This window comes from Amborella trichopoda, chromosome 2 (assembly GCF_054954075.1).
Source record: "Amborella trichopoda isolate Santa Cruz 75 chromosome 2, AtrichopodaSantaCruz75HAP2 v2.0, whole genome shotgun sequence".
Classification (NCBI taxonomy): Eukaryota; Viridiplantae; Streptophyta; class Magnoliopsida; order Amborellales; family Amborellaceae; genus Amborella; species Amborella trichopoda.
In genome coordinates, this window is record NC_142337.1 from 50,051,186 (window position 1) to 50,176,354 (window position 125,169).

The 125,169-nt window shown below is 35.9% G+C and overlaps 3 protein-coding genes, 1 long non-coding RNA gene and 2 other non-coding genes across 24 annotated transcripts; 4 read left to right on the forward strand and 2 right to left on the reverse strand.

The window, feature by feature from the left end:
• Window positions 1-7,582: 7,582 nt before the first annotated feature.
• LOC18431619 (uncharacterized) lies at window positions 7,583-42,881 on the forward strand. 13 transcript variants are annotated; one of them, XM_088858431.1, is made up of 11 exons: window positions 7,583-7,941; window positions 8,584-8,748; window positions 8,926-9,117; window positions 17,596-17,882; window positions 18,089-18,167; window positions 18,364-18,503; window positions 19,410-19,491; window positions 27,541-27,614; window positions 34,142-35,718; window positions 39,028-39,113; window positions 42,594-42,881. In XM_088858431.1, exons 5-11 carry the CDS (start codon window positions 18,140-18,142, stop codon window positions 42,746-42,748), a joined length of 2,142 nt encoding a protein of 713 aa, XP_088714557.1. In that variant the 5' UTR covers window positions 7,583-7,941; window positions 8,584-8,748; window positions 8,926-9,117; window positions 17,596-17,882; window positions 18,089-18,139; the 3' UTR covers window positions 42,749-42,881. The 13 variants fall into 13 exon arrangements, with proteins under 13 accessions (XP_088714557.1, XP_088714560.1, XP_011622407.1 ...); XM_088858434.1 differs by having other exon boundaries at window positions 18,401-18,503; XM_011624105.3 differs by lacking the exon at window positions 17,596-17,882.
• A 2,348-nt stretch (window positions 42,882-45,229) lies between these two features.
• LOC18431617 (eukaryotic translation initiation factor 3 subunit B) lies at window positions 45,230-75,759 on the reverse strand. Of its 6 annotated transcripts, none has more exons than XR_016049485.1 (13): window positions 75,543-75,759; window positions 70,910-71,119; window positions 70,574-70,808; window positions 65,346-65,492; window positions 56,804-56,932; window positions 54,058-54,154; window positions 47,843-47,971; window positions 47,674-47,757; window positions 47,439-47,563; window positions 47,160-47,358; window positions 46,239-46,982; window positions 45,865-45,973; window positions 45,230-45,737 (listed from the first exon to the last, which is right to left on the reverse strand). XR_016049485.1 is itself a non-coding variant. In XM_088858442.1 (13 exons), exons 6-13 carry the CDS (start codon window positions 54,094-54,096, stop codon window positions 45,399-45,401), a joined length of 1,545 nt encoding a protein of 514 aa, XP_088714568.1. In that variant the 5' UTR covers window positions 54,097-54,154; window positions 56,804-56,932; window positions 65,346-65,492; window positions 70,574-70,808; window positions 70,910-71,119; window positions 75,543-75,759; the 3' UTR covers window positions 45,230-45,398. The 6 variants fall into 6 exon arrangements, 4 of the variants coding, with proteins under 4 accessions (XP_088714568.1, XP_088714569.1, XP_006841801.1 ...); XM_088858442.1 differs by having other exon boundaries at window positions 46,462-46,982; XM_088858443.1 differs by having other exon boundaries at window positions 46,462-46,982; window positions 70,574-70,821.
• Window positions 75,760-89,188: 13,429 nt separating this feature from the next.
• Window positions 89,189-94,063, forward strand: LOC18431616 (GTP-binding protein BRASSINAZOLE INSENSITIVE PALE GREEN 2, chloroplastic). Of its 2 annotated transcripts, none has more exons than XM_020665628.2 (3): window positions 89,189-90,971; window positions 92,653-92,820; window positions 93,431-94,063. In XM_020665628.2, exons 1-3 carry the CDS (start codon window positions 89,523-89,525, stop codon window positions 93,785-93,787), a joined length of 1,974 nt encoding a protein of 657 aa, XP_020521287.1. In that variant the 5' UTR covers window positions 89,189-89,522; the 3' UTR covers window positions 93,788-94,063. The 2 variants fall into 2 exon arrangements, 1 of the variants encoding a protein (XP_020521287.1); XR_016049486.1 differs by having other exon boundaries at window positions 89,336-91,117.
• Window positions 94,064-98,350: 4,287 nt separating this feature from the next.
• On the forward strand, window positions 98,351-98,512 carry LOC148783305 (U1 spliceosomal RNA). Its single transcript, XR_016050766.1, has one exon. It is a non-coding gene; the product is annotated as a U1 spliceosomal RNA (small nuclear RNA).
• Window positions 98,513-108,366: 9,854 nt separating this feature from the next.
• LOC148783306 (U1 spliceosomal RNA) lies at window positions 108,367-108,527 on the forward strand. Its single transcript, XR_016050773.1, has one exon. It is a non-coding gene; the product is annotated as a U1 spliceosomal RNA (small nuclear RNA).
• Window positions 108,528-110,373: 1,846 nt separating this feature from the next.
• Window positions 110,374-113,404, reverse strand: LOC148783307 (uncharacterized). Its single transcript, XR_016049487.1, has 2 exons — window positions 111,240-113,404; window positions 110,374-110,810 (listed from the first exon to the last, which is right to left on the reverse strand). It is a non-coding gene; the product is annotated as an uncharacterized LOC148783307 (long non-coding RNA).
• Between the last annotated feature and the right edge of the window lie 11,765 nt (window positions 113,405-125,169).

The window sequence follows — 125,169 nt, forward strand, 5'->3', positions numbered from 1 at the left end:
GGGACTCAAAAACTTTTTTTTTTTCATATTGATACATCTCAATATCGAGATGATCGATTAGAAGGTTTTTTCAACATTAAAACAACATTTTCGATAAATTTTTTAGGCGCATATTTGATTCTACATTTTAATGTTGCAGTTTTCTATAAACTTTTCCCTTTCATTAATGGTTGGCAAAACAGCCTTATACCTATTACCTACCTAATCTTTGTCCACGTTATTACACATGGAGATTGCCACAATCATATTATGAAGCTTTTTTTTTTTTCTTTTTTATTTTATTTTATTGTTTTTTGGGGTAAGAACGGTAGAAATGGAAGATTGGACGTTTAAGTTGAGACTCCTGCCCCCCTAACCACCTCGGACCCAACCCCAAACCCCAAAGCTCCTCATTCTTTCGCAAGCGAAATATAAGATCATCTTCATCGTCCATTGATGATAGCTAGAATGCGCCACAAGGCCATTGAAATGCATTTTGAAATGGGAAAATGCCCAATATTTATTATGCTTTAGCCTAGTGCTAAGACATTATTTGCACAAGAGAAGCCATGGGGGAACCCTTGAAGTTTGTTAAAAAAAGTTGGGACTGCTTTTTTGACAATTCTCATTACAATGAAAAATCCAAGCATGAAGCTCATCACCATCCATTAAATTTGTTGAATGACAACAAGGAGATATTGGTATTTTAGATTATTTTTTTTGGATAATTAGTGGGATGGGTCTCTTACCTGCAATAAGAATGAAGCTCAAGATGCCACGTTGTGGCAATCCGACACCCTGACCGCCTTGCTTTGAACCTATTTCTAAAATTGTGGCCATTGATTCATAAAAAGTGACATTTTTCCTTTCTAATCTCTACATAAATATCAGGCTTGACCCTCAAAATTATGGATTTTTTTTTAGTTATGAGGACTAGTTTACTTCAATTGTGTACTTTGGTGTAAACATATTGGAGGGCAAGCATATTTTTAAGTATTTTGGTATTTTACCCTTTTGATCAATAAGTGTGACGATACCCTAAGGAATTACATGGAAAGATAGGGCATATTGTGTCCAAGTGGATTATCAAGCATTTCTGTTTGCTTGGCCAATAATGCTTGAGAAGAAGAAGCCGGCAACCAGAATAAAGGGCCCTCCCTACGGACGGCCAGGATGCATCGATCCAAAATCCCACTTTCTATGGACGGCAAAGATGGGTTTTGAGTAATTTCGAGTCAATTTTGGGGGACAATTCAATCATCGCTCCCGAATTAACAGAATGGGCAAATGTGGAGCCTATCGATCGTTCCTTGCTCTTCTTTTTGTTTTTTATACCGACTCCTAGAACTCTGATTCTCTAAAGAGAGCACATTGTGTACTTACTCCCTCGGTTGAAGACTAACTTAGGAAGATTTTTTTTATCCTACATTTTTTGGAACCATTTAAAAAATTGATTATATTCAAAAGAAAAAATTTTAATTTTTAATTTTTCTAAAATTTTGATATCACCTTTCAATAATTGGACACATTATTTTTCTTAAGTACGTGGAGCATGCAAATTGAAAAACTTTTTCATTGAGTATGCTAGATAGGTTGAAGAGGTTAACATCCCTAAGATTTGGGGCCCTAAAATTATTTCTGATTAGGTTTTGTCTGAGAGAATAAATGGATAATATGCTCCCTCTGAGGGAGTAAATGGATAATATGCTCCTCGGGAGCAAAAAATCTCTAAGAATTCTGCAGATTTCTTAAAGTTCTTGGTTATTTTTGGGTGATTCTTTTCTTTAGGGTCACGTTTGGTAATGGGAAGTTGGACGTCATTTGGAACTTGAAAGTTCTAGTTTTTTAGAAGCTAGAATTATTGAAATGTCAAAGTTTTCGAATAATTGTTTAATGGGTGTGGTTTCTATAAGGTTGCAACCTTAAACAATTCAATTAAGGTGCACTTACAAAATGTAATTTTGGTAAAAAAAATTCTTAGGATTATCTTAAAATCTATTTTCATATCTAATTATAAAACTTTAAACTAAAAAATGGTTAAACTTAAGTAGATCTATAAACATATGAAAATCTTGAAAATGGACGGTCTAGATAATGTATTGGAAGATACACTATTTTTGGGGCTCAAAATAAAATTTTTTTTTATTCATATTCATACATCTCGATGTCCAAATTATCAGTTAGAGGTTTTTTCAACCTTAAACAATCTTTTCCGATGGATTTTTTAACTGCATCTGTAATTCTACATTTTAAGGTTGCAGCCTTATATAAATTTTTTCCTTTTTTAATAGCTATATACAGAAATTTTCAAATTCAGGTATCAACCTTCACAATGATCTAATAAAGCTTCACAGAGATAGATAAGATGGAGAAAGAGAGAAGGCAGCCGCATTTTTTTTTTTGTTTTTGGTGAGTCAGTGGGGAGAGGGCTCCTACCATTGAAGGGCGACAGACATTTCAAGATAGAAAACGACACATTTAGAAAGAATAATTTGAAAGAGAGAATATTGTTAGAGGGAAATGTCAAAAAAAATTGGAAAATTACATACATATCTGTTATAATTTGCGTTATTACAAAACTATGGAATAGTTTTCGATATTACCTATATGTCTGTTTGTTTCATTTCATAACGAAAATTTAAAAAGGAAAAATGTAATTTTACTCTTTTTCAGTTATTGAACAACCGAATTCAATGGATTTTTTGTTGTTCAATAACATAAATCAAGCCAGTTTCAATTTTTGAAAAACCAAAAATTCAAAATTTTCGATTGTTGAAGAACCAAAAATTTAAAAGTTTTGGTTCTTCAAGAACCGAATTTTTTTCGTAGAACCGAAATATTTTTCGTAGGTACTCCTTTTTTTTCGGTTGTGTAATTCAATGGATTTTTGGTTGTTCAGCAACTGAAATCTTCTATACCCTTTTTCACCTATGCTTTACCGGTCTTTTCATTTTGAACTCTATAGAGAAGGGTTTAAACCTACCTAATGTAAGGTATAGAGTGATAATGGATACACATTAGGGAGAATTTAGATAAACATAGGAGAGAGTTTTAAAGGTTGGGAAGAGTTTAAACCCCCCCAATGTAAGGTATAGAAAGAGAATGGATAAATATTGGGTGGGTTTAAACTCTTCCCTATCCTTTAAACTCTCCCCTATGTTTATCCGTTCTTTCTCTATACCTTATATTGGGGGTTTAAATGTTTATCCATTATCTCTCCTATGTTTATCCATTATCTCTATATGTTAGGGTTTAAACTCTTCTCTATGTTTGTTCATTCTGTCTATAATGACTAATCTACGTCGATAAACATAGGGAATGGTTAAAGATGATTAATCTACGTCTATAAACATCGGGAAGAGTTTAAAGGGAAAAGACGGGTAAAACTTGGTTAAAGAAGGCTATAGAGGATTTCGGTTGTTCAACAACGGAAAAATGGGAGTACCAACAACAACAAATTTCGCTTTTTGAATAAAACAACCGAAAATTTTGAATTTTCAGTTTTTTAAAAACCGAAATTGGTGAAAAACTGAGGTTGTTGAAGAACCGAAAATCCATTGATTTCGGTTGTTCAACAACTAAAAAAGGGTAAAATTATTTTTAAAAAAAAAAAATAGTTGTGACATGAAATAAATGGATAGATGGATAATAACGAAAACTATTCGGTAGTTTTGTAATAACGCAAATTATAACGGATAGATAGGTAATAACGGAAACTATTTGGTAGTTTTGTAATAATACAAATTATAACAGATATGTACGTAATTTTCCCAAAACTTTATCCAATTTTGATTAAAATGAAATAAATATTTTAGGAATAGTTAAGCAATAAAAGCCAAACACGTCAATCACCAATAACTAACAAATGAGTGCCAGGCATAATTTATCACACGCAATAATATACCCACTTTAAGGGAAAAAAAGGATATTGGATCTTAGGTTTGCAACCACGGATGTGCTCATTTTTTGGACATGGTATTTTTGAAACACATGCATATGATGTTTTCCTTTTGAGGTAGGTCATTAGAGGAGGTTTCATCTCCGATATTAAGACTCCTAAAAACTAGTCTTTGCTCAGAGTAGGCTGTGCCTATTTATATAAAGTTGCAACTATAAATGTAGAATTAAAGTTGTACCTCAAAAATCTATCTTGAAAGGTTGTTTTGATATTGGACTACTTGATCATCTCGACATCAAAATGTATAAAAGGTTGTTTTGATATTGGACTAATTGATCATCTCGACATCAAGATGTATGAATATGAAAAGAAAAAAAGATTTCGAGTCCGATAAATAGTGCATCTTGCAGCACATTATCTGGACCGTTCATTTTCAAGGTTTTAATGTGTTTATAGATCTACTTGATTTGAACCATTTTTAGAGTTTAAAATTTTATAATTAGAGATGAAAATAGATTCTCAAGCCATCCTAAGAATTTTTTATACCAAAATTATATTTATGATAAAATTTTGAGTTGTGTGGCGTGTGCCTTACTTGGATTGTTTAAGCACCGATACTTAAAACTTTATCGACATTTATTTGGGATGTCATGGCAATTCAATCAGCATTTCGGACCTCCAAGCTTAAAAACATTTTAGATGGCAACTTGTCTCTACTTAAATTTCGGCCAAAAGTCTGAGAGTGAAAGAGTGAGAGAGATAAGTTTCTAAATTATGGTTTAAGGAGAGAGGAGACAATAAAAATGAATGTCATCATAACATGTATAGGAAGAGTGAAATTAAAATGAATAAGATTTGTGGTCTATTCATGGCTGCTGAGGGATAGAGAGGAGAGAGAGTCACAAAGGAGAGAGAAGATGGGGCTGGTGAAGCAAAAGAGGTGAAGAGAGACACAGGGTACACACACAAAATCCCTTTTATGAGGAACATGGTTTCTATGAGTTGGTCAACTCATCTCTTTAATTGAGTAATCTCTCCAAATTTATTTTAGAGATAGATTTTGCATTCAAAATTTTAGAGAATGAAAATCTCTCCAAATTTGTTTTAGAGATAGATTTTGCATTCAAAATTTAGAAAATGAAAAAATCTACTGTCGTATGTAGGAATCTGAAAAATATAAATTTTAAAATAAAAATGTGGTTTGCATAAGTTTGTTACCTTAAACAATTAAAGTAAGGTATATGGCGTACCTCAAACTTTATTATAATATACAATTTTGTTATTGAAAATCTTAGGATGGCCAGAGAATCTATCTTAACCCTTTGAACTGAAAAAATGGTTAAAATCAAGCAGACCTATAAATGCATAAAAATCTTGAAAATGAACCGCATAATGTGTTACAAGATATACTATTTATTGAACTCAAAATCTTTTATTTTCATATCTATACATCTCGATATCCAGATGATCAATTAGATGGCTCCCCGTCAAAATCTGCCTTTTTCGATGGATCTTTGATGTTCCCCTTAATATACAAACAAGGATGTCAACCTCATATAAACTTTTTTCTAAAAATAAAAAATAATTTTTTTTGGATATAATTTTAACACCATGGAATTTTAAAAGCTCGTGGGATGTAAATTTCTAACATCCACCTTGTAAATAAATATTTTAGTGTGGCAGGGGATGCTATTATAAAATGCATCCCCTAATGCACGTACTTTTTAATTATGCAGAAGGGAAAACTATACATATACCCCCTTGACCTTGCACTTTCTATCTAGGCATGTCATCCCTAATATTTTGTAAATCGCACTCCTAACTTCAAATCCTTTATATATTTATAACCATACCCCAATCTTTTTTATATTTATAACCATACCCCAAAGTAAAACGTTAGGCTTTTTTTGTTTTTTTTTTGAGAAAAAATATCCCTTTTAGGCCACGTTTTCCACCTTATCTATCTAATCCAATCATGCACAACATATGCGGAACTGTCACAACTTAATATAGAGCCAGTTTGGCAAATTTTTTTGGACCAGACCGGCTTTGTATTCAAGGTTTACTAGACCAGCACAACTTATAGATTTGGACCAACACATTTTTTGTATTAGACTGACTCTATATTCACATTGTGCTGGACCGACAAAAGCCAAGCCATTCCTGCATATGTTGGATCGACACATATTGAGTGTCACATTTTGGAATCACACATTAAAATGGGAGGTATCTTGGTCAAAATAATTCACTATTTTGCATGTGAGGATGGTTGTAAAAGAAAATAATATTGAAATTAATAGTTTAATAACAAAAATATGGGAAAGCTTTCTATGTTCCCCCTATAACATAGAAGTTTTATGTCCCCCTACCATCCAGCCGTTCATTTTTTATCAAGAGAGCCACTTGCCGTTTGATCTTAGATCCGACGTCTCAAAGTATTTTATTTTTATTCTTTTAATACAATTTTTTTGAATATGAAATTTGGTATGTGCCATCTTCTCATTAGGGCGCACCTATAAAAAATATTAACAATAATTTATTGATAAAAATAATGATCAAAATACCCTTTCAAATTTTTGGAGGTATGTTGGTCATTTTATTTTATTGAAAATATTTTTTTTACATTTTTTGTTAGTGCAAGTTTAATATAGGAATGGATGTCCAAAATTTGGTGTCAAAATAGCTTATAGAAAATAATAATAATAAATAAAATAGTGTAGAGACGTGACATTGTAATTGGGGCAATCTTAGCCCTCCATTAAAAAATGGATGGTTGGATAAAGGGAACATAGAACTTCTATGTTGTAGGGGAACATAAAGAGCTTTCCCCAAAAATATTAAGTGGAGGATGCTTAGAAAGTACAATTTGGATAGCTTTTTATAATGGGTGCGGTTTGTATAGAGCCTAGGCTCTAAACAATCAAATTAGAGCCTACTTTCAAATAGTGTCAAGAAATGTGGTTTTAATATTGGAAATCTTTGTGATAACCTTAAAATATATTTTCATATTTTTTTCTAAAGTTGAAAGATAAAAAATAGTGTAGATCAACATATCTATGAAAACTTGAAAATATTGAAAATTTATGGTAAAAAAATGCGTCACAAAATACATTATTTCCAAAACTTGCAATCCATTTTTTTCTGATGTCTATGCATCTCGATGTCCAAATGATCAATTTGAAAATATTTAGACATCAAAACAACTACTTCTAATGAAAAGTTTGAGGTAGGCTCAAATTTGATTGTTTAGAGCCAGGGCTCTATATAAACTTTTCCCTTTTATAACTTGAGGAAGTTTATATAGAGCCAAGGCTCTAAACAATCAAATTAGAGCCCACCTCAGAATTTTCATTAGAAGATGATGTTTTGATGTTCAAATATCTTCAAATTGATCATCTAGACATCAAGATGTATGGACATGAGAAAAAAATAGATTTCAAGTTTTGAAAATAATATATCTTAAGACAGTGAATTTTCTTGATTTTTAATATTTTATCGATATGCTCGATCAACACTATTTTTGAAGCTTTAAATTTTTACAAGTATAGATAAAAATATATTTTAAGTCTATCACAAAGTTTTTTAGCACTCAAATTACTTGACACTATTAGAAGAAGGTGCTTTAATTCGATTGTTTAGAGTAGCTCTGTACAAACCACACCCTTTAGGATTTTCCCTCTTAAAAAACAAGATAGGGCATGTAATTTGGCAGGGACAGTAGGGGGTGGCCGTTCGTATTATCTTGAGGGTTAATGGATTAAATTTTTAAACAAGGGCCTGCGGATCACTTCCCGGCCTGTAAATTTACGACTCTCTCTGTCTTTTTTTCTTTATCAGATGCACAACCCCCATTTCTGAAGCCACCCTCCTCTCTCTCTCAATCTCCCGATGGTCCTTGAATGGATCATATCGAAGTTTATAGTAATGGAAAGTCTGAGACTCAAAATTTGACATTGATCAGGAAATCATTATCATTTCAGAGCACTTAGAGAAAAATACGTATATATATAGCCCTCATGGAGGATGGAACTTCGATCAGGAGGAGACTTAATACGCAGAAAGAGGTATGCTTCGTGGGTTTCGGTCTTATTTAATTTCAGTTTAAATTCGGTTGTGCTCATCAAATTTCCCTAAAATTTGCCAAAATTCCATACACCTTTGTTTCCCCCTTGATTTGGACTGAAAGTTCCCCCAAAATTGGCAGAATTTGTTTAAGTTTGTTCTAAATTGGCCTAGATTTACCTGAAATTGGAGTGGGAGTATTCCTAGAAAATTTTAGGGAATTTTGATTTTAGAATCCGAAAACTCTTGCCAGTACGATCTTTTTGTGCTTTAACGTGCATAACTTTTTTTTTTCCTTATTTTTCCCAGATTTGGCTCACCATTGAACCAACATTATAATGCTGGGTCCTTGTTTGTTAGTGATTTCCTTTCTTTCATTGGCTGTCTTTGCGTGGTTCTGAATGTTATTATGCATGCAATCTTCGTCATTTTTTGTTGTGCATCTAATTTGGATTTTCTATCCGATTTCTTTTGAATTTCATCATCTATTAGTTCCCCTAATCAGTTAAGAAATAGCAAGTTTTATGCTTCTGAAGGTTAATTACCTTTGGAATCTAACTGTTAACTTTGAATCTATTTTCATTTTCCTCTTTTCATTTTCTTTTGTTAATTGTTTTTTCTGTCCAAAAAAAATTCGTTTTTAGGTCCTAAAGTGGCTTGAAGATTTCTCTGAAAAGCTCCAAAAGAGGGCACATGATGCCTCGTGTGAAGTACATAGGCTATTGGAGCAGGCCACAGTTGCGGAGCAAGAACTGAAGGCAGCCTTTAATTCTTTTCGAAGTCTGTCAAATGTGCAATTTATTGAGAATGTAAGCGTCAATTATGGTCAAAGAGTCTTAGTCAATGTTATCGAATTGTCTTCATGTCAAAATTTGCCTCAAGATCCATTAGTTTCAGTGCCATTTTACCTTCCTTGTAAAATTATTTTACAACTTGGTTGAATTTATTTTCCTTGGATTCATGTTATCTTTTCCGTATGGGCGTAGACGATGCAAGAAGAAGATGAGATAACTTCCCATAGATCAAAAGCCCCTCAATCTTCAACTGAAGCCAGCATTCGTGCTCAGAGTTATGAAGCAGACATAATGCCAAGATATAAAGAGGCTCTGTCCCTTGGCTTGAGTTCCTACAAGCAGCATTTGCAGAGCCGAAAATCTTCAGCAGCCTCTGTTTATAAAGTAAGGATTTTGAATGTTAGCATGCAAAATTTATAACAAGTTGTTAGTTTTTATTCTAGTTGTATGCTTGTTTAATGTGATGCTGATGATCATATCTAACTGTTAATAAAGCAGATGAACAACAAGATAAGATACAGGATAAGATATTATTACTTCTTTATGAACTAATAATATACAGGATAAGATATATTTTAACTATAAGGAGCTATTATAAACAAGCAAGAATGAGCATTGTGATATTATCATTGGAAAGACAGATTTTCTATGGACAGGGTTGTAAGTTTCTACAGCGTCGATGGATCCCCCAAAAGCCATCCATTTGTTGGACAGTAGCACTTATTCAAATTACGACTCTGGACCGTCCATTTGTTGGTGGATGATTTACTTTTTTAAGAGCTCAAAATCAAAATCATTTCATTTTATCTTAATTTTTGGAATTGATCAAAAGGTCAATCGAGAGATTTTTGCAAAATTTCAGGTCCTATAATTCCTCCTAACATGGTTTGTGGAGGGTAGGTCAATGCTGCAGAAATGGACAGCCCCATTCATAGGGCAGCTTTTCCTTATTGAAATTGCAACCTGTAAACTCAAATAAAACTTTTTGCCAAGACTATTTGCATTGCATTTTGAGACGAAGTCAGTAATCCTCTGTAGCAGACTGAATTGCTTAATTCCAAACATAGCTTAGGTGTGCGAGATCGGTTTGCTGATGATTCATACTTCGCCAGCACTTCTAGAACAAAAAGAAGAAAAAATATGGAAGTGGTCAGTGGCTGCTTGTAAATGTGTTCCTTAATTATTTTTTATAGAAGGATGTATAGTAGCTATGGGATCATTTGGAATCTATTGAAGCCTTACTGCGCTCTGTTGGTCTTATTCATTCATTGTACTTCTCAAGCCAGTAATAAAGCTCTCCACCATTACCCCCCTTAATCATTCTTTATGCTGGTCACTCGAGGAAGCTGGACAATGTTTTGCTGCAAAATACTCTTGTGACAAATAATTTGGTATGCTGCTTTTGCTGCAAAAGAATATTGTGGCACAAATTTTGGTATGCTGTCTAATGAGTATAACCGGTATATCGAATGTGTTAAAGTAATACTATCTCTTTATTTGACTTTTCTTGGTATGAGTACCTTAGTAGATGAGATTCATGCTTTAAAGTTCACATGTATACAATGGGAGTAGATGAAATTTATTCCCTTGCGACCTTCCCTTTGAGAGAGTTTGTTTGCAATTTATCTATTCCTCACCACTTTCAAAATCCTGTGCAGTGACATGTAAATGAAATGAGCATTTGCTAGTGTGGACTATATGAGAGCGATTCATTCACTCAATGATAACATGGTTCTCTTGCATTGATCTTTTTCATGCCCCAACCAAGGTTAAAAAAACGGGTTCGGGCGCCTAGACGGTTTGGGTGCCTAGCCGCCTAGGCGGGTGCTCAGGGAGCTCTCAATATATATATATAAATGTGTATGTATGTATATATATGTATATATATGGGGCGGAGCCACTCGACCTTATGAAGGGAGAGGGTTTGTCGAGAGTCTTTCCCCCTCTCCCGGTGATTCTTGCCCGTGCTAGTTCCACCTTCTCTCCATCCCACCTCTACATGAATAGCTTGAACCCTCGGGTCGGGTCCCCCACCCCAAACATAAAAAATAGGGGAGTTCTTAGAGCTGGTTTGTAGCCTTAGGGAGTTTTTAGGGCAATTTTAAAGCCCCAAACTCCTCATGATCATGAAATTGACAAAAAAAATCAATAAAAGAATATGATATATGCCCAATTTCATCATCCAAGTCAGAAAAAATCAATAAATCACCAAAAAAATCAATCTTTTAACTACAAACATATAAATATACTGTAAAAGAAAAAAAAAGTAAAAAAAAAAACACATGATTCATAACATAATGTGTTGTAGCAAAATAAAATGAAAACCCTCTTTCAAATATGATAATACTTAAAAAAATATCAAAATCAAATCGGTATTGATGCAAACCTCGTCTATTGGGTTGTTTTAGGAACTATTGTCTTTGTTTTAGGAACAAATCGGAAAAATATAAAATTTGTCGATCTTTCAATAAATCACAAAATAGTGGTTTTTGAGGTTTTCTCACCCTAAAGGCCACGGATTGTATATTGGAGGTTTAGAATACCTCCTAAAACCCCTCTCCCCCTTTTTAAGGGGGAAAAATTACTTTTTTTATCCTCACCTGAGGGTATTTTTCCACCCCCTGAAAATTTTCAGGGGGCAGTGCCTCAGTGGTGCCTAAACCGCCTAGGCGGGCGCCTAGAAGCAAAACGCCTTATGCACCTGCCCAGATTGTGCCTAGGCGTTTTGACAATTTGTCCGCCTAGGTGGTCAGGCGGCCGAATTTTTGAACTATGGCCGCAACACTAAGACGTATACCCAAATATATACATTAGTTGTAACCCTTGACGTTACCCTCCACATGTTGGCTTTTGGTCCTTTAAAGTCATGTAAGAGATTACAGAGTTAGTATTATGCAAACAGTCTTAACTGTGACGTAAAAAGGGTCTCACTCTTGTAACCAAGGCTGGAAATTGCCGTTTTAGACAACTGCAGTGAGTGTATGGCTCCACCAGTTTAAATGCAGGAAGACTTCACCTTTCTAAGATAACTGTGGCAAATTATCGTTTGTCTTAGTTAATCGTAGTAGATCTTCATTCTTCACGATTTCCGAGACAAAGTACAAAGAACTCGTTGTCCCACTGACGAGGAATGGGATTCTAATAAACCGTGGACGAAACAGGAGTGAATGGTTTGATTGAGTACTCATAATTAACAGTGGCAGATGATCTCTACTCTCCAGAAACTTCTTGAATCTGTTGAAGATCCTCGGGACTGAGGCTCTAGGATGTTTCGGTAGATTGAGAAACCACAATCTGCTATTATGCTTCAAGTCTTAACCTAGTTAAAGTAGAAGCGATGATCCTCGGGATTGATGCTCTAGGACTTTTCGGTAGAATGAGAAGCGACAGTTTGATGTCTATAGTTCAAGTGATAACCAAGTTAGAGTTTTTGAGCCTCAGCAGGAACTCTACTCTCTAGTCTGTACAATAGAAATCCACAGAAAAAAATTCCCAGCTTCGAAACTCATTTAGTTGTTGTGCAATTGACCTAGAGTCATGGGATGCTCCCACTATCTTCGAATTATTAGATGACTTTGACTCAAAATCCCTCTATGACACAATTGAATTTAGGATGAATATATCCCCATGATAAAATTGGGCCAAGTGAAACACTCATTAAAGGATTTTGAGAGTTGCTCTCTCTTGGCACCTTTCTAGGACTATAGAGCCAAGAGCGCTTTGCAATTTTGTTGTTGATTACCAGTTTCTTGAAATCATAGACAAACACATTCCACTAAAAATCATTGAGAAACTTCATTTTTTCAATTGATTGTGGCGAATATTGTCAAGAACAAAATCTCACCTCTGTGAGCAAATTTTCATTAAGTTTCTAATTGAAAACGAGGTTTGTATAGATTTGAAATCATTGATCATATATTGCAGCCACCAAGGTTTTAAAAATTTCCTATCCGGATCGGGAATCGTTGAAGCCGGTCCAGTTCCCACCATATATCGTAAACCGGCCGTGTCCCTCGTTGAATTGGCTTGATCTCTGATAGAACCGGCTGGTTCTGCTAGAAACCAGCTGAGTCTGTCAGACGAGAAGTGGTTGCTTATGTCAGAAACCAGTCGAATATGTCGGACCAGAACCTGCCAGTTCTGTTTCGAACTGGTTTGAACGAGGAAACTTGAGTAAGTGCATTTTTGAAATTTGTTTAAGTGTACTTTTGAATTATTTTTAAAACGAGGGGCAATAGCCCACACCGTTACTTTTTATCTCAAAAAAAGCCATCACTTTCACTTGGGCCCTACCAACCAGTCGTACACCACATGCGTTTATGAGACTGCATTTGCTCTAGACACCCTATGTGCAATGTGTGAGGCTTTTTTACATGCTTTTGCTTCATTCGATCTTCGATGTGGGACAAATTAGTCTCGTTTCTACATTGCATGAAAGAAACTTTGGGGCCGATAAATTTGACGTACTAAAACTTTCTCTCTCTCTCTCTCTCTCTCTCTTCCTCCCCCCCTCCACACCTTGGCATCTCTCTCTCTCTCTCTATATATTCTAACAGCTTCTTCGATTGAATTTGTTCCATATAGCTTCTTTAAAAAATCAAAACTCCTAAGTCAATACAAAAATTTAAAAAATTAAAATGAATTAGAGAGATTCATTTGATTTTTCTGTTGCATTTTAAACTTTATTTTGACTAGAAAATGAATCTAACAGACAACCAATACTCAACATGAGACATGTTCCTAGTATTTACATGTTTTTGATGCACATAACGAAAAACTATAATAAAATTGCCACTATTTCTTTTAGAAACCTAAAAAAATAGTTTTTTGAGAAATTACATTGACTTTTTGAATTTTTTTGAGGCTAAGACTGGCCAAACAACCGATTCTCTGATCTAGATCGCCGATCTACCAATCTGACACGGTTTATGGGGTGGCTGATCTGGGTCACCTATCCTTTTTTTTAAACCTTGGTAGCCATAGTATAGCTGGTGGGAGTGGTGGAAAGGGTGACAACAAACCAAAACTACATAGTAGTTAGGGTAAGGTTTCCATAACCATGTCCAGTGATTGAGCGCCTTTGTCATTACCATGGCGGATAGCTGCTAGGGGCATTTTGGTTATTCTAACTGTTCCCAGTGATATTAATTGGCAAAATTTGAATTTAAACAATTCAAATTTGCCTTAACTCACTGAAAAACATAAATATTGATCAAAACATTCACTTGCGCATGTTAAATAGGAATCTTTGCTGTTTTGGCCTAAACACCCAAAACTAAGTTGGTTTGAAACATCAAATCTGGTTTTAAAACCATATGAAATTAACGACACAAATGGAGGAATACCGCTTGCTAAAACTTTTTCCTTGATATTCCCATCCTAATTTCTTACCTCCATTATTAACTTTCTAAATATGTCCAGTATCATGTATAAAACATCTTTGATGAAATTTTAAGGTCAGGTACTCTTTATGGCAGTACAAAACTCAACTTTCATGTCAAAAAGAAATAAAGGTATATTATAAATAAATTCCTCCCCAACCCCTTTATTTCAAAAAGCACCTCCCCATTGGGTCACTACTCCTCCTTAAACACTCACATAATCCCTTCTATACAAGTTGGTACGACTTCTTCCTATTTTCTCCTTGATTTTATCCTTCTCAAATCGCTTTATTCCTTCCAAGTCCTAACCCCTTTATTATGTATCTCTCTAATCCAAACACCTAATTTCTCTATCCTACCTCATTGCTTTCTCTCTCCTTTCTCTTCTTTCTGAAAACCTTTCTTTCTCCTTCATTTGGTCTCCTTAATAATGCATATGTTCTGCATGTATAATGGTTAGTGAGTTCAACAAACAACAAAATCGTGTGGCTTTGCCATTGAAATTGGGGCCATAAAGTTTAACATTGTCCAATAAATGGTGGGGGAGTGGGTCCCGCTCATAGTTGTTTGAAGTGGAAGCGTTTTAAGAATAAAAAATGGAGAACAATTAGAGGCTAGGAGCTTCCTATGGTAGGAAGTGCCATCCGTGCAATCCATATCTTCGGAATTGCACTTCCAACTACTTAGGACCATGCAAGAAATTATTAAGGAATGGGTTCCCTATGGAAAAATGTTAGAGGTTCTAGAGAATCCTTAACCAATAATCCCTTAGTATTGAAATTGATGTATTGAGTAAGTTTAGCCAGGGTTTTCCCTATTACTGGAATCGATGCCCTCAACTACCCTAAACAATCAAAATCCCTATGTCAACTTAGTGAGAGATATGTATGAAGGAGCACTAACTAGTGTGCGAATGACTAATGGAGAGACAAGCGAGTTTTCAGTGAAAATATGTCTACATCACGGGTTATTGTTGGGCCCATACCTCTTTGTCTTGGTTATGGACGACTTAGTTAGGCACCTACAAGATGAGGTACCATGGTGTATGTTTTTTGCGGACGACATGATTTTGATCGATGAGAATCGAAGCAACGTCAACATAAAAACTTTGGATGGATGCTCTAGAATCTAAAGGTTTTAAAATTGGTCGGACTAAGACAAAGTATATGGAATACAAGTGTAGTAATAATAGGAGTAGAGATGAGAAAGTAGTTAAGATTGATAGTCAAGAAATATAAAAACTATCGCAATTTCGATATTTTGGTTATATAGCTAAGTAAAATGGAGAGATTGAGGAAGATGTCGCATATAGAATTAGAGTTGGGTGGGCGAGTTGGAGAAGTGCAATCAGAGTTTTATGTGACTGTCGCATACCAATGAAGCTGAAGGGGAAGTTCTATAGAACAACTGTGAGACCCGCTTTGCTTTATGGGGTGGAATGTTGGGCGGTCAAGAAACAATATACCCATAGGCTGAATGTAGCTGAGATGGATGAGTGGCAAGACAAGAAGGGATAGAATTCGAAATAAATACATTCGGGAGAATTTAGGTGTGGCTCTAATAGCTGATAAGATGCGAGAAAATAAACCTAGGTGGGCTGGCCATGTGCAACGCAGACCCAATACAACTACTGTTAAGAGGTGTGAGTTGATTCAAGTGGAAGGCTAAAAAAGGGCGAGGGGTTAGCCCCAAAAAGACATGGTTGGAAGTAGTGAGAAGAAATATAGCAACTTATGGCCTCACTGAGGGTATGACCCTTGATAGAACAGAATGGCGGACAAGGATTTGTGTAGCCGACCGCAAATAGTTGGGAAAAGGCTATAATGATGAAGATGATGATGATAAGGAATTGTATCTAGTAGTATTATATATATATTACCAAAACAGTAAACTAATCATTTAGTCTAATACACACAATATACGTACTGCAATACACAATACAATATTGCAACACTCAAAGTCACATGTTCAGCCTCTAATTGACATAGCACACACATACATGTGCATCAATTTTGAGCTTCTAGACTTATAGTCTCTAAATTAAACCATAAAATGCACGACTAATGGAATTAATCAATAAACAATAAACAAAGAAAGCTAATCTTTGTGTGGGGGTGGTTTGTTTTGTGGTGGGGAAGGGAGTGGGAGAGGGTGAGGGGAAGCGGAAGGGGGGATGTGTTGGGGGTGGGAGGGAGGGCAGGAGACTAGAGTTAAACATAAAGAGTTGAAATCCATTCAGTTGGATCGATTTATAGAAACCAATTTGATCTATTCCATGGCTCAATTCACCGAAGCCACTGAGGGAGGGAGTGAGGGAGACCTAGAAAGGAACCTGTGAGCTCAAGGTCTTAAAGTCAAACATAAGGAATTGAAATCCATTGTGTTGGATGGATTCCATGGCTTAGTTCACCAGAGCGATTGCGATCTATTCCATGGCTCAGTTCACCTGAAATTTGAAAGTTGAATGGATTTCAGCGTATAATTCTCTAGCGCAATTTCCTAGATGAAGGTTTGGATGGATTTCAGACTATGGAATCTATTGAACATTATTTCATGACTATAGTCACCAGGAGCTGAATATTTTGATCGATTTTTCCTTACAAAGACCATTGAGCACTACTCCATGGCTCAATGCACTGGGAATTGATTTGAGCCATGGAATCGTTTTCCCCTAAATTAGCGTGCACACTCTGTATGTGCGTGCCTGCATGTGTGAGACTATTGGGGCAACATGGCTCCTCATATAAGTAAAAGAACAGAAAATTTATTACTGTAAGGAACAATTTGTGAACTATCCTAATGGAAAACCCTAATGAGGATAGGAGGAACAAAGTGGATAAAATTTTCCTATACTATCCTAATATAAATAGTAAATTTTTAAACCACGAACTTTTGACTTTTCTAAGTCAAGGTGATTCCAATAGTTAGTCTCTTTGTCAAATTTTGATTCAGTGGTTTGACCCGAAGTGGTTAAATCTAGCTCAAATTTATGCCTTGATGGCAAAGTAGTATTTTTGTTTTGTGTGAGTTCGATCGTTTCTATCGACAATTTCTTCTTTGTGCGGTGGGAGAAATGGTCGGGACACCATCTGGGACAGCGTTTCGATTATGAGTTGGTCTCACCAAATGATTTCAGTTTAGATATTTAATTTGGGACACATACATGTCGGATTATGCTTCTTATATCTCATTGCTCAAATATACAACATATAATTTGGTGTGGTTGTTGGATATTTATTGCTTGTTTACACTTGGAAAAGATTTAATTTTTTCCGTTTGAATATGAAATGCGTGCTACATTGCTTCAACCAATTCATTCTATTGTTTGGGGAAAGATCAATTAGGTTAGTGATTGCATGGGGCTCCCGTCTCATGCAACACCGAAGCAGCTGAGCCTCCCATCAAAATCCATCTTTTTTATGGGTTGAGGACTAAAACTCATTTGAAACCCCTTCAGGATCTAAATCCATCTTTTTTACAGAATCTTGATCTTGGCTGTCAAGGGGTTGGATTTGCAGATCCTCAATCATCCAAAATATGAAGAAATGAGGGGGAGCTAAAATATTTAGGCTGAGGCCATGCCTCATCAATAACTCTTCCCAATTGGAGAGGTCCAGATGTGGGCTCCTCAACGGGCACCAAAGACCTCCTGTTGGGACCATTGGCATTGAGCTTGCTCCTAGCTGCACTTCAATAATTTGTAGCACTGAGATCTGCTATTTATTACTCTTGTGGCATCGATCACCTCATGATTTATTGTTGCACAGTGTAAGAATTTAAATAAAAAATCTGCAGGTATTTCATTTATTATTGTAATTATCATTTGTGTGTAGAATTTAAATAAAAAATCTTTTGTGTGTATAGAATTATTGTTGGGTGGAGGAAAGAGTGAAGTTATAATTATCATGGTCCTTTCTGCTTATTTAGAGTTAAGATGGTCCTTTGTGCTTATTGACTGTATTTATGTAATGAAGTTTGGGTCAGCACGTGGTGAACTTCCACATATAATTGGCAGTGAGGAATTTATGCATGACAACACTTGTGGGCTAACGGGTAAGTATGCCTTCCTTTAGTTGTGAACATTACATTTATAAGTATTCATGTATTAATGTCTGTTTCCATGCACCATATACACATACCTTGTATATGTGTGTGCACTTGCGTGTGCACTTGTGCATGCATCTGTGGTCAACATAGGTTCCTGTAGAATGTAACATACATTGCATATTATCCAATAATTTAATTACAGAGGATTTGATATTGGAGACCACCACACTTGGTTTCAGCCATAAATCAAGTCCAGAGCAATTACGTTTGGGTGCTGGGGCTGGTGTTCAAGCCATGCTCAATCCTGGCTTTTTCGGAATTGATCAAGATGCAACTGACAAGGCAAGTTAATGGGTAATGACCCATACTTTATGTTATTTACTCTGATGTAGAATTAAGTTTTTGAAATGTTTACCATTTCTATTTGAACTCTGTAAGAACTTTTTACTTAATTACATGCTATCGGTTCGCTAGCGATGTTGCCTTTCTGTTTAAGATGGTTGTAAATTCATGCGCAAATAGTGTCAGCTGACGGTGCAGGCAGATATGGTGGATGCGGAACTATGATTTTGATTCAGGCATTCGTGCATTCCATTCACAGGGAATATTTGTAATTCTGTGGGTGGTTGGAATGATTCTGATGTTTTGTTGTGCCATGAAACTTTGCATGCTTAACTAACTTCCATGATCTTTTGATACTTTAATTGGGTTAATAACATTCTGAGAGCTCGTAATGATAAATCAATGGCAAGTAAAATGTCAAAGACTATCGTTCTTGCTTATGCATGTGTGCTATCTAAGTTAGTAAAATTTGTTATGTATCTGTCAAGGATCCTGTGTTTTATATGTAATTTTGTGAGTGGTTGGAATGATTCTGATGTTTTGTTGTGCAATGAAACTTTGCATGCTTAACTAACTTCCATGATCTCATGATACTTTAATTTGGGTTAGTAACTTTCTGAGAGCTTGTAGTGATAAATCGATGGCAAGTAAAATGTGAAAGACTGTCGTTCTTGCTTATGCATGTGAGCTATTAAATTTAGGAAAGTCTTATAAGACATTATTTTGGGGCTTATATTGAAAATAATTGGATTTTGTTGCTTGCATAATCTGAAATTTTCTTATTTGAAGTCATCACTTGCTAATGGTTGAAGTTTTACCCATTTAATATAGGGTTCCTTTTGCTTTCTTGCATAAGTTTGGTCCTTAAGTGATGGTTTACTTTCTAACATCTATTGTCCTAGACAGGATGTCTCTGAACCCTTGGTCTCTGCTCCGTTAGATTTCAAAGCAATGCTTGAGGCGGCATTAATCAGTCCTTATAGAATATGTATGTTTCATCCTATTTTCCTTCTATATCAGGAGATTGAAGTTATATGCTGCAAAACATTAATAAAAAGCTATAGCCTGTCAGAAATATAATTTACTTTCTCACAAAGTTGAGATTTAGAAATGTGAATATTAACCACCATATTGTAGATATTATAAGGAACATGTTCATTATATTCTCCCTCTTTGTAACTGTATCATGCCATGTACTTCTTGTCTCACTTCTTAATCTGACTGTAGAGGTTGACCCTTTAAAGTTTAAAGAAAATAACCATCAGAATTTTTTCATTTTCATGATTGTTTGGCATTTTTCTGGTGCTTCTTTCATTGCTTGCATTTCAGAGTTTTGTTTCTCCAATTGCTTGTAGAATATCTTTTGTAGGGCAATTGTTCCGTTGACAATCTATGTTGCTCTTTTAACGTAAATTGTAGTGGCTCGTTACTGACATGCCCTGCTATCTTCATGTCTATTCTTTTATTTGATCTATCATGTGTCAATTATTCAGGAGTATTATGTTTGGATGTTCTTGCAAATTAAACTCTAGTTTGTTGATCTCTTTGTTTTATGTAGATCTTCTGTTTTCCATTCATTTAATAGCTTCAATTGCCAGGCACTACTACTTTTATCCCCTAATATAAGTAATTTATTGTGTCACTTTACACACCCTGCTATGTCATTGTCCATTCTTTTAATTGATATGAGTTTTATAAGTTTCCAACCAAATGTTTAGGAACTTGATTAGATACACATTTCTCCCTATGATTGCATAAACATTCCCTTTAAACTCATAGATTCATCGAAGCATGGGTCTGGCTTGGGTTTAAGGCTGGTCTAGTTGGCTTTCACACCAATGAAATCTTTGACTGCATCATCAACACCTCGTCGAGCAGCATGCCTAATGCACTTCGGTACAGTTTTGTATTGTTGTCCACAAAGCGTAGCATGTAAACTCTAACAATACTGTTTTCTTGTGCAGCTTTGTTATGTAAGTGTATTTATTTGTGGTATTCATATGGCTACTTTGAGCGCGGTGGCTGTGAGCCAGCCAAGTCGGCAAAGTTGTTATCTGGGTCCGACCCGCTGTCCTGAGACAAATTTGACATCACTTGTGTGATTGCATTCCTCCTACTTGGCATTACTCATGTGATTGCACTCCTTCATGATGAGGTCTTTTGCCTCCTCCTCTTCTATTTTGTGAGAATGACGCCGTCTTATAGAGGCCAGGGTCAGTGAGAGAAATGCAAGGGTGGAAGGCATCACTACCCACCTTGACATTGGCATTCTTTCTTAGTATTTTTTCCCGTGTTCTCGTTTTTCTTGGTCTTTCCCTTCTCTTTTTTCTTGGTCTTTGCCTTTTATGTAATTATTTATCTATGAGTGAGAGAGTGTGGTTTGGTAGATAGCAAGAACTAATTGTTTTCTAGGGATTCATTAATTCTTTCTCCTTGATCTTTATCATATCTTTCTCCTTGATTTCTGCTCTTACCTTCTTTTAGGGTTTCAAGCATGAGCAATAAGAGCAATGATTTGCATGGTTTTTAGGGGTTACGAGAGATGTATTACCATCGAATAAGGATTTTATTTCTAGTTCATTCAAAAGCAGTGACCTGGACACTTCATGTTTTCTTTAGTATCACGTGTCCACACTTAGAAACATGTTGACATGCACAGACGCAATTGACACTTGTCCGTGCATGTCTGATGATGTCATCAGTTTATGAGTACATATCTACAGTTTAAATACATGTTTGGCTTTTTCTCAACATACGTGCTTAAGGGTTGATGTGGTAGCGTGACTCTTTGACCATGTAGGGATGAGTTTTCAATTCTTACCAATGAGTATCATTTTATTTGAGCCTTTTCTTTTACTTTATTTGGGCTTTCTCTTTTGAAAACAAAAAATAGTACCATTTCAAGTTGATCGAGGCAGAGATTGAACCCAGGACGGCTTGGGTAGGAAGCCAACATGCTGCCACTGTGCCTCTTTGGTGGTCATGCATGACATTGGCATTCTTTATGTATACAACCATTTAGATTGCAGAAGGAAATGAGAAAAATTGTGGGGCTTTAGATTGCAAAAGGAAATAAGACGAAAACAATGGGGTTGGAACACAGGATCACTAACTGTATCACCACGACATTGAGGTTTAACTGCAAGAATACTGAAACATATATTATATAAACTTGTTTAGAGTACTAGTAGTACAGACGTGTCATGAAGTATTGGCATTTTAGTCTCACATTCTAGATACTATAACACATACTAGATACTGACACGGGTGTCGGTATCCATGTAACACTGTTCAAAAGGCAATTGTTACAGTCTACTATCCAAATAGGAAAATCTAGTTAGTCAAACCTGAATAAAATTTGATACTATAATGGGCCAGCTGCAATTATTTGTGGTTGAATTTGGAATGTGAACTTTTTGGTTTGCCTATGTCATTTTACTAATGATGTGATGCAATGATGCTCGAGTGCTTGACCCTTCTACCCAGTATAGCCTCTGGTCATTTATATATGCTGCACAGTGCAAATTCTAACAGCAATCTGGAGGCATTTGAGTTGGTCTTCAGGTTGTATGATGCTTCCAAATTTGAGTCCTTCTAGACAATTCAAAAGTCTTCAGGTTTATGATGCTTCCTAAATTTGTGTCCTAGTCAATTCGAAAAGATTACTCTCGTGGGCCACCTATGTCAGGCAGGATGTAGCTTGTGGCATTGGTGGCTTGGATGGTGCAACTTTGTATGGAGAGTCCTGATTCATAGCAGGGGATCATCTGGGATGGTGCCGTAATGGTGATGTTTGTTTGGAGAGGGGCCTGTGGGCAATTTTTTGGTAGTTCTGGAATACTGCAGTTCCTTCACCAACAATAAAATGAACATTGTCGCATATATCACCTGTTGGTGGAAGTGGATATTTGTGTCAGCATGGAGCTATGGTTTGTTACCATTTGATGGCGTAGCAACAGAAAACTGACTGATCAAGGTTTACCCTAAGGACGACTACTTGTTTCAACAGTGTTTTTGAAGGCTATATCCCTTGAAATAAAGCCTAAAAGAGAAAAGTTAGGTCTCCTAAAGAAAAAAATGTGAAAAAATGAGAAATGACAAAAACAAAATGTGGATAGGAAGTACAGGAGAGCTAATTATGTGTTTGGGGGGATGCACTCTCCATCATTGACCGACCCATTGAATTGATTGTAATGACTTTTGTACTACAATTCCATGCTATTAGCATGATCACATGGATCATATATATTTCCCCTTAAATTTCTTGCAATTTGTCTTTTTTTTTTTCATTAGCCTAGAATATCAAGGTCTTGACATAACTGTTGCTATTGAAAACAAATTTTTTTTTTTTGGAATTTTTGAGTATCAAAGATGCCCATGACCAATTTTGACTAGTTTATAATATGGTGATGAACACATGTAATCATGTGACGGCTTCTGTCCTCATCTTCAATTGGAGAGTCCTCTTCTTTTCCTTTAAAAGTTTAAAACTACAGAGCGATCTGCGCAATCAAGATTGGTATACAACAACCTTTTTTGCCCTCATAGCAATATTTTAGCTAATTGCTGACAAAAGCATTCTTGTAAACCTTTTATCTTTTGCAAGGCTTATATCCTTCAAGAAAGTAACTGGCCTCCAAGTGGATTAACTCGTGACCCTCATTGTAAATTTCATTAAGTTAGCTTTTTATCGATGTACCTTTAAAGGCTACCAAGGTCTTCCGTTCTTGTTCTAACAACCAGTTCTATCATGAATGTGATACACATTACACAATCAATTCCATTTTTGGTGACAGCACTGTCTTTATCAAGAATTATTAGATTTTTGCCTTGGACTCTCTGTGAATAGAAGATCACCATCACTATGTGACTCCTCATGAGCTTCGATTACAGTTTAGGATTTTGCATGAAGAATTCTACCATTCAAGCCACCAGTGGTACATGTTTGGTCTTGAGTTCTTGACTTACTTGTGATTTGGAAGTACTCTTGTCAGATTGTCTGCATGGAGTGATATTTTGGGAGCCTCATATGAGCTGAAGGGCTAGACTGGGAGGACAGGTCAAGTAACCAAGATGTCTCATCATTGACAGGGTCAGGGCGAATTTTATCAACATAAGACTTGTGGTTGTTGCTTGTTCATTCTTGAATTCTATCTCGACTTGACCAACTAGATTTCATATCTGAACAATTTAATGTTTTCTCTTACTTTGGTTGAGAAGTTTTCCAAAAGTTTATAAGGCGACTTTAATTGTTTTAGATATTCACTCATAAAAAACAGGATCATCAGGTTGTGACTATTTTCTTTAAAGAATTTATTTAGGTGATTGTTTTGGACAATAGATCGATTTGGACAAGAATAGCATGGGTGATGCTATTGTTGATTTTGCTGTGTCTTGTGACCTAGCAATGGCAAACACCTACTTTAAAATATGAGACGAGCATTTAATGCAAAAGTGGGACATATAAAAGCCAGATAGACTGCTTTCTAGTTAAGAATGTAGATCGACCATCATGTAAGAACTATAAGGTTAACCTAGGAGAGAGTCTGGCCACAAAATATAGGCTCATGGTGAAATGAATAGGTGTCGAGGAGCTAGGTGATGGAATTTAAAAGGAGAAAATAGACTTATTTAGGAATAAATTGATAAAAGAAGGAAAAGGGAATTGTAGTTTATGTTATATGGAATGAGATGACTGATTGTATTAAGAAGTGGCAAAATAAGTTTTAGAAGAATCTAGAGGGAAAAGACATTCAAATAAGGAAACTTGGTGGTGGAGTGATGAGGTTCAAAAGGCTATTAACGAAAAACGATCATGTTACAAGACTTGACAATAGAATAGAAATGATCACAACAGAAGAATATTAATATGCGAAGAAGAACGCTAAGAAAATAGTAAGTTAAGCTAAACTTAAGGTGTATGATAGTCTATGCAATAAATTAGTAACAAGAGAAGGTGAAAAAGATGTCTTCAAACTAGCAAAAATGAGAGAGAGGAAGTGTAGGGATCTAGATCATATTAAATGCATTAAGGCTGATGATCAGATGGTCTTGGTGTAAGATGACAAAGTCAATGAAACTTGGAGAATTTATTTTCAAAAATTTCTAAATGACAACCATTGTGAGAGCACACCATTAGGAGGTACCTTTGCCATAAATGAGGTCGGAGGTCATAAATACATTCATAGGATTAGGATATCTGAAGTGAAAGAAGCTTTGAGAAAGGTGAAGATAGAAAAGGCTTTAGGACCAGATGGTATCCTGATAGAGGTTTGGAAGTGCAAATGGGAGAGATTGCCATATTTTGGCTTACCAAGTTGTTCAATAAGATGTTGAGAACAAAGAAAATGCTAGACAAATAGAGAAAAAGTATCGTGGTACCTATTACAAGAATAAAGGAGTCACAGAATTGGCGAAAGTGATTGAGCAATAACTAAGACATGAAACAAGTGTATTAGAAAATCAGTTCGGTTTTATACTAGGGGGGTCAATAGTTGAGGCCTTTTCTGTATTTAGGCAATTGATGGAGAAATTCAGGCAGAAGAAAAAAGATCTCCACATGGTCTTTATTGATTTAAAGAAAGCATATGATAGGGCACCTAGAGAGTTAATTCGTTAGGTGTTGGAAAAGAAAGGATTGTCTAGAGGATATATTGCAATAATAAGAGATATGTATGAGGGAGTGCTAAGTTGTGTGAGGATAGCTAGTAGAGGAACAACTTTTGCTAACTAGTGTGAGGACAACTAGTGGAGAGGCAAATGTATTTTTAGTGACAATAAGCTAATATCAGGGGTCAGTGTTGAGCCCATATCTTTTTTGTTACGACGAGTTAACTAGGTACCTACATGATGAGGTACTGCGGCATATGTTGTTTGCGAATGACATAACTTTGATTGATGAGATTAGAGACGGTGTCAATGCGAAATTAGAACTTTGGAGGGATGCTCTAGAATCAAAAGGTTTTAGAATTAGCCGGACTAAGACATAATATATTGAATGCGAGTTAAGTAATAATAGAAGTAGGAAGAAGGAATTAGTTAAGATTTTTGTTTTTTTTTTGGGTAATTCAGTGGGGATGACGAGTTTCTACCCATTTTTTGAAATTGTTAATGGTTTTTGCATGCGCTAGGTGAGAATGGAAGCCTAGACCTTAGCTGGGGCACAAGTGGTGCTACCACTGCAACCCCAACCCCATTCTCAAGAATTAGTTAAGATTGATGGCCAAAAAGTACCTAAAAGAGTTTATTTCAATATCTTGGGTTGATAATCCATGAGAATGTGGAGATTGAGAAAGATGTCACACATAGAATTAGAGCTGGGTGGACGTAGTGGAGATGTGCTTCTGGTGCCCTATGTGATTGTCGCATACCAATGAAACTGAAGGGTAAGTTCTAGAGGATGGCTGTAAGACCAGCCATACTTTATGGGACGGAATGTTGGGCAGTCAAAAAAGAACATATTCATAGAATGAGCGTAGCTGAGATGAGGATGGAGATGGATGGGTGGCAAGACAGGAAAGGACAAAATTTGGAATGGATACATTCGAGGGAAGTTAGGGTTGGCTCCAATAGGCAAGATAAGGGAAAATAGACTTAGGTGGTTTGGCCATGTGCATCGTCAACCTAGAAAAACACCGGCTAGGAGGCGTTATTTGGGTAAAGTGAAAGGATCTAAAAGGGTAAGGGAAAGACTCAAAAGGACATGGATGGAAGTAGTAAGGAGAGAGATGGTGACCTATAGTATGACTCAGAGTATGGCCCTTGAGAGAGTGGAAGAGCGGAACAAGATTCATGTAGACGACCCCAAATAGTTGTGATAAGGCTCATACGATGATGATTGAAATTGGTCTGAATGGTTTTACATTGGAATAGGATTAAATTCTATTGTATTAAAATATTGTCCCTTCCTCATTGAAAAACCTACAAAGTTGTCACTGCTCATTCTTCCATCCCTGAAATTAGGCTTAGAGTCAAATCTCTCTCTCTCTCTCGCTCCAACTTTGAGTTGGGTCATCAAAAGGATGGACACATGGTGATGGAGAGAAAGTTGATCAGCAACAACATGATATGCCTACACGGTAAGTCTACTCTCTCTCCATAACTCTCCATCCATATCTAGGGTAATGATATAATTACCATATGCAGCTTGCTTTTGCTCTGTATATTTTCTATATAGAAATATGGATGTTTCTACTTGATTTTGTTTTTATTTTATTTTTGATTGGTGAATATATAGGTCATTGATGTAAAGATTTTCAAAGTAAATTCTGTGTATGTATATGGAAAAAATAAAGGAGGTAGGTTTACAAGAAAGAAGGGGTCCAAAATGGGTTTAAAGGGGAGAAAAGTTCTGGGTGACCAAAATCAAAGGCGCCTTCCTGTCTTTGCTAAAGATTCTACTAAAATAAGCTTCCCTCCAATATGCTTGAAGGATACCTCCAACTTTGAGAACAATTAAAAAAGTTACAAGCTTTTATAAGAGAAACTAGTTATTTTGGGTCTTCCTTGTTAGCCTTGAAAGCTTTGGAAGTGCATGACCTCATATTGAGTATAGCCTGTTAAATGCCTGTTTAAAGATGTATACACATCTCTTTTATATTTCAAGCTGCCTAGCTGTTCTTGTTGTTTCTTACTTGAATACTGACTTGGATATGATTTTTAAAAATATTCTTTAAATGTCCTCTTGTGATTTCATTTTATTTCCTTTGGGACTGTGTTCACATACTTTCCTTCTGCATGCTGTCTTTATTTGTGTGTATTTCTTCTGTTAACTGTTTTGGTGCCCTTGAGTAGTTTCTGATTTTGGTATTTTATAACATTGTTACAGTCAAGTGCACCACCTGTGAACTGAGTTTTCTACTTCATTTTTATGGCTGTAGTTTTCAGTTTGAAGTTGCGTACTTTTTCTCTATGTTTACTACAGTTAAATGCACGACCTTTGTTTGATTGAGCTTACTTGCTTTATGCTGCTTAATTTATTAAATTGAACACTATTTTTTTTCTTATAGTTGCTATGTGGATTTATTGTGGCATGCAGATGATGAGGACAGTTCATCACAGCCCAGTGTTGGTGGTGACCATTATTATAACCCTGAGCTGATGCATGAGAAGGTGGTTGGTTTCCTTTTATCTTTGTAAAGGGATATTATTTATTCCGTTAGGTATCCCCAAACAACAAATTTTTTTCCCAGATCCATCAATTCATACTAGTTTTGCTTCTGGAGAAAATTGACTTATTTCAAGGTTTATATAGACGCATATGTTAATGCAAGTTCCACTGCAGCACATTCCTAAGCCTTCTGTGTTTCTCTTTATGATAAATAAGCTGTGGACTACTGCAACTGTATATCTGGTTCATGTTGACTCGTTGAGATGGAGATCTCGTTAATGTATTAAATGTTTCTATATAATCTTGCTTGGTTTCTTCTTTCAAATTGGAAGCAAAAAGGATGTCTTTTCGAATCTGTTAGTGTAAAAAATGCTGACAAACTAATTATCTGTAAATCTTTAATGATGACTGCATGAATGTTTTCTCTAGGTCAGCTTATAAATTCGAGGTTTTGTTTCATATCATGAACCTTAAATTTTGGAGGAGTGCAACAATCCAAAGCATTGATACTTGATCTTCTGTACTTGATTATGATTGATTGCTTCTCAAATGCCACTAGTTGGCTATTTTTTAGTGGTTGTTAATGGAGCAGAACAGTCATACTTTCAAGGCACTAGGGCAGGGAAGATGGTCGGTGACATGGAGATGAGTACCATTTCATAGGCTTATGCTTATGTTCAGGAGGAATTTAAGCTTAAGTTCAGGAGGAATTTAGGGATGGTGTGGTGGAGGATATTGCGTAGGAATGGAGAACTCTGACTTATTTGGAAGCTCCATGGTGTGTCTTGGAATGCAGGGCATAATTAGCCAATCTGCATATTAGATGCATTTTGTTCAAAAGAGTGGAATTTGTTTTTCGAAAACTGTTAAGAATTTCATAATTTTGAAAATATCATCAAATTATTGCATTTTTTGGCAAGAACTTATTAAATGTGATTTGTATGTTTTGTTCAAAATATCTTGCTAGAGAACAGTTCTCATTTATATTTATCACACCAGTTTGAATTTTTTGAGTAACAATCTTCACTTGGATTTGAGTCCTTGATTTCTGCTAAATATATACATTTACTAACAAATTAGATTTGCTTAAAGATTCATTAAGATACTGTAACGAAAATTATTGTAGAGATAACTCATTGAGGATCAATGTACTGTAGGTTTTAAATTTTCTAAACGCGAAAGCAATTGATGGATTTAAGTTGCAGTCGCCAGGAGTTTTTATTCTGCCAAATTTGTATTTTGTAGGCAGTTTTGGACTTGACTTTCATTAGACTTACAAAAACAGACGAGATAAACTCAGGCACTATAAAAAATTGTAGATTTACTGAAAAAGAAGATTAGCAGTTGGAGGTCCTGTTTGTAAAGATAAAACCTACATAAAACAGTCTGCTAATATATTAGGAAATTGATTGCCACAATAAATAATTACATAAATATTAAATGTAACCAATAAAAATGGGCATACCATTTCCCCATAAAAATATTTGCAACTATTTAACGAGAAAAATTGGACTTTTGGTGTTCCTCTTCAAGCAGCTATACACATTTCTACCCTACAAATAGGTTAACTCCTGTATATGGTGAATCACATAATTAAGTTTATCCACACAAAAATTAGGTTTTCAGAAACTATACTTTCATCAGAAGTTGATGTTTTAATTTCTTCTAGCTGAAATTTTATATGACATGCACATACGTGTACGTCTGATTGTTTTTTACTCCTGTTTTTAGCGTAACAAAACTATTTCAGATTTTTAAATTTTGGTCTTCTTGGTCCCTTTTTCTGGTTCGAAACTATACTAATCCATCTTTTGCTATCACTATTTATTGTTGTTAACCATATTGCTAACTATTGTTCAAAGTACACCTACACCTAGTGTTTTAAAGCTCAATTTCCATGGTCGTTTTGGGAATTGTGTCCTACAGGTCTATGGGGCGATGGAGGGGGGTGGGGGTTCTAGAACCATTGATGTAGAGTCTGGTATCTATGCCTTAGCACGGTATGAAGTGGAGTTATTCCAACATCTAGGAAGATCTTAAGTTGTATGGCTTTTCAGTTGTCATTTGCAGTGTTCTAAAAAATGCTCGGTGGAGTATTAGATACATGGATCTATAAATTTGTATTTTTTTTTTAGCAAATCTTGAATTATTTTTTAATCATAAGATATAAGAAACACTATATATTGAAAGTAAATGTTGATTCGCTCAAGCAGTCAACAAATGTAAACCATGTTAACAAGGAAACTTATGAAATGAACTAGATGGCCATATGGATCAGTCCGAAACGAAGAAAGATGAAAATGAAATCAAATTGAGTCTGCATCATCTCCTTTGTCGTCGAGTGAGCTATATCTCAAGCTAAATATGTGGATGGTTATCTTTTGTAAGTTGGGTGCACTGCTCCTACTTAGGCTCTACCATTAAGCTGCATTGTCTAAAATTAGAAATCTTAAATGTACTATTAACCTGTAAATAGATTAATGTATTGAATAATGAATCTATAAACGTTAATCAAGATCTTTACCTGGAGAGTGTAGTATTTGTAGTCAGGATTACAATCTATTCCATTGGTGTATGCTTCTTTTGATTTTTCAGATAAGGGAGGAGTGTAATCCTTTACAAAAGCATATTACAACACAATTATAACAGCATAGACTGATACCACCACTTGAAACGGTTTACAACATAAAAGAAGAATCAAAATACCTCTAGGTAGTCCCCACGCAATTTCCATTCAATGCCATAAGGGAATATTTCATAAAACAATTTCTCAAAAAAAAGAAAATTGCATAAAACAACACAAGGTACATGAATACAAAAATTCAGTAACATACAATTTTACAATGATATCGATCACTTCGAAATTACATCAATTAGAACCTAAAGCAATCTTCCGCTTTTACATGACTGAAGCATACATGTCTAGTAAAGCATTAAACCATGGGGAAGCCAAAGTTGCAACCCGTTGCCGAGATCACCTCCCGGACTTAATACATCCCAAACTGGATCTCTGCCTTCGATAACGTGGGGGACCGGTCTCTCCTTTCTCCTCAATATTGGAAGCAACCCAAGAAAGAAATAATAACAATTTCTCTGTTCTGTTGGACAAAGTATATGCATAGATCATAGGAGAAGAGGTGGAAATGAAGGATCTAGCAATGGCTTGGGGTATATTGACTTACATGGCTTATACTATGCACATACTATGCATATAATACAAAGAGAGATGCAAGCATGACAGAGGCTTATGAATTTCACTCGAACCACATGGAGAGAATCAAATTACCTTGCTGTAATTGATGTCCAATCAGAGATTACAGCAAGGTATATGAAGGCAAAAGATGCTCTAATGGTGGCGTGGGGCATAGTAAACAATGGGGTACATAGTGGCATAATGCAAGTATTCAAACGAGAATGGTAAGGGCTTGTAAAATTGAACTTCAGATGATGTAAAGACCACCTTACCTTGTTGTAATTGATGAGGAATCAGTGATTTACACCAAGCTTGATGAAGCTTGACGCTTCACTAATGGTAGTGTAGAGCTTGTAATGCAGCTCAGAAAACTGCTATTGAGTGTCCAGTTAAGAGAGACAAGCTTAAAGTTTAAGAGGAGCAATAGAAGAGCAAAATATTCTTGGAATCTGTCCTTTTATGTCTTTTATTTGTTTTTTGAGTCATTTTATTCACTTAGGGGCATAAATAGAAATTCCTAGAATCTTTTATGTTTTTCTATTTACTTAAAATCTCTTATAATGAATGACCATGATCTGATTAGATGGATGACCATGATTTCTTCTTATATAAGGGATGTACTCAAGCATAATGAAGCATCTTGTTATGGACTTTATTTCGAAACCCTAGAGCTGCTAGTGCTCCTTCTTTTATCCTTGGTTTTTGCATCTTTCTGTAATTTTTGATCTTCCCTATCTTGTTCTTTGCTAAACTCTAGCTCCAAGCTACTAGGTTTGCGCCAGGTTGGTATTAGAGCTCGATGATCTGTACGGATGGTATTGTAACAATGTGTAGCACTGTACATACAATATTGTACAATTGATTTTGTTCCCTAGATCAACAACCATTCCTCTAGGCATAGGAAGAGGAGGAAAGTGGCAACCGTAGAAGCCTTTGATGCTAGTTCGTGAGAAGAGATTGCAGATCTGAGGAGATTGATCGAAACCCTAGCTCTGCGTTTGGTACAGATGGAAGCTCCGTCTCAGGAGGATGAGACTGATGCAGATGAGGAATCCATAAATCCCTTCCATAATCAAGCTTCAAGGAGGGAGGTAGCTGATGGATAAAAATGTTAGGAGGTGGGAAATGAGTCTCAAGGTTGAGATCCTAGAGTTTTATGGAGGCATAAAGGCCGACGTATTCATTGATTGGATGACTACAGTGCTGTGGATATGGAGTTTAAGGAGGTTCTTGAGAAAAAGAAAGTACTTTTAGTCGCCATAAAGCTGAGGGGAAGAGCTTCGGCCAGGTGGGAACAATGAAAGTGATGTGTACATGAAGAGGACTGCCCAAAATCACAAATTGGGAGATAAAGCATAAGATGGGCTTTTCTGCCATTCAGTTACTTGCAAACTCTGTATCAATGTCTAAATAATCTTCTACAAGGAAGTAGGTTGGTGGATGACTATACGGTGGGGTTTTATTAGCTGGTTTCGCACAATGAGCTTTATGAGGACAATGAGCAGCTTGTGGCATGATATATGGGAGGTCTTATGCAATATTATCAAAAGCAAAGGTTTACAGCTGTCGTGGGGCACCGTCTCTATCTGCTTGCTGTTGAGAAGCTCTCATTACCACGCATTAAATGTGGAAGATCCATTTAAAGAGATGCATTGTAAGTGACGTTTCATTAGAGTTGAACAACTATGTTTCATTGTGATTGGATTAAGATAGCAAACTATCTATTCATCATATCTTAAGAGAACTGTGTGTTTATATACATTGTTTTGTGCTCCTAGAGGAAGGAAAATTGTTTCAAAACTTCCCAAAGAGTTAATGGAAAGATTGGGCGAGGAGAAGGATTTGCTTGCAAATATATATGATAATATTAGCAGCTTTGGTGCAAAATATACTAAAGATTTGAATATTGTAATCATTGGGAAGCTTTGTCTGTCACACTGCATGATGTTTGCCTTTGGAGGTCTCTTTGGATAGAACAACAGCCCAACGTTAGGTCAAAACTGATCTGGCGTTACTTAAAGAAATCTGTGCAACATTATGGGTCTATTTGAGTCCGTGGAAAAAAATCATGGAATAGAGAGAGACCTTCCTTTGGGCGTCAGAAATTGTGAGAGAGAGAGAGAGAGAGAGAGAGAGAGAGAGAGAGAGAGAGAGAGATCAAATTAATGTATTTTGAAAAACCAAGAAACAAACAGGACAAAAATCTATAAGACCAGGAAATGCATTGATGATCACCAAGATGGATCTAGGGGAAAAAAATTCAAGCAAGTCCGGGAAACCAAAAAGATGAAAATTTTAAATGTTTGAAAACCAGAATTGGAGAGGTTGCATATTCAGTTCGCTAAGACAGAAAAAATGCTGCAATTCTTCGATTTGCAGCATATACAATTTTAAGTTTTCAAATTGAAACATTTTCAAGAAATTTTTGAGTTAGGGAAGTTTGGCAACCCATTTAGTTGAAAGATCTTTTTCCTGAAAATGAGGCAAAAACAGGAAAGATGTAAAGATTTACTTTGAGGTTTCTCTACCCATTTGTGTGCTAAACAGCTGGGACACCTCATTTCCAGGGACAAAATCTTCTGGAGATTAATTTTCGAGTACTCAAAAAGGCCCTAGGAGTGCATATATATGGAAGTGTACTATAATGATTTGCAAAGCAGGCTCTGGCTACCTATTTAGGGTTGACACAAGTACTATTACTCTCGGGGCAAGACCACCAGCCACCTTCTGTCTAACAATGTATTCTCCTTCTAGTAGAAGTGAGGATGAATTTTAAATTGTTGTTAACGTCAGCTGAGGCAGGCTGGACAAGAATGGCTCCTCTCCCTTTTTGAGATGGTAAGCAGTGACTGTCAGGTATCGTGCAGCACCTTTCATGCACAGTAAAACATGTGTTGTAGAGTATTCATTTGATCATTCAAATGGTGCTGCAATTATGTTCTCATCATTTTCTCTTCTCTCTCCTGTTTTTTTTTTTGCTTTGGATATCTGTTAACTTGATAGTTCCTTCAAAGTTCAATTCCTGTGCTTTTGAGTGCTAAAGGAAATTGTATTTATCTGATCAGAAGAGGGTTCTTTAGAAAAGTTTAAATGTTTCCTTAACCCGCCATTCTGACGGCCTAGATGTTTCTGTAAATTATGTTCTACAGTCTGTTGTCACTCATGATTTACAGAGTCTTGAAAAAGTTTAAAATGAAAATTAGGACGCATTATTTACCTAGTATTTTCCATAGACATTACAAGACAGAATCCTGGATGAGCTTCTCAAGCTTTCCAAAATTTCCTGTTGTTTTTTGCATGTGTAGCTTCTAATTAATGTAAAACTTTACTGTGCAGGGACATGGTTCATCTGCTCCACCTAGTACCACCACTGTTGATCATCAACGCTTGACTGGTTTTCCAGATACAAATGCATCTATTGCCCAGAGCAATCTGGCTTTCCTACAAGATTCAAACTTTGGTCAGCACAGTCTTCCTCATGTATTAGTCTCAGGGAGCCTTTTTGATTCAGACGAAGAGAGTATTTCAACAAGTCAGATGCATGCTGGTCAGTCCTGTGGAGATGAACATGTTGATGTTGAGAATCTGGGTCGAAATCAGATCACTGCAACATTAACTGGTACTGCTTTGTCCCTTGGAGATGCTCATGGGATTCGTTCCATCAGAGATGGTGGTGAACAGAATCCTATTGGTGAATCTTTTCTAGATGAGTCTCCTTTTGGAAAGCAAGAGGCTTTAGGAAACTTTCTGTCAGAGAGACGAGATGAAAATACTGAAGCTGTAACATCGCCTGCCACTGGTTTGTCAATTCAGGAAGGTTATGAAGTTCATGACTTGATTAAAAGCAGTAATGATGGGAATTCAGTTGCTGACACTCATATAGCTGTGACTGATAGTGAAGTTTTATGTGTTCCATCGAAAGTTAATAATTCCTTTGGACAAGTTTCTGGATCTGATGATTCCCATTTGGTTACTAATGAGGTAGAAGTGCGTGGTACTAGGCCTTGTAATTCTGACCAACTGACAGAACAAATTTCTGAGAGAGAAAGGCTTTCTCGAGAGTTTGTTTTTCAGGACATACAGAAACTAAATGATCAGTTTGTGCTTCCTGATGATGCCCAACGAGATGTGGCTTATGATTTATCTGACAAACAGGTTAATCCAGATCGGCTTATGGGGGGACGCTTGTCTCTTTCTCAGAAGGGCCTGTGTGACAATACTGATGATGATGATGATGATGATGGTCCAAATGATAATCTTCTTTCTAAAGATAATTCTTCCTTTCAATGGGAATCATTGACTCAAATTGGAACTAAGGTTTCAGTTGCAGAGATACTTCATATCTCTACCAGTGATAAAATTAGTTCCTCTACCTCAAATTCTGGTGAGAAAATTCTATCGAACTTTGCAGCAAGCAATGAATTGAGTGAACCTACTGGTGGATCAGTGGGTGAACTTGAGACTCGTGAAGTTGATACTCTATCTGCTTCTCATACCAGTAGTTACTCTGAAATATCTTCTACAGGGCATCCAAAAAAGTTATCCTTCTTGTGTTCAAGTGTCAACAAATCCCAAACAAACTCTAGGTTAAATGACTTGCCTCAGAGAGTGGAAACCACATTCTCTACAGTGGTATCTGTCTCTCAAGAACCAGTATCTCTGTTTTCTCCAACACCTTTGGGTGGGAACCATGGTTTGGATTGCCAGACAATTTCATGCAGTGATGAGACGTGCATTCACTCTAGTGGTAACGAGTCATTTGTAAATGAAAATTACAATAGAGGACCATCTGAGATGGAGCCTGAAGCCAGAACTTTAGTGAATCAGTCACTGGATGTTGTTCTGCCATATTCCATTAGCGAAGGATCGCAAGAGGTATCTGAGAAAAGCGGCACATGTTCCTCTGAGAAAAGGTTCTGTATTTCTATTTTGTATTCCTACGGATTTCATGTGCATTTATGGGCCTTATGTTTCCTTTCAAACGAAGTTTCTCTTTTATTTTAAGACTATTTTTATTCGTTTCTTTTTCTGTTGCCTTTAATCATGCATGTATGCTGTACTTTAATTTTGAATGCACAAATTTGGTTTACTTGTATTCTGTTAGATTTTTTATATCAGTTATTTGACACTATTTTATCAAATACTCATGATAACTATCATCAGAGGATCAGATGTAGCCTTTCAAGCTTTTCTGTATGTTGTTAGTGATTTAAAATTTTGATTGCAGAACAATCCATGCTTCCAACGCAACTAATTCCTTGCTTGTTGTGAGACTGGGCTCTAATGTTTATCTGGAGGCTTGATACAGCAGTGATTTCAGGGTCTTTGTGCTGTTTGGATGTAAATCTAGTTTAAGATTTACGATCCACTTGAACTAGGTCCTTGCTTTTGGTGAGATTAGAGTCTTATGTTTATCTAGTGGCTGGATAGGGCAGTGGTTTCACGGTCTTTGTGCTGTTTGGATGATCTATTTTAACATTTATGCTCTCTCTCTCTACCCCCCACCCTCTTTCCCCCTGCCCAACAAGTACAAAAGACCCCAAAATCTGTTCTTCCTATTAATTATGGTGAGACTGTCGATAAGCTCTACTCCATCTGCACAAGTAAACTGGTAATTTGTGAATGCTTTTAACACGAAGCTGAAGATGTTGCTCAATAGGCAAACAATCAATCTTCTTATCTTGGATTGAAGGTTAATACTAATATTGTTCTATGGACAACTGATTCTTGACTAACCAAGATGAGGAAAGGATTTGGTGCTGGACTTTAAAGAGTTCATCAGTGCTGGTGCATGATTGATTTGGTCAAACATTAGAAGATGGCCCTACTTGCATAATATTTCTAGATGAGTGCTATCTGTGGGCTACCTTATCAACATCACCATTAAATAAGGGCTCGTTTACTAGTGGGTTGGGTTCGACCCCAATCTATGAAAACATTAGACAAAAACAACCAGTTGGAACCTGCCTTCTGCAGGTCTGAACTGTTGGACTTGCTGGTCTGAGCAGTTTCCACGTGAACTGGCCAGTTATGATGCTTGCTTGCCATTTTTGTCTGGTAGATTTGATGAGCTCTTTCTTTTCATAAAAATATTGTCTGTTCTAGCTGGAAGTCTGTTCTTTTGTCTTTAAAAGCATTTGTTACGACAAAAACATTTTCCTCAATTTCAGTTGTGGATATTATTCTATGGTCGGAATAGTATTTCGGGGCGTAAACTATTTAAGACAGTTGTTGGGACTGGGAAAGGGATAAGGATTGAGAGCAGGGGGTTGTCAAACGCTGGATTGAGATCCCCAAATGTTAGGATTCTTGATGCTAATCTTTTTGGGATCTTGTTCCCAACCTTAAAGAGTATATATAATATAGGAATATATATATACTTTTTGAAGCAGAGATCTCTTTATTTATAGCCAACAAGTAATTATAAAGTACAGTTACATTGCTAGATGGTTATAAATAAAGAAAATCATCAATTGGGTCATTATCTCAGTCTTTAAGATAGGGATCGAGATCCCAATATTTTAAAATTAAGTATGTTTTGAATATCCCTTTCCTGGAGCGAGATTCCAAACCTGGATCGCCACCTGGATGGGTAGATATACCTGCAACTATGATTTAGAAGTTAACTTGGCGGAGTTGATTTGAAACAGTGTTTGGTTAAGGTGGTAGGAAGAAGGAATTGGGATTTTCGAGCAGGTGATTGGATGCTTCGTTAGTGGCAGAGCCTTGTAGTGTAGGAAGGAGTTGGAACTTGAGAAGTGAAAACAAATATTGAAGTGACAGTAAAGGCAGATGGTCAACTTATATCTCTAAAAGAAAAGTGACAGTAAAGGCAGATGAAGTTAGAAATAGCATGCTGAGAGGAGTTCAGACTCAACAGAGGACATGGGTGACTTGATGTACTTTATCCTAATGGATGACAGAAAGGTATACTGCCTATTGTGGTTCTCATTTGAATGGGATCAATAGGTCTAATAAATAGCTTATGTACTTCAGTGAGCCAAATTTCAAATGAAATCAGAACAAATTTTCCTCCAGCAGCACTATGTAAAGGACATAGGTTTATATAAGGTCACAACCTTCCTTGTAGAAGTAAGGTTACAATAATCTACGTCATCCATTTTATTTGAATGGTGCAGATCTGATACTATCTTAAAAGATGTGCCACTGTTTGACAGTGTCTTAAAAGGTGTATTAGATTACACTATCCAACTAAAATGGATGGTGTAGAGCGTTGCAACCTCACTTTACAAGTAAGGTTACCTCCTCATATAAAGCATATCCCTATATAAAATACTGAGGCGGTGTATCAAATCTATATTGTTCAACTAAAATGGATGGTGTAGAACATTACAGCCTTACTTCGACAAGTAAGATTGTCACCTCAAATAAACCACACCCCTCTGTAAAACACTGAAAAATATTACCCATTCTTAGGTGGCCATCTTTCTACCTCTAGTTCTGCCTGACTGTAGGGTAGAATTGCCTCCGGTTGGGTCATTAACAGTCCTCTCTCCGTCTCTGGAATTTCTTCACTTACACATATTACCTGTTTTTGCTTGACTAATAACTAACAATGCCTCATCTTACCTACCTGTTGAAACTAAGCTGCCTCCTTATTGGTCCTGAGGGTCTTAGAAATAGATTGGCGGGTAGCCATAATCTTCATGTAGAAGCAGCCCACTGCAAGCTGCTCAGAGTTAGTGTACTCAATTTGCATCTTTGTGGTATCAATATGGCTAAGAGACTGTCTTGGCATGCAAATGAAATTTATCCTATTCTTTTTCCCTTTCTGTGTTATACAAGTGAATTTATGGATTTACATGAATAAATGAAGTTTATCTGAGACTGGTGAAATGGTTTTAGAAATAATTGTCAGTCATTTATTTCTAGGAAGTAATTTGCGTTTCATATGAAGAAAGTAGTTTGTTAAGGGAAAATTTGATTTTGAAGCACATCACTTGTTGCAATGAATAGCAAAGAAGAAAGGTTCATATTTCAGGCACTGGATATTCGGCGATAATTAAGGGTGTTTCAGTTTGTACTGTCTTTTTCATGTAATACATAATACTCATTCAACAATAATGGTGACATCTCTATTTTTGTGTTTGAAAATCTAAATTACTTGGTTGCCATTTTTCTACTCATCCCGTGCAACATAATTGCTATTAGTTACGCTGGCTGCGCTATTGAGAACTTTGTAAACCATTTCCTAATCGCAGGGAACTTGGTATGTTGAATGATTCTAAAAAGATGGGGAACATGCTTGATCAAACAAGATTTCATGTATTCCAGCATGGAGATCGAGGTAAGATGCCTTATAGCTTATGGTTGATAAAATTTGGTACAAAAAGGCAACATTGTTAGTGATAGGAGCTTTCAAGTGGGAGATGTTGAAGATTTGTTCTTTGAATTCTCATAAATTGCATGCCCATCAGTGATCATCGACTTTACCTTTGATTGTTTTTTGTCTTGTGGAAATGGCTTGAAATTCCCAATGTCTTCCAGCAAGGTTTAAGATCAAAATCATCCATCTCTTCATTGATTGGATTTGGTCTTTGAATCTGGATCTTTTGGGCATGCACAAAATAGAGTTCTAAGGAATGAGCACGAGGCCTAGGTGTCAGGGTGGTGGAGCCACAAAGTGACATCTTGGGCTCTACTCTTATGTGCTAAATACCTGTCAATGTGTCCCAAAAAAAAAAAAAATTATCCTAGAGTTCTAGTCCAATTTTACTAATGCAGTATGAAAACAGTTGTTACTACATGCAGCAAAACATGCTCAGCAAGTGCCATTTAGGATAGTCTGTGACAAAAAGAAAAAAAAAAAGAAGAAAAAGGTTTTCTCTGACATCTACTCAGACTTGAATAACTTTCAACTGGTGAAATAAGAAGTTCCAAATATATAAATTTTTTTCTGTTTAATTGGGAAGTGTTACATGCAATCACAGATGCATGCTATCCTTTTATTCTTCAGTTATGAGTTTGTGCTTTATTTGAAGATATTTGAACTTCATATGGTGAAATGTTGATGTGTAGCGAAGACTATTGCAATTATGTATGCATGCAATTGTGGTATACGCTGAGGGGTTCACATCTGCCTCACTTTATATGCTGTTTTTTTTTTTTAAAAAATTATAAATGTATGTATTTCTAGAGTTATTATTTTACAATAGTTCTCACAATTTAAAATTTTTTCTTATGTTCAGGATTTATGAAATTAATAGGTGTCCAAGAGCTAGGTGGTAGAATTTTAAACAGGAGAAAATAGACATTTAGGAATAAATTGGTAAAATGAGGAAAATAGAATTCTTAGCACAAAGCTGATATTATATGGAATGAGATGGTTGATTGTATTAATAAAGTGGCAAAAGAAGTTTTTGGGAGAATCTAGATGGAAAAAAAAGTTTGATAAGGAAACTTGGCGGTATAGTGATGAGGTTCAAAAGGCTTTTAGTGAAAAATGATCATGTTATAAAGCTTGGCAATGTAATAGAAATGATCAAAACTTAGAACATTATAAAAATGCTAAGAAAAATATTAAGATGGTAGTAAGGAAGACTAAACTTAAGGCATATAATGATCTATAAAATAATTGTGGACAAGAGAAGGTGATAAATGTGTCTTCAAACTAGCAAAAATTAGAGAGAGGAAGTGTAGAAATCTAGATCATATTAAATGCATTAAGAATGAGGATCAGAAGGTATTGGTGAAGGATGACGTGGTCAATGAAAGGTTGTGAATTTGTTTTAACTGTTAAATGACGAAAACTTTGGGGACACATTATTAGCAGAAACCTTCGACGTAAATAAGGCCAGAGGTCATAGCTATATTAAATGGATTAAGATATCTGAAGTGAAAGAAGCTTTGAGAATGATGAAGATAGGAAAGGCTTTAGGACAAGATAGGAAAGGCTTTCGAAGTGTAAGAGACACATTGGTATATTTTGGGTGATCAAGCTATTCAGCAAAATGTTGAGAATAAAGAAAATGTTAGATAAATAGAGAAAAAGTATTGTGGTACGTATTTACAAGAACAAAGGAAATATACAGAATTGTACGAACAATCGAGGGATTAAAGTTGTGAGCCACACTATGAAGTTGTGGGGGAGAGAGTTGAGCAATGGCTAAGACATGAAATGAGGTATCAGAAAATCAGTTCGACTTTGTGTTAGGGAAGTCAACAATTGAGGCTATGTTTTCCTACTTAGGCAACTGATTGTGAAGTTTAGGGGTGATTTGGAGAAAGCATACGATGGGGTGTACCTAGAGAGTTAATTTGGTGGGTGGCGTAAAAGAAAGGAGTCTCTAGAGGATATATTGATGTAGTGAGAGATATGTACAAGGGAGCGGTAACTAGCGTGAGGACATTAAGTGGAGAGACAAGTGAGTTTTCAGTGACAATAGGCCTACATCAGAGATCAACATTGAGCCCATATCTCTTTGTTTTGTTTATGGACGAGTTAACTAGGTATCTACAGGATGAGGTCCTATGGTGCACATTGTTCGCGGATGACATAGTTTTGATCAATGAGACTACAAACGACATGAATGCAGATGCTCTAGAATTTGAAGATTTAAGTTTAGTAATAATAGCAGCAGAAAACAGGAAGTAGTTAAAATTGATGGCCAATAAATGCCTAAAAGAGATTATTTTCGATATCTTGGGTCTATAATCTAGGAGGAGAGAATGAGGAAGATGTTGCTCATAGAATTAGAGCTAGGTGGGAGAAGTGGAGATGTGCATCCAGACTTTTATGCGAACACCGCATACCAATGAAATTAGAGAAGAAGTTTTATAAGATGGCGGTAAGACGAGTTATGCTTAATGGGGCATAATGTTGAGCGGTCAAAAAACAACACATTTATAAGATGAATATAACTGGGATGAGGGTATTGAGATAGATGAGTGGCAAGACAAAAAGGATAGAATTCAGAATGAGTACATATGGGGGAATTTAGGGGTGACTTCAATAGGCGATAAGATGAGGGAAAGTAGACTTGGTGGGTTGGCCATGTGTAACCTATTCCTAATACAATATCGGTTAGGACGGAAAATTTGGTTCAAGCGGAAGACTCTAAAATGACAAGAGAAATACCCAAAAGAATATTGATGGAAGTAGTGAGAAGATATAGTGACTTATGGTCTAAGGGTATACTCCTTGATAGAGCAAAATGATAGAATATTATTTATGTAGCTGACCACAAATAGTTGGGATAAGGTTCGGATGATTATGATGATGAGTAGTTTCTATTTAAGGTGGTTTCTTGGGTGATTGTGTAAACAAATTTCAATCTTATTTCCTTATTATTTTATAAATAATTTGAGCAAAAAAATTCTTCGACATTTCTATTTTAACCCCTACTGAAATGAAGTCAACTATAAGTTTTCTGCAAATGGTTGGTAAACTCTTACTATCAGAAAGCATGACGTGCTGTGCTTTCTCCTAGTTGTTTGGACCAGTTTCTTTAGATTATGGATTTGTGTGCAGGCTTGTGCATATCAGATAATCAAAATGATTTGAAATTGATTTTTCTATCATCTTTTCTGCTAGCATATGAATTCAACATTTTAATTGGATGTGATTTATTAGTTCGTGTTTTGTAGCTGTTGTTTACCAACATGCATTTTTTTTCCTCCAATTAACTACTTACTGTTTAATATCAATGGTTTTTGCTAATGTCCTCTTAATAGTTTTGATATGTTCATGCATATGTTATTCATGTCCTGGTCATTGCATACAAGGCCCAGCTGGGTATAATTTGGCCAATTGCTTATTGTATTTCAGGAAGTAATACAAGTGAAAGAAGCCCATCAAGAGAAAACAGTATAGGAGATCAGATGGCCAAATTGCTGCCCCATGAGAGTACAAATTCAGTGATTGCATCTCTTTTAAAACTCCCACTGAGACGCCCTTCACTCTTTGATAGTGATGAGGAATAAGTGACCAATGTTCATTGTTTACAAATTCCTGTCCTGTTCACCATCATCATAGTCATCAGCATTATGGTTATCTTTATTATTTGTTAATATTACTGCTTGTACTTATTTAAAGGGCATCATCATCATCTCGAAATTTTTTTTTTTTTAAATATCCCCTATAGTTTGTATAATATAAGAAAGGGATTGTATATTATTATGAGACTGTTTTCCTTTGTTTCAAGGAAGTCACAATTGTTATTAGCCATTAGATGTCAAATTGGATGTCTTGGTTGTGTCAAAGTTTGAGAATTTTTTTGTTTTTTTTTTTAACTTTAAATCTAGTCAATGACACAATCACAACGACCCGATTTGGAATCCGAGTATAAGAGCAATTTGTGACTTCCTTGTATTAAAAGATAGTAGTCTCTTTGTATACTTTTCTTAGGATGGGGTTTATCTATGAGTCGGTCGATACATATGCGCCCCCACACCCTCCCCCCCCCTTTTCATTCTAGAAGATTTTTTTTTTCAATTTTTTTTTTTTGTAGATTCATCATCTAGGCCAAGGTGATTATAAATATGAAAAGAAAAATAAACTTTTAAAATTAAAACTATTATTTTTTAGTATTGTTTTATGCACCGTCTATATCTTATTTATGGACAATACACTTCAGATAACATGGATGTTTGTTAGTCCGTGGGCTCTTGCACCTGCTGACTTGTGAAACAATTTTCCCTTTTCCTATAAAAAATGTCTCAATACTTGTTTCTCATGTTATGCTCTATCCCGTTTTATTGGAGTGTATATTGAATTTTAATTATTTTTAATATAACAAATTAAGCTCAAATTTTTGGTGACCATGTTTCTCATTATCAGACATTTGTATAAAAAATAAAAAAATGCAATTCAATGAAAACAAAAGAACGAAAATACTTTGGATTTATTTTTAAAATTTTAGATTATTAATTTTTTGTATTTTGATGATAAGAAGTATGAGCACCGAAAATTTGAGCAAAGTAAAATCAAATACATATGTGACCTCAAAAAGTGGGACATAAGCATAAAATATGAAATACTAGGAATTTTAAATTCCACAACATATATTTATGAAAATTTCCTTATGAATTGCCAACTCTGAATCGTCGCCATTTTCTCCACATTTATACAATACGCGGTCCAAATGTATAAAGCATCCATTTAAAAACAATTGTAATTAGTGGGTCAGATGTTTTTTTAATATAATTATTATTTGTAATTTTCATTTTTTTTTTTTTTTTAATATATTCATGATCTTCATGTTAAAGAAAATATATTCTCTAAAAATTAAGATCAAATTATTTTTATTGCCAAGCTCGCATTTCTACATTGGCCGCATGCTAACTGCGTCCATATCTAATTGCATGCTGTGTTCCCAACCCCACAAACTTGCTTAGGCACATCTTTACGGGTACGGATGCATATTGCGTGCTGCATTTTGTATGTTATTGTTATACTTCAATTTTATTTCTGGAAAAGCTGAGCATCGGTGCTGATTCCAAATAGTGGAATGTTGCATACCGGTGGATATTTGAAACGACGGATCAATGAGGTGGATCGTCTAGCCCATTACTGGATTACCCATTGGATGAGTAGGTGGATCGTCTAGCCCATTACTGGATTACCCATTGGATGAGTCCGAATTGTTACTGGATTACCCATTGGATGAGTCTGAATTGGTGATTTAGAAAAATCTTAAGAAGTAAAAAAATTAAATGGAAAATTATAGGTGCGGCCCTTAACCAAACTTTCTAGGCAGGCGACTCTCCAATACTCCGTAAATTACATTCTCAACTCCAAAACTTTTATATTTATGACCACCTCGCTAAGTTAAAAAAGTACGTTTTTTTGGATCCAAATGTCTCTTTTTAGGCTACATTTTCCACTCTTTCTAAGCTGGTCCGGCTTAACTTGTTATAGAGCTGGTCTTGCACATTTTTTGTGCTAGATCAATCGAGACCTACACAACTTGAATATATAACTGGTTTGGCACATTTTGTGTCGAACAAGCTCTATATTCAATGTGCTGGACTGGCACCAGCCCAGACACATTTTTGTACTGGACTGACATGTTAGGCATCATGTTTTGGAATCATGGGTTAAAATAGTAGGTATTCTGGTAAAAAAAAAATCACTTTTTTATTTTGGGGGGGCACCAAATGGATGGTTTATATTTTATTTTTTTGGAGGGAACTCATATTGACCACATGTAAATAAAAAATTAAATTTTATTTTTTTTAAGATTGATTATTGAGACGAAAAGAGTATATACAAAATTTCAAATTATACAAACACCCAAACACGGCTTTCTAAAAGTGTGATTTCATTATATTATAATAACATGATGACATGGTATCATTTCCCGACTAAAGAATTATATTGATTCTAGGTGATTTGTTTTTACTTTATAAATATTAGTCACTGCACATGCTCTAATAAAGGTAATAAAGGCAAAAAGGTCAAGATTGAGTGAAATAATTAGAAACTTGGAAGCGTACATCACATATCTTTCTTGCTGACCTCCAGTCTATGAAAATAAAAGATCGTAACAAAATTATCATCCACAACTCAAAATTTAAGTTCTCTGTAAAGAGAAGATGGATTAAAAACCAAAAACGCAACTGATTAAAAGATTCACTCATAGCCAAAAGAGACGACCTCTTCTGTCACATCCAAGATTTCCTCGACCTCCACTTCCTTCGCCTCGTACTCTTCCTCCTCATCACTCAGCTCCCCATCTCTCAACTCTTGCCTCAAAGCCTTCTCCTCTTCGTGGAGCCGCTTCCACTCCTTAACCCACCTGTCCCATTCTTCATGAAGCTGCCTCCTCTTCTCCCTATCCTGCTCACTGAGCAACAATGAAACATCCTGGTCCTCTGCTTCATACTTCTTACTGTACTTCTTGAGGTTCTTTGCAATCTCCTCTTCTTTGTCAGGAGTCAGGAATGAAGGTGGCCTTGGGCGCCACAGGAACTGTTCAAGAAATCCATTGAATCGTTTAGAGATATTATAGAAGGCTACAGTGTTCGTTTCAAAAAAAAAGAAGAAGGCTATAATGTTCCAAGAGTAGGTTTGTTGAGTTTTCTTTTTTTTGAAGTACCTGATAGAAGTGGTCTCTTGAGATCCTGTATAGGAGTTTGCCATGGAAAGACCAGATGTTGAATCCATTTTCCATCTCATGCACAGAAGTAACGGATGTTGCTACGTATCTGCATTTCCCAAAAAGTTAACCAAAATCATGCAAGCAACTATCAAAGAAATCAAAATGCCTGAAAGTGCGAGTGAGTGGGTTGGGTGGGGAAGGGCGGAGCAGGAGGGGGAGGGAGAGGGAGACAGAGGAGCAAAAGAAGTGGATAACAAGCACCAATATTGTATGATGTATACTACTCCTGATAGAAGTGGGTAACATGCACCAATATTGTATGTTATATAGTACTCCTAAGGGACAATAACTTTCCATTTTCGAAAGAGAACCTTGGAGACTGAGTTTATCCAGGTCAATGGCTAGAAGGCACCACTGCAGTATTTTCCACTCTCTGTCCCTGCAAAAGGATGTCTGGTGCTTTTTTTGTACATAGGTGTACCAAAGTGCATAGTATACATCTATACAAGAAGTTTCAAAACAGGCTGCTCCACCTTACAATGGAATCCTAGCCTATAAAAATGGCCATGAAATGCTCACTATGGGCTGCCATACCTTCCAGTAGGATCCCACTCAACATCAGTGGCCATGAAATGCTCACCGACAGCCATGGTCTCAAGCTCATCAACGTTGTAGAATTCAAGCTGCCCATTGAGACCTTTCAAGCCAGCAAGGATGATAAATCGACCAGCTGGTGACCAATACAGGGCATTTGCTTGCTTGCCTTTTATTGTTGCGAGTTTTGAGACCCGTGCACTTCGCATAGAGTAGAAGCTCACATCGGGTCTGGGGTTATCTCCATGAATCACTGCAAACCTGTGGCCTTTGGGCTCCCATGCAAAGGCAAGGATTTTGTCATTCTTGTTTTCAAGCTCCAAAACCTCAATTGGAATGTCCCTCTCTTTTATGCGGAAGAGCTCAAATCCAGTGTACGTGCTCTTCTTGGTCTTCGTGTACCGGTCTACTTTGACGGCAAGATACTCTCCAGTGCTTTGCCAGAATATCTTACAGTCACTAACACTAAACAGGTTCTTCTGCCTCAATTCCTCGCGTCCAGGAATTTGAACGAGACTAACCTGCACTCAGAGAACCCAAATGTGTATACACCAGAAGACACAGATTCAGGTATAGAACAGGAAGCTTGCATCTACTAAGAATACCAGGAAAAACTATCATTCAGAAAATGACCATAGGCAGCTTGACGTCAGGCTCAAAGAGTAACTAAAAAACCTCACTAGTGGTTTTCAACTTACTCTTGCTGGTTGATTCCCACCACCACCTTCAGGGACGAAGAGTGCCAATATGGGATCAGTTGGAGACCAACTGAAGTCAATAACATTTTCTACTTTAATAGACTTCTTATCAAGAAGACTAAAGGTCTCTGTTTCATAGACACTGATTGCATTTTTACCAATTCTAGCAAAGTATTTGTCTTCGCTTCCTCCGCTCCATCTAGAAAAACAAGCAATTGAGCAATGATATGAAAATAAGACTGGGAATATAACAATGATAGTGTTAGTAAAATCTGTTACCTGAACACAGGCCATGAGACACCAGACACACCTCCAGTTCCACCAGTGGCAAAATCATCAGCACTACCTTTGAATTCTCTCAATACTTTTCCAGTTCTCGCATCAAAAATAACTAGTGCAACTTTCTGAAAGATGCACATGTGATCATTATGTTAGATATATTTATCTTTTTGACCACCAAGTCACAACCAAGGAACCAATTATTTCCCATCTTCTGCGATACAAAATGAAGTACCTGTGAATCCCGAGGATTGCTGGGTTCATGGCTGCTGTACGTGACTAGATATTTCTCCCCAGATGAGAAATCAATAAGTTTAACCTGTGCAAATGTATCATATGTTGTAAATTATAAATATGGCCTGATATCAAATTTGTAACAGATAAACAATGTGAGGAAAGCTGACCAGGGGATGGGCATAACGCATTAAACGGTTAAATGTAGTGGCACCTCCCCAAACAGCCGCCCCCTGCCTGTGTACGGTTGCCAAGTATGTCCCAAGTGGAGACCATTGAACAAAACTCTCGGTCCAAAACTGCCAAATACCAAAATGAACACTGCAAAAACTGAGAACATGTTCCCATAAATGGCACCAATATGTGGAAACATAATATAGCAAACTTGTACATAATTCACCATTTCAAGTGGACAAAGGTAAGTATGCAGAAATTAAACACTAAACATATTAACTATTATCTATTACACAAGGCGGGGCAAATATGGAAATGAGACCCACGTACACATTGGTATTTCTTGAATGGATAAACACAATTTTGCTTCCATTTCAGATGTCATTAGGCATGTTTGGCTCAGAAGCATCTGAACCATCCATTGAGAAAGTAAGATGCTTTAGAAGGCACTGCAAACTGTAGAAAACCATGTTTCCCACAAATAGCTTTCTAAATCTTTCATTTATCTGAAGATTTCCAAATCAAGATAAAGCCAGTAAATAAGCCAACTATCATTGCATACTGCCTATTAACTGAAAATATCATGATTAACTGACAACTGCAATTTAGAAGAAAAGAGCTAAACATGTGCAAAACGACAAGAAAAAATTGTGGTTCTCTGCAGAAAGGAACAGCTATGCAAAAGCCATGAGGTTGTGCCAGAAGTTGAACTGGGAACTTTGGTGCTATCAAGTCATAGAGACTGGCCAGATTAGAATTGACAAGAGTCACACTGTAGCCATAAACAGTGTTTATAGTATAGAGTGCTCTGAACAGAAGTTCAGTGGTCACCAGACTAGGATCTGTACGTCTGGCATTTCTGCCAAGACATCAAGGAGGTTGACATTTTCTCTATATTTATTCCTCTATCAATATAAGGATGTTAAAAAATCTATGGCATCCTAAAGGAGATTTCTTAATAGGGAAGGAAAGGCTAGATGATGTTGCCAGAATGGCTGATGAAATCAGTGGTACAAAACAGGCGTCCATTCTAATCATCCAACCAGGAAAGCTTATCACAGCATTGACAAAAAATGACCCTTTTACATGGTCATTTAACTTTATCTCAATTTCTTGTTCGGAAAGATGCCTTTTGGTGGCTTGCAAGGTCCTAGGTACAGGGCCACTAATCGCTTCTCTTTTACTCTTAAGAGGTCCAAAACATATTAGAGAACAAAAAGATGCATCCCAAACTAGGGTGGGCACTGAAGCCAATAATGTTCAACCTAACCAAACACGTTGTTGAGTGTTTCAAGGTGATTTCTGTTGAGTTTTGTGGCTTTTAAAGGCCTAAAGAGCTTGTAAAAATAATATTTATAGTGGAAATGCACTTCAGTGGGAGTGTATGTATTGATTGACCAACGGTTGGGTAATTTATGGCCCTGATCATGTCTCCCTTAGCCCTAGGAATGTGGCAGAACTGAAAAAGGTTTGCAGTAGGTCCTCTTTGTTGAGGTCAGAGAGATGCCCAGGGAGCATGTTTGTTGGTCAGGAGAACTGTGTGGTCTCCTGTGTGCTGTTGTAGGCCGATGAGAGTAAGGGCTTTGGCTCAACAAATTTCCACACAGCATGTACAAATGGAAGTTGCATGGAAGCTTCCCTATAGAGGGACATGTATACATGTGTGCATAGAGAGTGCCCCTTTTGCACTGTGGTGACAAGTGCTAGACTTGCTCTTAAAGGGGGGAGAACTGAAATCCGCATTCTAGGATCATGCTCCCAGTGTTTTTTAATCCAACTTTGACAAGCCAATCATAAGCCCCTACAAAGAGTTTGTGGGTCATGCGACTTTTGTTGGGTTAACAATTGTGGATCATGGCTTCTAAGGCGAGTGAAGTGCCCTTATTTTTGCTAATTTTAACCCATTAGTACCAGTCCACTTCTAGTATATTTTATTATGTTTTATAATTTTTTAAATATTATTTTCAGAATTTTTTACATAAATTGTGTTGTGACTACATTAAAAGGGTATTTCTGAAATTACATAACTTTAGCACATGCGGGGATCAAGGATACAGCCCCCATGTGTGTGACAACCATGTGGGGCCCACATGGGCTCCTAGGGTAGCACGCCAAGGGTGCACACCACCTTTTTAGCAAAAAGATGGCACCCCAATTTGTTTTAAACTTTTTTTCTTCATGCCACTTTTGGGGAGAAAAGGTGACATGCCACTTTCTTGGAAGATTTGTGCACATTTATTCTAATTTTTTTTTGGCATGCCACTTTAAGTGGGAAAGGGCGGACACACCTTGTTTCTAAGAAGAGGGGGAGGGGGGACGCCCCACTTTCTTATTATTGTTAAATAATTTATTTTTGTTAATAGATAAGAAATCTAATTTAATTAGATTTGAATTTCTATCCTTGTGGGAAATCTAGAGATCAAGATAATCTTTAAGTTTGATTGTATTTCAAGTTTAAATATGAGACATAGATAAAGTTTAAGTTTGATATTTCAATTTTATATAGGAGTTGGACTTGGGGTAAAATTCTAAAGGAATAAGGTTTCGTAATTCCTATCTTTCCACACAAAATCATAATGGCTAATCTATGAGATGGATGACTCTGATAAATCCCTCTCACCCCACATATTTCCTATTTATCCTAAAAGTCTAGCTAGAAATTGGATAAGGCAATACTTAAAAGGAATCATATTCAAATTAAGAGATAGATTTCCTTCTATATAAAGACCATGTTTGAACATCTGTCAAACTCATTACAAGATCTTTCTCTCTTAAGACAAGATCCTCTCTCTCACACCACTCTTTCCTCTCTTCCTTCATGCACCAAAAAAGGGAGATCTCTCTCTCACACCACCCTCTCTCTCCTCTAGTTTTCTATTCACACCACCCAAAGAGAAAGAAACATAGGTGGTGGCACGTGAAAACCCTAGGGCTAGGGTTTATTGATTTTTGAAGGAAAAAGAGGTATATGCAACTTAGAGTGAAATAAATTCTCAAATTCAACCCTAATTTGTTCCCATTGGGTTTTATATAAACCCTACTTTATTTTTGAGCTCTTTAAAACCCTAGAAAAAGAAGTATTGCCCGTAAAGCTTCTCTATCTAATAATTTTCAGCAACACCTTTAGGAGTAAAAGTGCGTCATTGGTCAGAGAATTGGGTGTGGGGTGTACCAAGTCCTGGTAGGGTAACTCCAAGCATCTTCCAGTAAGTCTTCCAAGTAGTTTTAAATTCATTTACAATATTATTTTCTATTTTCTGTAAATTTCCAGGAACTTATTTTGTGCTAAATATTATAGTGGGAGTCAGTTTAAGATAGTTTCTATTTCTCTTGGCAGTGAAAATAAAAGTCCGTGTAAGTGGATTTCAGGTATTTGGAATAAAAATAAAAAGAAAACTTTTGAATTTAATACTTTGACTTCCATAGAGCCACACCTTTCAATGGTGCGCATCTGGGGAATCGAACCCCCAGTCAATACTGTGGGAGGGTACTATGATACCACTACACCAGATGCGCACCAATAAAAAGTGTTGCTATGTGGAAGTCAAAGTATTAAATTCAATTTCCGCTCTCCCTCTCTGGACTAGTATATAACAAGACTCATGGTAGGGGCAGAAGAGATACTCAAGGTCCCCATTCCTTCCCTCATATGTGCTCCTAAGCCCAACCTACCCTCCTCACCATATAGTGATAAAATCTAATGGCATATTTTAGAACCATAGTCCATTGGGTCACCACTGTTGAAAAAAATAAAAAATTGACGGTGATGGAAAGAGAATGGCATCCAATGTTTGGTCATGCTCTCTTCTGGTGGTGTATCCAATCACTATCCATCATTGATAGGATTGCAATGATCAAAAGGACTATGGATTTTCCATAGTCCATTGGATTATAGCACATTTCTCCGTCAGCAGTTGGCTATCCTATATTCGTCCTCCATGTCTTTTTGAGCCCCTCATCTTGTGTTTCGGATACTCTTTAATTTCCCATAGGAGCTTCTCTCTCTTCATGTTATTTTTGTCATCCAGCTTTTACGCGCAAAATCGAACTCTCTTAGAACCAAAGTTATCCATGACATCTCTAAAAATTGCTAGCTGCTTCCAATTTTCTCGACAGGATTCCATACCCAAGAAAACTCGGTCAACCCTCACTTCTTTTGCTGAAGACGACAGTTCCTCATAGGCTCTGAACATGAATTATTGCCGTCAGTTCCCTGTTTTGTGATTTCAGTGGTCACCTTCAATATATCAAGACCATCACTGTTAATAATTATATAAATATCATCCTTGCTCCTTAAATCTAGTCTATAATTTACCTCAACTGCCAAAACAACTCCATTACCCTTTTCTTCATCTGCAGTGTTCCCACCAAGCTCTTCCTCAAGTTAACCATTTCTGCTTCTTTTAAACAAAACCTTTAGAGCATCTCTCCATGATTTCATTAGCCTGCTTGTCAATACATGGTCTATACCTTACAATGCCCAATACAGGTAGCGAGATGGAAATTGATACACCGAACGGGAATACAACTCGGCAATTCTCAAAAGCCAGGACATGCAAAAATAAACAAGAAATGCATTCTGCAGGCAAATAATTGTAGTCATGACTCCATAATTACATGTGTATCATACTCAAATTCCTTCTCCTAAATAGCCCCTGGAGAACTGGCAATACCCCTCAACCTGCTGTTTGTCTGTTTCATACTTGTCATCTATTTCAACCTTGTAACCACTAGTAAAAAACTTAACAATCTTGGCATATGAATACAGAAATACAATCATATTCTAAACATACAAGTATCTTGATGGCAGTAGAGGTGAGAAATAAAAGGGAAACTCTTTTAGTACATCTATTGACATATGTTGGCTACTACAATACTTAGAAAGGACGAGAAATGGGGAGGCTAGAGTTATCATAATCACACAAATAATTTTGTGATAGTAATAGCCTCCACAACCTAGCATGCAAATAATCTCAAAGCACTATCCAGATTTGGAGCAGTTCACAAGCATTACATGATAAATTCACCAGAGGATAACTTATATACAAGGAACTACTAAATAAGTTGGCAGACTGATGCACGGACAAAAAAACCCAACAGGAAAACAAAGAGAAGGCACTCTCTTTCTCTCTCTACGATAAAATTTTATTTCATTCACTAAAAGCCACCTTTTACAATGGGATGCACCCCCGTGTATTACTCCTAAAACCTCCTAAAATATCTCGTTACTAAATTAGAAAAAACAAACCCTTCTTCCTAATAGCTAATTGCTATCTCAAGTCCATATCTTTTGGAAAGGCTCCTCCCAAAACAACTCAATCAAAAAAAGAAAAAAAAGCTTATCAAAACGGACTAATCTTCATAAAAGATTAATTTGTTAAAAATAAAATAAAACGCACTCTTTTATCCTTAACAAACCCTTTACTAAAAGAAAGGGTTCGCTCTCTAAAAAAAGGGACTTAATTATCCTATATTAAACTTACAAAGGATAAGGATAAGCCTCCTTAACAAAATAAAAGATGCTCTTAAAACTAAATACAAGCTTCCCTAAAAACCAAAATGTAGCCCTAGCACCTAAAATAAATATAATTCCTAAAAACAATAACCCAAAAATCTACCCACATCTTTGAAAAAAAAAATAAAAATAAATCTTTAAATCAACCCATTCTTGATCTGGAAAATCTACATCATTCTCCCCTGGTTGAAGAAAACTGACCCTCGAGTTTTAAAACGAGCTAGGATGAATTCTGCGTTAAACCCATGATCTTCTTCAACTTTGAAGGCAATATTCAAACTTTTCCATCTCTAGATACACAACCACTCGATAGGATATATGTTCATCATCAATCTTTTCATCATCAGCCTCCATGTGTTTTATGTAATTCTTGATCATATTCCCAAATCCTCATATGCTGTATTTCTAGCCTCCTTGCTTTGGGCCTCCATCACCTTTTTCTTTCTTTCTTTTTTTTTTTTTGAAGAACGTTAACATTATATTACTGAGACAGTAATGGCTACAATGGGAGAAGACCGAGAGCCCCCACTGAGGGTGGCTCTTGGTAAAAAATACATCAGTGAGCCATATACAAAAAAGGCTTATAAAACTTGCTCGGTTACAATGATTTACAAGGATTGTCCAAAAAATAAAACAAAAACCAAGGAAGCTACGAAGTGTGCCTGTGGTCCATGACAAAAAAAGGAGTGGGCCTACTGTTTTCTTCCCTTGGATTCTAGCTCCCTCTTTCGCCATCAGATCTGCAAGCTCGTTGGATGTCCTCCATGTATGCTTCCAGGAGACGTCTATATCCCTGCAATGTGAGTAATTTCATAAAAAATGGTAGTAAGTTGCCATGGGGGAGGGGTCTTCCCTCTTGCCCAAGAGATAGTATTTTGGGAGTCTCCTTCCACTATAAGGTATGGTCCCCAAGATGGGTTGAACTTTTTCAACCCTAGTAGCAATGCCATAGCCTCTGCATATTGGGAGTCATCAGTACCGAGGTTCTCGAAATAAGTTAAGAGAATTTCTTGGTGGTGATCTCTAAAGACTCCCCCTGTAGGAGACCTTGAATAAACATAGAAAAATCAGCAATAAGCACCTCGACACAAGCATTTTTGAAGAAATCCTAAGGTTTTTTCCCACCTAGGGCTCAAGCCTTAAGCTTCTTTTACAAGACAAAGTCTCTCTTTTCTTAAAGAAGAATACATGAATGACTCTCCAGCCCATCCATACCCTTATTTATATTGAAAAATTATTGTTTTAGACAATATTTGTCCATACAATTAACTTTTAACCAAAAGGTTCTAACTTAAGTATAACTTCAAACTAAACTCCCTAATTTTAATTAAAATATCTAAAAAATCCCAAACTGGTCCAGTAATGAAATAAGTAAATAAAAACATCTGAAATAGCTTAAAAAACTAAAAAAACACCCAAACTATTTCTTGCTCTTCTTAGAAGAGCTCCTAGGGTTTTCATCCTCCAAATATGAGCGAAAATTAGGATGAATCTGTCTCTCTCAAAGAAGATATTTGCAGCTACTTGTTGTGCTTTGATCTCCATCATTATCAGATGTTAGCATGGATTTTGTTTTGAGACTTCCGCAGACTCAAAGGGATATAGATTCTATATTCGTGGTGGTGGATAGATTCTCAAAGATGGCCCATTTTAGACCTTACAAGAAGACTCTAGATGCCACACATGTTGCTAACTCGTACATCAAAGAGTTGGTGACGTTGCATGGTGGTCAAAAGACGATAAATTCATATCGGGATATGAAGTTTCTCAGCCATTTTTGGGGAACTTTGTGGAAGAAATTGCGCACTCAGTTACAGTTTAGTAGCGCTTATTATCCGCAGACGGATGGCCAGATTAAAGTGGTAAATCGTACTCTTGCCAATCTTTTGAGAAGTACTGTGAGGAAAAGAAGAAACTGTAGGACCTAGCACTACCTCAAGCCGAGTTTGCCTCTAATAGTGTTTGCAATAGATCCACTGGTAAGAGGCCTTTCGAGGTAGTATACGGGAACAACCCAACTCATTCACATGACTTGGTTCTTGTCCAGGCCAATGGGGAGGGTCATGCTACTGTTGAGGACTTGGTTGACCAAATGAAAGGAGTGGATGAACAAATGTGTGCTAGTCTAGAAGCCAATAGAGCCAAATACAAGGAAGTAGCGGACAAGCATCGTTGTTCCAAGGAGTTTAATTTGGGAGACTGCGCAATGGTGTATCTCAGGAAAGAACGACATCCATTGAGAAAATACAACAAGTTGAATGATCACAAATCTGGACCATTCAAGATTTTGAAGAAGATGGGCAACAATGCTTACAAGGTCACTTTTCCTTCACACATGGAGACTTCATACATCTTCAACATTGCTGATCTGTCAGAGTATCAAGGTATGGAGGCGCATGAAGATGAAGATGTGAACTTGAGGGCGAGTTCTCCTCAACCTGGGGAGAATGATGAAGATCTGAGCACAACAAGTAGCCACTAGTATCTTCTTTGAAAGCAACAGATTCCTCCTAATTTTCGCTCATATTTGGAGGATGAAAACTCTAAGAGGGCTTCCAAGAAGAACAAGAAGAGCAAGGTGTTTTTTTAGTTTTTTTTAGGTTATTTCAGATGTTTTTATTTATTTATTTCATTATTGGATTAGTTAGAGACTTTTTAGATATTTTAATTAAACTTAGGGAGTTTAGTTTTAAATTATACTTAAGTTAGAATCTTTTGGTCAAAAGTTAATTGTATGGACAAATATTATCCAAAACAATAATTTTTCAATATAAATAAAAGCATGGATGGGCTGGAGAGTCATTGATGTATTCCTCTTTAAGAAAAGAACGACTTTGTCTTGTAAAAGAAGCCTACGGCTTGAACCCTAGGTGGTAGAAAGCCTTAGGGTTTCTCCAAAATTGCTTGTGTCAAGGTGCTTATTGCTGATTTTCCTATGTTTCATCAAGTTCTCCTACATCAAATTTCACAAAAGAAACAATACTATAAAGAAGTAGGAACTCAAAGCACTGAAAATTCAAAGATTCACTAGTGGAGGTCACAAATTTCTTTTGGCTAATTCTTTGGTCGTCTATGGAGCAAAGCCAAACCTATATCATCCAACTCTGTGGGGTTCATGAAATTTGAGTTCAAAACTAGTTAGTGCTGCGCCCAGACATTTTTATACAGAACTATTCAGGCACTGTTTGATCAAAACTAACAGCACTCGCACTTACCAACAAACCATTTGTTAGTGCTTCATAAATTTCCAATAAACGGAAATGATACAAAAAGGTTATACAGTTAAAAAAGAAAATGCTTGTAAAGCTTGCGGAAAGGGAATAAGAATGTAGATCTCCTTAGCAAGTTCCTACGCAGTAATCTTGCCTAGCTCCTAAAACGGAACAAGCAAACAATCAAGAACAACAACTATAGAGCTTAACAAAGTACTCGAATAACTTACAGTACGTCGATAAACCAACTCTGGCTTCAATTGCCTAGGATCATTCCATAGAACCTCAGTGTCAGAGCCTGCCCGAATAACAAATTGATCTCGAGCTTTCTCATCTGTAAGCCAATGCTGAAGGTTTTCCTGCAACATAGTATAAACAAAAATATAACAAAAATTTAATCACTTCCAATAGAAGTCCAAACTAAGAAATCTCAAGATAGACATAAGGGCTGTTCCATAATTATAAATTTCATGATGCCAAAATTTACTGACTGCTACCTTTTAGCAATTCCCAGTTTGGCAACTAGGAACATTAGAAGTCCACATTTCTCAAAAATGAGAAATGTGGTATTCTAACACCTCCCCCATCCCCAAAAAAAGAAAAAGAAATGGAGAAGTAAATTTTTCAAAAAATGACAAAGGCAGCTTTATTAATTTTTGGAATATTTGGTCATTTTCAAAATGCTGTACACATTGTCATCCATCTTTATTTTTATCCAAAATGGGATTGAGATGAAATTTGTACGGTTTGTGCACCTCATTAAGGGTGCTTATGTAAAGGAGAAGTAAATTTTTCAAAAAACGACAAAGGCGGCTTTATCAATTTTTGGAATATTTGGCCATTTTCAAAATGTTGCACACATTGCCATCCATTTTTATTTTTTTTCCAAGTTTGAATTGAGATGAAATTTGTACGGCGTGTGCAACTCATTAGAGTGCTTATGTAAAAAAAATTAAAATAATTAAAATAAAATAAAATGATCAAAATGCCCCTTAGAGGTATTTCATCATTTTATATTTACAATATATTTTTCATATTTTTTAAATGTGTATAGAGGCCAAAAATTTTATCTCAATTCAATGCATAGAAGAAAAATAAAATTAAAATACTAAGACATGCTCTCAAGAGTCTGATAAAAATCGGAGAAATGAGATCTATAGCCTTTTAGTTGAACTATAATGTGAAGTTTCCAGGGCATCAGTTATTCACTGAGCTCTTGCTTGCTGCCTGCCGACTTAAGAAGGTCGTGGCGACACTCCTTCTCAGCCCCTTATCTCTTCATTTTCTTTTTTTATTAATTGTTTGGATCCATACCCTAAATCGCTGTTAAGGTTCCTTTCGGCCTGGCTTGGCATATGGCAAGGCCTATAGATGCAAGCATTTAACCTCTTACACCCATTATTCGCTCAAACTTGCAAGTTGAGTTCACTCGGATAGGCAGGATCAAACTTTTATAATGTATATCTTAGTAAGGCTAAACCCATAATGCCTGGATCTTCTTGGAGAATGTTCGTGACGCTCCATAAACTCTATAAGACGCCTTGATTGCAGGAGTCTTGTGTGGTTGGCAGTCACAAGGAGACACCCAAAATTTTTATCTCAATTCAATGCATAGAAGAAAACTAAAATTAAAATACTAAGACATGCTCTCAAGAGTCTAATAAAAATCAGAGAAATGAGATCTATAGCCTTTTAGTTGAACTATAATGTGAAGTTTCAGGGGCATTTCAGTTATTTATTTTCCAATTTTCCAATATGTATATAGATATATATATATATATATAATCGAGTGCATCAAGGTGCACAAGTGCCCAAAAGTTTAGCTCAATCTGTATGGAAAAAAAAAAAAGTAAAAAAAAAGTTGAAATGCTCGTACATGCCATCAACTATCCCATTTAACAAGGTGAACTATAACCACATTATTTCCTTAACCCAATCAGAAGTATGAAAAATAAAACCAAAAACAAAAGTTGAAATGCTCATACATGCCATCAATTATCCCATTTAATTAGGTGAACTATAACTACATTATTTTCTTTTTATGTGATAAATCATCCATTTGTTAAATTTATTGTAGATGAGCTATGATTTTGAAACCTTATTCATTTAACAAATATAACCCTCTGATAAATGAAAACTTAAATGAATGGGTATAACTAAACAAATTCCAAATCTCCATGTTTACAAAATTTCATGTTAAATCAAACAGAGCTTTCCAGAATCCCCAGATTCTGAACTAATTAATCAAATTTTCTATTACCAGCAATGTTCAAGAAGATGGATTCAGTGGCCTAGGCGGGTACCCATATACCAGGGCGGCCTGTAAAGAGGAGAGAAATAGAGGAAGAGGCCGGGGGACATCTAGGCCCATAAGGATGATAGTTGGGGGGTTTTATAGGTTACTATACCCCATGATTGTGTGCATAAACATCTATTTGTCTAAAAGAATACTGCTTCATAGTTTTTTGTGTTACTTCATTGCAAAGTTTGAAGTTAACCATATGTGGCTTTGAACTGCGAAATTGAATGACTAAAACATTAAATGAGTCAAAAATTGCCCAAGAGTCATTTGTTATGTCAACTTTCAACTACAAGTCATATTAATACAAAATGAAAAACAATCCACATACACCATAACCAAATTGAAAAGGACAACAAATCAATACCCAATATTCATAAATATCACAAAAGCCTAAACCAATAAATGAAATACACTAACCTCTCAAAACCCAATCAAATGAGGCTCGAACCGGTGGCCTTTGGTTGCCAAAAAAACTCTTTTGCAACCACTTTAAGTCTCAAAAAGTATTTGATTGAATACTTTTGATTTTACAAGAAATCAAAAAGTTTGACTTTTTTTTGTCTTAAAAAAAAATCACAAATTCTTATTTGTTGGGGTGTTTTTCAAGCTCCAAATCAACACAAGTTTTAAGAGACTAAAAAATGCCCTCGAAAACCTTCCTCCTCCAACACCCACCCCCCCCCCCCCCCCCCCCCCCCCCCCCCCCCCTTCCCCCAAAAGGGGCAAGGTGTATCCTAGGGCCACCAAGGCGGGGCCTAAAGACAAAACTGAATAGGGCCCAGCCTACACCCTATTCGGTGTGGTTTGTCCCCAGGATTGCCTAGGCGACCGAATATCTCATCTCTAATTACCAGGAACTCAAAGTTTCACCTTCTAGATTCTAGATTTCGAAATTTCCAATTTTGATTTTAGCTTCCAATTGCCAAATAACCCCATAGGTATTTAAAAGTTGACAATTCTTAACTATGTTGGTACAAGCAACCAATAATATAGTAATTGGCCGAAAACTCATTACTATTAGCATTGGCATAATTGACTAAAAAAAAAAACATAACTGAAATGGAGTGATAATACAAGAAATATTCTCAATCAGGCAAATGAAATATAAAAAGCATAGGTTGTGATATATTTGTTTGAAAGTATCTAGGGTCATGTTTGCAGCCAATTATGTTAGTTATTTTAACTTCTACATTAGTGTTTGCATTGAACAATACCATCAAGCCACTATAGTCAAATCGGCCCAAAAACAAGTCAATTTGTTGAAACCCGTAATCTACAAAGAACACAAAAAATAATTTGGCCAATCTCATATTGACTCTCCTGCCCTCCATGTGGGTCTATTTACATGTATTCTTCCAGTTTTTCAGTTTTCTTCAAATTCTAGGATTCATAAATTCTCCGTCTTTCTTTTTTTGATAAATAAAATTTGTATTAATTACAAAAAAGGTGTTTATGTTTGGACAAATGATAGGAATATTTACAAATGAGGGGGGACGACAGGGTTCTATAAGCGTTGATAGAGACTACAAAAAATGTGTTCTGTTTGTACAAAAATGATGGGAATATTTCAGACAAGAACATACGTAAGCAAGTCTGTCACGGAATATAGGTTCGTCCAAAAACTCTGTTCCCCTCCTTTCTAGTACATGAAAAGTTATTTTTACCCATGTTCAATTTAGGAAATCCATAATGGTCCAAAATGACCATGAACCTGTTCATTACCCTTTCTCTCAAGTTTTGACAGTTCTTCACCCAAAAAAAGTATTGACAGTCCCTTATCTCTTTCTTACTGTAGTCTCTCTCTACCGCTTCTTCACTCTGTAACTCTCTCTCTCTCTCTCTCTCTCTCTCTCTCTCTCTCTCACACACACACAACATACAGTGATAAGACTTCTCTCTTTCACTTGAATTGAGAATTAATTGCAACCCATTTCCTTCTCTTTCGCTCTCCCCTCTCCATCTATTGGCATTAAAAAGCTTATTACTGGAATTGAAAAACTTGGGTTTGTTAAACAGCTCCTCTAATTTGTTGCAAAGCTTCTCAATTCGGTAATGGCCATGATTTCAACATTAAAAGGCTTTCCACAATTTAAGTTTCCAGAGGAGGGGTAAATAGTTGCAGAGAAGTTATAAGCCAATTAAAGCAGAATGTAAATAGTTGTAGAGACGTTATAAGCTAATTAAAGAAGAATAGAATACAAAAAGAAATAGAAGAACTCAAGTTTCATTGAAACTAATGAGAGAAGCTTACAAGCCATGTTTCTTAGCTTTCTGGTTTAACCAACTCTCACGAAACAAGTAGTATTCAATTCTAAAAGAAAAGCCCCCATTCAACACCTATTTATAATAAAAGACCTCACCATGAACCAAAGAAATCCTTATTCTAATTGAAAGTCTCAATTAAAACAACATTAGTAATGACATTTTCACCCATACTATAATAAATAATTCCATAAGGACCCTAAACTACATATCGAATAGCCCATAAAATCAAAACAGAAAGAAAGAAATCCTAAACTCCCTAAACAACTTAAATACCTAAAAAATAAACCCCAAAAAATCCCAAAAATACTTTCCTAAATTTTAATAGGATAATCTCAAAATAAGAGGCATCTTGTCCTGCATAAGCAATGGTGGATCAAGCCTCCATTTTATCTTGATGAAGAAAACTTGTACGATATTTAAATACACAGTAAAGATTGATTTGGCCAAAATAGCGGTTAGATAATCAAAGTTTAAACCTTAAATTGAGCTCGCTTTTAAATATTTTACCTCCTTTCTTTGCCAAACTACCTTCTGGTTAAGCACAATGGCTCTACAAGTCTCTCCGAATTCTTCTCACTCTGGATCTTTCTAAGCATATTTTCAAGCTCGGAAAGAATTTCAATCTCCTTATAAAGCCCTAAAGTTGAAGAAACAAGATTCTCCATTCTTTTAAGCTTTGATTTCACCTCCCTAAAACTCATGACCCAATTATAGGGATCTGAACGTGTCTTCACAAACTCTATGGAAAAGTGATCAAAGCTCTATAAGCTTGAGTCCATGCAGTATGCATCTATGGCTTTTTTTCTTTTGCTTTGAACACCTCTTACAAAGGGAACACCTCCTTATGGCTGTTGCTTCATGTCAGCCTTGACTTTCACGGCATGATTCTCACCTTATTTGCTCTAAATATCAGCATGGTACAAAAATTTTCTGGGTCCTTCATATGTTTACAAATTTTTCTACGCATTATTTGATAGTAAATATTTGTTAATTAAGAAGGGATTTGAACCATACCCTAATGCTTTGGAGCTCTAATTCAGATCCCTCACTTGCTGTTAACTGATAAATTTCTTAATGTAGTGGTTCTTTTTGGTTCTCGTGGCCACATGTTTTTGAGAAATGTTAACTTCTTGTGGCCATATGTTTAATAGCATGATAGTATCAAACAATCAGGTTAGAATTGTTGGGTTCCCTCGGACAGCAAAGTTCTTTTTTTTAATAAATATAAATTCATTCTCTTCCTCTTTTGCTTAATATTTGGGAGTAGTATCCTAATTGATTGGACGAACATGAAATGCTTTATTGAATTAATTATAAGAGTATGCACCTATAAAAAGTCAATCTGAGGCTATTTTCTTCAACTTCTCTTAACGACTTGGGTCAATATACTCTAATGTGTTGTGAATATGATTAAGGGTGATTGTGGGCATACATTGTCTTGTTGGTTGTTACTTTCTGTTCATTGCCCAGTGGGCAAGTATTTGTTTGGCTATATTGAGTTTGGGATTTGGACTTCACTTGGTGAGCTATGTAGGGAAGCCAACTTACAATTTGGTTCAGCTGGCTTCGGCTTGGGTTTCGGCTTGGGCCACTTCAACATAGGAAGGATATGAATCGGGAAACTTTGGTGGGGACAGCAATTTTATAGTCTTTGGGGCAAGGTTAGATGATGAGGGCATATCCTCACAGCATAAGTCTAAATGCAACCAGATCCTTAGGATCTCAACAATAGACTGTAAGAAACCCAAAGGATCTCCTGCTTGCCAATGCTTACTCTCTGCTCTCGCATGCCACCAAGATTAAGGATCTGATGAATAGACTGTAAGAAACCCAAAGGATCTCCTACTTGCCAATGCTTCCTCTCTGCTCTTGTATGCCACCAAAATTAAGGACAGAAAACTCTAGTTCAAAGATGGTTCACTCTTTAACTCTTTTGTTTTATGATGAAATATTTTTCTTTAGTTAGTTGACATCCAAAACACAAGACAGATGTTTCATAAACCTGAGCAACAAAGCAAATAAATGATACAAAAAGTACCAAAACAACATAAATGTCATAACATCTGAAAATTTACAGATCACCAACCCATTGTTAGTTAGATTAAGGAAACCAAAACACAGAAGTATGAGATTCTCAATGTTTGCAGTTCAACAATCCAACAAGATCCCTTAAAATAGTATTTTGCACTTCTTATTTCTCTCCAATAGATTTAAATGCGATAGTTAATTAAACATCTTCCATTTTTCTGTTTTTCTTCAATGTGCTCTGATTTTCAAGTTCCTCAGAGTGTGAGCCACTCCTCCCAGCCTAGCACTCACCAAGATCAAAGATATGACTCTCATTGATCATGTTCCCCGCCAATATCATGACTCAAAAACAGGTAAAGGAAACACCAAATTCAAAAGTTATAACAATTTAACCAATTGGCAATCATCTGATCTTTGTTGGCTTAACAAACCTTCTAACAGTTCAATACTGGCATATACAAAGGTTTCCCTCAATACTGACAGGATAACTTCAAGACATGATCTCTGCGTACCACAGCACTTTAGACATGAGCAAGGATGCTGATCATGAAGTTAAATTAGATCTAGTTTAAGATTAGTTTCGCTTGTTTGTTTTCATCATGTGCACTCAATTCTTAACAGATGCAGCCACATAAAGCATCATGCCACTGCATGGAAGCAATGCAGTAGCATTGCCAAGGGTCCACCATAGAGGCCCACTTAGGCGGTGCATAGCCCACATATATAGCCTCAAGTGTTGATTCCATGCTATCATTTGAAGGATTCGAGCACCAAATTATCGAGTTATCAAGGGTTTCAACTTCGAAGGAGATTATATCCAAAATCAGATTATATTTGCAAATCATTTAAAAAAAAAAGGTTAGAAATTAAAACAAGACCCAAAGTGATATCACACAATGCTTGCGATATGCTTCTAATGCTAAACTGAATACTTTCTAATTTCTCTGAACAACATTGCACTATGCTTGCTTGCTTTCTTAATTGATTGGTGTAGTAACATTCTCTTTCGAGTTTATTGAATTTAATGAATGCATTGGATCACTCTATTTTACATGCTTATATTAGAGAATAAAGACAGAAAATATCAATTACTCTATCGGCAACTCGAACAGTGTATATTTAAGAATAAATACTTAATTGAAACACCTAATACCACAGAACTCACATATTAATGTTATTCTTTGTATTCATATAAATTTTATAGTTTTAATATTTTAAATATTCATAGTCCACATAAGAAGTGATGCATCCACATCATCGCCTCATCAAAGCACATAACACACTGGAACCCCTTGGCGCCTCATAATGCATCCCGCATTTAACTTTGGTGCATTCACCAATCAAACAAAAGTATACAGAACAGAGCCCATTTTCAATCTGGAACATAACATCATACTGACTATAAGATGTCATAGGGAAAAAGAACTACACAGGTTCTCTAGAGGATATTTTTGGGTGAACAAAAGTTTTCATGTGCATCATCATCATTTTAGCCTTTTTCCAATTAATTGGAGCCGACTACATGAATTCTGGTTTTCCGTTCTGCTATGGTTTTCCGTTCCGCTAGATTAAAGGCCATATCCTCAATGAGGCCATAAGTCCCCATATCTTTTCGGACTACTTCTAACCACATTCTTTTGGGCCTACCCCTTGCCCTTTTCAATCCTTCCACTTGAACTAACTTGCACCTCTTAACAAGTGTTGTACTTGGTCAGTGTCATATCAGTGCCATACATGGCCAGCCCACCTAAGTCTACTCTCTCTCATTTTATCGCCTATTGGTACCGCGCCTAAATTCTCTCGAATAGATTCATTTCGAATTCTATCCCTTCTATCACTTGAACAACAAGTTTTCACGTGCATAAGCTATAAAAATCATAGAAGACAAGCATGACGAAACCACTTCACAAGATTTCAAAACAAAATTATGATTTTTGAAGTTCTTCATGTCCTGAATCTATTAGGTAAATTCTTAGAATATAAGCCTGTGTCATGATATCCTAATTATCAGGTAGGATAACCCATTTATGGTTGATCAATTGTCAGAACTTGTTTATTAGATATTACCAATTGGTTGCATCTTAATTGTAATTCCAATGCTGGCAAGGTAACAATTAAAAGAAATTAAATGCAACTACACAATTCAGACATATCACCATAGAGAAAGAAGAGTATACCCCGGGTGTGTAAGGTTTTATTTCGGGAGCAACCCACTCATCAGGAACATTAACATATTTGTCAAATTCATCAAACAAGTACACAGCAAATACATGTGATTTGTCCAACTTATAACCATTTGTCTGGTCCTTAGCTGTCTGAGCTTCCTGTTACACCAAATAACACATTTAGAATGGAATAGATGAAATTATAAGAATATTGACCTAGCAAAGTGCTAGCAAAGTATTAGAAATAATCCAATAAACATCAGCATGGAACTTCAAATGTTGGATACACAACCTTAAATGTGCAGAGTAGTGCATTTTTTTTAAAAAAGTACATTTAGCAAGATAAAACATTCACTAACGACATTCAAACATCAAATACAGATGCTCAGTCAATCTATACTTCCAGTATGCATACGACACTAAAGGACACAAATAGGAAGGTGTTGAATTTAAAAAATAACAATGTAGAACTAGTTCTATGCAAAGCACAGACACTTTTCCATATTTTGTTGATAATAGATGACTTAGAAGGCATGATAAAGGGGAAAAATTTTATGCAGAAAAAAAATGGAAAATGTAAACGCTAAGGTTTGTAAATTCAGGTGGTCAAGCAAACCAGGTAAACATTTTCTATATAATGTCCTTGAAGAAGCTTACAATTCATTTCTCCATTTCAATTTTACAAGCTGCACAATTGAATATAGGCCTGTGCTATGCACAGTGGACATGAGCACTCAGGTATGCCTAGAGTCTTATGTTCAAGGTAAACAACGCATTGCCTGCCTAACAAAGGGTAATCCGACGAAGCAGTGCTACAGAGTACAGGCCCAGGCCTGTAAAGGCAAATAGACTGACTCTGTACATATCTTTGGAATCGAAACCCTTAACAAAACCACTTCATAGGTCAATTCCAAACCGACGCTTCTGCATGACTGAGGCATTAAGTTGTGGAATGATGAGGCAGGGGCCTCATACTCTCTTATGCATTAATTAGCTTAGTTGGGTGGATTACTGAATAAGTACTGCTGGCCAAAAGCCTCTTGCTTGAGACCTGCCTATCCAACTCTCTTAGCAAGCAGCATTGTGCATTGTGAAACAAAAACAGAGGGTTGTGGATAAGTGGAAGGATGAGAACGATATATTATTCCAATATGATAGTGTGACAAAGCATCAATATCATTTGGTCAATAAAATAAATTTAAATAACATAATTAGATTAATTCGGTTCACAAGAGAAATAATAAAGAGCATTGAATTGATAGCGACTGAGAGGATTGACTTGGGGACACTTGGTGTACCACGTCTATTCCAGACAAAGGAGCCAACAAGCATGGCCACACAAGGTTAGCTTTAATAGGCACCAAGTTTCTATGACCACATATGCATTTTTCTCAAGTCATGAACCACAGGTCTTCATCTATTTCACTTGTCTTTCTTCTGGACAAGAAGCCCTAAATGAAATGGGTATGAGTCTGTAGAGGGCAATGCAGGTTTCCATCCGACTTTTTCTACTTTGTAGTCATTTTTTATGGAATAGCAGTCCAATCATCCCATCATGTGGCTCTTCTGCTAATGCATTCATCATTAGGATTGGAACCCAAAGTGCCGGATTTGGTTAAGTGCCCTGGAGATTTACAATGTGCCCCTTATGAGAGGTGATCCTCCTTTTGGAATGATGCTTTGTGCTATAGAGGAGTGTGATACTCAATTTCTTCCGGAAGAAGGCTTGAGTGAGGAATAATCTTCATTGCAGATAGAAAGACTGCCAGCCCTTCGTGCTAAGTTAATCTTGGTCTATCTTTAAACATTTTGCAAAGAGGTTAGGATGTTCATCTTTAAACATTTTGTAAAGTATAATTGTCCAATGCTTCTTTTTAGCCAGCATTCTCATGCGAGTGATTTGGCAAGCAGCTATAGAAACTTCATGAACAACTATCATGCGGGACTTGCATCCAAAGGTTATGGATTAAGTTATGAAGCTCAATCAGTATGACAATTTTTCTCGATCACTAACTGAATTGAGTATAACATTGCTAGCAGTTTCAAGTGATCCCCCATGTGGTCACGATGAGATCAGATAAATATGACAGTTTAGAAATTATACAACTGATTGGTAGGAATTGGTTGGAAAATATGAAACTCCTTTGTTATAAGTACCCATGGTACAAAAAAAAATTAAAAGTAATCCACGTTCATTATTGACTATAGGAGAAAAGGTAAACCCCAAACAAAGTATATACAGTTTCTTATAGAGAAATAATCCACATGATATACTTTGCCGACAATATTTCTTTATATGTGAAACATTTTACGTTTGAAAATGATACTCCACACTGGCCTAATGGGGGAGTTTGATATGGGAATCCGATATAATCCAAGGGGCTTGGCTCAAGTTAAAAGATAAACACCACAATGAGAACAGAGACCTAAGGGCATATAAAATTCTAACCACAATTTGGAGAAGTTTCCTGAAAAAAGTCACAAATAAAACTCAAATTGTGCAATCTGATTTCCTAATAGGAATTCCTATATCGAGAAATCTTTTTTTTTTATGCTGTATAGATGAAGTAGAGTAATGCAAAAAAAGGAGCCCCGAAGGGAGATACAAAAAAGGTCACCAAGGGAGGTGACAAACCCAGCCCAGACACAAAACAAAAAAACCCAAACCCAACAAAGAAATCTAAGACAGGAAAAAAAGGAAGAAAGAAAAAACCTTTACACGAGAAAGACCCCCCAAAACTAAAACAAGATACTAAGAGCTATGCCCAACAACTGAAGAAGCCCCAAGTTTGGTGAGCTCATCTGCGACGTGGTTGGCCTCCCTCCAGATATGCCTCCATGAGACCTGAACAAGGCTGCAAAGAACACGGATTTCATCAAACAGATACCAGAGTCACCAAGGTGGTTGGGAACTGCTAGAAGCCCAAGAGAACATTCTGGGAGTCCCCTTCGACTAGGAGGAGGGGGGCCCAAGAGTGGTTGAATCGCCTAAGATCTTCTAGTATGGCCCGGTTTTCAGCCTCAGTGCAGTCCGTGATTCCGAAAGACGAGGAAAAATAGCCCAAGGGAAAAACCCTGGGCATTTCTGAAAATCCCACCTATTCATACTGAACCAGGGTTGCCTAGCAACAACCCATCGAAATTAAGTTTGATGACTCCCCTGTCTGGGGGCCTCCAGAGTGTCGAGCGAGGCACCTTCCTCGGCTGATGGCTGAGGATATTAGCCCAGTTTGAGTGGAAGTCGAAGCCATGGAGGAATTTGAAGTGACTGGGATTAGTGGCCCATAAAATGACAGAGGCGCGAATGGTGGCTTTGAAATTGGGGGATGGAGGCTGAAAGACCCTTGAAGATCCTGCTGTTCCTTTCCTTCCAAATGGTGGCGGCCTTCCAAATGGTGGTGGCCATCAGTGCTTTCCATAGTAGGGCCCCAGAACGAGGCCATGGGAGGCAAGAAGAATTGTTGAATAGTAGGGGTACATTTTCGGGTATGACCCAAACCCATTGAAAAAGAGCAAGAGAGTCCCACCAAAGAGAGGCCGCCAGAGGACAGTGGATAAAGAGGTGAGCATTGGTTTCCTTAGCCTGGAGACACATCACACACCGGTTAGGTAAGGGCAAACCTCTCCTCTGGATCTGGTCAACTGTTAGGACTCTCTCCCCCAACACGCCAGCCAATTGAAAACCTGAACTCTGGGTGGGATAAAGGAGCACCAGGTTTTGAGGATAGCTGGATGGCAGATAACAGACTTGGGGTGAGTCAAAATTAGGCTATGGTAAAGGAAGGAAACCGTGAAAGACCCTGAGGGGGTCAGAGTCCAAATAATCTGGTCTTCTCCCCTAGGGAAGGGGGGAACGGTGGAGATGAGAGCAGAAAGAGAAAGAAAAGCAGAGAGTTCATCATCTCAAAGGGCTCTAAGAAGATCTAAGTTCCATGTTCTGCGGGAGCCCGTAGAAGGAAAGCGATCAAGGATGGAGGCTGAGGGAGTAGAGGCCAAACAAAAGAGAGAGGGGAATTGAGTGGCAAGAGGTGAGTTGCCGAGCCAGGTGTCTAGCCAGAATCTAACTTTGAGTCCATCCCGGGGTTGAAGACGCGAAAAGGACCTGAATAAGTGAATGGAGTGGAAGATAGACCTCCAGAATCCTGAGGCCATCTGGGCTAGCCTGTGGGGGGTGGACCAGGTAAAGGAAGCAAGGTGGTGTTTGTGAGATAAGATACGGTGCCACAGATGATTACCTTGGGTGGCCAGCCTCCACCACCATTTGCAAAGAAGGGCAAAGATTAGTAAGCTTGAGATTACGGATAACGAGCCCTCCTGCTGGTTGAGGCAGGCACACTTGTTTCCAAGCCACGAGGTGGTATTTCTTGTTGGTGTCGTCGCCGGACCACAAGAAGTTGCGCATTAACTGCTCTAGGTGCTCCTGCGAGAGGCCAGGAGATGGAAGAGAGACATCTTCCATTCAAGATAATCATAGATTCCTAGGCAATAATGTTCGTATCGTATGATCGTACTGGTATTCCATTGTTACCACAAAGCCGATCCACCAGCTTTCCTCACTCAAGAGCCTTGTTAAGCATGTGCATGATCACATAGTGGCACAACAAAATTAAATATCTTACTCATGTTTACTGCAGCATATAACTCAAGAAAGCAAATAAAGCACATCTAAGACACTTCATATGAGAAACTAAAAGTAATAGTAATGAAATCCCACTTTGGTAATGGAATCCCACTTTAAAAGGGAACAATGGGTACACAGGATAACCACCTAAGTTACTAAGCATCATTTGCATTGTTAAGCATGAGCATGCAACCAACACACGTCGGTCACACGCGCGCATGCATGAACACGCGTGCACACACACACACACAGAGATGACAATGGATATACAATTCCAATGCATAGGAGAACCACCCAAGCATGCATTTTTAAACATGAGCATGAAACCAACATGCATTGGAAACCAATAAAAAAAAAAAAGAAAAGAGGAGGAATAAAAGAGTATGAAAATGATATAAACATCCACCACATATTCTGCACATGAAGTAAGGTTGACAGTGACTACAAGGTAGTTTCTTTTTTTCAAAGGATGAATAACAAGTTCCCGATCATTGTAATGAAGAGCACAAATGAATATAACAGCACATAATCAAAATGTGACGCATTTCATCAGTAAACTTACAAAACTAGCCATCAAAAACCCTTTCAAACGGGTCAGAGGGAGTGAGAAAATTATTACTTGTGGAGTGCTGTATTCGATGAAGCAATATCCTTGGGTCTTCTTCGTCTCCTGATCAATAGGCATCCTAAGCCCTCCCTCTCTAATCACACCAATCTGCCCAAATATCTTTCTTATTACAATTTCTAGCTTCTCAAACTTCTCAGGAGCAACAACTGGTAGATTATAAACAATGATTATATTCTCAAAACCAGAGTCGAATTCCAACGCTTCTTCCTCAACCACATCATCATCACTGCAAGGGAAAACTTCAAAACAATCAAAGAACATTAAAAAGCAAAAGTGATCAGACATTTAGAGAGATAGAAGAAGCAAGAGATAGGGTTTATCTGTAACCTTGGTATGCCATAGTCATCACCAGGTGGGAGCTGGATAGACTCGAGATCAATGTTGGAGATGTCGATCTTTGAGACGTCGATGAGTGAAGAAGAGCCCAGGTGGTGTGCTGGTAATGGCAATTCCATCGCTTCCGCCATTGAAGAATAGAATATATTAGGACTCTCTCTGGGAACTTTGTTTGATAAACTGTGGTGCTGGTATTTTCACCTGTTTCGTATTGAGAAAGTTGGACCATTCATTATGTATTTCATTGATTTAATGTGCAGAATGCATATTTTGAATAAGATTTTATTGCTTCAACCCAACTAATGCATTTCTTATAAAATGCACGATTGAGACTGAATTAGTTCTTATATCTACATAGCTTAAAAGTGGAAGACACCCAACAATAATTGAAATTGCAATCACACCACTACACCAAAAAAGATAAGTATATATCCATATCAAGAGGTTACCACTAGCAGCAACGCCTTAAGAAATACCTAAACCTAGAAGTTGCAATCATGCCAGTACACAAGCCTAGAAAGGCATCCACATCCATATGCTTAAATTGAAGCAATAGTTCTCATGGAATTCCAATAAATATTATACAATACTAACAGTCTAACCTGCATTCAAAATACATAAAGGGGTCCATTTTAGTTATACACATTACTTTATCCTTCCTAATTCAAATTTAAAAAAACAAAAACCATTAAAAACTGTCACTTCGCCACAAGGACCAAAAACTTCAGCTAGCAAATGGGTAACAAATTTGATCAAGTTTAGTGCCATAAAGACCAAACAGATCAGTTTGCACATTCAGTCAAGATCTAGCCCTACAAAAGCCATACGGCCTACGAATTACCCATCAAACAAAAAATATTTCGATTTAACAAGGCTCAACAATAAAATCAAATAGAAAAAACCCGTCACAAAAAGATTCAGACTTACATCATCTATCAAATCAAATAGAAAAACCCATCACAAAAAGATTCAGACTATAACATCATCTATCAAACATGAACCAATAAAAAAACACAAGAAGTCAAAAACGCACAAAACATCAAAAAGTTCAGAAAAGTAAAAAGGAAAAAGAGCCCATACTGCCAAAGAGAAACTTGGTTTCTCTCCTTCCTAAGATCCAGCACAATTCAAAGAGATGAACTTTATGCTTTAATAAAAACAACTAGAAATATAAGGTCACAAAAATCCAAAAATAGAAGTTTCGATAGCAAGCATTATCTTGATAGAAGTCTTTTAATTTTAAACTGTGTTGATTCACAACATACTATTTTGTAAAACAAATGTGGATTCAAGTTATAAACTCAAATCAATTGACAACTCCCAACTGTCGGGAAAACCAGTTAAATCAGTTTCACATATCTCTAAGTTATAGCCATGAGATGGAATACATGAAGAGCCTGTGACAGAGAGGATACATACAAACACTTCAATGAACCATGACAAGATAGAAGTCACCATAAACTGACTTACAATACACACCGGCATGATATCAAACCTAATGATATTCAAGTGTTGCAACGAAAAAACAAACTCAAGACAATATTATTACAATACACAAAAACACTTCAATGAACCATGACAAGATAGAAGTCACCATAAACTGACTCACAATATACACCCTGTGCATGATATCCAACCTAATGATATTCAAGTGTTGTAACCAGAAAACAAACTCAAGACAATATTATTATTCAAGGTAGTATGACTCACGTGAAGATCAAGCCAAGTTGAGCCAGGACTTGAGTATGCAGAGTGCAATATTTCTTAATTAGGAAAAGATAAAAATACCAAAAAGATAACATGGATAAATCATACACCAACAAAAAAAAGAACAAGAAAACTCACGGATGCAAGTCCACAAACAAACAAAACATAAATATCTCAAAACATGCATGCACAAACTTATCAAAGTTCATATATAAACAAAGAATTAGCCTAGCAACTTCAATTCTAACACAGTTACTCAATCACCAAAAAAAATTTGAATTTATTAATCCCTATAATAAACTCCGAGACAAGTTCTCCAAATCAAATATCTCACTCACTCAGCTAACCCAAAGGAAAGCAAAAATAAAAGGTACCAGCAAGATTAAACAAAAAAATTAGAAGAAAGCATAATGAGAAGAAACAAGTAATGAAATAGAACGAAAACATGGAATACAATACCTAAACCATCTATTCTAACAACAAATCTAATTTTTTTTAAAGAAAAGGATGTAATAAAAAGAACGATTAAACTTGTAGGTACACATTTCAATTACAACTTCCAAATCTCATGTACAATTTTCTTTAACAAATTTCCATCTATTGGTTCTTGAAGCATTTTCTTCTGAAAATTTGATAAAACCATATGGTACTTTAAAGAATATGGCATGTAATTTTCACAAATTTAGATATAAAGAAAACACAGCGATAGAAGGAACCTTTGGCATAAATGAGGGTGGAGGCCATAGATACATTTGTAGGATTAGGATATTGGAAGTGAAAGAAGCTTTGAAGATGATGAAGATATGAAAGTTTCAAAAAAAAAGAAGATGATGAAGATAGGAAAGGCTTTAGGACCAGATGGTATCCCGATGGAGATTTGGAAGTGTAAGAGGGACATTTGCATTGATTGGCTGACCAAGTTGTTCAACAAGGTGTTGAGAAAAAAGAAAAAACCAAACGGATGGATGAAAAGTATTGTGCTACATATTAATAAGAACATATGACGCATAAAAAATTGTGCAAATCGTGGGATCAAACTCATAAGCCACACCATGAAGTTGTGGGAGAGCGTGATTGAGCAATGACTAAGGCATGACTCGAGAGTATCAAGAAATGAATTCGGTTTTATGTCAGGGAGGTCAGCAGTTGAGGCTATTTTCCTACTTAAACAACTGATTGAGAATTTTAGGGCAAAAGGAAAAGATTTCCACATCGCCTTATTGATTTAGAGAAAGTTTATGATATAGTACCTCAAGATTTAATTTGGTAAGTATTAGAAAAAAAAAAAAAAAATCTCCAAATACTACATCAACTTGGTGAGAGATATGGACGAGAGAGTGCTAACTAATGTACAAACAACTAATGGAGAGACGAATGAGTTTTTAGTAATAATATGTCTACATCAAGGGTCGGCATTGAGCCCATACTCTTATCTTAGTTATGGATGACTTAACTAGGCACCTAAAAGATGAGGTACCGTGGTGTCACGAACAACTTGATTTTAATTGATGAGACCCACATCATCAACACGAAGCTAGAACTTTAGAGGGATGCTCTAGATATAAAGGTTTAAAATTAGTCGGACTAAAAAAATTATATAAAATGCAAATGTAATAATAATATGAGTAGAGATGAGGAAGTAGTTAACATTGATGGCCAAAAACTACTAAAAAGAGCGCACTTTCAATATCTTGGATCAATAATTTAGAAAAATGGATAGATTGAGGAAGATGTCATGCATAGAATTAGATTTGGGTGGGCAAAGTAGAGATGTGCAATAGGAGTTTTGTATGATCGCCACATACCAATGCCGCTGAAGGGAAAAATCTATAGGACAGTTGTGAGACCAGCTTTGCTTTATGAGGCAGAATGTTAGGCGGTCATGGAACAACATATCTATAGGATGAGTATAGCTAAGATGATGATGTTGAGATGGATGAATGGAAAGATAAGAAGGGATAGAATTTAAAATAAATACATTCAAAAGAACTTCGATCTCGCCCCAATAGGCGATAAGATGAGAGAAAGCAAACTTAGGTGGGTACAGCGCAATCCCAATATGGCAGTGGGTTGGCCATGTGCAGTGCAATCCCAGTATGGCACGTGTTAGGAAATATGAGTTGGTTCAAATGGAAGGCTAAAAAAGGGTAAGGAGTAGGCCCAAGAGGCATGGTTGGAAGTAGAGTGAAAAGATATGGGACTTATGGCCTTACTGAGGGTATGCCCTTTGATAGTGCAGAATGGAGGACCGGTATTCGTTACTGAGGGTATGCCCTTTGATAGTGCAGAATGGAGGACCAGTATTCGTGTAACCAACCCCAAATAGTTGGGAAAAGGCTCTGACGATGATGAGGTATAGAGAAAACACCACCAGTCACAAGAAAACAAAAAAATAGCTATAGCTATTTCTTGGTCAGAAAAAATTAGCTTCATTCAATGAAGAAACAATCCATGATCGTAAAAACACAGACACCACAAAAAGAAATAATTCATCAGAAGAAATAGATAAATACATGAAAACGAGAATTTATAGTCTATAAAGAGAAAGAGATAGGGAAAGGAAGAATCCAGGTTGACCCAGCACAAATGCATAACAAAAATTCATCTACAAAATCCCAACATTATGCAGAAAAATACACCAAGTTCAGTGCTATCAAATGAAAATAAATGTGGAAATCATGTTGCAGTCCGCACGATGGATTCTATAAATACTCTTGATGTGTATTTGGGGGGTTAAGAATAACCAGGAAAGAGAGAAAAAAAAAAAAAAAACAAATATAAATGCTCTCTACAGATTTAAGGTTATTCTTCTCTGAGATTAATACAAAAACGACGAATCAAAAATAAAATCTCTTCGTATATCTGTGGGTTATCTTCTTTGAGTTCAACAAGAAATAAATAACTAAAAGCAACTCACTGTATCTCTCTGAGCACTCTTCAGCGCAGCAATGGAAAAATTAGGGCAATAGACCAAGGTCTGGGGCGAGGAGGAGGAGCTGCTGTGGAAGGATGGGCGGGAGAGTTGTGCAGCGCCTACTCCTCGCAGAAAGTTGCGGCCCAGGGGCATCGGCTGCAAGTTTCTTTTAAGAACAATTTCTTTTAAGAACAATTGTTTCATGCAGGCTGGACTACATGGATGCAATGTCCATTTATAACTCACGGACCGAATGTTTTCTTAATATAATTATTATTTTTAGTTTTTTTTTAAAAATCATATCGATGACCTCTATGTTGAAGTTTATATATAGTCTAAAGATTAAAATTAAATTATATTTAAAAAACATATGTATTGCCACACGTACATTTCTACAATATGGGGACTGGCCGCATGCCAACCGAGTCCTTCTTTTAATGGATTTAGGTTATTCGATATTAAAATCCTTGCTTTAAAACCAAGGTAAGCAAATTTTAGCAACTTGATTTTTGCAATACTACTGTTTGGGTAGCTTCTATTTTATTAAGAATATTTTTTATTTTGTATAGATGCGAATTCATGAGAGGATTGGATGTCCAAAATTTGGTGTTAAAATATTTAATATAAAAAAAATTAAAAATAAAATAATATAGAGGGTGACACTGTGATTGGAGTCATCTAAGCCGACCATTTAGAATGGGCAGTTGGATAGGGAGAAGTATAGTAGTTTTATGCTATAGGAAAAGCATAGATGGATAGGGGGAAGTATAGTAGTTTTATGCGAAGCATATAAAGCTTGCCCTTAAAATAAGGGGTGCGGTTTGTATATTGTCGAGGCCCTAAATAATCAAAGTAAAGCCCACCTTTAAATAGTATCAAGAAATGTGGTTTCAATATTGAAGATCTTTGTGACAGCTTTAAACTATATTATTATGGGAAACTCTTCCCAACGCTTATAGGCAAAAATGAACAGTGATTTCGCCTACTATCATTATCATCCAAATTTCATCGCAAGGTCACAGTTATCTAGTAGTGTTTCAATTTTCATTTTTTTTTACAAATCCAAATTACTTGAAATTTACAGTGTGTGTACATCTTAATGAGGCGCACCCAATAAAAATATGAAAAATAATAATCCGTAAAATATAAATTGACCAAAATACCCATGACAATTTATGGGGGAATTTTGATCAATTTATATTTTACGAATTATTTTTTTCATATTTTTATTAAGTGTGTCTCACTAGGATGTACACACTCCAAATTTCAAGTAATTTGGATTTGTAAAAAAAAAATGAAAAATGAAATACTATCGGACAACTATGATGGTGCGATGAAGTTTGGATAGTGATCAGGGTAGGCGAAATCACTGCTCATTTACACCTATAGATATTGGGAAGAGTTTTCCTGTTTTTATTTTGAGAAACGATTCTATAGGACCCTCCCCCACCCAATTGTATATGATCCCTGTAAATAGTAGTGAAATTGTGTGCGAATCTCGAGATCAAATTGGTGGCTTACCTGCTATCGGCTTCCCATCAAGTTGCCGGTGTTTTCCTTTGTCTATCTCTCTCTCTAGTACTCTTTTGAAACTCTTGCTCACCTCTGTGAAATCTCTGCCCCAACTTGCTCTCTCCCACTCTCTCTCTGTAAAGTACTATTTTACTTAAGGCAAACAAAGGCAGCCCGCTCTCTTCTATGCGAAACTTTCTGTCCCAAGCCCTAGCAGAGTTACCACAGTTGTAGAGGCCGTTCTATTTCATGCTAAAGTGGAAGATCTTGGTCTCTTTATTTCAAATTGGGGATTTGATCCATTGCTATTTTTTTGTATCACAAGGTTTAAATGTGATCTCTCTAGCAAGAATTGGGTTTTTTCATTTGGCTTCTCCCTCTCTACCTGAATCTCTTTTTTTCAAATGAATCAATACAAGAGATGGAGTTCATTTGCTTGATTGAGGTGGGAGATTTGGGGGATCAATTCACTGTCATTGGGTTTTTCTTCATTTGGTTTTTCTCTTGCTCTCTCTTTCTCTAGGTTAATTTCAATTTGCAATTAAGTTTTTCCTTTTTCCTTTTTTTTTTTTTTTCAAATTTCAAAGGCAAAAAGATATTTGCAGGATTGGCGGGAAAATGGGCGTGAGCGTTCTAAATTTCTCTCTCTAATGCGAGTGTTTCTCCATCTCTCTCTATTCCCCATATGAGTGTTTTTGCCATTGCCCTCTTTCTCTAACTCTCTCTGTCTCTCTATTTCTCTTTATCTCTACGGAGAGGGCAATCATTAGCAATGCTTTTTACTTTATAACATGATGGAACATGCCACTCTTTTTGTTTTTGCTCTCAAATAAAATTGTAATTGCATCCTCTAATATTTCTTTATTCTCAATTGCTTTCTTTTTCATCTAGTGACATGTATTAAATCACTTTCATAAAGCCCTTGTCGTCCATACCCTTTGATATTGATTTTTTTTCCTTTTCTATATCGAACTTGTTATTACTGTGGTGGTAAAGAATATGACACATGATAAGTCATTTTTGTCATTCTCATTCCATGTTGCTGAGCCAGAAAGAGACACGAAAAAGTTATAAGGTTTCCTCCTTACCATAGAGGCAACCATTGAGGATCATTCCTTATGGTATGGTGCCAATGCGGAAGAAATCAATAGTTCTATCAAGGTAATGAGTGCTTCATAATTGATTATTTTTTTGTTCATGTTGAAATCTGACGTATCTTTTTTTGCTTGTGTTGAAGTCTGACCAATCATTTGAATGGCAACGGGCACCTGTGAAAAGTGTACATGAACTAGTGGAATCACATGCAAAAGGGAGCAGTAATGATGGCTCTAACGAGTTTGGTATTATAAACACTTGCAGTGAGGAAGATAAACATGGAAGATTGGGAAGCTATCCAAACGAAGGAAATATTGCCTATGAACCATTTGTGGGTATGGAATTTTCATCTGAGGAAGAAGCAAAATTATTTTATAATGAATATGCGAGGTGAATGGGATTTAGCATGCTCATGGGAAATACAAAAAAACACAACATGAAAGGGTCATGCGCTATTGTAAATTTCTATGTTCAAGAGAAGGATTTCGTTCAAGGAAAGTTTATAGTGGAAAACCTACTCGGAAGGTACCACACACAAGAGTTGGTTGCAAAGTAATGATAAAAATATGTAAGAAAGGTATTAACAAGTGGGTTGTTACACGGTTCACCTCTTACTCTACATCAACTTTGAACACAAAACTACCTATGGAGAAATAAGCAGCAGATGCTTATACCAGGACAGTGTTCCTTAAGTTTCAAAATGAACTGGATGAAGTGATATCAATTGTGGTAAAAAAAATTGAGGAGGATGGCTTAATCAATACATACAAGTTGACAACATATGAAAAAAAGAGCAAAGAATATAGTTGTATTTGATGCCTCTAAAATTGAAGCAACTTGTGGCTGTAAAATGTTTGAGTTTTCCCGGTTTCTTTGTAAACATATATTAGCAGTTTTCCATCGTGAGCATGTTCAATAAATTCTATCCCAATACATTTTGAAGCGATGGACAAGGAATGCCAAGAAATGGACTTTTTAGTAAATGAGAAAGGGATTTTAATAAATGAGCATAGAAAAGGAGCGATGGGAAATTCCATGGATTCTCTATTCTCACGATTCAACTATTTAAGTCGCAAAGCAATTAACCTTGCAGAGATTGAGGCGAAATCTGCACGTGTTTTTTCTGTGGTGTTGTTAAGATTTCAAAAATTGAGGCAAAGAGCTATCCATGAGAAAAGTATTGAAAATGCATCACAAGTTTGCCCTATGGACAATGAAAGTAACTTGGGAATAGCTATGACAACAAGTGAAGTAAATCAATATTGTTCAGCAAGTAATGTTATACTGCAAAATCTATTACTGACAATAACAAAGGGCCACCATTTGGCGATAAGAATCAAATAACCAGCAAAAAAGCCGTTGTGAAAGCTTGTTACATGCCGTATGTGCAACAAAGTGGGGCATAATTCGCATACTTGTTCATTGTCAAAAAGTAGTGATTCACAACTTACAGGGGTAAGATATTTGATTATTTTGTACTTGTACTCTCTCTATCTACCTTCTTCTTACTTTCACCAGTTGTATGAAAAGTTATTTTGTTTTCTAACTTACTTTACAAATTTCAGTGATAGATTCCATGTACACAGATCAATCCTCGAATGCTATGAATCAAGATTATAGTGGTGCCTTTTAGGTAGGCTTTTATTATTATGGTACTCTTCCCAATGGCATACGTGCAAGCTAGTTAAATATATTTTGTTACATATAATCATTTCTTTTAAATATATCTATGATTTATTCTTGCCATGAAATTTGGAGCCCCTTAGTGACGATTTTTTTTTACTCTTTACTTGCAGTTTGATGCAACCACAACATTTTGTTACCACCTTTGTGGATGAGTCCCACTTTTGTTATGGAACTACTCATTGGTATAGCCAACTCAGCATCCGATCCTTTCTCTAAAGAGGGAGCCACACAAAGCAACAAATATGAGATATTTTTTAGTACCTTTTTTAGCACATGGTCCCCCCATTTTTTGTATATTAACTTCTTGATTATGTTTTGGATGTAAAGTAGTTTTTGAGCCCCTTTACGGGTTTTTGTATAGAACCACCAAGCTTAGAAATCCAAAGGATGAATGGAGTATTTTTTGAGCCCCTTTATGGGTTATGGGTCAGTGGAGTATTTGGATGATGTTGAGAATGGTGAAGATGAAGGGGGCTTTATGAATGTACTTGTGCGTAAATCTTTCCTTGTTTATTGAAAATCGACAGACGTGAAAATGCGACTTTTAACAGCAATGTAGCTCCGTATTACACAATATATCATGAGATCTATATATATATATATATATATATATAAAGAGAGAGAGAGAGAGAGAGAGATTGCAAGGTATTTCACATTTTTAATTGATTCTAATGTGAATAGTGATAATCTTTGCATGGTTGACTTGATGAGCTTATGGGTTGTCTAATTGTATAAAAACTAGAAATCAGGCGCCCAATTTGTGAGCTTATGTGTTGTCTAAACAGGACCCTTATCCCTCTCATTTCCCCTTGGCTGAAATTGCAAGGAAGCCAAAAGATTCCCTACAAGTCTATGAAGAAATGCTTATGATGAAGTGTACACCAGACATATTTCACTTATGCTCGCTTATAAGAGCATGTGTGCACGAAAAAGTTGTTATGCCATTTACAAGCCCTTAAAAAAGCAGTACATCAAGATAGAAAAATTCCTATAAATTCATCTATAGGAAATTACAATGTAGATCTTTACTCACAAATAGATTGCTCTATATAAAAACCTAATGTCATTTACAAGCCCTTGAAAAGGCGGTACATCAAGATAGAAAAGTTCCTATAAATCCATCTATAGGAAATTACAATGTCGATCCTTACCCACAAATAGATTGCTCTATATAAAAACCTGCAAAGGGGCTTAAGAAATGTTTACATCCAAAATATAAGCAAGAAGTTAAGATACAAAAAATGGGGACCATGTAGTAAAAAATATGCTCGAAAAAAATCGCTTGTTTGTTGTCTTGTGTTGCTCCCTCTTTAGTGAGAGTGTCGCATGTTGAGTTGGGCTCTCCCAATGAGTAGCTTCATAACAAAAATGGGGATTCATCTCAAAGGGTGGGAACAAAATGTTGTGGTTACATCAAACTGCATTTAAAGAATAAAAATATCATCACCAATTGGCAAACTCTATCAATTCAACCATAAAAACACATAGACTTCAAAAGACAAATTATTTGAGCTGCAAAAATAATTTGCTAATGTGAAACAAATTGCTAATACAAAACTGAATTACCATGAAAACAATTTACAGGTGATCTCAAGCTTGTTTTTTCTCATGTAATCATTTTCTTATGTTTTGTAACTTACTTGTGGGGTGCACATGCAAGAGCAATCATCTAACTTTTCGTGCTTAAACATAGATAAAAGGATATAATTTGTAATCTCTCTGGCTACAGAAAATGAAGTAGCAGTTGCCCATATGTCAAAAGAAATGATTGACTGATTGAATCCCAAGGATTTGAGGCAATTGTGGCATCGGCAAATTCCACTCTCACTCTAGATCCCTATAACAGAACAATTAACATAAAAAAGTTTCTAAAAGACTAGCAAATTAGCAATAAATAAGATCAAATTATGAAAAAGTAAATGAAATAAATAGCAACAACTTATATCTTGATTCAGATTAGCAGCGTCCCATCATTAACTTCAAATTAACAAAAACCCAAAAAAAGAAAAAGAAAAAGAAAGCATCAAAATATCAAACTATCTAACCCACCACTTTCCTCTAGATCCCTGTAACAAAATAAATAGCGTCAAATTCTTTTCATAACTAGTGCTCCTAAGATCAAATTACAAAAATAGATTAGATACTATAAACAACAACAACTCATAATTTGCTTCAAATTTGCAATAGCCCATCATTAGATTCAAAAATAAATTAGCAAGAAACCTAAAATTTGCATAAAAAAATTTGCAGCAAAAGCGTTGAGCTAAGTAATAATTAGCTCACCACTGACGCTGGTTTCTGAAATTAAAAAATCAAAGAAATAGCAATGACCCATCATGTGTGAATAATCTGATAGAGAGAGGAAATAATCAACAAGGCTCATGGATCAAAGTAAAAAAACAATAAACCTTTGACAAGAATAATGTAGAGAAAGAACAATTAAATAATTAACAATACTCAAGGAAAATTTCAAAAGAATAAATATCCCAACTCATCAATTGCTTTAAATTAGCAAATCCCCATAATTTACAATAAAATTTCAAAGCAAATCAACATAAATAAGAGATAATTTTCATCAATTTATCATAATAATAATATCTTGTAATGGAAAAACTTATTGATTGGAGAAAGTAATCAGCAGTGCTCAAGGGGGGGAACGCTCACGCTCATGCTCCTACAAAAATATTTTGGCCTTTGAAATTTGAAAAAAAATCAGGAAAAAGGAAACACTTAACTGTAAATTGAAATTCTTGTCTTTAAGGGTGAAAAATGCCTTAAATTTCGAAATAAAATTTGTTGTAGAGAAAGAGATATAATAGAGCTTTAACCTAGAGAGAGCAAGAGAAAAACCAACTGAAAAAAAACCCATTGGCAATGAATTGATCGCCAAATCTCCCACCTCAATCAAGCAAATGAACTCCATCTCTTGTATTGATTCATTTGAAAAAACGAGATTCAGGTAGAGAGAGAAACCAAATGGAAAAACCCAATTATTGCTAGAGAGATAACATCCAAACCTTATAATGTAAGAAAAGAAGCAATAGATCGAGCCCCCAAATCTAAAATAAAGAGACTAAGATCTTCCACTTTAGCATGAAATAGAACGGTCTTTGCGGCCGTGGTAACTCTGTTAGGGCTTGGGCCAGAGAGTTCCGTAAAGAAGATAGTGGGCTGCCTTTGTTTGCCTTGAGTAAAAGAGTACTTTAGAGAGAGAGAGAGTAACCCTGCTAGGGTTTGGGACATTTCTCTTTCACATATGAGAGCAGGAGAAAGCAAGTTGGGGCAAAGAGTTTGGGGCATTTCTCTTTCACAGAGGAGAGCGGGAGAGAGCAAGTTGGGACAGAGACTTCACAGAGGTGAGCGGGAGTTTCAAAATAGTACTTTAGAAATAGAGAGGCAGAGGAAAACACCGGCAATTTGGTACGAAGCCGGTTAGAAGATAAGCTACCAATTCGATCTCGAGATTCGCACACAAATCCAATGGCTATTTACAAGGTTCTTATACAATTGGGTGGGGGAGGGTCCATGTAAGGTCCAAAACTTTTTCGGCCGTTGATCCTGGTTATATCTTGAATCATTTTCGATGAATGCTAATCTCAGTGTTCTTTTCGATTTGTTGTATAACCTCTGTATGTTGTTTTGAGTGATATTGTATTCCTGTAGGGATCGCGAGCTTTTCGATAGCACGAAAATCACTCAAATCTGAGCTACAGTCAGAAAGCCCTGATTTGTACCCCAAAATTTTCTGTTGCGCATCCCAATGTACATACATGCATCCTAATGCACATGATTACATCATGATTGCCCCCCAATACAATGATTGCACATACTTTCTCTCTCCTCTCACATGCCCTCTCTCTTCATGCATGAGTGTCATGTGGTATATACATGCTACCATCTCATGATTATGTCTCTCATACTTGCCTTCTCTCTCTCTCTCCTCATACATGCCTCTTATGTGTCACTTGTCAATTGCATGTTACCTATACCTACCTTCTCATCTCTCACATTGATTTTCCCTCCCTCTTTTCTCACTTCCCTCTCTCACCCACATTCTCCCTCTCTAGCCTTAAGACCTTAAGACTTTGAGACCCCTCCCAACCTAAGTTCATTGAGCTTGAATGCATCTTTTGGATCTTGGCATGTGTGGTGAAAATGGTGAAGAACCTTGGAGTTTCTTTTGGTACATGTAAGTAGATCTAGTTTCCATGTTTTCATGCTTTAGATTGATGCATATTTACTTAGCTTATCTAATTATGAAATTCAATAATGAATATGGGTGTGAATGTATGTTATTGAAATCTTGCTAGAATGTACTCTGTTTTTTAGAACTATGGTTCCAGTTTGAGAAACTGTTTGATGATCATATATATCTCTTTAGATCATAAAATTTTGTGAAAAAGTAGCTCATTGAGTCTAATTTATCGTGGAAAATACCTGTTGTTAATATCCCTTTTAGTTTAAAAGCTATTTACCATTTTTTGAAGCATGTTAGATTTGTGAAATGAAATTTTAGGGATTTTATATACTTATATATGGAGCCTTTCACTGACCAAAACATATCATAATGAGGTCAAACCACTACTAAATGAAAGATAAATGAATATATTTTGAAAATAATTTTTGATCAAATTCTCTGTGGTTTGAAAGTTATGCCCATTTTCCTATAGGTATGTCGTCCTAGGTGTTCTGCGATGACAACATGAGCTTTGTTCAAGAACATCAAACAGTTTGGCAAAATTTAACCCAAAATTTGGGATTACCCCCTTTACGAAAGTTGTGTTTTCATGAGCCTAGATTGTTATAAAAGTGGTCTCAGGTCCAAATAATATTTTTATCTCATGATATGCCTTTATAAGTGGACTGTGTTCACTGTGAAAAGCCAGAAAAATGACATGATGATGTCTTTGAGCTATGAGTCGATGATATGATTATATGCATAGCATGCTTTGGACATGTTGATATTTCATATGAACTTGTATCTATTGTGATATGTGAGCATGTTAATCTATTGCTAATGTGAAATAAATATATAATAATGAGATATGTTCTGTTATAATATGAACGCATGTAGTAAGACATACTCAGTTATGATATGAATGCATGATAATGAGATATGCTCTGTTATGATATGAATGCATATAGTAAGACATGCTTTGTTATGATATAAATGCATATGACAATGAGATATCACATATTATGATACTAATGCATGTAGTAAGACACGCTCAGTTATGATATGAATGCATGAAAATGAGATATGCTTTGTTATGATACAAATACATGTAGTAAAACATGCTCAGTTATGATATGAATGCATGATAATGAGATATACTCTGTTATGATACAAATACGTGTAGTAAAATATGCTCAGCTATAATATGAATGCATGATAATGAAATATGCTACGTTATGATATGAATGCATGTAGTAAGAGATGCTCAGTTATGAAATGAATGCATGATAGTGAGATATACTCTGTTATGATATGAATGCCTGTAGTATGACATGCTCTGTTATGATATAGGTGTATATAAAAGCATGCTTTGTTATGAAATGAATGCATGATAATGAGGCATATTCTGTTATGAAATGAAAGTATGCTCTGTTATGATATAAATGCATGTAGTAAAATATGCTCAGCTATGATATGAATGCATTATAATGAGATAAGCTCTATTATGATATGAATGCATGTAGTAGGACATGTTCTGTTATGATATGATATGCATATGCTCTGATATGAGAAGCAATGTGTGATATGATAAGAAATGTGTGAAGCACTATACAATGGGTAATCCATTGGTAGTGTAAGCTAATATGATAAGAAATGTGTGAAGCACTATGCAATAGGTCATCCATTGGTAGTGTAATATGATAAGAAATATGTGAAGCAGTATACAATAGGTCATCCATTGGTAGTGAAATATGATATAATAAGAAATGTATGAGGCACTACGCAATGGGTCATCCGTAGGTAGTATAATGTGACACGATAAGAAAGCTGTGTCGGCAGTTGAGATACTTCCCTGACTCCCCATGACAGGACGGGAGTTAGGATGTGAGTCACATGGGAGGGTCGTGCCCCCCAATATATGTGTATGACACAACGCAACGGGTCATCCGTTGGTGGTGTAACGCCTTCCAGCTAGAGAACAAATGAGGCTCATGTCTTGCAATGCTTCCACCTATCAAAAGCCCCAAGCACGTTGGGGATTGTGTGTATATGTGAAGACATTACAAAATAGGTCATCTATTTGTGGTGTTTTCCCTCCTGAGTGATGGTAGAAGTCCTAAGCAATGAGATTAACTTGGATTGATGGATATGACTTCTATTTCGGGAGTAGGTGATATTAATACTATTTATGCTTGCCTGATTGTGTTGATTTGTTTTAATGCCAATGCTTGAATGATATGATATCTGATTTGTTATTGCTCCACCATGAAAAGATTCACTCACGACACATTGTTAAACATAATTATGATACATAGTTCCATTTTTATAAGACTTGCATGAACCTTGAGTATGGTTATGAGTTACTGTGTGCAGGCATGAATGTGTGGCACCTTGATCTAGTTACTAGCTTTATAGCTCACTCATTTAACTTTCATCTATGTAGAGTGATAGCCTGCGCGTTGTGGACGGGCGGTTTGATGATCGCAGCTGATAGTTTGAGCTATGTACTCATTGTGGAAGCTTCTTTTTTATTATATGTTTTAAATGGCGGTTTGGCTATATAGTTCTCTTTGTATTGAAGCTATGTAATGTTTTGGGGCCTTTGGTGCCTTAGATTCTTGTAATACTTCGGAGGTTTTATATATTATTTGGAACTTGTTTGTCCAGCTCTTTAGTGGTTGTATAAGGTTGGAGTTTTGTTTTTCTTTTGTGGTTTTGCTTTGATTCATTCTTTTCAAGGCATTGAGCACACTCCCACATGAGTGGTATTTGCTACATGTGGTCGCTGACCCGCACCCTAATGCCCTTCAGCGTGTGTGGTGGGGGGTAGGGTGAGGGACTGTGACAGTCCTATAGGATCATTTCTCTATTATTTTTAATAATAAAATTTAAAGTTTAAAAAATAGTGTAGATTGTGCAGATCTATGAAAACTTGAAAATCTTGAAAACTACTAATCCAAAAATGTGTTACAAGATGCAATATTTTCGAAACTTGAAGTCCATTTTTTTCTCATGTCTATGCATCTTGATGTCAAAATGATCAATTTGAGGATACTTGGGCATCAAAACAACCTCTCTAGTTAAATTTTTGAGGTGGGCTCTAATTTGATTGTTTAGTACCTCGGCTCTATATAAACGTTTTCCTAAAATATATCACGATAAAATTTTTTTTAGATTGTGTGTTCAATTAGTGACACACACCCATCAGATATCACATCCAATGTTTGACAATGGTAGTGACCTTCTTATATCCAAAGTAAATAGTCCTATCACATACATTTCCTTATATGCATACTAAAAGGAGAGTTTCTTTTTTGCATACATGTCCTATAGTTTATCGTAAGGTTAATTACCATTGAGAGTATTTATTGTTTGATGAGATAAACGTTTGAATTAGATAAACGAGCACAATGGTACGACGTTGTGACACAAAGGCAAGCGCACGAGCTAGTTGTATGCTACAAGTTGAACCCTACATTCATTGTGAACATAGGACTCCTGCCGTACACCCTTCCCCCTACTCAAGTCAGTCCGAGCTCAGAACAACTCAAATTAGAAAATTAAATTAGTGGGTCGAATTGGTCACTAGCTGAACCAGACAAGGCTCAGCCAGTTCCAATCATTGGTTTTTTGAGGGTTTCTTCTATAAAAAAATAAAAATAAAAATAAAAAAGGAAAAATTTAGATACCCCCGTCACCCAACTTTCTAGACATATCCTTGTGCCCCTTCTAATGCTTTGTAAACCACATCACTAACCCTGATATTGTTATTTATTTTATTTTATTTAGCATCTATCCTCCAAGTAAAAAGTAATTTTTTAGAACGAAATGGCCACCCACTCAACCCAGTATTTTGGACCTCCTCTCTCTTTAAGAAAAAAAATGAAGTTGGTCTAATACAATGTCTACCGGACCGAATTCAACAAGGACAAGAGCTAGTTCAATACATATTATGCTAGACCGGCGTCATTGTTTATAATGAAGTGAAATAGGTTTAGAGGGGCATTTACATCTTAAAAAAAAATTATTTTTTTACTTGAGACGTGGATGTAAAAAAAAAAAAAATTGTTGGAATTAGTGATGTAGTTTAAAATGCATTGGAAGCATACTTAAAGAGTTGAGTTTAGTGGGTATCTATAATTTTCCCTTTCTTAACCACGGGAATAATGTGCAGTATCTTTTATATTAGGAGGTCTAAATGATGTTCCCAATGAAAAACACCTGGGAACCAAGCTAAAATTGGGGCTCTTTGCTCCTATATTCACAACCCACAGGTTTCGAATTCGCTTGAGCCATTTTTTTATATCCATCTTAGAGATGGACGTTAGATGATCAAGAGACTGCAATAGGTGAGTCGGTTGACTCACCAAAACCATCACCAAAACAAAATCTAAACGGCACGTAGACCTTGGGTGACCACTTTGAAAAAGTGATTTGCCAAGAATTTGTAGGACACCAATGGTTTTTTTAAAAAAAAATTTCATATAGAACTTTAATTACCCATCGTATCTATCGCTCTTTCAATTCACCACGTGGAGGGCTATCTCTCTCCTTCCCTCTTATACAGTGTCTCTCTAAATTTTACAGCCATTTCCGTTCTCTCTCTAAATCTCCCTTGGCTAATGGCCATGTACCATAGGATTTCTCTCTAGCGATTATGTACTATGTGATTTTTCTTTCTAACCATTTATCTCTTCTATTATTAAATTTTTTTTAACTTGATTTTGTTATGACCTTATAAATATGTCGTATATTTTATTAATAGATTGAGTAAAAATTATCAAAATTTACTTTTTAGTCTACAAGTTCAACAATTTCACTATGAGGTCCTACTACCTTGATTTTTATTTTTATTTTTATTTTTAGTTTTGGCCCAGTTTGATGTTTCAAATGACAAATTGCCTATTTTTTCGTTCTTTTTATGTTTTATTTCTTTACATTTATGACGCATTCCAATGTCTAAAGTATGAAACCATCCCATTTATAAGTTATGAAACCATCCCATTTATAAGGTACACCTACGACGATAACATTACATTTTTTGCCCGTACTTCTTTATAAGGTAGTTTAATGTTATAAATATCAGATCCCATCAATTTTTATGATTTTTTATATTCTAGTGGTCCAAAATTTCGAACATCAGATCACATAAAGTAGTTCTAAAGCACTTTGATGTTGCAATTATCATTTGGGCAAAAAATGTGAGGTTGTCCGATGTTACAATTATGGGACCACCCTACGAACGTGAGAGGTTCGACATATTGACATCGGATGACCCACTAATGTAAAAAATAAAAGAAGTGAGTGCTTTGATAGTTGAGGATCAAACAAGGAGCATAACCAAAAAACAATAAAAATAAGGAATGAATGACTTCGTCGTAAAATAACCAAAGTTAGAGACCGAAAGAGAAATTAAGTAATTTTATAATGATACGGGCGTAAATTTCTCTTGATTTATCGTGTGATATTTCTACTGAAATCTCCCTTGCATAACTGATGATGCTGCAGCTCCAATGGCGTTTCTATCTTTAGACCCTGTAAAACCCATATCTACTTGTCTCCGTTCTCATCTTTTATCCGAAAGTAATGGCAAAACTCTTACGCCCTGTCTTCATTTCCTTAATTTTCGAGGTAATTACAGTCCATTTGCTTCTTGGGTTGCTTCATTTCGATGTTTTGATGGTTCCAATCCCTTTGTTCTGCTCAAAACCAACAATAAAACCAGGTTTATTTGTTCATCTTCAAAACCCACTTCAGCAAATGCAAAAAAGTCTAAAGCACCCCCAAAACCAGTTTTCTGTGAGGGCAGGGATGAAGAAGAGGGCCAGCCCATATGTCCAGGTTGTGGGGTTTTTATGCAGTGTGAAAACCCTGATTTTCCTGGGTTTTTCGTAGAGAGGGATAATGAAGAAGACACGGAAGAAATTGATGGCAATTTTGATGATTTTCTTGGAGAATTCAGTGAAGAAGAAGAAAACGAAGAGGAAGAAGAAGGAGGAGAATCAGAGGAAGAAGAAGCAGTTACAGGGAGTGGAGATGAAAATTTTGATTGGGAAATGCCTGAAGTCATAGATGCTGAGGAAGAATGGGAGAAGGATTTGGATGGGTTTGCACCAGCTGGTGTGGGTTATGGGAACATAACCGAGGAAACTCTTTCTAGGAAGAAGGAGAAGTTGTCAAAGAGAGAGAGGAAACAGAAGTCCAGAGAGGCCATGAGAGAGAAACCCACTGCAACAGTGTGTGCAAGGTGTCATTCTCTGCGAAATTATGGCCAGGTAAAGAACCAAAAGCTCGAGAATTTGATCCCCGACTTTGATTTTGATCGATTGATTAGCACCCGACTCATGAAAACTAGCAATTCTGGTGCAAACACAGTGGTAGTTCTAGTAGTTGATTGTGTAGATTTTGATGGTTCATTTCCTCGGAAAGCTGCTGAATCCTTGTTAAAAGCACTCCAAAACGGCTCAAAATTGCAAAAATTGCCAAAACTTGTTCTTGTTGCCACAAAAGTCGATCTGTTACCATCTCAAATATCACCAACTAGATTAGATAGATGGGTTAGACACAGGGCTAAAGCTGGGTGTGCTCCCAAATTACGTGGGGTTTATCTAGTTAGTGCAAAGAAGGATTTGGGTGTTCGAAATTTGCTAATGTTCATTAAGGAGCTAGCTGGTCCAAGAGGGAATGTATGGGTTGTAGGTGCTCAAAATGCAGGGAAATCAACTTTGATCAATGCATTTGCAAAGAGAGAGGGAAATAATATGACCCAGTTAACAGAGGCAGCAGTTCCTGGAACTACGCTTGGTATTGTGAGAATTGGAGGGATTTTGCCTGCAAAAGCGAAGATGTATGATACTCCAGGTCTTTTGCATCCTTATTTGATGAGCCTGAGGCTTACTAGAGATGAGCAGAAGATGGTGGAGATTCGTAAGGAGTTGCAACCGAGGACTTATAGGATGAAGGTGCACTCTCCCTCCCTCCCTCCATCCCTCCCTCTATGGTAACCTAAGTTATGGTAACCGAAGTTTATGAATATCCCCTACTAGATGAAGTAATCTTCCGGAAAAGAGCTGGGACTGTATTAACAAGCATGCACCCATAGTAAATGGTATTCGGAAAATATATTTTCTGGATTAACTTTTTATTAGAATATCCTTTCATGATTTGAATGCTGCCTTTTACTTCTAATTTTTATTTATTCATTGCTTAGAGGTTTTTGTTCTGCATGTTTTCTTGATTCAATTTGTTGCCTTTTGGCGTTTGTAAGTTAAATATGTTGTATCCAGTGCATAATTCAGGCTCCGGTTAATGGTAAGAGAACCAGTCTGCATGAGGGAAGTCAAGTATTGAAACCTTGTAGTTTATCTCAGAAACAAACGATGCCAACCTGCCTGGTTATATGGAGCTCTTTCCATTTTTTTTCTCGATTCTGGTGGCCTTTAGAACCCATGATCCTTGGCCTTTGGCTTGGGTGAAGGAAGTACCATAGAGCACAAATAAACTAACCTGGCCTTTCGTTTTTTCTCTTAGGCTTTCGCCTAGTGGTGGTCATATCAGTTTGGGTGAGGGAGGTCAAGAGTTCGAAGCTTTGAAGTTTGTCCCAAAAACCCCAAACAAGCTGACCTAGCTTTCCCCTTATTCTTTTTTAGAACTTAGAGCTCTATTTCTTTTTTTCTTCGTTTTTCTGTAATTAATTTTGAATTCTTCTGTAAAATTAATTGAGAACAACAGCATACAATGTTTACAAATACAAATAAAAAAAAAAGTTGGAGTATCCGGTATTTAGTTCTTGTCTTTGCACCCCACTCATTGGCCAAAAGGTCCATGAGCCCCACATTGTTATCCTGTAAAATATGGCAGAAAGGAATCGCAAATGAATTGTTTATCCGTTACCTGATATAGTAATCCGGAAACTTAGGTAACTAATATGTTTCAACCATTTTACAGGAAAGCACCACTCAATGGTGTGCTGATGAGGCATTTACTTCGGAATTTTTACGTCTTCCAACTGCGGTCATTAGTTTCTTGTCTATGATTTCCCCCAATAGAATATTTAATATTGTACTTTTCTACATTGGTTTCTGGTTTTTGGCTTCCCACTTCAATATTTATTAAATGTGTATAGAGGCCTAAACCTTTGGTTTCTTGATTCATGTGTATCTCTTCTCTGGGCTTCAGTTGTATGGAGTTCATAATTTGATTCTCTTTCCTTGTCTAGTTGCTGTTTATTGGTTTCTTCATCTTCTCTCTCTCTCACACACACACTCAAACGCACAGACATGGGGCTACCCTTTTATTTTGCCTAAAAAATAGTAATGCTCAACTTCTCTCTCTCTCTCTCTTTCACACGCGCGCAAGCAAGCAAGCAAGGGGCTACCCTTTCATTTTGCCTCTCAAAAATAGTAATGCTCAATTCTCCCATTAAACCTTGATTCTGGTCTCTGGATTTTGTTGCTTGAATGTTTTTAGAGCTGCATTTGACTCATTCTGTTATGTGGATTTAAATCTTTTCACCATTTCTCTTGTGATTTTTGAGCAGCAGATAAGTGAATTTTACATGACGTTGACCTTACCTGTTGCTTCATTTTTACATATTTCTCATCGTGGATGATGTTATAATCATCATTATTGCACCAATCGCAGGCAGGACAGACGGTTCATGTTGGTGGCCTAATGAGACTCGATCTAACTCATGCTTCCGTGGAGACCATCTATGTAACTGTCTGGGCTTCACCGAACATTTCACTTCATTTTGGGAAGATAGAAAATGCTGAAGAACTATGGAAAAAGCATGTTGGCACCAGGCTACAGGTAGCATTCTGGCATCTTCTTTTATTTAGTAGAGATTCCTTAACATACATCTAGTGGAGCTTCTGATCTGTCTCTCTTCTCAAATAAAAATAACCAACTCTCAATGAGCTAATTAAGCATATCGAGTATTATTGAGGAATACCACATAGGACGAAGGAAAATATTGGTCATGAACAATAACAATTCTATCCTAATGGAACAATGTATGCTGCAATGGGCTGTTATTATGTTGATATCAACCCTCACGTTTTCATACTCCAGAGGCCACCTTACTCTCAGTAGCAATTTGAAAGTGATAAAAACTACTCTTTACCGGAAAGCAATTTGTATTCTTACCCAAAACCAAATTGTGTTTGAATGTGGGCATTCTCTAGACCTAAACAAAAGGTGACCATTTATGAGCTTCCAGATGCACACATGCAGGCAACTTAAAAATAGCTCAGTGAATCCCATGCATGTATGGTATGTGTCTAAGTTTATGTATGTTTGTGTATGATGCATGTTTGTGTCTTGTATAGATTGATGCATGCATGCATGTGTATTTGTATGTATTTATATTTAATGAATCATATATGCATGAATCTCTGTTAAAAGAGTTTATTGTTTTCAGCCTCCCATTGGAGATGAGAGGGTTTCAGAGCTCGGAGAGTGGGGGCAACAGGAATTCAAGGTGTCAGGGATCAGTTGGGAAGTAAACAGCATAGACATAGCCATAGCTGGGCTTGGTTGGTTCTCTTTTGGGCTAAAGGGGGAGGCAACCTTGAGGCTATGGATATATGATGCCATTGATGTCACGGTAAGGGAGCCCATGGTTCTTGATAGAGCACCTTTCCTTGAAAGGTTGGGATTTTGGCTACCAAAGGCCATATCAGATGCTATAGGTAGGCAAAGTAAACTGGAATCAGAGTTGAAGAAGCTGGAAAATGAAGGGAAAGAGGAAGCAGCACTCTCAGAAGCAAAGGTTTGAAAAGGAAATATTACTTGTTTTTATAGCTGATAACTGCAGATTGGTCCATGCATTTTGATGGCATGGATTGGAAGTTCTTCACTGTTGACTGCGAAGGATTCGAGGCTGAAACGGCTTTAATGCCTGAGAGAGAGAGAGAGAGAGAGAGAGAGAGAGAGAGAGAGAAAGAGAGGGGTGTCTTTGTATTTGGTCCCTTGTAGTGAATAAGAAGCCTTTGTATGTAGTTTGCGAAACCAAGCACCATTTTTCAAGAAATCAAATTTTCTGTTTTTTTCATACCCTGCATGGGTTTCAGAAATCAATTTACTTTTAAAGCACGTTTGTGTTTTCCGATTTTTTTTTTTCAGAGAGCATCTTCCCAGGAAAGAAGCATTTTCTGATCATTTTTCACCTGGGAAAAGGCAATCTATTGTAGAAAGTGAGAAAATATAACTTTTGCTCACTTAAAAGCATGGAAAAACGGTGTCCAATCTCTGGTGGTAAGAGCCATCATAGTTTGCCTATACCCTGTGGTCCCCCTGTTTTGCTCAAGTGGCACACCCATTCGCTTCCATCTTCATATTCTGCCTTGGCTTCCCTCTTCTCCCCATTAGCAAGAGAACCAAGCTCCTGCTATTATTGTTGTTCTTCTCTCTTATTCTCTGCCTTATTTGAGCTTCTTCTTCTATCCTTGTTTTGGGTATGACAAGGGTCTGCCCTTGGTTTTAAAAGAGAGAGAGAGAGAGGGGCGGAGCTTGGTCATTCTCGAGAGTGATCAACAGGCTTTAGTCCAGCTTGCTGTGGAAGTTCTGTGCTAGTTGCTGCTCAGCAATTCTTGATTGAGGTCTCTTGGTGCTTTGGAATCCCTTTCTGTCTTTGAACCAAGTTTTTTCAAGCCATGAGCGAATAGAAAGTAGTGTCTGTCTCCTTCAAAGCTTCGAGAGTTGATTTTCCTTTGAAGATATTTTGTTGCTCTATTTGGATTGTTGTCTCAACCCCATTTTGCCCACAAGAAACCAGCGTTCATGAACACGGGCCAAGGTTTTTTTAGTAATGAAGTTAGTGCGGATCTTTATTAAAGTTGCAGTTTGGTGTGGGGTTGTCTTACCCCTCTTGCAAAACGAGAATTGCTGCCATTAATGGAGCTTGGAGGAGTTGCAGTGGAATAGAGGAGTTTGGAGGATTAGGTCAGGTTGAAATAGCATGGGAATCTCCGGTCCTGTACTATGTTCCTCGTTATTGTACTTGGTTGTGATAATGGCCTTCTCAACAACCAAAAAAGCAGAACAGAAACCCAGTCCAACCAACCAATCGTGCTCACATCAGCAGCAGCAGCCATAGCCTCCATGAACTCTTTGATTCTAGACCTGTGGATCGTCCTAAATTGTTCCCCAGAGCTGACTTGGTCATGCCAATGCCGCCGCCGACGATGGAGAGACTGTTGTAGGCCTTGCCCCTGTTGTAGGCCTTGCCCCGGAAAATGTGTACGAAGGGCTAAGGCTGGGTGTCAAGCTTGCTCTTGTCTGTGAGACTCTCAAACTGTATCTTATCCAGGGCATTAGCGGCATTGTTTATGAGAGTTCCTTGATTAAGAACTCCCTCATCGTTGTTGATGTGAGGTTGAGCACCTAGTTTATCCCTGCCCGAAAGCGATCACCTCAGCATCGTCAGCTATGACTGTGTTGTTGATGATCTCAATTACTATTGATCTAAACCATCCATTTTGTAGTCATATTATAGATAAATAATCTTAATTTAAAAGTTTTGATATGTAATTATAAAAAATTTTAATGAATGAAAAAAAAAAAAATGCTGCTTTTCAGATTTTTTGAAAACAATTTCCCTGGTGGTTATTGAAGAAACAAAACCGATTTTTCTAGAGGATTTGGTTTATATTAGCCGGGAATGTTTCAAGAGAAGTCATTTTCCTGAAAAAACAATTTCTAGGGGAAAATATTTTAGCAAAACACAAACGTGCCTTTGAATCCTCATATTCTTGGGGCAGGGGTTTAAGGGTGAGGTTTGTATAAGGTATCAATTTTATATTATTGAAGTAAGGTGCACCCCAAAACTATGCGGAAAATGCAGTTTTGGTACGGCAAAGTATGAAAATTTATTGTTGCTTGCAATTATGAAATTTAAAGTTCCAAAAATGATGAAGTTCAAGTAGATCTATTAACACTAAAAAATATTGAAAATGGATGGTTTAGAAATGTGTTAGAAGACATTATTTTTAGGACTAGAATTTTTTTTTTTTTTCTTTTCATGTTTATGAATCTTGAGGTGAGATGATCGATTTGTGGGTTTTCAAGCATGGGTACAATCTTCTCTAGCGGGGTTTTTAGGTGCATCTTACTCGTACAGTGTAAACTTGAGGCGGTGGTTGATTTGGAATGGATAGGAGACCTCGTAAAAACGACTGATCCTAATTCTTGTAGGCTAGATTTGAGGGAAGATAGGAAACTCGTGTTCATGTCAAATCTAATAAAAAGTTAGGTTAAAGATGATGATATAAGTGCTTTTATATTTGAAGGAAAGGTATTTTCTACTTGTAAAGTATTTTCCACTTCATGTACTCGCATCGCCCGAAAATGCATATCCAATATTGGGAATTACGCAGCTAGATCATCTCTACGTAGACGATCATAGATTTGAAAATTCAAGCCCTATTAATAGTTCATCTTGTAACAAATTTTTTTGGACTCTCTATTTCATAGATCTAAACTATTTTTGGAGATTCAATTCTATAATAAAGAAATAAATAAATTTTCAGACCATCACAAAATTCTCAGTGTTAAACTCTCCTGTACTGAAACTGTGAGGTGATCTTCAAAGAGCTATCTATATATATGGTAAATAAATATGTTGTATGATCACAAGAAGTATGGAACTTACAAACATCCATTATTGGATTGTTCTTTACCCCAACTAATTTGGAAAGCCATGATTGCCGGACTCAATTTTAAAAGATACATGAAACCTAAGATTGCAATAAGAGATGGTGGCTTCATTAAAATTTCCATGATTAAAAAATTATAATTTACAAAACATCTCCTACTATGATATGACATGAAATTGGCTGGTTAGTGATCTTTCTGTCATGTGTTTTTTATTTTAAGGACCTGGTTTGTACGCAGCTAAGCCTGCATATGTAGAAATGCGTTCTTCTTAATAAATCCATTTTTGAGAAGGATTTTAAGACTTAAGTTTTAAGGACATGTAATATTTAATATGGATATCATAAATATGAATAAATAAATAAATTTTAAAAATAAAAAATAATAATTCTAGTGAAAGACATTTGGACTGTTAGTTTCCATTGTTTTTAAATGAAACACCTACTTGTATCAACCTTTAAGATGAATGCTTTACACTTTTTTGACTGCATATGTAAAAATGCTGTCCAACCCGCATGAAACAATTTTCCTTTTTTTAATCCTTACATCTCTTTCCTTCTCTCACTTACATAGCAAAAGAGAAGCCCACGAAAATCATTAACACATGAAAATACCTTAATAAGCAAAAGTTTAATAAAAATTAGCTAAACGAAGAGTGTGGTGTAACTAGCGATACAAAAATGGGGAAATCTTATTATACATCCCTATCTCGATATATTTTATTTACATCCCTCATTTTTTGATCGTTCGATTTGAATGGACAGCTAAGATGACCCCAATTGCAGTGTCGCACCTAAGCACTATGTTTTTTTCCGAGAAATGATACTGCCACAAAATTTGGGGCATCCAATCCTCTCTTAAATCGCACCTACAAAAAATATTAAAAAACTGTTCTAGATAAACTCCTCGGGACTATTTCAATTGGTTTTGGTAAATAATCCTTTGAACACTTCTTAGAGTTTGTCGAGTCCACAGAGACGAGGATGGAAGAGAGTTAGAAAAGAGATATAATTGAAGCGAGGGTTTTGGAGGGCCGTCCTGCAGGTCTATCAAAGTACCTCACCTTACCTCATAACAAGTCTAAGCATTGTAAAACCTTTACATCGATCAACTCAACTTGAATATTATGGTTGTGAAAAATATTAAGATTTCAAACTCTTAAAATTCATATATATTGTAATGAATTATCGAATAATTTATTTTGCTTTAAAAATAAGTGTTCACATATCAGCAAGATCTATACCATTTTTTGAATTTCAAATTTTATTGTCGATGTTGAAAATCGGTTTTAGAGCCATCATAGAGATTTATGTTGCCGAAAGTACTTTCCAAATGAAAATTTGAAGTGAGGCTTTATTTTATTTCCATAAAACCTGGGCCTTATAGAAACCTCATCCACATCGAAATAACTTTTTCCATCCCAAAAGACCTATAAATGGAGAAGCAATTTGAATTTCTAGAGATAAGACCGTACTATAGATACCCACTTTGAATTAGTTAAAAAAATTGTGTATTAGGATTAATGAGTAGAGAGAGATGATAGGGCTTGAAAATCGAAGAGAGAATAAATTGGAAGTGTTTGTTAGGAGAAAGTTCAGTGAACTCTTTTTGGTCCCACATTGGGGAGGTAGGAGAGAGAATTGGGAGGCAAGGCACATAAATATGGTGGTAGGGTGATAGGCAAAGCATACTTACCTGGGCGGGGTTGATCGGTGTTCAAGAAGGCTGATAGCCTAGGGCGGCTGCTCCCATTGCACGTGCGGGGGTGGGTCTCCCTACCATCTCTCTTAATGAGGGAATGGACGTCATAATTTGTGGCAGCGGGGGTACGCGTTCGCGCGGCCCCCACTAAATCCAAAATCGAAATTTCTTAGAGAATCAAAACATACCAAGAATCCCATATCAAAATTTCCTAAGGAACCATTATGTCTTAATGGAAATGGTATCAAATTGGTTTTTATCTTGAAAGTATTTATTTATAAAATATGTTTCTGGTCTGTAATACCCTAATCAAATTTTGTAAGGCTGAAGCCGTAGGCTGAAATTGTTGTGGTAAATTTGGAAATTAGTCAAGTTTTGTAATTTTCTTTGTAAAGTTATTTTTAAAAAAATTGACGAATTTCCTTATAAAGCATGGTAAGGTTGTTTCAGTAGTAAATATCATCATCATTATCCTCATGGCATTTTTCTAACTATTTGGGGTACGCCACATGAATTTTAAACCCATACCTTTTATGTGGTAAATATAATGTGATTAAATTTATGTAAAGACGTTGCAGTTATGGTAAATATTTTACAACTAATTTTATATATGGGGTGAGTCATTGTATAATGTAATCAAATTTACGTTAGGGGTGTAGTCGTTGTGTGTAACTGTGTTATTATGGTAAATATGTTGTGGTAAAGTTTATGGTGTATAGGAATTGGACTTGGGCTTGGGCTTAGGATTGTATAGTTAATAGCTGACGTCTAGTAGCACTATATCTCAAGTTTGATGCTTACGATTGAAAGCAATTTTGTACCCACGACCAAATTATTTTGTTTTTATTTATAGGCCATATCTACTAAATTTGGGTGCATTATCCTTTAAAGATTCTTTCTATGGTTTTCGACTCTACCTTTGCTGCCGTTTTGCTCTTGCTTTGTCAATGGTAACAAGGTCTACCTTCCTCGTTCCAGGTAGCCTACTTATGCATACCTTCTTGGCGTTGGAAATCCAAACTATGCCTACTTATGCATACCTTCATGACGTTGGAAATCAAGACTATATTGTTTTTATTTCCGCAACCATAGATTAAAACCTCTGTTGCTTTTGTGGATCCATAGCCACGGTTAAAGCTGTCTTGGATTTGGTGCTATCCAAAATAACCCACATTAGGAAATCTCATATTACATGAGATTGAGATTGATATTGGTAAGTTTTCTAAAGGAAATAGAAATCCAAAAAGATTACGACTCTTGGATGGATATATCTCTTGATTTTTGAGATATATGTAACATCTATAAGACGTTTCCTATTTAGTTTGGATTCTTAATCATATATATATGGGATGAAACGTTAGATAATTTATGTGCCCTATTTGGGTCATCATATGAGAATGGTAGTAGCTTCTTCTAGAGAGATAGCGGGGGGCAGAGCCGCCTATGCATTAGATACAAGGTTTCCTCTTAGAGAGAAGATAACTTCTTATGGATAGAAACATTGTGATGATACCTCTTGTAGATTCTGAAGATTGAGATGTTTGTTTCTTGTAGAGAAGTAGTTCCCATGGAGATTTTGACTTGTTTTTATTTTTAGTGAGATAAAGTCTCGTTTGCTCTCAAAGTTATTATCTTCCCAGACAGTGGTCTAGTTATGGTCTCTTCTTAGACAGTGGTCCAGTTATGGTCTCTTCCTAGACAATGGTCTAGGTATGAAATAGAGATGAGAAATAGACAATGGTGTAGTTTGTGAGAGTAGGTTTAAAAGGGTTTGTTTGACTTGAGTTTTTGTCGAGGTTTAGAGAGGTAACTCTATGTTTTAAAATATTTGATGTAACTTTAATTAGAATAGTGAATTTCTATTTGCTGTGCCTGTGGATGTAGCCCTTCTGGGGTGAACCGCGTAAATCTTTATGCTTTTGTATATGTGTGTTTTATGTTTTATTTATCGTATTTTATTTGCCAAAAATAACCCATCAAGTTTAGGGCTTCCGGGTACAACAAATGATATCAGAGTCTGGTTTGAGGTTTTCGATATTGCAGTAAAGGTTTCGCATGCAAGGTTCAAGGTAGAAAAATTTGATAGCAAACACAATTTTTCAGCAAGAGTGATGAATAAGTTTATTTGGCAAAAGATGAAAAATCCATAGAGCTATCCATTGGATGTTAGCATGGTGAGCAAGTGATTTTGATATCAAGGTGGAGATTGTTGGATTTGATGCTATCCAAAATCACCCACATAAGGAAATCTCATATTATGTGGGATTGAGATTGATCTTGATCAGTTTCTTCAAGGAAATATAAATCCAAAAAAATTAGAACTCTTGGATGGATATATCTATTGGTTCTTGAGATATACATAACATTTATAGGAAGTTTCATATTTAGCGTAGATTCCTAATATATATATATATATATATATATATATATATATATAGGAAAGTACTATGCAACCCTTATAGGTGAAAATAAACAGTGATTTTACCTATGCTCATCACCGTCTAAAGTTCATCGTATGGTCACAGTTGTCTGATAATGTTTCAATTTTTTATTTTTTTTATACAAATCAGATTGACCTAAAATTTAGAATTTGTGTTTATCAAAAATAGGAGAATCTAATAAATATATAAAAAAATAATTTGTAAAATATAAATTGACCAAAAAATCAGTGAAAATTTATGGGGGTATTTTGGTCAATTTATATTTACGAAATATTTTTTTTTTATATTTTTATTAGGTGCGTCTCACTAAGATGTACACACGCTCCAAATTTTAAAGCATTTCGATTTATAGAAAAAAAAATGAAAAAAAAAACATTACCGGACAATCGTGACCGTGTGATGAACTTTGGACGGTGATGAACATAGGCAAAATCACTGTTCATTTTCGCCTATAGGCGTTGGGAAGACTTATATATATATATATATATATATATATATATATATATATATATATATATATATGAGATGCAAGTGCAAAGAATTTGTGTGCTTTATTTGGGTTACCATATGAGAATGGTAGTAGCTTCTTAGAGAGAGAGACAGAGAGAAGGGGGCAAAGTCTCCTGTGCATAAGATCTAAGGTTTCCTCTTAGAGAGAAAATAGCTTCCTATGGATAGAAATATTGCGATGGTACCTCTTATAGGGTTTGAAGATTAAGATGTTTGTTTCTTGTAGGGAAGCGGTTTCTATGGAGATTTTGGCTTGTATATCCTTTTAGTGAGATAAATTCTCATTTTCTTTCAAAGTTGTTATCTTCTTAAATAGTGATCTAATTATGGTCTCTTCCTAGAAAATGGTCTAGTTTTGGAATAAAGATGAGAGATCGACAATGGTGCGGGAGAGCAGGTTTAAAAGAGTTTGTTCGATTTGAGTTTTTGTCGAGGTTTAGAGATGTAACTTTATGTTCCAAAATATTTGTTGTAACATTCATTATAATGCAGTGCCCGTGGATGTAGCCCTTCTGGGGTGAACCACGTAAATCTTTGTGTTATTGAATATGTGTATTTCATATTTTATTTCTCGTATTTTATTTGCCGAAAATAACCCATCAGATTTATAGCTTAAGCGCACAACAAAAGCTTCATTCTCATTTTGCCAAAAATAACCCATCATATTTAGAGCGCACGACAAAAGCTTCATTCTCATCTTACACGGGTGCGGATGGATATTGATGCTACGAAATAAAACAATTCTGGCTATGGGCAATGAGTATCTCACAAAGATGATGCGGGATCAAAGCCAAAGAATCGGAGCTCAGACATATGACCCCCCTATCTCAAAGATGAGGGATCAAAGCCAAAGAATAGGAGCTTAGACATGCGCCCCCCATCTCAATCGGCAAATGGCGACCATGCCATTGAATTGAGAACTAACATTTTCAAACAAAAACCGCTTCCCCCTCCATTTGGCCTTGCTGCTATGCTATGATGTAACGTGCAATTAGCCGTCTTAATTTTCCGTGGTCGAAATATTTAATCTTACATACATTGAGTCAGTGGGGGGAGGAGCCACTTTTAGGTGTTTTGAGCTAAGCAAGGGTGACGTTAAAAAACAGAATGCTAAGTACGGTAACTCAACTCGATTTCGAGTGATTTTGGGAACACCTATCTTTTCTATCTTTAAAAATAATTGTAAAAATTTTAAACTATGTTAAGAAATAAACATAGCGTTTTACAATTTAGTAAATTAATACGATTCTAATGCCAAAATTCATCCACCAACACGTGCTTTGTTTCTAATTCCTAATTTTTTTATGATAGAAGGGTACCTTTGAAATGCCGCAAACCTCTTTACTTTAAAAATAATAAGGATGCAATTTTTAACAATTTTCTTGCTTGTGAATCCTTGAGAGAGAGTTCACAATAGAAAACAAGATTTTTAACAAAATTGACGTTTTACTTTCTGAAAAAAAGAAAAGTGAGATATAGCTTTATTTTATTTTTTATTTCGATTTGTGGGGTATAATTTTTGACCATACAAAATTCTCATGCAATCAACATAAAAAAAAATGGAAAGAAAGAACATGAGCACACAGCTAACCTTGCAAAAGTAAGTTTGAAAAAACACGTGGAATTTAAATTCAGCTCTCCAAACGCGATGGTCTTCAAACAGAGCTGGCAAAACCAGCGATTGAACAATTCAACTGGTCATATGCCAGTTTGAACCGGTTATGTGAAATCCTGATTTAGTACTACAGGCTAGACAAGATTACGAGAACTGGTTCTACCGGTCTAACTCTCGGTTCAGTCCGGTTTTAATAACATTGGTTTGTAGCATGTTTAGTAGATTGTCCCACCCAGTGTGTAAACAATCGGCTGATTTTTTTAAAATCGGCTGACTGACTCGGGATCGGTGTTGATCCCGATCTAGCCCAACTCCAACAGTCATGTATGTAGGAATTTCGTTTAGTACACTAATTGGCTGACTAATGCACTAGTCTGCGATTTGTTATAAAAATTGGTCGATAAGTGACTGTCATAGTGCCGAGTCTGCAAAGATATCCTTATAACATTTTTTATATATTTCTCATTTTTTTCTTTTCCCCAATCTTCTATGGACACGGTTTCTATGTAGCTAGCCCACATATAGTGGAAATTGCATCTTGGCGATAAATATATATTTTTAAATATAATTTGATCCCAATTTTTAGAGAATATATAATCTTTAACGTGGAGATCATAAACATGATTTTTTTTTTTTTTTTTTTTTGAAAACTAGAAATAATTATATTATGAAAACATTTGTACCATTAGTTACACTTGTTTTTAGATGGACTACCTATTTGCATCATCTTTAAGATGTATGTTTTATACCTTTGGACCGCATATTATAGAAATGCAGTCCGGCCACATTAAACAATTTTCCTTCTTTTATTTCTCTATTTAAAACTTTATATATTATTATTACAAATTTTTTATTTGCTAACTGAGTTTGCCGCATTGGGCGAGTAGACCCAGACGCACCAGAGTTGGTCAGCCGCGTCAGGGTGCCAAGCCTGTAGGTCCCTCAACTTGGAGAATATAAAATTTATTCATTGTTCATCTGATTTGATCTTCAATTTAATACCTACACCACCAATCCCCGAAGGGTACTTAGACATACACATAGACACAAATATGAGAGAGATGAAAATTTATCAAAATTGTCACAAAAAGATGAACAATTTTATATTTTACCTATATTTTTTATTAAATTTCAAAATACCAAAAAAAAGTGGTCTCAAGTTGACATATTATAATATTATATCATATAATGTATATTTATTTTATTCATATAATTTATATTATATGGTATATATTGATTACATATTATATATAATATATAATATTAATATATATTTATTATATATTGATCATTAAAAAGTATTGCTTCAGGTGCCTAATCATTTTCTCCGAAATCCAATTGTGCTTATAATATTTATTTTTTTGTTTTTTTATATGACAATATAAAAAAATAATACATGTAAATTTTAAACAGTTTTTTACAATTTTTTTGAGCTTTTTTTTGGGAGTTTTTGAGTTTTTTGAGATTTTATATCAAAATTACATTTTTCAAAAAAAAATCAAGGCACCAATTGACCGATCTAGTCAGATTCGGTCAGACTAATTAGATCGGGGCCATGTCTAACTAATCGGCCCAATCCGTTGTTTTGAAAACTGGTTCCACATAAATGATCAGCGTCTCGGTTCGGTCCGGTCCGGTTTTAAGTTCGTCGGCGTACTGACTTCCTACTGCAGGATATCTCTTCCGCACTTTCAATAAATCTCACTTTCTACAGACAGGGCAAAGTGGGTAGATGACCTGGGTCAATCCTCTTTTCGTCGAATATCTGTAGGGTGCCTCACACATGAGCTTCAAACATTAAAACATGGAAACGGTTTATATAAAGATGCAGCCTTATAATGTAGAACTACGAATGCACCTCAAAAATCCATAGAAAAAGGTAGTTTTAATGTTGAAAAACCTTTTGATTGATCATCTCGACATTGAGATATATGATCATGAAAAATAAAAAGATTTTAAGTCTCATAAATAGTGCATTTTACAACATATTATTTACATCGTCCATTTTCAAGATTTTCATATGTTTATAGATTTACTTGATTTTAACTATTTTTAAAATTTAAAACTTTATAATTTGATATAAAAATTGATTTTGAGACAATCCTAATAACATTTTACATCAAAATTATATACCATGATAAATTTTGAAGGTGCGCCTTACCTCTATAGCTATGGATGCATCCGTATGCCAACTGCACCCTTAAAACATTTCTATTTGAAAAGAACGTACATGGGTTTCTCATGAATTGGGCTTGGGTCCGAGCTGTTAGCAATTGATATAAGATCGCTTTGACTACGAGATTGTACGAGATCATTTATCTTTCATACAAGGAGGTCACAGTCATTCCTAACTATTAGATGTCAAATTCGATGGCTTGTCGGTGTCATAATGTTCGAAAAATTCATTTTTGAACTTTGAGTCTAATTAATAACATGTTCACAACCACCTAATTTGAGATTTATGGAATAAAAATAATTGTGATCTTCTTGTACTAAAAATAAATAATTTCTTCACAAACTTTTTCACTGAAAATCAATTCCTAATGATGAGTTACAAAAGAAAATAATATATGAGTTTCCTTTCAAAATTCCATAGGAATAGGGCAAGTTTCCTCTTTGTAACCAGCAGTTTCGCTTTTACCTCTTCATCTCCCCTCATGTCCTCCCCCTCTTTTCTATCACATGCTCTCTCTCTCAAAGAACGACACATATCTCAATCTCTCAAAAGTGTTAATATTAGCATTATCAAAAATAAATCTATCTCTCTCTCCAATAATAACATATCTCAATCTCTCAAAAGTGTTAAAGATTAGCATTGTCAAGTAAATTAGAATGTATAATTTGTTAAGGTCAACTATTACGTCCAGATAGAGTTTTATTTTATAAAGAAATTTTATAATGTTATCCTCTTCACTAGATGCCATTACTAGATAAAGGGATGGCATACTGAACGACTATTTACTATTTCGTACTGTCACTTTAAGATATCGAATTTCTAATCAAACAATTTGGGCAGTGTCACAAAATTCAAAATAATTTTTTTTGGACTTTGAGCGTAGTCAATTATTGTATACCTCCGGCTACTCATTTTCCCATCCAATAGTCAGTGGTGATTATGACCTTGCACCAAAAAGAAATAATGTACTTTTCGTTGGATATATCGAGCCCAATTAGGATTAAGGCACATTATGTGAGTTCTAAAAGGAAAAAGTTTGTATAGATCGAGGCTCTAAACAATCAAATTAGAGCCCACCTCAAAAATTTTACTAGAAGAGGTTGCTTTGATGCCCAAATATTCTTAAATTGATCATCTTGACATCAAGACGCATGGTCATAAGAAAAACATGGATTTCAAGTTTTGAAAATAGCGTATCATCTTGTAACACATTTTTGGACCCTCAATTTTCAAGTTTTCATAGATCAGCTCAATTTACACTATTTTTGAAGCTTTAAATTTTATAATTAAAAATAAAAATATATTTTAAGACTGTCACAAAGATTTTCATTATTGAAACAACATTTCTCGAAACTATTTGTAAGTAGGCTTTACTTCAATTGTTTAGAGTCTCGGCTCTATACAAACCGCACCAGTTATAAAAAAATAAAATAGAATGGAATCCTCCCTTTCAAATCTCTCTATAAATATGGTGGAAAGATGAGGTTACATGTGGCTTTTGGTGTGAGTTAGAGAGAGCAAAGAGAAGGCCACCAAGCCTTAGAGAGAGAGAAAAAGGTAACTGGGCCCAGAGAGGGTAAATATAGAGAGAAAATTGTAGTGTGTAAAGCCCACAGGGCACAAAGTTTATTGAATAAAATCCTCTTCCCTTAAAGTGTATGTGCATGACAGATCAGGCTCATCTACAACGAAGGCATTTATGAATTTTTTTCAACATAGTATCCGAGCTAGATAAACGGTACCATTTATTATGAATTATCTCAACATGGTATCAAAGCTAGGTAAGAGGTACGATTTATTAGTGAAGATCGCCCTTTTGTGGATTCTTCACGTCGCTTGAAACTTCCTTCAATTTGAGGTTCGATTTGTGAATGAAGATCGCCAATTTTTTACATCGGTCGAGACTACCTCAAACTTCAAGGTATTTCACTAGCCAAGGTTTGAATGTAAACTCTAATCAAAGTTTAGAGAATGCCCAGAGTTCGGAAAGGTGATTTCGACCTCGGTTTTACAGAGACTCTCTCTCTCTCTATGTTGACAATGATTAATTGTTAAGAGAATTTTTTTCACAGTAACATGAACTCTATCATGTCAATCTCCTGGCCATAGTTCTCAAAAAAGAAAACTAAAAAAATTGGTAGGTCTCATTGATAAGCCATTTGATATGGAAGGCCTATTGAAAGTAGTGGATGATAAAAGGCTCATAGGAAAAAGTAGAATGGCCAGGCTTAATACAATCCAAATCTCTTGTGGAGGAGAAGCATTCTCTAGTGTGTATAAAAACGATAAAAAGTAGCCCAAGATCAGTTGGGGTTTTTGACCCATTTAAAAACAAATAAAAATTCACCAGATCGGTTAGTCCAGTTAACAATCTGGGTAGTCCGGTTCCTATTCTACTTGCTCCGAGGCCCATGTTCAGTAAACCGTTCCGGTTCGATTTTACGAACACTGATGCGAACAAACAAATGGGACTAAAAAAAGGCATTCCTGAAAGCAAAGTTCTGAGCAGGTAAGCGAAGCAATGGTTTCATCTGTGTTTGCTTGAAGAGTGAAAGATCTTTGTGATCAATTAGAAGGGATTGGCATTAAGATGGAGAATTAACTCCCTATTTGCTATCATCTCAAGAGAATCTAAGGACTGAGTTTGATGTTACGTCGGTGGTGATTCAAAAATCTAAACCACCCATAGAAGAGATGATATTCCTATTGCTTGAAGAGGAAGCATTTCTCGAAAGAAGGAAATTGGAGTCGCATTAAGATCGGGAATAACTCCCTAGTTGCGATCATCTCAAGAGAATCTAAGGACTGAGTTTGATGTTACTAGGGTGCTGATTAAAAAATCTAAACCACCTCTGTCTCACACACAAGAGATACATATAAAAGCCATATGAATTTTTAGAGAAAATCCGTAACTCGTGAATCATGTCCTCAAACGTTTTCCTTGTTGCTCCCTCTTTTCAAATATATATATTTTTTTACTGTAACATTTCTTAATTGAAACCTAAAAACCAATAAAGAGATGAGACCGGACTATATATACCCACTTTGAATTAGTTTAAAAAATTGTGCACTACGATTTATCAACAAAGAGAGACAGATGCTAGGGCTTGACAATCGATGAGAGAAGAAATTTTTAAGTGTTTGTTAGGAGAAAACCAGCAGTGATGTTAAGTAACTCTATTTAATCCCACATTGAGGAGGTAGGAGAGATTATTGGGAAGCAAGGCAGATAAATATGGTTGAAGGATGATAGGCAAAGCATACTTACCTGGGCGGGGTCAATCGGTGTTCAAGAAGGCTGATGGCTTAGGATGGCTGCCCCCATTGCACTTGCGGGGGTGGGTCACTCTACCATCTCTCTTAATGAGGGAATGGACGTCATAATTTGTGGTAGGGGGGTACGCGTTCGCGCGGCCCCCACTAATCCAAAATTTAAATTTTTTAGAGAATCGTAATACACCAAAAAAACCCAAAACAAAAACTTCTTAGATAACTATAATATCTTAATCGAAATGTTTTTGACCTTAAATATCCCTATTTAACTCAAATTGGTTTTTATCTTGAATATAGTCAAATCAAATTGGCTCATAAAATATGTACCTTAATCAATTTTTGTTGTAAGGCTGCAGCTGTAGTGGTTTGGTACATTTTTAGTAAGGCTGAAATTGTTGTGGTAAATTTGGAAATTAATCAACTTTCCGTCTTGTAATTTTCTTTGTAAAGGTGTACAAAAGATAAATCAAATTTCCTTAAAAATTGACGAATTTCCTTATAAAGCATGGAAAAAATTAATGTAAGGTTGTTTTAGTAGTGGTAAATGTTAGTCCTTAGCAAAACAGCGATCAAACAATTCAACTGGTCATATGACTGTTTGAACCGGTTCTGTGTAATCCTGATTTAACACTTGCTCAAGCTGGTCAAGATTCCGATATAACTGGTTCTACCATTGTAATTGCTGGTTCGGTCCGGTTCTAATAACATTGGTTTGTAGCATGTTTAGTAGTTTGTCCTACCTAAGTGATCAGCGTCTTGGCAACAAGTTCAGCATCAAATCCATTTTGAACATTCTGGGCATATCGACTTCCCACTTTTAATAAATCCGACTTCCTATAGAAAGGGCAAAGAGGGCAGATCAATCCTCTTTTCTTTGAAATTCTATAGGTCCGTGATACATAAGCTTTAGACATTAAAACATTGCTATTTCAAAAGTACATACATGGGTTTCTCATGAATTGGGCTTGGGTGCGAGCGGTTAGCAATTGATATAAGACACACTTTTAACTACTGGATTGTATATCATTTATCTTTTTTACAAAGAGGTTATAATTACTCTTAGCTATTAGATGTTAAATTGGATGGCTTGAGATGTATTACAAAGTTCGATTTTTTTTTTTTGGTTTGAACTATTAAAAGTCAATGGCCTCTTTGTATACTTTTTCCAGTAAGTTAAGGTCAATTCCTAGTAATGAGTTCCAAAACAAAAGAATATATGGGTTTCTACCCTCTTTGAAACATTGAAACTTCTTTGCAACAAAAGAATATATGGGTTTCATCTCCCCTTATGTTATATAATACAATAAATATATAATATGATATAATTAAGGGTGCGATTTGTATAGAACTGAGGCTCTAAACAATCAAATTAGAGCCCACCTTCAAATAGTGTTAAGAAATATGGTTTCAATGCTAGAAAGTTTGTGAAAGCCTTAAATTATATTTCCATCTTTAGTTATAAAATTTAAAGTTTCAAAAATAGTGTAGATCGAGCAGATCTAAGAAAATTTGAAAATTGACAGTCCAAAAATGCGTTACAAGATGCACTATGTCAAAAACTTAAAATCCATGTTTTTATTATATCCGTACATCTTGATATTGAGATGATCAATTTGATGTTATTTGAGCATAAAACAAGCTCTTTTAGCAATAGTTTTGAAGTAGGCTCTAATTTGATTGTTTAGAGCCTAGGCTCTATATGAACACCTATAATTACTTAATGGAAAAAGTTCATATAAGGATGGATGCAACCTTATAATGTAGAATGCACATAAAAACTCCATCAGAAAAGGTAGTTTTAATTTTGAAAAACTTTTTGATTGATCATCTCGACATCGAGATGTATGACCATGAAAAATAAAAGGATTTTAAGTCTAAAAAATAGTACATTTTATAACATATTGTCCATTTTCAAGATTTTCGTATGTTTATAGATCTACTTGATTTTAACTATTTTTAAAATTTAAAATTATATAATTACATATAAAAATAGATTTTGAGATAATTCAAAAAACATTTTACATCAAGATTATATTATACAATGATAAAATTTGAAGGTACACCTTACCTCTACAGCTAGGGATGCATCCGTATGCCAACTGCACCCTTAATCAATACAATCCAAACAACATATTTTATAATCAATGAGGGGAATGATCGTGTGTATTAAATTTCCTATACCCGTTTCGTTCTTTTAAAGAATTCCATTTACCCCATCTCCTGCACTCTGGAAATATCAAATGCTTCTCTCTCTCTCTACCGGCTCTTCGTCGATCTTCATCACACTCTTTTGTCCTCCCCCACCCCCTTCTCGCATTCGTTGTTTTTTATTGTTTTTGACAATATTTCATTCAAAAGATTTCCAGCAGCGAGCTTGAAAATGCTTCTTCCTTGAATTTAGAGTCCTCTGATTATGATTTTGGTAAAGAGACTGTTGATTCAAGAGATAAAAGATTTCAGAGACCAAAATAAGGAATCTTTGGAAATGGTTTCTGGTTATGAAATTGTAAAGAGTTGAAGAATAAAACATGGGTGCTGGTGGGTTTATCAGCAAAATTTCCAGCGAGTTTCCAAAGGTAAATGAAACATTGAAACTTCTCTGCAACCTCATACAAAAACCCCTATGTACGAACCATTAAAAAAATTGCCATTGCTTGCCAAAACCACAAACTGGAATCTCCCCAACCTACTGCAAGCAAAAATCCATTAAAACCCCCAAAAGGGCTCTCCTCTTCTACCGTTTTTATCGTTCTAACCTCGCTACTCATGGGTTTTTCTACCTGTAGGTTTTTTTAAGGAGATCGAATTCAAAGATAATGGTCTGAAACATGGGAAGCTTTGAGAGAACAGTTTCGTTTACCTTGCATTTTTGTAATCTTCAAAAGGTCGTTGAAGAGAGAGAGGCAGGCAGTCACTCTCTTTTTGCTGGTTTCTCTTGGAGAGAGAGAGAATAGAGGGGAAAATTCAGATCAGGGACGAGGAGAGTGGGACTGCCATGACACAGATGTGAGAGAGATGAGAAAACGTGGTGGATAGAGGGGAGGGTTTTATTGGAAGAGAGAGAGAGAGAGAGAGAGAGAGAGAGAGAGAGAGAGGAAAGAAAGTAGTAGAGAGAGAGAAGGGAGCGAATCAACAGGAGAGAGAAAAAGGGCAAACTGTTCAAAGGTGTTTTAATGGAAGAAGCCCTTCATGCGCTAGCAAGTTAATAGCCTTCCCAAAAATTTACATCTTCAAAATCGACGGTCTATAGTTTAGATGCACTTTATCAATATGTATTCAAAATACACATGATCATCCCTACAATAATATTAATACAATCGAAATAGTCGAGAGGCATCTTCCGGGTCTCTTATCAAATGTTATTAAAACAACAAATGCTCATTTTCAAAAAAGCAAACAAGGCTGAAAGAGCCTCCTAAGCTGGAGATGAATGTGAAGCAAGAGGTATTGCAGGAACCGGTGAGACTCCTAATCCAATAGATAGTAAAGAGAACATATCTAACCTCCCTATTGGTCCATCTTCTATTGAAAGTTTTGGTTCCCCAATTCTCATGAGGGTTATTAGAGTATATCTTCATGGCACTCGTGAGAAGATGAACAGTAGGCAGTTTGCTCTGGCCTAGCCTTTACACACAATGTCCATCACAGGCTAAGGAGAACAAACTATCGTCAAGAATCAAACCATATCAATGTGAGGTTTTCGTCCATTGTATAGAGGTGGACCGGTGCATATTTCTCGACTATGCAACCCCAGCCATTCTGCAATTGATTGCCCATTTCTTATGAGAATCATGAACATGAAATCCACCTTCCAATAAAAGCTAAGAAAGGAGGATACTTTCTAGGACTTCTTCACTCATGTCAAGCCCAAGTCGGTTCATGATCGGGGCTTTGAAGATGAGGACGGCATAGCCCAAAATAGCAGCCAAGCCAGGGATCCAAGGAAGAAGCCTGGCTTGATTCAGACAGCCAAGTAGCCTCAATTTAAGGGCCATTGCGACCCCCTCCAAATCAAGACCTACCCAGCCTACTCAAGCACCTCCTCCTTTGGCTCCTAATTTACTATCACCCCTCATGGTTCCAAAGAACTCATCAGGTCGTATTGATGGGATTGAAGAGAAAGGCGAACACTCCATAACAATATGGAAAGTGCCAAAAAGTGCTCCGATCCATTGGCAAGGTTTAAAGTTCTTTATCTCTAAAAACTTTGGTCGGAGCTGTTTTAGTTGAAGGTGATTTTTTAAATGTGATTGGCTGGTGCAATAAAGAACGGCGAATCTCCTAGAAGCTTCGATTTATTTGGCTGGAAATCATGGACCTCTCAGCCTCTCTATAGGTCTCCTTTTCTCACGTGTACCGTGAGGCGAATTTTCTTGCTGATTCTCCAGCTAAAGGCGGGTTTCTTTGCCTTCCCTCTTATTCTCTTCCGATGTAATCTCTTTTGATTAATGCTTTAATAAAATTTTGGAACTTTCGTCCAAAAAAAAAAATGCCCTTAATAAAATTTTGGAACTTTCGTCCAACAAAAAAAAAAAAAAAAGTGCCCCAATCCATACATATTGAGGGCAGAAGCTGAGCAAGGCAACCAAGCAGTTACCAGCATGAGCAGACGTTGAGGCGGGTGTAAGAAAGAACAGAATTTTAGTGTCAGTCTTCTAAGACTGAGATTGCTGTGCAAGGTAGTACGCCAGGTGAAAAAGCATCTATTCACGTTCCATAAACCAAACCGGACCCAGCCCTTCCAAGCAAAAAAGATAGACATGATGCCTCCAATATCAAACAACATCAACAATCAAAAAATAAAATAGAATCAGGCTGGTCTGATATCTTTAATAGATACCATTTTTTGGTATATGATGAACCTTCATATTGTATAAGTTGAACCCCCGTGGTAAACCATAGCGTTACTGCCACAATACGTCAACCCCCTTATTGTGTTAAAGAAATGACACAAGGGGCCGTCCAATTTTGGAGTTATTGAAATGCTCCAATTTTTTTTTTAAAATTATGATTTTGGATGCAATATATATGTATAAAAAATAAAAATAAAAACTAAAAAAAAATAAAAAATAAAAAATAAAAAATAAAAAATGTAGTCTACAATTTGCAACATTGGACCTAGGACAAAACTGGAAAAAAAAAGAAAAAAAAAGAAGGACCTAGGTGTAAAATGTGCAAAAGATTGGACTATGTAATAAATTTGTTTTTCTTAGGAGCGGTGTCTTCCTCATGAAAAACTCCCACTTATAGGGATTTGTTTGATGTGAGATTGGAAATGTCTTAAATCACCAATGAATAATTTAAAAAATAAAAAATATGGTTTTGAATCTTTGGGATGGAATTGTTTTTGGTCATTTTAAGCGGTTCAATTTCAACTCTTTTTAGATTGGTCACTGGGATTTCAACTCTTCTTACATACCGGCTCGGGCCAGGTCAGCCCGACATGGTATGGACCGGACCCAACCCACTGCCCGACCCGATTGTCACCCTAAGTGGGAGACTACTTAATCTTGAGGTCAACCTATCAATTAGATGTTTTCGAAACTTCATCTGTCTACTTTGGAAGTGACTAGTGCAGTTTAGGCGTGAAAAATATCATATTTGAGAAGGTTTGATTTTTGGGGTCCTGTAAAGTTCAATTTTGAAGATTTGGGCCTTCAAGGCCGAATGAAGTCTTGTCTACAGTCAAAAGTTGGATTTCTCATTAATCAAAACCAAGAGCTCTACTGTAGACAAAATGAGGAGTGTGAACCAGTGTTTTGAGACTCGCCTGGACTACTTGGACTCGCCGAGTAACTCGGCTTTCCCCTATGGGCGAGTCAAGTTTGCCCTGAGTATACTCTACACGAGTTTTTAATAAGTCATATATAATAATGTGTCGATTTTTAACATGAACATTCTATTGTTTTGAGGCTCTTCGGGACTACTCGGACTCGGCCAAGTAACTCAGCCTTACCGCCGAGTATACTATACACAAGTTATAAAATATATGTAATAATGTGCCGATTTTTATCATGAATATTCCATTAACACTCCGCTATCGTTTTGTTAAATCTTTATTTTTTATTTTTATTTTTATTTTTGTATTCTAAGAACTTACGACTTTAATCAACGCGTGACCAAGATTTCCTTGTCAACAAAAACATATTTCTATTTATATAGTGCTCTTAAAAAATAACAAATAAAAAACATAAATTTAAAATATGGGAGTAGAGGATTCAAACGCAAATTATCCCGCATTGAGGAACCCTAAGGGGGGCGAACCTAACCATTAGGTCATTTGACAGTCAATTTTATAAGAATGAGAAGGCTATAATATATATAAATTAATTTTTGTTAATGACCACTCCAGACAAAAAAGGCATACTTTCACCATCCGCTTACATTGACATCGGAGATGATATAAATCAACCATTCAAATGATCCATACACCTCTATGAAGCGCAAGGTTTCTATACTTCCCCTATAACATAGCTATATGCTTCCCCTCTCATCCAGCCGTCCAATTTAGATCAAGTAAGCCAGATCCAATGCCTCAGAGTTATTTATTTTTAGTTTTTTCTACAAATTGTACGTGTCATCTTCTCAATGGTGCGCACCTAAAAAATATTTAGAAGAATTTTTCTATAAAATACAATGACCAAAATACCCCTTGAAACTTTCAGAAGTATTTTGATCATTTTATTTTATTAATAATATTTTTATAAGTGCGAGTTTAAGAGAGGAATGGATGCCCAAAATTTGGTGTTCAATAATTTTTATAAAAAAAAATTAAAAATAAAATAGTGCAGAGATGTGACATTGTGATTAGGGTCGTCTTAGCTATCCATTCACAATGGATGGTTGGATACGGGGAAGTGTACAAGTTTTATGCTATAGGGAAACATTAGAAAGCTGCTCATCTATGAATTTAGAAATAGTTTACATTGGCTACAAAAAGGTTACAATCACTTGTAGTGGTAGTAAAATTCAGCGGATCTGTAACCTTAACAACACAATGAATCTAGAAGTGTGGGTGGGAAAATGATATACCTCAATCACATGATTTCACATCTAAACAACTAGGGCTGTTTGTAGCCATGTATATGAAAGGAGGGTGTCATTGCAAACAATCTCAATTTTCAGTACGCCTTAATTTATTGATATATTCAAGAAATGAGACATGCATATATGTTCAGAGGAGGGAGGGAAAGGGTCATGGAGAAATAAAATCGTGAAAATAGCCGCTTCCAAACGGATATTCTGTTAGAGAGGATGCCCTCGACAAGTCTTTCAATTTTTAATAGCTTCCTTATTCCAATGGTTCTCACTTTGAGTCTCCTTGCATGAGCTATCTTTTCTTCTTTATCAATTCTTTTTTGCATGACGTCAAAAGTTTGTTTTCCCTTTTGCTCCAACTTAGCCTACATCACACAACGAAAGATTGTTTTCCCTTTTTCTCCTACTTAGCCTACAACATGCATCATAAGGTTGTTTGAAAATTAGAAAAATTGGCTCTAAGTAACTACCATGAATTTCATATTTTCAAAAAAATAAATAAAAAAGGAGCAGTATCCATTCTAAAGTTATTCAAGAAAACTGAGAGAGAAAAGAGGAGGTGGCGTAAGGATTATACCTCTACTTGCTTCATTTGCTTTTCCACCTTATTATTCTTTTTATTTTCGCATTCATTGATTGTAACCTCTTCACTCTTCAAGCTGTCAAAAATACAAAAAGAGTTAAAATAATGTTTGGTTGAAGTGGTATATTAAACTATTTTTAGTAATCAAGGATTCTTATACTTATAGCGAATATACAACACAAAATAAACCTCCATTGATACCCCTAAAACAAATGGATTCTTAAACAATATGAGAGAGAGAGAGAAAATAATATCAAATATAAACTGTTATAGTGCTATGTCTCTATGTTTATGTGAGAGAGAGATCGGATTTGTATTATTATATTGTCTTCCTTGCATTTATAGCTCTATATTTATATTTGAGAGGGAGAGAGAGAGAGAGAGAGAGAGAGAGAGAGATATCAATCAGGCCATATCTTAGTTAGAATAATGTTGTGTACCTTGTTTGCCTATATTTTAGTTTTTATATTTTTGTGAGTGATTGTGCTTTATATGTATGCTTTCCAATTTGTGTTTGAGGAAAAAGAGATAAAAAGAGAAAAATAGGGATTTAACAATTGTACTTTTGTTTCTCATTGTCTTGTTTTGGTGTAAAATGAATTAGGAAACACTTGTTTGTGTGTGTGAGAGAGAGGGATATCAAATATGCATTGCCATAGAATCTACCTTGTATTTATATCTCTATATTAGAAAGAGAGTATTACCAAATTTGCATTGTTATCGAGTCTATCTTGTGTTTAGATATCTATATTTTATTATATGTTTGAGTGTGTGTGAGTGAGTGTGTGTATGTGAAAGAGAGAGAGAGAGAGAGAGAGAGAGAGAGAGATCATGCCATGTTTTAGTTGCAATAATTTTGTGTCCATGCTCCATGTGCTTATATTCATACATATGAATTTCTTAGTGTGAGAGAAAAAGAGAGGAAGAGAGAGGTACTTAAAAATTCTTGTGTGTGTGTGTGAGGGAGGGAGAGAGAAAAGTGTCATCAAGATTCAACAGTTCTAATCTAGTTTTTTGTTTGTTTGCAAAATGAATTAATAACTACTAGCTCTGTGTGTGTGCATGTACAGAGAGAGATTGTTACTTGTTCAAAATTTTCATTCTCTTGTCTTCCCTCTAAGCACATAATTTGATGTCGGTCTCTTTATCAATCACTTGGAATGGAAGAGTAATATCGAAGGCATATATCTCAGTCTCACTTCCACTCTAAGTGTTGGGTATATGTTTAGTCACATATGAGGCTAAGTGTGTTCTAACAAACGCTTGATAGATTGAAAATGCCAATATAAAGCGGAGTTTCTAACGCACGATCGATAATTATCTTAACAGACGGTCGATAAGATATGAGCACGGTTCTTGATAACAATTGCTCAGATATGCCCCATGATATAAAGATATGATATGCTCAAGATTCATGATGTAAAGACCCCAATATGCCTTCGGAACCTTGACTCATCAGTCACGTTCTATATATTCTGACTCACAAACAGATATGATAGCTCATCAGTTAAGCCAATTCAAGTTTAACTTACGGTCGATGATAGAAGATATTAAAGTCATCTTATTGTGAGACAAGTTCTAGGATACATATACTCCTAAGGCCCGGTATGTCTATCCATGTGATTTGTAGAGGAACTTGATGCGGTTTGGTATACATATTTTTTTATATCCATTATTAGTTACGTATGTGCATCGTAACTTACGGTTTATGATAAGATATCATGAAGGCGTTTCTATTTGAGACGAAACTCTAGGATACATATACTCTCATGGTGCATGGATGTCTCTCCACTCGATATTGAAGGAGTTTTGAGTGAGATGTGATATGATTCTTTTAATCCGTCGTGAGTCAAGAATTTAGGTTTTAACAGACAGAGCATAAAAAAACATCGTCATATATGATATATTGAGGTAAATCCCTGAAAATATACATGTTAAGACCTCATATATCTTAAAGTCTAGGAGTGATACAACTTGGGAAATATTTGGACTTGACTTAACCTATGTCCATATTCACCATTAGTTAAGATATGTATTGACCGACATCCCCAGAACTTCATGTTTTGTAATTAAGCCGAGGCTCTCATGCACCAATGGTTGAGGCATTATAACTCTCTTCCTGAAGTTTTATATCAACCGGAAGTAGCTTAACCATTCATCCACATCGCTCGGTATTTGGACCCTTAAATGCTTTATCCCCCGTGCGTTACAACCAGAATGATACCTGATCACCAAAATCGAGATTTCTCCCTCGATATGAGGAATTTTGTCATGGGACTAAGACTATTGGATTCGTGATTCAATACTTTATTATCATTAAAATATGCAATATTTATTGACGTGTACATTTGAAGCAGTTGCATATTCAATTCACTAGTTATGCTGATGCAATTTCCAGCAGAAGCACAGTAATTTGGATGACTATATCTCTATCGTTTGAGATCTATTTGAGGTGAGACTTGGACCATTGTGTTTGTGTCTGAGTCCTCTAACACCTCTTCAAATTTCATATTCAAAGGATTTGTCATTTGAAAGGGGTTGAACCCGCAATCCACTGGTCTTGCAGACGTAATTTCTAACAAAAATAGGTTAATTTGGCCGGTCGAGATCGCTCTCATTCGTGATTTATTTAAAGTAAACCTTAGACTGTTATGTTTGCATTTGAGTATTCTTTCAACTCATCAAATTTCAAATTCAAAGGATTTGTAATTAAGAAGTGGTTGCACTCGCAATCTACTGGTATCATACTTGTTATGTTGACGCAATTTCCAACAGAAATAGGTTAACCTTCGATGGAAGAGATCTCTCTCATATGTGATCCATTTAAAGTAAAACTTAGACGTTATGTTCATCATTGAGTCTTATTTCATCCTTTCAAGTTTCATGATCAATGGATTTACTATTTGAAAGCGGTTAAAGAAATATAAAGACATGTCAAGACTGTACTGCAAAAGCTCAACTTACAAAGGATAACAGACTCCCTGATGTTTCACATTGGAAATGCATCTCAGATGTTTCACAAGCTCTCAGCCTAAGAATTGGGCTAAGTGGTTAACATAGGCAGAATTTTGTTATAACACAAGTTGGCATATGACGATTGGTCAAACACCCTTTGAAGTGGTGTATGGGCGGCCCCCTCCTTCTCTCATAGCTTATATCCCAGGAACAGCTAAGGTTGCAGCCATAGAGCAAGAGCTGATGGAGAGAGATGCAACTATCAAAGAAATCTGAGAGAAAATCTTGGAAGCCCAAGCAAGAATGAAAAATGTTTATGACTCCAAGCATAGAGAAACGGGATTTTCGGTCGGAGATATGGTGAATGTAAAGTTGCAGCTGTATAAGCAACTGCTTGGGTCCATGATGAAGAACTTTAAATTATCTGCAAGGTATTATGGTCCTTTCAAGGTCTACAACACATAGGGGCAATGACTTATAAATTAGAATTGCCGGTTGGTTCACACAGTCATACAGTATTATATGTCTATCTCCTCAAGAAAAAGATTGGAGATAATATTAGTGTTCAACCACAGTTACCTATGGTAAGTGTTGATGAGGATAAGATCGTGCCAACAACACAAGATGTTTTTGATCGATGGGTTTGGAGGAAGAAGCATGAAGATCTAATCTATTGGGAAGGTTCGTCACCAGCTGATGCAACTTGAGAAAACAGGGAGATGATCAGAGAACAATTTTCAGACATCACCCATTAGGTCAACGACGAAATTCAAGGGGGACAGAGATGTTATAGCCAAGAAAAGTCTTCCTTGTAGATAGGCCTTTTTTCTTTTATGTTATTATCTGATAAGAAATTTTTTTTTTTCTTTTATGTTATTATCAGAGTTGTTATTAGTTTTTTTAATTTGTTAGAGTTTACTTATTCTCTTGGAATGTAACCGTTGCACTATAGCCTATTTAAGAGGCTTGAGAATAATAAAATGGTATGTGGATTATTACCTTTATACTTTTGTGTTAATCTTTGAGGTACAGGTTCTCTCGAAGTAACTTACTGGAGGTGCAGGTTTCTTCAAAGTAACCTAATGCATTCTTATTTCTCTTGGCCAACATTTAGACTCAAGATAGGAAGAAGAAAGCAAACATAATATAGCTTGGTTGTGCCAGAGAGGAACCCAATGACAGAGATTAGGGCTATCTTTTATTTTTCTTTCTCTCTCTAATCGACTCTCACTTTCTCTATCTACATGTGATATTCTTCCTTTATGAGATTTTTGGAAATGATTTCTTGAATACGGGGTTGGAGGGTCAATACTCTCGGGCCAAAAGCAAAAAATGTTAAAGATCTTGGTTGGTTTCTCTGTTTTTTTAACGATAACATACAACTTATTATTGATTCAAATGTAAAATACAAGATGTTCAAGTAAAGACACAAGATTACAGAAATGAAAATAACCAACAGAGAGGGAGTATGGACTCCTCCTTTGGCGAGAACATCAACATCTTTATTCGTCTCTCTATAAATATTGGATCGTTGCCATAGAGGTTGACAAAATATCCCAATTTTGAATATTGGTCAGTTTCTCAGCCGTCCGATTTAAGCAATTTACGGTTGTTGAAAGAGTATCACTGTAAAAAGATATGATCCCTCAAGGAAAATCCTAACTAGAATTAGTTTTAGGACTCCAAAATTTGGGGACGCAACCTTTTCAACCCACATATAAATCTCAATTAATTTTTTTTTCTAATTTCAGCCTTTATGAAACTCGAAAAAAATAGATGTATGTATGGACCTTAAAATTTTTGGTAAAATACAAAAGGCGAAAGTTTATGTAGAGTCGAGGTTCTAAACAATGACATTAAAACCTACCTCAAAAATTTTTCTAGAAAAGGTTGTTTTGATGCCCATATATCCTCAAATTGATTATCTCGACATCAAGGTGTATGGACATGAGAAAAAACATGGATTTCAAGTTTTGGAAGTAGTGTATTTTGTAATGCATTTCTGGACCATCAATTTTTATGATTTTCAGGTTTTCATAGACGTGTCGATCTATAATATTTTTGAAGCTTTAAACTTTACAAATAAAGATAAAAATATATTTTAATGTCATCATAAAGATTTCTAGTATTGAAACCACATTTCTCGACATTACTTGAAGGTAGGCTCTAATTTGATTGTTTAGAGCCTAGGCTCTATACAAACCACACCCAATACGAAATGCTCCATTTATATGTGAAAATTAAAAGGAATGTAGGTCAATCCATATTTTTTATTTTTTTTCAAAATTGCCCCACGGTTAAACTGCTTTTTTTTATTTTTTTAAAAATTTACCCCTCTCTCAATCCAAAATTTGATTTTTTTTACTTTTTTATTTTTTATTTTTTATTTATAGTTTTTTCATTGGTAGGGTTGTGTTTTAAAGTTTGAGGCACTGCCTTACTAACAAAAAAACTAAAAAAATAAAATAAAATTAAAATTTGGGTTGACCAAGGGGCAATTTTGAAAAACTTAAAAAAAAGGCCGATTGACCGACCTTTGTAATTCCCATCTATAAATAGAGCATTTTGTATTTTATCTAAAATTTAAGGATCCGACGTAAATCACTCAACAAAAAAAAATGTCTCAAGATTGAATAGAGACCTTCTAATTTTTAGATAGAAATACCTAAGAATTAAAAAACTCAAATTTCAATTTTTTTCTTTTGAGAATAATCATCTAGTGATTTTTAGGTGGTTTCCAAAATTTTAGAGTGAAAAAATCCTTCCAAATTGGTCTTCCATCAAGGGATAAGAAGTAAACTATGCTCCTGAGGGAGCATAATATACATGCCCAGGTTGGATTTCGCTATCTCTAATGCAGGTTTTAAGAGGTGCAGTACGTGTTTTGTTGTCCTCCCGGAGTAAGTTGTGCATTTGGTCTTGACGAAAAACGTAACAGATTTGTTTGATCTCAAAACAATGAGTTAATTTTTTTACCCCTAATTTCAATCTTATAACATGAATTTTCATGCTCTAAGTAAATTGCCCACCATGATTATGGAAAGGAGTGTCTATTTGATGGATTATGAGATCAAGTTTTCCGAGTGCTTGATTTCATTTTATCGGTGATGTATTGAAAATTTTGAGGCTATATAATAAGAGTGTATAAGGTTGCGACCTTAAACAATCTAATTAAGGTGCAACTCCAAATTTTATTATAAGATGTAATGTTAGTGTAAAAAATTCTTAGGATAGTCATATAATCCATTTTCATTTTTAATTATGAATTTACTCTAGGAATGATTCAAATCAAGTAGATCTATAAATACATGAAAATCTTGAAAATTGACCGTCTAGATAATATGTTGCAAGATGCACTATTTTGGGACTTGAAGTCATTATCTTTTTACATATGATGTCAAGATGATCAATTAGAGGGTTTTCCAACATCAAAACAACTTTTTCCAATGAATTTTTGAAGTTCACCTTTATTATACATTTTAATGTTCCTTTTCTATATAATAATTTTGAAAACTGTTAGATAGGGGTTTCCCATTTTGAGAGAGGGGGACACGTTTGCTAGAGGCAATATCATCTTTGTCAAAAGATCGCATGCTCAACTATTAAGTTTTGGTATAAACTAATCGCTCTGGAATGTGAAATCTTAGTATTAAAAAACTCTTATTTTAGAGTTCGTGCCCAGTTATTTACATGTCTTCAAGAATGACATTAATCTTTTTGTACAAAAACTAAATGGTCTCACTATATACATTTTAAAAAAAAAAAAAAAAAACTGCTCTATTGCTTTTGATGGAAAAAATCAAAAAAAGAATCATATCAAATTTTATATAAAGTGAGAGGTATGGTGTACCTCAAAACTTATCTGAAAAAGGTTGTTTTGACAAAATATTCTCGAATTCATGTCGGATGGATAAGAAGAAAAAAGAAGAAATTTATCTTCCAAAAATAATGTATCTACTAACACATTATATTGATATCTATCTTTAAGATTTTTTGAGTGTTTGTAGACGTGCTCCACCATTTGGACCTTTAGATTCTATAAACAAAGTGAAATGAGATTTTCAGCCCATCATAGGGTTTCCATGACACTTCCAGCAGGGTTTGGAAGTATGTCTTACTCTTTCTTTTTTTTTCCTCTCGGAAGTATTCTTGATTTGAGACACCTCAAAGTCACCTTCACCATATCTATATGAGGAATTTGGAGCCCCAAAGATCTGATAGATCTACGAAAATATCCCCAAACCAAGTGGTACAATGACCATTTTTTAAGGCTTCAAATCTAATCTTTTTTCTCAAAGCCATAATCAATGGATATATAGTTATCATTGTAAACTTTCCAAATAAATATTCTTAAGATATATGTATTAGTCATCACAAAGCAATAGGCAATAGTGACCATAACTTTAAATTTTTCTCAATCTCCACATACTAGGAGCCTTTCCTTTCACAATAGAGTTTTAATGAAATAATGTTTCCAAGCATAATAGGATAAAGACAAATTTCTTTTTTTTTTCTTCCAAGTGAAAATAAGGATCTCAATAGTACCTTGCTTTTAAAATTTGTTTAGTACGAATTTTATTGTTTAAAATAATATATGCTAATATGCGACAAGTGATGTGAAAGACTAACTTATCTTTGCATAATACATTTCAAATAAATAAGATTTTCTTCCATATCCAAGATCCAGACAAAATATTTGTTTATTTTGTTGATTTTAATTTTTCTAAGTAAAAAAGTTAAAGATGTGAGATTTACTTAATGGGTGTGATATGTATAAGGCAGAGGCTCAAAAGAATCAAAGTAAGGCGCACCTTTAAATAGTGTTGAAAGATGTTATTTTAAAACCAAAAGACATTTTGATACCCCTAAGAATTTATTTCCATCTCTAATTATAAAATTTAAAACATCAAACAGATCTATGAACACTTGAAAATCTTAAAATTGATCGTCCATAAAATGTGTAACAAGATCCATTATTTTAAGGACTCGAAAGGTATTTCTCTAATGTTCGTACATCTCTAGATCAATAAGATCGGTTTCGAGGATTTTTGAGCATTGACAACCTCTTCTAGTAAATTGTTGAGGTGCTACTCAACTTGATTGTTTATAGGACCTCACCTTCGTATAAACGTTTTCCTTAATTCATGTTATTTTTTATTTACATTTTTTATGTGAATTTTTTTCGCAAATCAAGCATTAGTTGTCTTCTCCGTCACTAATCTCTATACAACGTAGAACAAAAATCCAAAATTGCTATTCACAAAATGATTGCTTATGCATCTAATAAGATGGGGCAAATAAAAATTTACATCCCAACGAATTATTTTGGAAAAGCCGTACATTTGATGCACATCCCATATGGTACATGCCATCACATGTCATCACTATTTTTCTTACCAGAAAAGCGAAACTTATCAATATCTAGTTTCTCACCAGATAAGGAAAACTTATCAAAGGGTGATGCTTGTATACGGTGTCATAGTTATATTGTTGAAGTATCTCAAAACTATGGCGAAAATGCACTTTCAGTTTCACAAAGTCTTACAATGATATAAAAAGTCTTACAATGATATAAAAATCAATTGTTTCTCTTAATTATAAAATCCGTTTTTTCCATGTCTATGAATCTCAAGGTCAAGATAACTAATTTGAAGGTTTTCCAGCATAGGAATAATCTTCTCTAACCTTCTCTAGTCGGTTTTTTGGAATAAACTTCTCTAGTCGGTTTTTTGGTGCACCTTATTTGCACATATAAGGTTGACACCTTATATAAACACTCTTTCCCTTCTCAAAATACCCACGAGAAGAATCATTGTCTATTTTACCCCATCATACACCTTTTGAATAATGTTTTGAAATTATTTTAAAAGATATACGGAGAATGTTGAATAATTCATCTCTAACGGGTATTTTGGATAAAGTTTCCTAGAAATAACAATCTCCTACATTCATGTATAAGCATATAGTATAACATGGTAAATGTGGAGCTTCAAAGATTATGGCATGCACTCCACACCGCCGATATAGTGTGGTATGTCATGAGCCATTCTTTTGCATAAAACCTGTTAATGACCACTCCAGACAGAAGGCTGACTTTCACAATCCAATATTAAACATTGACAGTGGAAACGATACAAATCAACCATTTAGATAATCCATACATTTCTATGAATTTAGAAATCATTTACATTTGCTACAAAAAGGACACAATCAG

Excerpts from the sequence above, each read along its gene's own strand:
- LOC18431617 (XM_006841738.4), bottom strand. The coding sequence starts at position 71,049 with ATGGCGGAAGCGATGGAATTGCCATTACCAGCACACCACCTGGGCTCT. Across the intron at positions 47,564-47,673 it reads GCAATCCTCGGGATTCACAG|AAAGTTGCACTAGTTATTTT; the intron begins GTACTTCATTTT and ends TGCATCTTTCAG. Across the intron at positions 47,359-47,438 it reads GTCTCATGGCCTGTGTTCAG|ATGGAGCGGAGGAAGCGAAG; the intron begins GTAACAGATTTT and ends TTGTTTTTCTAG.
- LOC18431619 (XM_011624105.3), top strand. The coding sequence starts at position 7,894 with ATGGAGGATGGAACTTCGATCAGGAGGAGACTTAATACGCAGAAAGAG. Across the intron at positions 7,942-8,583 it reads GACTTAATACGCAGAAAGAG|GTCCTAAAGTGGCTTGAAGA; the intron begins GTATGCTTCGTG and ends ATTCGTTTTTAG. Across the intron at positions 18,504-19,409 it reads ATCAAGATGCAACTGACAAG|GATGTCTCTGAACCCTTGGT; the intron begins GCAAGTTAATGG and ends TGTCCTAGACAG.
- LOC18431616 (XM_020665628.2), top strand. The coding sequence starts at position 89,523 with ATGGCGTTTCTATCTTTAGACCCTGTAAAACCCATATCTACTTGTCTC. Across the intron at positions 90,972-92,652 it reads CGAGGACTTATAGGATGAAG|GCAGGACAGACGGTTCATGT; the intron begins GTGCACTCTCCC and ends CACCAATCGCAG. Across the intron at positions 92,821-93,430 it reads ATGTTGGCACCAGGCTACAG|CCTCCCATTGGAGATGAGAG; the intron begins GTAGCATTCTGG and ends TATTGTTTTCAG.